The sequence below is a fragment of the Agelaius phoeniceus genome, chromosome Z (assembly GCF_051311805.1).
Source record: "Agelaius phoeniceus isolate bAgePho1 chromosome Z, bAgePho1.hap1, whole genome shotgun sequence".
Lineage (NCBI taxonomy): Eukaryota > Metazoa > Chordata > Aves > Passeriformes > Icteridae > Agelaius > Agelaius phoeniceus.
The window spans coordinates 74782817-74926995 of record NC_135303.1 but is presented as its reverse complement, the minus strand read 5'-3'; the positions used below and the strand labels follow the sequence as shown (position 1 = coordinate 74926995).

The 144179-nt window shown below is 38.1% G+C and overlaps 2 protein-coding genes across 3 annotated transcripts; both read right to left on the bottom strand.

Annotated features, from left to right (window-relative positions):
- Window positions 1-88434: 88434 nt before the first annotated feature.
- DEPDC1B (DEP domain containing 1B) lies at window positions 88435-106967 on the bottom strand. Its single transcript, XM_054652507.2, has 11 exons — window positions 106920-106967; window positions 106213-106478; window positions 102225-102360; window positions 99875-100002; window positions 97030-97160; window positions 95966-96013; window positions 95382-95522; window positions 93044-93210; window positions 91384-91560; window positions 90527-90712; window positions 88435-90211 (listed from the first exon to the last, which is right to left on the bottom strand). The coding sequence occupies exons 1-11, from the start codon at window positions 106965-106967 to the stop codon at window positions 90050-90052; spliced, it is 1590 nt and encodes a 529-aa protein (XP_054508482.2). The 3' UTR covers window positions 88435-90049.
- Window positions 106968-110027: 3060 nt separating this feature from the next.
- ELOVL7 (ELOVL fatty acid elongase 7) lies at window positions 110028-141899 on the bottom strand. Of its 2 annotated transcripts, none has more exons than XM_054651896.2 (8): window positions 141706-141899; window positions 122348-122436; window positions 120217-120407; window positions 117916-117996; window positions 117359-117415; window positions 115571-115676; window positions 112461-112597; window positions 110028-111161 (listed from the first exon to the last, which is right to left on the bottom strand). In XM_054651896.2, exons 2-8 carry the CDS (start codon window positions 122409-122411, stop codon window positions 110958-110960), a joined length of 840 nt encoding a protein of 279 aa, XP_054507871.1. In that variant the 5' UTR covers window positions 122412-122436; window positions 141706-141899; the 3' UTR covers window positions 110028-110957. The 2 variants fall into 2 exon arrangements, with proteins under 2 accessions (XP_054507871.1, XP_054507872.1); XM_054651897.2 differs by lacking the exon at window positions 141706-141899 and adding an exon at window positions 131420-131527.
- Window positions 141900-144179: the final 2280 nt, after the last annotated feature.

Sequence of the window (144179 nt, the reverse complement as noted above, 5' to 3'; positions counted from 1 at the left end):
AGGAAGGTGGAGGACAGAGAGCCTCTAATCTAATATAGATTAGAGTACTCTTCCCAGGCCATATTTTATAACAATTCTGAAAGAGAAGCTAAAATTAAAGTAACAAGCTTTTCTATCTGAAATGTCTTCATCTGTGATTACCCATACTTTGCTTTATTTGAAAAGAAAAGTACCACATGAGCTATTTAACATTTGTTTATGAATTTGGAATAGCTAAATGCCTTGCTGTTTTTCTATCAAAGCACATTTGTATGAGGCTGAAGCAGTTACCATAAAAATACCACAACTCTATTAAAAAGAAAATGAAAATTTTAAAAACTGAACCATAAATGTGAAATAATAAAGGAAAGGAAGCTCAATCTCCACTTTCTAAGTCAGTATGTGTCATTCAATTTTTTTCATCATTTTTAAGGATATCTAGGAGCAGTTTTCATAGAATCATAGATTGGTTTGTGTCAGAAGAGACCTTTAAAGGTCATCAAGCTCAATCCCCCTGCCATGGGCAGGGATATCTTCAATTAGATCAAGTTACTCAGAGCCCAGTCCAACCAAATCATGAAGGAGCCCAGGGATGGGGTATTCACCACCTCCTTTGACAACGTGTTACAGAGTTTCACCATCCCCACTGCAAAAATCTTCTTCTGTTTTGCCTAAAGAAAACATTTTTACAGTTGCTGGAGCTTGCATTTGGTGGTGAGAGGTGCAGAATTATGGTAAATACCCTCTTTATTTTTGGTGTGCTACATAAGCTGGCAAGTGCATCATGCTTAAATGTGAGTTAGTAAACTGTATGCTAGTTGGTAATAGCTGAGATTCTTCTCAGTATGGAATGCAAAAGTCACCAGACCTGTGGGAAGGCAAGTGAGGTCACTTAACCTAAACATCAATTAATATTTGGGCATATGAAGAAATGACCCCACAGTTTGAGATACAAATTTGTACAAATTAGCATCGTTTGTACTTTCTGTTCAAGAAAGCCTCAGACTGGACCAGCAGGAATACTACAGATTGTTCAGAGCCATTTCGCTCCTGTCTCCTGTATGAGAGTTTGCAGAGACCTGCTTAATCAATCCTTTCCAAGAGCACTAGCTGAAAGCATCCACTATCTTGAGTATCAATTTCAACATCAGAAAAGGTGAAAAGCAGATTTATTCAGGTTAGCTGTGCATAGACTATATAATTTAAATGTACTCTCAATATTCCAAACCAAATTTGCAATCCTCTGCTGTAGTATCTGTTGGGAGACCTAAGTGGTCCTTGAAGCAATCTTCTCATATTAGGGAGAATTGGAAAGAAGTGACTCCCTGAATCTAAATAAGTACTCATCAGCAAGTCAGCACCCTTTTTAGGCAGAAAAAAGTGTTTAAATTTAAGCAGACCACTTAAGTGCAAAGCACTGATGTGATGAAGTATACCTGAGCTGACTATTAATTTCTTCCTTTGTTCCTTACTTATATTTTAACCTTACTGCCATCTGCTCATCACAGTTGAATAACATCAGGATGTTGAATCCATGTTTAGAAATGTGTTGAGGAATCTAACCACTAGAAGGATCCCACTGACATTAGATAGGTTCAACCTACAAATGAAAAATACAATAATGTTGAATAACCATTGGGATATTTATTAAGGGACACATTTGGTTAATCTTTGTTGAAGTTTTTATTTAGGTTGGATGACTGGGTCCAGCGCAAGACTTACTGTGGACTACTAGAGCTTGTTTTATGAAGGGTGGGATTGTGAGTCCTCAGTGGCCCCTTCTAGCCTTTAAAAGAATGCTGTTTATACACAATGTTATTGCAAATATATCACGTACATGCCTTTGGCTACAAGCTTTTAATCATTGTAGGACTGCAGTGGTTTATCAATAAATGCAAATAATCAATTTCAGACCAACATTTGCAATAAAAAAGCTTATCTTCTGTAGACTCATTAGTCCAGTAAATGTGCTTTAAAAAGCAGTAAGCTTTTTAAGTTATCACTGACTGTTTTGAAATCCACTCACTAAGAGCTCCGAGCAAAACTCTAACTTTGTATTAGGAGACCAACAGGAATTAACTAAAACGTTCCCCTGGAAAGCTATACATACTGCCAAGGACATGTTCTCATGTGCAAAACAGAGGATTTAGAGGAGCCAGCTACCACCTAACAGCTGAAGAGGTTCTCTTGGTGACACAGAAGGCTAAGGCTTGCATCAGGTAAAATTCTAGGACAACAGAAGGCAGTACTGGAAGAAAACGTGCAACTTCCAAACAGACTGGAGGGACACTTCAAACAATTCCGTCTAGAATAGACAAGTCAAGCAGTTCACTAGAATATCAGCACTTTTACTTATGGTCCCAGGTTCACTTCCTTTACTAAAGTATATCTTGAACCTTCAGTCCTTTATCTAGATATTGAGTGAGGTCTGATTCAGGTCATGCAAACAAATAACATCTATGCAGGCGAGTTAGCTGAGATAGGAAGGAACACAGTGAAAGGAAGTACTCTTCTTAATTGTACCTTTCTAATGCAATTACACTGCTTTAGAAGATTAACGAGTGAGGAAGTTACAAAATGCTTATCATGTTAGTGCTGATTTTTCTTATATGCCCAACTACGGGCAGTATCCCATTAAAACAACAGAACTGAATCAGTCCTTGCCCATGAGTTTAGGATGGCTTAGCAACTGCTATACCTGTAAAATTAGAAGGAAGCTTGTTTTGTTGCACTGGGATTTTAGAAAACTGAATTATATTCCTGGTATTTCTCTGTTTTAGAGGGAGTGCAACAGTAAGTCAGATTTTTCTCTGTACTTCAGTCTATAAGTGTGTAGCACAAGCATAAAAAATTTACTATTTTGGTACATTTGTAAATTTTCTCAGTTAAATTATTTTGATGCAAGCTGCTTTAGTTTTCCTTTTCAGAATCGTTGGTCCTTCACTAAAATATAATAATACAGTATATTTTACAATAATTACTTATATATATTTCTCTGCTAAATTACATTAGTAGAACTAGGATAATCATCTGGGCTAATTCTCCAAATTACAGTAGAATTTAAGGCTTCTCATTTGTTTGGAATTACTAAACTAAAGTTTCAGAAGTTGCAATGGAAAGGGTACAACAGAACAACACAATTAAGCATACAGGAGATACATTACCGGGGTTTACACACACAAGGGATTAAATAACTAACTAACTAACTAAATAAATCTCTTTCCTGCTTCCATTCTCTACCTTCTTATATACCTTTATTTTACCTGTTCAACAGGTGGGGAAAAACTGCAACCAATGTCAAAAGTTCCTTGAACTATTTCTGAGTCAGCTGTCCATGATCAAATAATTTTGTCTTCACATGTAAACAAAAGTACAGATAATTTAAATGAAAACATTGTCAGAACACAACTAGAAGCTTTTCACTTACAAACTCATTCAGTATTCACTCTGAGTCATGAATCCTAGGAAAAGAAAATACTATTTCTCTTCTAAAATATCTTGCTTTATGTTATTTTTTTAACTGACTTACACAACACTTCTTAACCAAAAGGTATCAAATACAAACTGGTTATCAGCACAAACAAGATAATGAAAGATTTCATTATGTTTTTCCAATAAAATAAACTTCTGTAGAATTATAGATTGAATATTAAAACCTTGGTTTTCAGCTACCTATCAGAGTGCCATGAAGGAAAGAGAGGAAAAAGTTCTCTTTATGTAGCTTAAAGGTTGCTATTTTGTATCTGTGGCAGTTATGACATTAAAATGTCATAAAGAATAATGTAAATGAAATTTTAATTTTTGAAGGAAACTACTTCAACTGCCTTTCCATTTTTAATTCAGCTGACTATGAAATTAGTATGGCCTGTAGATATAGAGCTGGTACTAGTGGTAAGATTTCTAATACTGACAGTTATGGGAAATATCAATTTTACAATCTGGCTCCTATGATTCCTCTGGTGTAATTTGTTTCCTGTCAAATTACTATCAAATTTTAATTTCTGTTCTATTGGCAACATATATTTCCTTATGGCTGAGTCTTCCATATTTAAAAGAAATCATAAAAAGTGCTTTTCTCTCCATTATTGAAATGGTTGTGTAATCTCTTGGTATATTATCATCTGTAAAGAAGGTTTAAAACTCAATCAAAATGTAAATTAAGTCTAGACAACGCAGCTAAAACTGCTAGTCATGAACAAAAAGCAAAGCCAAGTCCAGCCAGGAGTGAAACCATTTGAGTTTCAATTGAATTTGTAATTATTTTCATTGCCTTCACAAATAGCTTAGTAAACCAGTAGTGAATAAAGCCAAATGCAAATACACTGTTCAGTTATCAGAACCAGTTCACAGTTCAAAAGAAAAAAGGTGGGATTGGAAAAAATAACATTATCTTCCCAATTCTTTGTATTCCTTTTTACGTTTCTAAAGTGAATAAAAGGAATTCCTTAACAAGCAATTACAGGCGAAGATAGAAATCTAGATCCGTTTGTGCTAGCGAGAGCAGAGATTTCTGCTACAGTATGTTACAATGACATCTGGAAAGAATAGGACTTATCTATTATTGAAGGTTTATCTCCAGGTCTGTGTCATTTTTTACAGAATCTCAATAATTTAAATTCATTCAAAGTTTGTAAGAAGATTGCTATTTCATGCTAGAACCTTTTTTCCTTTTTTAAAAAATTGGGAAAATTTAAATATGAAGACAGGTGATAACACTAGTTTTTCACAACAATTCATGCTATGATTACAGCAGCCTTCCATTTAATTCTTCATTTATGCTTTTCAGCAAGGACAAGAATCTGTGAGCAGAAGAGGTTTAGCATAATCATGCCTAAGATATGTCTTATTCTGAGGGTGACTTGAAAAAACATGAGCAGGGCTAGACTGAGAAAAGCATTGGAACAGCTGAAGAAAAATAAGGCTTTTGGTTGACAAAATTATTCCCTTTTATTAGCAGATCTGACCCAACTTGCTGTTGACAGTATTTGTAACCCCTCATTTTAAGTTTTCAAAATATCTGACTCTTTCAAAATCTTTCATTTTACAGTATAACACAATTACACCAAAATAGAGATAAAAAAATAAAAGAAACAACAACCTTTCAATGTTTAAACTGGAGAAAAACAAAAACACACATCATTATTATTCCCATGGAATGGAATATTTCATTTCTAAGGTGTTCTACAATATTCCTCACAAGGGCTAGGAATTAATGGACAATAAGTTATACATTACAAATTCCTCATTCCCTATTTAACATGTATAGTTAATACTTGTAATTTAAGAAGAGCACAGAAGGTGTCCACACCATCATGTTACACACATTTATCTGAGAGGTACAGCTGTGATGTAAGGTGCTGATGGAGTCACTTGGCTCTTCCAGTGAGCCATACAAAGTATGTGGGGGCAGAGGTGGCAGACACTTTGGTGTCACAGCAAAGGAGCTTTAAGATCTCCTGTCCCTGCCTCTCCAGCTCTGTGTCACTGGGGTTTGTCTCATCAAGGCAAACTTGCTGCACCAAGGCAACACATCGGTCATGACTGCACTTCAAACCAGATCACTGAAATGAAGAAAGGTGCCTTTCTCACCCCACATGTGTTTTGTAGGGGGCTGCTTTATTCCAGCCACTGCCATTGCAGTGCAGTGCAGTGGCTTGCAGCCTGATCTCCTAATGCAGCTGACAGGACAGCAAATTTCTGCCTAGGGAAAAGCTGGCTGAGGTGGGATCTTGCCCTCAACTCACTTTATTGCTACTGCCAGCATTAAGTAACTGTGGATGAGATTATAATCTTAACCTTTTCCAGCTGCATAGGATGACTGGATCCTAACCTGGGCTTCAGAATCAGACATTTAAAAGGCAGCATGATTTTTGACTACCCATTTTGTTATACTTACAGACAGAAAACCTGAGTTATAGTAAAAAAACAGGTCTAACCAGCCTCTCCCTTGCAACACTGGTCCCTTAAAACTTAGTATAGTTTGACAAGGATTTTGATGAATTTCCAATAAAATTGAATCAAAATTTTGCTCCATGCCCTGCCTATTCTCTGCCCCATAAAATGAAGATCAAATACTATTTATTCCCTTTGGTCAGTGTGAAGTAAAAATAAAGCTGAAAAGTTGTATCTTCTGACAATTTTAAAATCCAGCCACATCCCAGGTACTTGCTGGTCCAGAAGCAAGAACTATATTTTATAACCTACCTCCATTTATGTAAACAAAGACTTTTTTCACACACCATTATTCAAAATGCTACATTCAAGAGGCTATGAATCATGACACCACACTTGGAAATTACTGCAATGACCTTAGAGAACACAGACATTTTAGAAAGTATTTTTAAACAGTTGTAATAAACATTTACAAAAGATTTTCTGATGGCTTTTTAATACTAAAATCTGAATATCATTGAATGTTATTACATCTCTTAAATAAGTTCCCCTTTAAAAATGTGTTACCTTGAAATTCCAATTTATCTGTCTATTAACTAAAGACTTCATTGGACCATGAGTGTTGTTAGCACAGATCAGGATAAAAGACTGAACTTTAACATCAAAGATATTCAAAGAATTGCTAGTTGCAAAAATTACCCAGTGAGAGCTTTGAAAACTTCAAGGCATCTGTATTTCATTGGTTTCCATGGGTTTTGCAGGAATAAGTACTTTTTGAAGTTTCAGGAATTGCCCAGCTGTCTGTAGGTCTCTGTGGGACTTTTGATAAAGAAACTTGTCTCCTGGGGAAGCAGTTACTTCTTAAAAATGGGCATGGGGTATTTTCAGAGTTTTGAAGCATATGTCCAGATGCATGAGATTCAGACTTTTATAGTATAACCCAGTATATCACAGATCATTTATTGAGCTATTTATTGCTTGAGCTTTTCTATGCATCAAACACAAAAACAGGCTGGCAATGAACACTAATTTTAGTGTTCAAAATGCTGCTCCACTTATTCCATTTGACAAATGGATAAAGAAGACATCTAAGAGGAACATTTTCTTTTAAATTAAGACCTGTGCCTTAATAAAAAAAACAGAATGTACAGGACATCTTACTTGAACTACTTTGTGAAAAAAGTCCAATGTTTTCAAAGCACTTGCATAAAAATTTTGTAGACCATGCTTGGGGAAATTCACCTATATATCCTTTTTGGAGTTACTTTTCTATGTCTGGTTTACTTGAAGAAAGATTAAATTTCTTGCATGCAATAACCAGAAGCAGAAAACACTTAATAAAACATAATAAAAATTGGAGAGATATCTAGAAAACATGTTTTGGTTTTACTTTAACTTTGTTTTCTGATTTACTTGAGTTAAATAAAATTTTTTCTTTTAAATGGTAACATGATAAGCTATAGACATGATAGCACTGGTTTAATGATCTAACATTTAATCTGCTTACAGACTAAAATTGAAAGATGGTTTTCAATACTTCTTGTTTACACAGTCTAGTAAAAGCAATACAATATTTGCTCTTAATGAGTCACTTCAGTGTTTAAAACATAATGAAATGCAGAGGTACCAATGATGCCCCTTCTGCAGCTTTCATCTACAAAGAGTTAGAATGAACAGCAGCAGAGACATATACCTGTACAACAGGTACTGTAAGACTAGAAAATGAAAAACATATGTCAAAAGTAATGCTTCCTTGTGTTGTAACATGCAAAGCTGAAAATGACAGCAACTTAGTATTATTATTAAATTTGTACATGATTTTGTGCTTTGTACCTGCCTCAAAAGCAAAAGTACCTACCCTGTTTTTTACCTAACAGGTGTGAGGGGGAAAAAAGATGTAATACAACTGTAGTATAATATATTGGAGGACATGAGCCAACTTTCATGGAAAGTGCACAATTTACCAATAAAAAGCAAATAAGGAAACAAAGAAACAAAAGACAAAACAAAAAAACCAAAAACAAACAAAAAAAAGGACAGAAAACCACAAAACATAAATTTATATAGGGAAAACTGAGACAAATTTTTCCCCTTTGCTGGCAAGTTAATTCTTTTTTCAATAGTTTACCTTACAAACTTGCAGATCAAAAACCTCAAAAGTTTTGGTTAATAATTTTATCAAATAACTACTAAAAAATTCAAAGACCTTAACAATATTTCATAGTGAATCAAATCCTGAATACATGGTGTCAATTTTCAAATCCATGTAACTTAATTTAAAATTAATTTTTAAATTAATTAATTAAATAATTAATATCTCAGGACTTTTCACAGTTCTTGAAGACAACCACTGGCAAAATACAATTTTGTGTGCATAACTGTGACTGCTAAGTAAATTGAGTATACTTAAATGCAAGTGAATTTTCTCTGGATTTAGTGAATTAATTCACAAATATGGTATTAGGAAGAGAATAGAAAAAAGGAAATTGAATTGCACAACAAGTGCACTGACATTACCATGATCATCTAAATAACCTATAGTATCTGGGGCATTTATCTCTATGCAGCAAGAATCACAGGAGTGTCTTTTATTTACAAATTTTTTCTCATGGCTTATCTGGACCCTAAATTCCCATTACAGAGAGTGAAACTCCCAAGACTGATTTATGAATTGGAAATATATAAACATCAAAATTTGATAGACATAAACAAAAAGTCTTTTCATCTTTTTTAGTTTTGCATTATTCAGACTTGCAAAGAAATCGCCAGCCACAACAGTGAATGGCCCACTTGTGTCTTCAAGTCTACTGCCTCAATATTCAACATAAATAATGTTTCAAATAAATTGAATATAAATAGCTGAACATCTCAAGACTGCAGCCAGTTATGACAAACAGAACTGAATCCATCTATTTCAGTTAGAAAGATAAAGAGCTGGGGAAAATTTGACAGCACAGAAGGCAGTGTAATGAAATACACTAAGTGAAAACACCATGGCCTTCCTCTTTGGAAAGCTCCTGGAAAGCCTCTTTCAAGTGGAAATATAGGTACATCTGCCTGTGCTATGGGACAGCAGCAAAAGAAAACAAATTCTCTTCCAACCCAGTGACTACAGCATAATTCTGTGAGCTAGTGAAATCCTGGGTGGAGAAATGCCCAGTGAAGTGGAAGTTCCCTACACATTAAGTACAGCCCAACAAATGCAGACAGCAAAATTAACAATGTTCAACCTTAACACATAGGATTTTTATTTTCACCTTCCAGTCCCATGCAATTGCAGAACCTCTCAAGAAAATAGTGCAAGCACTCAGTTATGGCAAGCAAAGGTCTGCTTCCAAGACTACCAAAATATCAAGGACAATACATTGAATTTTATCCTGTCTTTGCTGCTTCACAACATAACTGTAAAAAAGTACAATGCAATATGAACTAAATGTTTTTAGCATCTACAAGATAATGAGATATGAGAAAGTCACAGTACCACAGAATATGCTGAGTTGGGAGGAGCCCAAAAGAATCATCCCTGGTTAAACTCCTGACCCTGCACTACACAGGACACCCCAAGAATCACATCTTGTGCCCGAGAGCATTGCCCAAACACTTCTTGAACCCTGTCAGGCTTGATGCTGTGGCCAGTTCTCTGGAAAGCCTGTTCCAGTGCCCAGCCACCCTCTGGGGGAAGAGCATTTTCCTCATATCAAACCTAAACTTTCCCTGGGACAACTTCAGGTCATTCCCTTGGGTCCAGTCACTGCTCACCAGAGAAGAGATCAGTGCCTGCCCCTCTGCTTCCCCTTGGGTGGTTGAAAACAACAATGAGGTCTCTCCTTGGTCTCCTTCAGGCCAAACAAACCAAATCACCTCAGCTGCTCCTCCTAACACTTCCCTTCCCTTCCAGACCCTTCACTATCTTTGTTGTCCTCCTTTGGATGCTCTCTAACACTTTCTTACACAGGTCTTTCTTACATTATCCTGTCCAAAACTGCCCCCAGAACTCGAAGTGAGGTGTATGCACACAACTTGCACAACCCCATCCCTGTCCTTTAATCTATTCTTAAAGAAGGTGGACAAGGGGATGGAAGGAAACCACTGCCTCCTCCCCGCCAACAGCCAACCACAAGATGTCACTCCCAGGTGACGGCATCCCTACTGCTCAGCTCAGCACAGGCATCCTTGTTGCATAGTTTTCAGAGGTAAGAAGGACTTTTCTTAACCGTGGTAGGTGTTATTTTCAAAGTTCAAACTGATCCTCTGGTAATACACTGATGTCAGCAACAGTCTTTAACCCTTGCATTCTAATCATACATATATTGTATATGTCCTTTGTGTAAATAGAAATTGAAGTGTAAATAAAATTAAAGTGTATAAATAGAAATACAATTGTTCTTTGTATAAATAGAAATACAAGTGTAAATAAAAATTAAAGTCCATACTTTTCCTTTATATAAGCTCCATATGATTTTCCTTTTGGGGAAGAGGCAGATAAGTATGTTAATTGAGTAAAGATGGAATTGAATTATGCTGACATAATGATCTGGTACAATTCCATAATTTCTCAGCATTGCATATTCCACTGCTCATCTTTACTCACTTCCCACTCTGTTGCCTACACCTGAAGGCACTTTCTAGTTCACATGCAACCAGCACTTAACCCTTCATTCCATGCAGCATTCCTTTTCCTTTTTTCAAACATCTCACTACAATACTCACAGCAAAGGCCTGCCATGCAGGCTGCCAGCTGAGCAGAGCTGCACAGGAACAGGCTGGGTTTGCACGCTTAGTTAGAGCCTCCTTGTCCAGTCCAAGCACTATCCATAACTCACAGACTGTTCAAACAGCCTTGGCTCTCATTCCAGCCCTCTGATGAGCAGGACATAGAAGTGAGTCAGCCGTCCTTTGGGAGGCTGAACGCCCTGTATATGCTGTTCTTTGGATGGTGATTCACATCATCTGACATTTAATCACTGAGACCAAGCTCTGACCCAGCTAGTTACTGCATCTCTTCCATTTCAGCACAAAATCCAAGAGCCTGATCTGTCTGGCCATGAAACAGAAGAAAGCAGAGCAGTGTAAGCACAAGAGGGAGCAGTTATAACTAAAATACCTTAAACACCTTCTAAACCAGTCTAAAACTGTCTCAGAAAAGAGAGCAAGTGGTGATGAAGCAGAGTATCTAAGAGCATAAATAACATCTACCACAATTTTGAAGGTGGCAGCCAAAACTCCCTGCTTTCATGCCACTGTACTAAAAGGTTTGACCTTTCATTTCACCATTATTTTCTCAGCAGGAACTTTGTGGTTTTATGCTTTCAAACACTTGGGACTGAAACAGCAACAGAATAGATAAATAAATTACACCTAGATCAGAGTGCACAAAGTATTCCAGACATACCGTAGTGCCCTGGATGGATAGGCTAAGAGGAATCTTGCATTCAGAATCCAAGAATCTATTCAAGGCTAAATCTGAAGAATCACTTATACCACAGGCAAATACTGTTGCTCCAGTGTTGTAAGAGACATAGCTAAGTAGGAGTAATCATCTTTAATCTCTATTACAAAAAAAAAAAACAACCAAACAAACAAACAAAAAAAAAACTAGCAAGAAGTAAGGGAAGAATTTGGAGCAGCACCCTCCAAGAATTACAATTTTGTAGGGTGCTGCTTGTTATGAAATTTGGTTTATTTTTCATTTTAAGGATAAAAATAAATATTTACTATGAAGTACCCAGGTCAGTACAATCTGTCACTCTCCACACAGTCTTTGTGGCTCTGCTGCACCAATCAATTACAGTTCCTACCACTGAAGCTTTGCTCTTGGAAACCTGTATTACGTAGTCCTCCTCCTAAATGTTTTGAAAAAAAGGTGTATTTTGTATTTTGTGGAGGTATTTTGTGGAGATTTGTTGTTGTTGTTGTTGTGGCTGTTGTTGGTTTTTGTTGTATTGATTTGGTTGGTTCATTGGTTGGTTAGTTTTTTATGATGTATGTGCTTGGCTGCTCTGATTTATCTGTGGTGTGACATTTGGGGAAGAGCCGCAGTTCAGCTGTTAGCAGCTTTCTGAAACACTCACCACACTGTCCCCTTTGATGATACATGCTGCTAAATTTGACTGCAGATAAGCCAAGAATGCTTAAAGAGCTTTTTTAGTGAGGGGAAGGCTCCATAGTTTTTAGCAGAGGATGGATGGAGCTGACAACAGTTCCATTTGTATTTATTTCATGTGAAGGAAGGCAGGCTTCCTTTTCTCTGGCAGGTAAACTCCAGATTTCTTTGGCAAAAAGCATATGCCATGCTTTTCCAGAGTATCCAGTCTTGTTTATTTACAAATCTTTGTGGTACTTTGAGGTGTCTCCAGAAGCTCTTTTGCCAAAAATCATAAAGCAAGATTAGTTTTCTTGTTCTCAGAATTCCAATCGTACCTAAGAGATGTTTGTCCTGTCCAAGGTCCTGCTCAGAGTCAATGCAAAACATGGCATCAAAGATTCAGGTTGACTCCAGTATTGCCCCATATACAAAATCAATGAAAAGGAAAGGTGCATTTTTGCACACAGAGGAGCAGCACTCCTTAGTTTTTCATTAAATAGCTACAAAAAACCCAAAGAAAGACATTTGCTAGACTTGCTTTCAGTACTGAGACCTGCAAAGCAGAAATGTAAAACTATCAACTCATTTCAAAGTGGCCTGAAAGTAGTTCTGTGTTGCCAATTATATTTTGCAGCTATTGGGTTGTGTCACAGTAAAGTAACTAACACATTTTTATGCAACAGTATATTGCATCATCTTTTCCTGAGCTGTTGCACTGACAAGAAATTTCTCAGAAATTTCTGTAATCCCTTTTTCTATTTCTATGCAACAGGAAAATATGTAGAAGATTAGGTACCCAGATGTGGTGAACCAAAAAGCAATATCTTTAAGGGGAGCAAAAAGGAACAGACACTTCAGTTATAAAATAGAACCAGTACATTCCTGATGCTTTGTCCTGGACTTTGAGGACTCACATATGTACTTCTATCCTCTAGTACAAGCCTTTATAAGTGGATTGCTCCACTAGAATTTTAACCACACATGTTCAATATAATGCAGATCACACCAGCTTCATTAAATCTATGGTAAGAGAATTTCTGATTATCTGATAACAATTATTCTTTCACACTTAAGAAACCACAATATGCTAATATAACCCACATTTGCTTTCTGTAGATTTAGGCTGCCTGGTGCAAGGGAAAGCCCTGGAAGAAGAGTCTGCAGTATCACAGAACACTCTACTTAGACATGGTTTTGGGGTTTTTTGGTGGGGTCCTTGAGGGGGTCTTTGTGATTGCAATCTATTTTAACAAAGCACATTGCTCATTAAAGTGTTTCCAGATTTACCCTTCATCTTTGTCCTTCAAGAAAGTATTCTATATTCTTTTTGGATTAGATGGTAGAGGATGTGTGCTCAGGGTCACTTCTGACATAATGAAGGCCACACAGCTGATTAGCGCACTTGCTGCTCTACACCCACACTCTGCCAGTATCTGTCTGCTACATAACAGCCTGGAGTGCCTTGGAGCAGCAGGGAGCTGCCAGAGAAAAATCACCAGAGAGGCCTCATGGGTGGCCAAAAGGAAAAGATAACTCGAAAATAGACAAGTGAAAAGTATAGAGTAGTTTAAGATTGGACTAAATTCCAATTTCCACCTAGCAGAAATGAAGGTTTATATGTAAAGGGACACAAATCCTGCAGAGATAATTTCTGCAGTGTTTATAGCTTCCCAGTAAATGAAAACACTGAAATCTGCAATCTTTTATTCTATTGCTACAGTTTCAATACAGTTTAAAAGTGCAAATAGAGAAGACAACAAATGACACACTTTCACTTCTGCTGCATGAAGTTAAAGTGAATACATTGGAAATAATCCACAATCTTACAAGTACACTCTCAGTTCACATGAGAGGTGTCTTTTCTGTCAAATGTGCATATTCTGAGCTGAATCATCATCATAGTAAAGGTTTTATATCCCATTCTGCCAACATACAAGGTTGAATGACTTAAGGAAGAACATTTTCTTGTCGACTGCTCCACTAGCCGTAAGTGAGAAAAAAATGAACCGAATGCTGTAGATTCTAGTGAAAAAATCTAAAATTCATTGAGGGAATGGATTGTTTGTGAATATTTTTATAGCAAAAAATTCAGTGGGTTCTGAATAAAGTAAGCAAAGAATTCTGACACAAAGAAGTTCAATAGCTCTACTATTGAGCAAGTATATAAAAATTACTTGATAAGGCAAGGTACATAGACACAACCTGAAAGTATTTTTAACAATATTCCCTTTCAATTCATCCAGATAATACAATACTATCTCTCAGACATGAAAATTATACATACTTTACATAGAAAATGTGAGAGACTGCCCTTTAAACACATCTCTACTTTTAACTTTTCTTGAATCTACCAGTCGAGGAGTAGCGAAGTGACACAACAAAACCCAAGATTAATGTATGTCATGGGTGGAAAGTAGAAACTCATATCAGCTGGTAAAAGATGCCTGAACATTTTGAAGATTTTGTTAAACTCTGAAGGAAATGTCAGCGCAAATTAGAAAACACTTTCAACAGCAGTCTAATTCCTGAATTTGAATATTTTCAGATCTGAATAACACAGTGACAGACAAAGAGGAAAAATCTAGGCAAAAGAGAACTAGAAGGAGCAAGCAAGTCCATTTATAGAAAGACTTCAAATCTTGAAGCCACAGAGATTAAGATTCATGGCCCTCACCACCATGATGAGGAAAAATCTTTCAGTAAACAGGAAGTTTCAGTGAACAGCAAGAATTTCAGTAGGATCAGTATTATCTGTGAATTCACATCAAATGCAGTCATTCAGGTTAGAGAAATAGGAGATATCCTTTGATACCATCAGAGACGTGGATTTTAGTGGAGAGAACATAGATTTTAGTGGTAAGATGAGGTCCCACAGCATTTTAATAGGCTACAACCACCTGTTAATTTTTTTTTTAAAAATTAATCACTACCACTGCTTCAGCTGCTCAGATAATGAGTTTTCAGGGACTAGACAGGAATCATTATGTGCAATGTGTCTCCTTAATGCTGAAGGCTTAGGGACATGCTAAGACAGAGGCACCCTGGTGTTAGCCATCTCACCTTGCCGTGACCACAGAGAGGATGAAGCAGGTCTAGTTGCCAGCTGCCTGTCTCCTCAGATATTAAACACTACCTACTTGCTGATAGTTCTTCATTCACATCCACCTTGAAACATACTCATTAGAACACGATTTCTGACAAAATGTAACTGCATCATTATCTACTTGCACTGATATTGCATGCAAGTAAAACAAAATTTTAGTCTGGGGCATTCAAATCAGTTCAGATAGCAACTATTTGTCTTTATTTTCCTTACCTTTTTTTTAATGGTCCAACTACCCTCTTAATTATTGTTTTTAAAACTGGTATTTAAAAATTCAAGTTTAAGTAGTTTGCAAAAAGTACTTTCAAAAGTACCACCAAATAAGATTTTGAGCCAATAAAAAGGGAAGGGTGCCACTTTAACTAGAAGTGTAATCTCTCCTTCTTGCTTCCTGAAGACATACAGAAGCAGAGCTAGCTTTCCTATCCAAACACAAAATACCGAGTTCATAACAGGAATTTTTTTGTCTTCATGACAAGATAACAGCTGCAGCACTATTATAATGCTTTGTCACTTCAGTCATCAACTTCAGACTGCAAGGCCTTTCCTTTCTACCCTGCAGAAAATCTGTGTTTACTTCCACCCCCACCCTGTACTAAAAGCACAGAGAATGACAGCTAGAGTTTCTAGATACCTTTTCTTAAAGAAGAGAAAGGTGAAGGACAAAAGTGGTTCTCCCTTCTCCTCAAAATATGATTTCATTTTTTTTCCAAGTTCTTATGGTGCCATTTAAAACAATTCAGAAGGATTTTTTTTAAATTTAAATACTTAAATACAGCCACTCCTGTACTAAGCAAATGGCTCTTAGATAGAGCACTTCCAGAGGACTACCAAGTGCATCAGACAAGTTGGCACCTGACTTGAGGCCTGGGGGGAAGGAGTTCCGGTTGCTCCTTAATTCACCTATAGACACATGGGGTTGCATAACCAAAGCTCCATCTGGTGTTAAGAGACTGACTCATGCTGGCCGTGATTGTCAGAAATGGGTCCCCTCGAGCACCATCTTTTTTTTTACTTGTCACTTCGGAAGGGAGGAAATGTGGTTGACTAGTAATTTAGGCAGCATCAAGTGCTTGCAAATGTGTCTCAAAAACCTTGTAAAAACTGTTTTTTTACAAGGTTTACTACAAGTTGTTAGTATTGTCAGACTCTCCCAGAAAGTCCGTACTAATAAGCAGACAGATCATTAGCAGACAAAGCGTATACCCCAAACAGTCTGGTGAAAGGCACCGTGCTGAGGTACATTTTAGGTAGTAAAAGCCTTTCTTAAAAGTATTTCTCCTTCTCACTCTCTTACTCCACAAGTCTCCGTCACATTTCTAAGGCAAAGATGAAACAGTCAAAGACAGCCCTATAGAAGCTGCTTGACTGAGTCTGAAATGGACTGCTGAGCTGTAACAAACAGCATTGCATCCCAGATTCCAGGGGGAATTGGCTGATGTAGCTGCGAAGCACTTTCCAAGATATTTGACAAATGACTGCAGTCAGGTGAAGTCCCCAGAGACTGGGGAAATGGAAACGTTGTATCCATCTTTAGAAAGCAGTACCCTGGGAACTACTTCCCTGTCAGCCCTCTGTGCCCGGGTAGATCACGAACAGACCCTCCCAGAGGCTGCCCCAAGGAGGACAGGGAGGTGATTTGGCACAGCCAGGATGGCTTCCCCAAGGGCAAGTCCTGACCAAGCCAGTGGCCTTCGGTGATGCAGGGTCTGCACGAGACAAGGGGAGGGCTACAGATGTCATTTATCTGGACATCTGTTAAGCCTTGGACGTGATCCTTCTCTTGGATCATGAGGAGAGGAGGTGGGAGGAGGTGGTCTCAATGAATGGACTATCCAGTGGACTAGTGGATGGAATGGACTAGTGGTTTAGAAATTGGCTGGATGGTCACATCCAGAAAGTAGTGGTCACCAGCTCAGGGTCTGGGTGGATATCAGTGACAAGTGGTGCTATCAGGGGTTTGTACCAGGGGTTGGGACGAGTGTAACTTAATTTCTTCACTGATGACATAGAGGGGTTGGAAGAAGAAAACTTCTGCAAGTTTTCAGATGACCCCAAGCTGAGTGGTGCTGTTGACACCCCTGAAGGACAGGGTGCTATCCAGAAGGATCTGGACAAGCTCAAGAAGGAGGCCCATGTGAACCTCAGGAGATTTATTGAGTCCAGATGCAAGATGCTGCACCTGAGTCAGAACAACTCCATTACCAACACAGAGGGTTGAGGGATGAACTGGTCAAGAGCAGCCTTGCCAAAACTGTCTCAGGGTACTGGTGGATGAAAAACTGGACCTGATCCATCAGTGTGCACTGGATGGGCCAATAGGAATGACAGGGACATGGGGACAGACTTTTTAATGGGGTCTGTTGGGATATGACAAGGGGTGCTGGATTTAAACTAAAAGAAGATAGATTCAGTATAAATATATGGAAGAAATTTTTTATGGTGAGAGCAGTGAAATGGTGGCACAGGTTGCTCAGAAAGATGGGGGATGCCCCACCCCTGGGTAAGGGAATTCAAAATCAAGGGTCATTTAAGGTTAGGCTGAAAGGGGCTCAAAGCAATGTTAACTGGACTAAGTCCCTGTCCATCTCAGGAAAATTGGACATGACCTTCAAAGTCTTTCTCAATCCAAACCATTCTATGATTCTATGATCAGGAGCAGTAGACCAGTCTCCTAAAATGGGCTGGTGTTTCAAAAACCTAACACAGTAGGAGTGGTATGAAATTGAGGTGTTCATGTTGTAAAGAAACATGAACATGTCTGAATTCAAAAGAAAAACTGATTGGAAGTGTCAATATTCTAGTTATAATGTTTAATAATCAGAACAGGACCAATAGAATAGCAGCAAAATAAAAGAACATATTTGTAAAAAGCAAAACAACAATCAGATGGAGAGTTGATAAGTATGAACATAAAGTGAAATTTGTGTAAAACCATGTAGTAAAAATTAAGGACTGTGTGCTATTATTGCCTGTTTTCTCAACTTGTGGTGTGTATTTATTATTTTTGTACAATTTAAAATGGACCTTGAAGCAGACACCACGAGTGGCACTTGCTAGCATAAATTGCACACAGCAGCCTTTGGATGTGAGCATGGGACAGGTTGAAATGCTATTAACCTGTATGAAGAATTGTTAAACATTTAATGATTAATCAACACCCAACTTAGCAAATATATGCCATAACTTAAGGTACTACCTTTCCCTGAGTTGGTTTTTACCATCCATCTAACCCTTTTTACCATTCTCTAAACCTTACCAAATTTCTCAATGGTTTTGTCAGTGGAAGGGATGGGTTGTGGGGCACTCACCATTCAAGCCAAGTGAGGTAGCTCAGAGCACCTTCACCAGGCGTGTTTAATCTTGCCCAAATGACTGCCTGAAGGAATATAAGAAGCAGTTTTACCATCCTCCTATTCAGAGGCAGACTTGTTGATCAGTACGGGAAACAAGATGATGAGTAACACAGCAGGAGTGTCTTCAGGTGGATCTGAAGGCCTACATTTGTATTCCAGAAACTTCTCAAACTACAGACAAAGTAACTCACTGGAAGCCCAACTTTGACAGGACATGGGGTTGCGTGGAGAGATTTAATATTCTTTGTAGATTCTGCCATACTACATCACAGAAACAATTATGGGTCTTTTCAGTATTTTCAAGTTTGGAAATAATCCAGGAAAATGGATTCTGTGTTTTTATGTTTCCTTAAACTCTCTATTTGTCCCCACCTTTTTTTTTTTCCTTTCCCTAGCTTGGCATGGAAAAAGACAGGGGAAAAAAAAAAGAAGGAGAAAAAATATGCCAGAAAAGAAAGACAAGAAAGATCAAATCTTCCTGAGCAGGGAAGAAAGAGGAAGAGAGAGAAGGGGGGAGGGAGAGAGAGGTGGAGAGAGAGGGAGAAATCACAAATATCTTTCTGTCTGGTTCAGTATAGATTATGTTCAGGACATTCTTCCAATTAAGACTCTTCCTGAAGGAATCATTTAAGAAGAGGTAACATCTGTTTCACCAAAGAGGAGAAATTCAAATGCTGGGCACGGGGATGCAAAAGATCCATGCTAATTATTTTCCTCACAAGATGCTAAATTGTCACCATTAAAAATTATCAAAGATTACAAGTATGCAGTTTTTCAACAGTTGCTTGTGGCTAGCTTGGGATAGCTTCTCAACTTCAATCTTTTAGGAAAACATTACTCATCTCCATGCCTTAATGTCTTTAAAGTTATAAAGAATAACATGCTTATAAAACCATGAGAATAATTAAGACAAAAAAGCACCGTACAAGAGAGTAGTTCTGTCTCATTTTCAACTAATTTTGCAGTATTTAATAATGTCTGTCTCAAAATACTGATTTGTTTCAATTATTCTGATCATGAGAATCCATAAAAATACTTTTCTTGCCATCTTGGTCGGGAGACAGGCAACAATTCTTTTATTTTATTTTTTTTTTTCCAATTCCAAAACGTTTCATTCTTTTACAAGATGTTTTCTAACACAGGTATTTCTTCTGCAGCCACACAGTGGAAAAATCTCACTCTGCTGCCAACAAATCAGTGTGAAAATAGCTTGGAAATAGTGTAGGACAAGGTAACAAGAAAGAGTGCACTTTAATAGTAACCTATATAACTGTAGCTGTATTTTTCTGATCAATAGCATTTCTTCTCAAAGTTGCTGTGTTTTCTGATTTCAGACAGCTTAGTGCTTCCTCCATTTTCTTTGCAAAGATTGGCTGAATGATTACTTCCTTTCACTGAGGAGAAATGAGTCTGAATTGGTGCCATTCTCTTCTTCACTGCTTTTTCAAAAATTGTGATACTTCACCTTGACTTACTTAAAATCATTTCACAAGAAGGCTAAATTGCTAGAGCTAATTTTCTGAAGTCTATATGATATACTTCTTGTCTACAAAAATAATGTTTATTCTGCTGAATAGATGACTTTTTCAAGCGTTAGCTGCCTGGAAACCAACGTGATTTCTGCCCCCTCCCCATCCCTGAGGTAGCCTGCTTCTCTCCCTCCCCTACACCAGTACCTTTGAAAATAGCCACCTTTTTAGATGTGACAGGTCATTCCCAGACTTACTATGGTCAATAAAAAGTTCATTTCATTCTTCTTATTGTCCTGCTATATAAGTTTTTTAAAGGAGGGCACACTTTGCCCTAAAAGGATTTTTAAAAAAAAGGATTTTCTAAAAAAAAGGATTTTTTTTATCCTTATTTATAAATAGTTCAAAGTATTTATAGCCAAAATGATTCTGCACTACCATAAAGTCATAAAAAGGTGTTATCTTTCTTTTAATTTCATAAACTCACAAACAAACATACATATTTTCTACATACTTCGAAAATGCACCAATTGTAGATATGCACAAATGTAGATATGCACAAATTGCACAAATGTAGATATCAACATAGAATGCTTACTTTGAATGTATTGAAATATACAAGTTAAGCAAAAGCAAAAAGCCAGTGCCTGGTATATTTATCACGGTGAGTATTCAGGAACAGTAGTGTTGATTTTCTAGAAGTCAAGAGAGCACTCGACACAGCACATTTTCAATCAATATTCATAGGAAATATTTAATACTCTTGATCTAATGGATACAGAAAGATTACAGTGCTTCAGGCCCACTGAGCAAGAAAATAAGCCCTGCAATCACCAGGCCAGCAAGTCCACATCTGAAGCATGAAAAAATTAATGAAGAGACAGGGTAAAAAAAGAATGCCAGAAAAGATAGATACATAGATTTTAAACAAGTGTTGAAAGCCATCTCAATAGTACTAAACACACATAAGCAGTGTTCCAGATAAGTCTGAAGTATGCTGAATCAATTAATTTTATGTGAGTCATTTTATAATACAACAGGAAACTCACAATTTACATAAAATCATTAATAATACATGTAAACTAAACTAGAGAGACAGAAAAAAGTTTCATATAAGCTACAAAATCTTTTAGGAATTAAAGGGACATTAACCTGCATCTGTTATTTTACATGAAAAATGCTAACTTTGCTACTTTGCAGGGATCTCAATGAAAGGAGAAACGCCAGCCCTTTCTTCCCACCTTACCAGACTGACCATAATACATTGTTGTATAAATATCATTACATTAAATACATATCAATGTTATCTAATAACAGCACTTTACTACCTCACCTACCTTGGTTTTACCTCATGTGCCTTATGGTCTATTGTGTAGAAGTACAAGAGCCACTATTTCAACATCCTGGGATGTCTAATTGCTTGCATCTATTACAGGTTGGCTGTTAAAAGAACGTGCAACAGGTTGCAGTAAGCTGACATCCCATTGAAGGCCCTACATGATGAACTTTGATGATGTTACTTTAGCAGTATCCCTCAGAGTTTTCACAGACTCACAGAATCATTTAGGTTGGAAAAGATGTTTACAGTCAAGTCTAAACTTTGACTGGTCGCCACCATGTCAATTAAACCATGGCACTAAGTGCCATATCCAGTCATTTCTTGAACACCTCCATGGATTGGAGACTCCATCACCTCCCTGGGCAGACCCTTCCAATGCAACTCTTTAACAACTCTTTCTGTGAAAAAATTCTTCTTCATGTCCAACCTGCACCTCTCCTGGTGCAGCTTGAAGCCATTTCCTCTTGTCCTGTCACTGGTTGCCCAGGAGAAGAGAACAACCCCACCTGGCTACAACCTCCTTTCAGGCAGTAGTAGGAGCCTCCAGAACCTCCTTTTCCCAGGATAAACACTCCCTCAGCTGCTCCTCACAGCACTTGTGCCCCAGCCCCTGCCCCAGCTCCATTGCCCTTCTCTGGACTCTCTCCAGCCCCTCAGTGCCTTTCCTGCAGTGAGGGCCCAGAGCTGGACCCAGCACTGGAGGTGAGGCCTCAGCAGTGCCCAGCACAGGGGGACAATCCCTGCCCTGGCCCTGCTGGCCACAGCATTGCTGATCCAGGCCAGGATGCCATTGGCCTTCTTGGCCACCTGGGCACAGCCTGGCTCCTGTTCAGCTGCTCTCACCAGCACCCCCAGGTCCTTTCCACTGGGCAGCTTTCCTGCCACTCTATCCCACCTTATGGCACTGCCTGGGGTTGTTGTGACTGAAGTGAAGGACCCAGCACTTGGCCTGTTGAACTTCACACCCTTGATTACAGTCTCAGGCTGAGTGATTCAGCAGATTAATAGACTACTGGAATTTCCTTCTTAAGCTTTGGTAAGAGCATTCATTCAAAACTGAAAGTACATTAAGAGAAACCTGAATAATCATATGTTCTCCCCCTTTTTGCTGAGAAGACTTTTTCCTTCTCTAGAGGGAGAAAAATAAGAAGAATCTTCAGGCACTACAAACCTTTAGAGGACTTCTTGCTCCTCTGCTACCAATTGCTAAGGAAAAATAAAAGTATAGTCATGACTGCATCCAGATCAGTATTATCAGCACAAAATCACATGAATGTGGACTTAAGAGTGTGTGATAAGAAGGTAACTTCATTTAAGTAGCTTCTCTACAGCAAGGCATACATACGGTTATAAAAAAAAAGTCAGTAAACAACAGTAATTATTCTCACCACTTTAGGAGAAAAGAATTTGATGCTATTTACCAAGTCATGTTTTATAGTACAGAAACACTACTACTTTACCTTAGAAAAACATGCTTAAAATTTGTCCTCTTCTATTTGAATGGCTCTCGCACAAATAAGCTTGCTAGTCATTTGGGAGGTTTCCTCCTAGTTTCAGCAGTTACTGAGCCTGCTGGCACAGAAACCCTTACACCAGCCAGGAGGAAATTGGGACAGAACCTGCATCTGCAGCAGAAAGTCATCAGCACAAACCACAGCCACATGCAAGCTTCTTATTCCTCATCCTGTCCCCCAGGAAATCTATGCTCTAGAGCTGACTTGTTTGACATATGTCAGGTTAGATAAGAGGAACATCAGTAGACTTAACCCTCCAGTACTGAGGACTGGACTGAAAATTCAGGGCTGCTTTTCCATTAGCTACCCACTGCCTGAATAAGGTTGTCATATTCATATGCAGGAGAAATTAAACAAGAATATAAGCAATTATTTTCATTTAGCTTAATCATCCTTCAGAAGTACCATAGAAAATATTTCCTTAAATAACAATTTAGTAAAAGTGTGTAAATATAATAAATGCTAAAACAGTTTAGACATAAAAAGTGATAGCAAGACAGCTAAAAACAAATCAATTTTAAATGTTACTATGTATAAATCAACTAGTTGCACCCCTACATCTTTCTTCCTCATGCTATTATGTTATCATTTTGGGAAGAAGTGGGGTTTTAGTGGTTTTACAGAACTAGGTGGATAAATGGTCACATAATAAGAAAATTTTGTTATATGTTGCTTGGCTTTAGGGTCTAATTCTGCATAGTTTTTTACATCTCTTATACTATCAAATAAAAGCTGTTTGGTGGCCTCTGGGAAATGTGTGGAATATCTTAAACCAGTTCATCATCCTCTGGTTTTATAGTTGACACAAATTAGCTAGCAGGAAAAAAGACCAGCTTGTTTTCATTCAAGCCCACTAAAGGCAAAGAACTGTGCAGGATTATAAATCTCTTTAAAATCTGTTCTTTGTCAAACACCGGGGATGGAGGGTGGGGGTGAAGGAGACAGGGTGTTTTTGTGTGTGTATATGTGTGGCGAGACTTAGAAGTGATATTAAAAAAAGGAGAATTTGGAAACTAGTCCCTGAAGTTTACATTTCCTTATGAGTTTAGCCATCTAAATTCTTTGAGCTAAAGGTGATAATCAAAATCCCCAAAGCTTAGATATTCCATGCTACTTGTCCAGACAAACCTAGAGGCTGCAAAAATTAAGAAGGTTATATGAAATATGAGGGTATACACAGGTTACTACACACATGGATTTTGAAACCAATTTTTAAGCAAGCTACTAACAAATTCGTAAGGAAAGATCCAGACCTGTAGGTATTCATTACAAAGAATTTTACTCTTAGCGAGAATTGTATTGATTTTCAAGTAAATATACCCACAAAGCTGATATTATAGGAACTATTTTAGGACACATGGAAAACAATTACACAGCTCCACCAACGATAGGCTGCAGACATACTGCTATGGCAGCATATCTCAGCAATTGCTGTTATTATACCTCTTTGAAACACAGATGTTTTCTTCAAGCCGTTAGCCCAAGTGTGTCTTAGCTGTTTTCTTGCACATTTTGGGAAAAAATATGCATGATAAGTCTCAAAACTGTACATATTTAATCATATTCTAAATACAAGTGCAGAAAAAAAGTAGCATGAGCATACATATCAGATAATAAGTGGCATGAAATTCTATATTTTAATAAGTGTAGTATAACAAATCACATTACTTTCATCCATCAGAAATAAAGACCCTATTGTCCATACTGCATTCAAAATTCTAATTACATGAAGCAACTGGGAAGTTATTCTGCAACCCATAAAGCACTAAAGCACATTTTATTATTTAAAAAATATATATATAAATATTATATATATAGCCTATATTTAAAATATATATAATTTTTAATTCATATATATATGTTCTCCTGAAGATAGTATCTTACTGAAACAGATTATGAAGTGAAAGGATATTCACAACATATTAAGAACTAGTTAATAGTGCCTGCAAAGCAACAGTCCTTTATTCAACAAAAGACTTGTTTTATATTTAGAATTGGAAAAATCTACTCATTTATGATTTATGATTTCCCTTGTTTGGGCTTTTCTGGAATCGACCCAAAACAAATCATTTATTTGGAATACAAACTCCTAGCTAATTTGCAATGCATATCTCTATGTCAGAAGCTGGGAGGCAATGTCAGAGAAAGCATTGTTCTGTACATGCCCTCTTGTACTCCTCTGTAAACATCCACTTCAGACAACTGTCAGGATACAGCAGTCAGCAGAGTTTTAGGGTGACTGAGACTTCTGTGGTTAATAGGTAGCACCACTGACACAAGAGAAAAGAGGGAAAGGACAAATGAGTAAAAAGTAATATAAGGAGGAAACACCAGGAAAATAAATTAATATTGATTATTTTTATTCCTGGAGTTCTTAATGCATTCCACAAAATCACCTTTCATGATCAGCTGAACTACTCAAAACTGAACATACATTTGCACCACTAAAACTGTAGAGCATCTAAGATTTTTCCTTCTCCAGAAGTTGACATTATCATTACCTAGGTGAATCTTCATAAAATATTACAAGTTTAAAGCTGAAGTTTTTTCACTCTGTCAGAAATAAATTCTTTAACAACTAAGAGGATAAATGGACAGTTTCAAAATATAACTTCACTATCCTTATGTAGATTAGCTTCCCTTATATTACATTCACTCAACAGCAGACTGAGTATCTTATATAGAATTAAGTTTGCTTTTTCACTCACTCCTTTGTCAGCCATGAAATTATGCTGTCAAATGTCATTGCACAAGTAACAGTTCTTCATCAAACAGAAGAATGATGAAAGAGAAGTCCAAAAAATGCATGTTCAAGTGCAGATACATCTAGAAATAGTTGGATTTACCTATATTAGCTCACAGTGCTTTTTATCCATATGTGCATATCTTGTGGCTTTCACATTTAAACTTTGATCCTTCACAACCATTCACACTAGAACAGAAGTATTTGATGTAATCTTTAAAGACTGAGAAGCACCTAATAGAACATTTTCACATGTCCTAGGCACTCATGTTCCTCTCACCATTGACCTTCAGACTATGCCAGGAAGAATGGGAACCACAGGTGCATTGAGACAAGGCAGACAAATCGAAGAAAATCAAATGCCTTGCAAGTAATTCAGGAGCCATTCAGTGTTGCACCATGCTTATGTCAAGTCTGAAGTAATGAAAACACAAGGTAGCTGCCCCAGCTGAGAAAGTCCTTGGCCTACGTGTTTTGTACTCAACCTGCTAATTGTTGGTTGACTAACAACCTTTGAGCTTATTTCTCCTCTATGTCTTTACCAGAGTTCCCTGGACCTATTATCACTCTAATGTTGGAAAGCAAAACAATGTTTCTGAAGGAAGAATAAGTAACAGGAACAAACTGTTCCATGAAAACAAGATTACATGTTTGAAAAGAGAGTAGTAAAAAAACTACCTCCACAACTTCTTCAGCTGAACTGAATGTGAAATAAATTGATAATTCAGCATCAGAAAAAAAAAAAAAAAGCTTTTCATGGTTATCAAATAATCTTAAGAATGAGAATTCAAATCAATTTCACCAAGAGTTCAGCATGAAATGTAGCAGAGTCCTGTGCTGACAGGTGCTAGTTAGTAACTTCAATGTAATGTAGAGATGACAGCTAGAAACCCAGTACTAAAAGTAAGAGTTATTCTATTAAGAAATTTTATTTATTCATTTAATTTTTTTACTTTAATGACTCTGTGTCTGATTCTGTCAAGTTGAGCAGCTGAAGATAACCTGTGTGGGCCAGACTTGCCCCAGACTATCTTCCACATTCTTCTCTCAAAATCCAATATACACCAGCACCTTCGAAGCTCAAATATTTAATGAAATCTGAGCTGAGACTTCAGGGAAATAAATAAGTTCATTCCTCTGGCAGTTCAACAGCTTTTATCTTCTCTTATAGAAAACACATATGCCTTCCCCACACAGACGATCTGGTTAAGACATCCCTTGTGCACCTACTTTTCAGTGTGAGCTGATACTGATATCCATTTCTATGAAGAGTGTGATGAAAGTAGTACATTTTAAAATCATCCACCCAACTAAAATATTTTTAATAAAATAACTAGAGATTAATAAATCCGTCTTTCCAGCAACAATTTTCAGCAGTTTTTACATTTAAAAGAAAGCCCAATCATAGAAAAGTGTCAGAATAGTTTTACCTTGTAAATAAAATAAAATACTAAATAATTTTTTTTAATTGCCAGAAATAGGCAATGGGATGTATTCAAAATAGCTGACTTACAACCTTTATGATGTCTTAAGTGATAAACGTTCTCAGTGAAAGGCAGCAACTAAAGACTGTTCATGAAGCACAGTAAAAATCCACTCATGTATATGTTGACATATTTCATGGTGCACTTCAGACCTCACAGTGACTTTACCAAGAAATACATGTTGGTTTACTGAAGGAAAACAACTACCAGATATACAGATAAAAATGCAATCCTTACCAAGCTAAATCCAACAGTAAACAGGATTCTGTATATTTTCTGAATATATATATATCAAAGCCATGGCACATCAACCAGTGCGAGTACAGCTATGCTTTTACTTTTCTATGATTTCGTCTATATTTTTAAAACAGATTAATCTGAACATTATTTGACTCTTCTGATTCAACATTCTTAATGAATGAAGTTTTCAATTTATAAATTAAATTCTTTAAGTTTCAGATCTCTAATGAAGTTGTATTCTGAAGTGTCTTTCTAGCTTCACATTACAAATTTTTACCACAACAGAACTTTACCTTGGAAAGAGATACCACAAACTTTTATCCTTCCCGTACTTGCACTGAATTGAACAGTAATTGCCATATCAAACTGCTGGTATTTAATATTCAAATAATGAGCACAGAATTTTGATACTCAGCTCAAATGGTACTTCAGTGGACAAAGGTCTTAATCCTAACTAGTACAAGTTGAATGTTAACTTCAGTTCAAGCACTTGTGTGTAGCACATAGGATTCATGAATAGTCCAGCAAAAGTTTTTATTACTCTGTATTCTCCCTGAGTTTTACAAATATTCTCTCCTCCTTGCTACAAAATCATCACAGTGCTATATCCAGACAGGAGGTAGGAAGAAAGGAGACAGACACAGGTTTTAAAATAACTTTTGTCTCTAGGATTCCTTTGGAAAAACTCTTTTTTAATATATATTATTGATTGATTTTTATCCACTTTCTCTTCCATCAACAACAATTCTTACAATAGTTCCTTCTTTCACAAAGTTTTAAAAAAACCTAACCAGCAGGTCTCTGTCTTTGCATGTTAGTAATGTGAAGACAACAGCCATAGATGATCCTGCAACCAAAAAATAATTAGCTGAAAGTTAACTAATATAGCAATGGAGGCTATGCAAGGCAGTATGTTACGTATTAAGAAGTGGCAATGCTCAATATTCACTGTTGAATGCAAATTAATGAATTTAAATGAAATTCCCTAGAAGAGATGCAAACAAGTGGAGACTGTCATATTACCATATGTGTTACAGTAAACAAGAGTCCTAAATATTCACTGCCTCTGGAGTCCTAAACTCAACTTCCAGCTTCCAAAGAGTCTCAGCTCACTGAGCCATTCAAAGTGCCAGAAAACAGCTTGTGCCTACAGCAGAAATTTTAGGTAAAGGATTTGAGAAAATAATGTTCTAACCCAAGTCATCATGTTAATCAAACAAGCAAAGAATAAAGCTATGCCCAGAATGGGTTGAAAATGGGACTATTCCCAATGTTTCTATTGTAGCAAAATAATTTTATTCAAATTGAATGCAAGCTTTTTTTTCTCTTTCCCTGAAAAATAAAAGGGGAAAATTATAAGAAAGAGCAAGGGAAGAAGGAACCATCATATAAACCCACATTATAAGGGGGTAGGGAGACATTTTATTTAATATTAATTATACTCTCACCAGGAAGTCCAACTTTTTCCTTTCCAGTAGGCAAGTCTCAACAGTAACCTTTGCTCCTGCCACTGTTGTACCAGCTTTGTAAAGGATGAGGGGAAAGATTGATTGTTGTGCTATCCACAGGCAGGTTACATAGAGATTAGATCAAAACCAAATTTAAGAAAGCTGCACAGGTATCCAAGAAAATGGGTGAGGGGCTGAAGTGATAAACAAGTATGTAGCAGTTAAAAAAAAAAAACTTAAAAATTGCAGCTCAGATATGAGAAAGGTTTTCAGACATCCATAGGAAATAGCCACAGATTTGTGTCCAGGGAATCTCACTTCAAGCATCCCTAGCCCCACATTATGGAAGATGCCATATTAACTTACTATCACCATGACCCCACACAGAGAAAAATACTTAGAAGCAGAAGTAAGGAAGCAGTAAATAGTTAAGAGAAAATTGAAGTAATCATATGTACTAAGCATGGATGTGAAATCCAAAGTATTTTACTTTTAATTTCTACAGCACCTCCAGAATGACTGTGAAATTTAGCTCACAAAAGTCTATTAATTCTGGTTGATTTAAGGAAATTATTGCAATACTGAATACCAATCACAGCATTTATACAATTTTTCTATATTTTGCTATAAGGTTAGAAAGCAAAGACTGCAAAATTTCTATAAGATGGAGACATAGGATACTCATTCCTAATGGCTCCTGGGACGGCCACAACACAGAAAAGCCAAAAACCTATAATCAATGAAACCAAGTTTTTTACCTGTCTTGTCTGTAAGGACAGAGAGGGACAGAAAGAGGAGTGCAGTAGAATTTTCCTGAAGGGACTGAAGTCTATTTACAAAAAAAAAAAAATAGAAAATGGATGCAGGAATATGGAGGGGGAAAAAGGAAATTCCAGAGACTGAGAAGGTCAAAGAAGAATGTTATGTTTCAGAACTGTTCCACACACCATGAAAGACCCGAAAATTTGAAAGGATGCTGATTCAAAGTCCAAAGGGCACACAGAAATTTGAACCAAATAGCTATAAGAAATGGCAGACATATATGCCATTTTTTCCAATCTAAAATGAATCTAAAATATTTTAAATTAACCACTCTACTTCAGTGCAAAGACTTTATTTCATTTAACAGTCTTCCTGAAAAAGACAAACCAGAACAATCTCAGTGGGATCACCTATCTTCATAGAGGCATATTTCAGGAACAACACAATGCTCACTGCCACTGGTCCCACTTCAGAAAGGGATGTAACAGACTCCACTCATAGAGGACAAGGGGAAAGTGGTCACTGTGGATTTCATAGCTGTGGGGCTGATCCAAAACCCAAGGGAGTTTAAAACTCATGCAGGCATGCAGCTTGTCAAAGTACCACAGGGAGATTTTGAGCAGAACTGCAAGACAGCACAAACTTTGTTTTAATTTTAACATGCTCTGACTGACAACAAATGCGCCAACCCACCTTGCTGAAAAAATATCATTCAGCTCAGTCTTTTCTCTGATCAGTAAGGAAGAGCTGATGCTCGGTTACCTGTGTTACCACCAGCCAATTAACCACACCCAAACCTACACATGGGTACCTGCTCAGAACCCAAACAGCCTGAACAGAGTACAGGAAGGAGAAAGTTAAAAGATTCTCCATATCACTGTGGCAGGCAATAGGTGGAAAATGGAGAGTAGAAAACAGGTGACTCCATTGCTTTCACTTGTCAATCTTGCACAAGACACTGGAAGGTGAAATTAATCCTTATAAAAAACTTTGGAAATGGGAAGGGACATTTTTCTTTTGTTTTACTTTTTAAATGACTCAGGAAACAGTGCCAGCACTCCCAAGTGTCAACACATTTTTGGGGAAAAAAATCATTAAGTGGAAAATGAGAACAGATGAAATGCAAGGAAATCATACTTATTCTGCTTTGACAAGTTAGAGATGTGATGGAAAGGGCTTGACAAAACCACCATTACTTATCAAGCTGATATCAGGCTTGCACTGGATATTGCAGTATTTCTCATACAGAAAGTAAACTTGGATGGGAACTGTTTTGATGCTTCCTGAGCTCAAAACAGAATTTTCTACTGCTGAAAGCCCCTTGTAATGCCTAGGAAATTGACTCTATTTGTAATATAGCCTAAGAACAAGCATATGGTAGTGAATAAATTGTGCTAACATTCCCTTTCTGCCCAAAATGTAATAGAAAATGACCTTGAGTCATAAAAAATAGCTATGAAGATCACACACTTAAACCTATCTGGTTGAATTACCTGGATTTCTGCTAATGCTGTTGCATCTTACCAAAGGCTCATCATGTGCAAAACAGATTTTGAATTAGATTTGGAACTTTCTGCAAAGAAACTTCCATATAGAATGAAGTAGGCAAATAGGCATCTGAAAGCTTCCAAACTTGGTGGTGTTATTATCCACCCACCAAGTTAAATTACTAACAAAAGAAAAGAAAATATATAATACTTAGCAACATACGAGACAGTTTCCATAATTTTATATATCATGGGATGAATCTGGCTTTGTGAATTACTGTTGTCATGGCAGCAGTGTCATGGTCCCAAAGGGAAATAAATCCTCCTAACAAGTTGTGACAAACCAGCATAACAAAGAACAAAATTACTTCAATCTTGCTCAAGGATTATTGATTTATTATTTGAAACTCAGAGCTGGTTACTGAAAAATCACTACTCTCTCTTTTTTGGGAGTGTTTTCAAGAGCAGGATAGCAGAGAACTAAGATTTTCTTTACTGAAGATTTTCTTTTCTATTTCCACACAGCATATAACTCAATCTTAAAAAGAAAAAAAAAAAGTGCTAAAAATAGGCATTTAGTTTATTTAGTTCTGGTTGATTTGAACAAACACAGCATATTCTGGAAGAACTGGAAAGAGGCAAAACATTTCTTTTAAAACAGTCCAGTATTAAATTTAATTTCTCATTCATTGCCAGTGGAAGGAGGTGGGTAAGACAAAGCTTGTTGCAGATGTGTTTTCACATGAAAAATTGATCTGTAAGATTCAGACTCAAACAGAAAACATGTCTGATTCAGGAAATTCTACATCTATTTCAGCATAGGGACATCTTGGAGTGTGTTGCAAGTAGAAGAACATTAGGGGAAGCATGTGCTTTTTCTAGTTCCGCATCCTTCTCAGACACTCTTCCACCAAAACACAGATGGAAAACCAAGATTCAGATTTCAGGAATATTTTCCTTTTTTCAGCAATTACTTGTTGCTGGTCCTACTTATGCACCACCATAAAAATGCAAGATATGTGCATCAAAAGAGACTTCAAGGCACTTGGAGAGTTTTTGAGGGAATCAGAACCTCAGGTTAATCTTATTTCTTGTCTTCCAGGTGCAAGGGACAGCATAGACAGAAAACAGGTGGACTCAGTCTACCAATAAATGACCTTGTGACCACGAAAATTTGGTGGCCTTTGATAATGGGACGGCACCAGACTTGCTGAGTTCGGAAAGGATTCACCTCTCTCAAAAGAGAAAAATCATCTTTGGCCAAGATTTGTTTCTGTGGCTTTAAATGAGATGTGATGGGAGAGGTGGATATCATCAGGTTTAACAGTGATAAGGCATGGGATGAAAGGCCGTCCACTCATACCAGTGAGCCAGAGACAGCAAGAGATGCTTAGAGTCCGTAGGGGTTACGCAGGTCCAGAGGAAAACACATGAAGCACAGCACCAAGGAATTCCAGACACTCCAGATAGAGTAATAATGCACTCAGCTTGGGATTCCCCAGGTGGAACTAGAGACTTGCACTTGCCTGCAGGGCTCTGATCTTATTGGCATCACAAAAACTCATGGAGTGTCAGAATGGAAAGATACAAGCTCTTTAGGAGGGACAGGCAGGGGAGATGAGAAGGTGGTGATGCCCTCTACCATAACAGAGTGCATGGAACTCCAGCTAGGGATAGATGATGAACTGAATGAGAGTTTATGGGTCAGGATTAAAGGGAGAGCAGGGGCAAGTGGTTCTATAATAAGTCTCTGAGGCTGCCTGAACAGAAAGATCAAGCTGATGAGATCTTCTACACATAGAGCTCTGGCGAGACCCCACCCAGTGTCCAACCCTGGATCCCCCACACAAGACATGGACCTGCAAGAATGAATGAAGAGGAGAGCAACTAAGGTGATCATAGGGCTGGAGCCCTATGTGAGACTGAGAAATCTGGGGTTGTTCAGACTGGGGAAGAGAAGGTCAGGGAGACCCTTATAGCACCTTCCAGTATTTAAACAGGGCTTACAAAAAGGCTAGAAAATGGCATGTAGGGATAGGACACAGGAGAAGCTGAAGGAGGGTAGGATGAATTAGATTGGATATAAGGAGGAAATTCTTAGCTATAAGTGTGTTGAGATACTGGAACAGCCTCTCCAGAAAGTCAGGGGACTCCCTATCCTTGGAGGTGCGCAAGACTGGGCTGAATGGGGCTCTAAGTGAGGGTCTCTAAGTAACCTGGTCTCATGAAAGGTTCCTAGCCCATGGCAGGGATTTTGGAGCTAGCTAGGTCCCTTCCAACCCAAAATATTTTATGGTCCTGTGATACAGGGAAAAATGGGCCTTTGACCTTTGCCACTACTGATACTTCAACAAAATTCCAGCATCTGAGTTGCCTGCTGAAGTTATACTTTATTTCTCTAGAGAATCCCATCTGGGGTGAATCAGACTTCTCTTCTAAATGGCCTTCTGTGGTACAGCATAATCCTTTCTGACACTGGCATGCTAAATTAAAGAACGGTCATCTCAAGGTAGAGGTCATGTAAAGATGCAATCTAATAAGTGGAATCACAATAACTCAAACATCCGGGAAAGCCTGGTTTAATATGGAGTTGATTTGATATTAAAGACTTAGATTATTCTGAATCTGAAACAGAATATCCTCAAATAATAAACATGTTGAATATTGAAATTATCTGTATGCTGAAAAGCCTTCCTTTTTTCCAATTGTGCTCCTAATTTATTAAGTTTGATGATCTCTCATTCTCCTCAAAAAGCCATGCTGACTACCAAAATTTTATTTCATTTGGCAATTAACAAAAGTTAATTCCATTATAGCTGAGGTTGAATATAATTATTTTTAAATTAATTACTTATTATTCCAAATTGGAAAAGTAATTAGCAGGGTAAAATAAAAACATTATGCTTGTAAAGATATCAAAACATTTTTTTTTTTCTAATTCATCGATTCACAACTGTACAGGAGCCTTTTATTCACTGCCCTTGGGTAGAGCCTAATAATATTTAAGATAATTCTTGTAGCATCATGCCACTGGTCTGGCAGGTCTTCTGGTTAAGGTTAAGGAAAGTCTATCTACATCAGACAGAGATGTCCTGTGATGATCTCTTCCTGCTCAAACCCAGCTCTGCCACAGCTCCTTCTTCCTTAGGTGACTCATTTGCCCTTGGGCTCTGAGTGCTGCTGGCTCAAAGATGAAATGGAGTGCCAGCAGCAAATCTATGAGATATACCTGTTCCAGATTAACAAAAGAGTTGTTTTGAAAGGCTAAATCAGAGATAAAACCACAGCTTCTGTTTTAGTTCAATACTGCCAAAAAGGGAGACTCCTCATAGTTTAACTAGCAGACTCAGTAAACCATGTGCTCAGCTGACACTAAGACTCAGCCATGTCCCTTTTTAAGCCTCCATTTCACTCAATTCCCTGTTCTGACAACACAGGATTGCTAACAGAGGAGGGCAGTTTTTTCTGCCTTGCCCAGCCCAAGGACCGAACTGAACAGACTCCGAGTCTCCCTAGGCTACAGCAGACAGAAAGTCCCAATGCCTTTGCTTCCTGACTTCCTCCTCGAGTCACTGGACTGCCTAAACCTTCACAAGTTTACCAGGACTTGTCACACCCTCCAGGTGACATAGGTGTAATGAAGCAAGCAGACTTTTTAAAGCAATCATTTTGAGAGACATCTCAACTCTGCTCCCATTCATCTGTTGCTGGTTCTTTTATTGATACATGAGTCAGAGAATCAAATGTGCAACAGAGAAAGCAAACAGCTGTTGAGCACATTTGGAGAAGGGAGGGAGCAGGGAGGAGAAAGGATGGCAGAGACAGGAACCATTTTAACTGCAGAATGAGCCAAAGAGCATGAAACCTATGAAATGAAGAAAATTGCCCACAGCAGAGCATCATGGGGAAAAGGGACTGATGCTTCATGAACAACTGATAGCAATAGACTGAGAGATAAGACTGAACTAAAACGAAAGGGTCTATTATGTGCAAGAAAAGTTGCAGTTGATAATTCTCAGCTAATAATTATATAAAGTTTTGCATTCCTCATTTAAGGATAAGCATGATTTTCCTTAACACACGAAGAAGGAAATTAACCCTACAGAATTTTGTATGAGCTTCATCCCTCAGCAAAACTGAAGCTTGCTTGTGCACTCCTACTCTTGTTTTCTAAGTGCTCTATGAGCTGTCATACATTTAAATGCAATATTTTATCCAGTTTCAGTTCAAAAGCAACAGATCCCCAGCCTCATAGGAAGAATCAGAGGATCCTGGCAGCAGTGATGTGGCACACATTACTAATAATTCAAGAAGTTTGGGCAGAGAAAAGTAAAAGCCCTTTAGTAAAGGACCTAAAAGATTTCCTCTCTGGAGAGCAGGAGGGGACAGACAACAACACAGATAAAATTTAGACCTTAATGAAGAACAATTGTGTAAAGGAATTCAAGTTAACAAGAAAGAAAGAGCAGGAAGGAGAATGATATTAAAATAACCAATTTGCACAAGTACTGCTGAAGTGTCAGTACTTTTCATTTGGTTTCCAATCTATTTGTGACAAAGTTTAACTTTGAGCATCTTAAAATATGATAGTGGTGCCAGCCTAGACAACACATCAGCCTGACATCTCTATGTTTGTTTTTATCTATATCATGTTTCAGTAACTCAGTCTCTGGGGTACTACTCCTGATTACCTCCAAATTGTTATAATCTGAAAAGGTTATTGAACTGTACCCTGCATGTAACAGCAGAAGCTATACTTCACTGAGTATTCTGAGGCTTAATGAGTGTTCTTAATGAGCTTTCAAAGATCAAAACAAAGTAACTACCTCATCAGCACACAGGAAAAGTGAAATTAAAGTAGGGAATCAGTACGCGTGTGGGTGATTGTTCATACGCATTAATTTCATCTGCCGTTTCCCTACATGTTGCTTACAGTTCTATAATGAAGCAATTTCAAACCAGATATTTAAGGTTACATCTGCAGCTACATTTTAAAACTACCAATTTAAATTACCATTTAAAATTCTAAAGAGCCATGTCCATCATTTCCAATTTCAATTAAATATAAAAAATATTTATAGAGACTGTTATTGCTTCTAACATTACACTATGGCAAATTGAATCATCTGCTAGATATACTTCAGTTGATCAAAAGAATTAGAGTCAATCACTTGGAAATAAGGAGTGAGAGACCAGTAGGCCTGGCAGTCCAGCTTAGCAATATTATGCTCATTTTGCATAATTTTCTTCTGGAAAGAAATATTGCTAATTTTGTCCTGGAATTTTTAAATGTGACAACTACATCAAAACAAAACATCATGTCTAAAGGTTTTTTTTTTCTTTCAGAATCTTGTATCGTAGTAGATCTACTCTTAGTTCCATATGTTCCATATGTTCCATTATTCAGTGGTGATTTTTTTGCCTGCATTTCCTGCTGCATACTTCCACCAAGAAACTTCAATATCAAGAATTACCATACTTTTCCAAACCGGATACTCTCATGCCTCAGTTTCCTTCCTTGTTTAGAGTGCACTTTATATCTTCAGCTGAAGATGGCAAATTTCCTTACAAAATTCTCTTACCAATTACAAATGAACTCCACCCTATTCTTTTGAGCATGCAGCTAAACCTTTTCCTGCATTGGAAACAGGCTTAACAGCCATTCTTGACTTTCTCCTGCTCTACATCAAAATGCTCTAAGACTGCTGCCAAACTAGTTTCTAAACTTCTGGCTGTGTTTGCTGCTGTACAGAAAATTTCTTGGTTATCTATGTGGCCTGTGGTTGTGCTTGTCTGACACAGATGCTTGGTTGCTTTGCACAGAGGACACCCCACTTGGGTCCTTGTAAGTCTTAGTCCAGACTGGGTGAAACTGTTGGCAGCATATCACACAACCATATCAAAAAATGAACCTGAAGGAAAAAATACATTTTTATTCTCATCACTGAAACAACCAGGAGTGCAGACCTGAGGAGAATATAGTTACAGATGAAAACAACTTCCATCCAGAGGCCTAAAAAGCATGAGCTATTACTGAGGCATTTCTTTAGGTACCAACTAAACTAGTCAAAAATTTTCAAGGCAGTATTTCATCAAGGAAACCTGACTATGTGGAAATTTATTCATTTCAAAGTAAGTTTGCTTCAGAAAGATATTTTCAGAGCTATATATCTTCAGCTATATCAAAATACACTTTGATAGAGCTGAAGAATTGCTTTGACCTTTTTAGAAAAGGAACATTTTTATCTGCCATTCAACAGAACTCATATTGGTATAGTTTTAGAGAACATAGAATTATCATTAAAACAGAAACAAAACATCTCATGCCACCTGAAAGGAGTTTCTAGGGTTTGTTTCACTGAGAACACTGAAACATATTGTTTTCATTAGATTTGGTGACAGACATGACCTTTTTCTAACTGTGGATTTGCAGATAAAAACCAAGATCCCACATAGTTTAAGTCTTTATTGTGCCAAAATACACTGATGAGGGAAGCTGCAAATATTATACCCAATACCAGTACTCCAAGCATTAAGGATCTCCCCTTGCTTTCCAGAGGATGAATAAAGAAATAGACATTTAATGCTGCTTTATCAAGCCACGGCATATATTAGAAGAAGGATCCTAAGTAGGTGCTATTCACTTGCATTCCTTGCCACACAGGGGTGGCCACAGGTCAGACTGCAGACAGTAAAGTAACTCTGGCTCAGAATTCATGAAACAACTATGATTCACATGAATTACTGAAGCAAGATGCCGTACCATTTGCTTACCCATATATAAGACTATTGCTTTACTTTAGTTTACATTTATCTTACAGGACCTCAAGTCTGCAATATTTAAGGTTTCTGGAAAATAATGGTTAACTTGAATTTAACTCCTTCAGTAGTAAAACATTCAAAAAGCATTGGGAATATGTGAACTGAGTCTATAAAAAAGTGTGATTTAATGTAGCAGTTCACAGTAATTTCTAGGTATTCAAGACTTTGTTTTGCCAGAAACGTTCCTGGAATTTAAGAGACAAGGATGTTAGCCTATGCATACCTCCTCCAAATAAGGAAATTTAGTGACAGAGAGAGAAAGACTTTTAGTGCATAAAGAGCCTTGGCCTGAAATGTAAGTTATATCTTGGTGAAATCCATTCTTCCCTATTTTGCTGGTAGGAAGAAGAGAGGCAGGTCAAAGGAATGGAAAATCCCAAAATGTAAAGTAAAATATCTAGCTAAAAACAAATATCTTTTAATGGTGAAAACTGTAAGAAAATCAGGAAGGTATAGATGCACGTGATTTTTGGTAAGCAGGATAATTCTCAGCAAAGCCAAAAGGAAGCTGGTATCCTAAAAGCAGGGTACCTAGTGGCTTTTGTCCTTATTGCTTTGGCAATAAGGACAAAAGCCACTAGGAAACACATTGCTGGAAAAAAGAGAACTAGCAAAAAAGCCCATGGAGCCAAATCCCCAGGACCACTTGAACATTCAGAGGTAACTGTGACCAGAAATGGCCAGGAAATGATTCCTTGTATTGGTTACATCCTGTAGCCAAACTGAGCTCGTGTACATTGTTCCAAGGCAATACCCCAAACAGCCTTAATAATAACTGCACTGATTCCAGCAGCACAAAACAGAGCCATACTGGACTTCTATACCTACACAAACTACTGCCTATTTGCTCCGTACTTTCTGAAGAAAAGGGCATTTGCTTTACAAATACACCTTGCTACTTCCTTTCATCTGTTCTCAAAAGAATAAAAAGAATACTAATGCAGTGGGAGAGATGGGAAAAATCTCTGGAAGGTTTGAGTGATGTTTAATAGTTACAGCCGTGCAGATTGCAGTATCACAGTACTTATAGCTTATGGACTCTCGTAAACACTTCTGGTTTGATTGCACAGCCTTTGTTTCTGAATGCTTTTTCAACTCCTAGGCAACTAGATGATCACTTTTCTTCCTACATCAGACTGGAAGAGTGATGGGCATCTGAACACCACAAGGCAGTAAAAGACGCTCAGTGTTAAAGTTGTCCTAAGATAGAGGCTGTGCCAGCAGCTTTGACCACAGGTAGCTGCTGCACAGGCTTACACATGTCAATGTGCTCCAGTGTTTCAGAGGCTCTCAAAGGGGCCAGCTCCCCTCCTGCTAGGGTGGAACACATGGAACACATTCCTGTAATGAAATACATTAAGCATGTGATTAAACACTGGAGAGCTACAGCTTGCTCTCCATGTCCATCATGGGTCTGCTCTCATCACAGAAAAGAAAGGAAGCTGCCCTTCTTGTCTGTTCTGAAGTAAGGCATCAGCTGACGTTTTTACCCAGAAAAGGAATAAACAGTAAAAACCAATCCTTAGAAGAGAGGTCCTCCAAGTCAGGGTGATACTGACCACTGAAGTGTGGGAATATAGTGATGGGAATGCTGCACTCCCAGGACTGCACAGTGAGGGGGAAGGAGGAAGTTGAACAGCTGCTTTGCTTTAAGACATATATTTATCTAGTTTGTCAAACTTCACAGCTCCTTACTACCCTGTAGACCCTGAGGGGGTGGATGGAAGAATGTCATGACCAGCTTCAAGAAACTCATAACCTTTCTGAGAGACAGACAATGATGTTCTGAGAAATGGTCTGCATCTCTGCTGAACTCTGACTAATGGGACAAGAGCTAATATCAGCTCATGCAAAGGGGTCAAACAATACAGATCCAGGCAAAATTTACCCAACAACTGGTGGAGCAAAAAGCTCAGAAAGTGACTGTTATAAAACGAAACTGCAACTCTGCCATTGAGGAGGACAGCAAAATGCCTTTTTTCTCATCCCTTCAGAAAACCAAATTCAATATCTGCAGCTTTGACTGCAGAACTCTGCACTAGGCCATTCCAGGTTAACAGAATTCTGGATCTAAAAGCCAGAAACCCCTCAAAACCACAACCAAATTAAAGCAGGAACTTTCATTATTGGACTCCTATACATCTAGGGAATGCCATTTCACATATATCATCCAAATTAAAACAGAATCTTGTTTTTGTCTGCCAGAATTGGGCGGGGTTATACCAATAACAAATATGTTCACAGTGATACTTTTAAGAGTTACTACTAAACATTAACTTCTGAGAAGAAACTGTTTAAATTAAAAAAAAAAGGAGTTTATTCAAGCTCTTAAATGGGCAGTGTGAGAGACCTTAATTTAAAATGATACTTCAAGATTTTTATGTACTCACGTTAATTATCAAGGCTTGTACTTTTTTGAAATGAACTAACATGTTTACTTTTGCAAATCTTGTTCCAACTAAACAACTTTCATAGGGCATTTCCTTTCACATACACTTCTAAATAAAGTAGTCCTCTGCCCTGCATCTCCCTTGATTCTTATCAGATGCCTGAAAATGCCATATACAGTCTGCACTGGACTTTCCAGGCAGGAAAGTACAAAATTCCTAATTATGACAAGTCTTAAATCATAAGGATCCAAGCTACTCTTAGGAAAAGTAGAAAAAGTCAATAAACATCAGATAAAATCAGACTGACATAACATCTAAAATCCATTTCTGTCCCATTTTACAGTGAATTAAGGACTCTACTGACACAAGAAATAATGACATGAGAGAATAAACTTCTTAGTATCTAAGATTAGAAATACAGATTTCTTCTTTTCTTCACCTTTACATTGCACCAAACGGTTGTATTTGTTCTTACTTCTCTCATTTAAACACCATGGTCCCCCTGTAAGCATCAAGTTTTTGTCAGAAATTTATCTCTACCATTGAATTTCAATGGGCAATCACCTTTACCCCACCTTAACCATGTGTCTCCCATAGAAAAGTAGGGAGCCTTTTGGGTGCAACCCCAGTTTCATGCCCTACTATACCTGTGACAAATTGAGGACCTTTACTCTTGGTACAGAGGAAAGGGGAGAAATCAGTCTGAGCTCTAATGCCATAAGGTGTTCTTGCTTATTTTCCCAAGTACTGGTCTCAAATGCCCATACAAATATAGAGGGACCCAAATACTTCCACTAGACAGTTTCAAAAGGCTTGAAATATACAATCTATTATTATGTAAATGAAAGGCTTTTTCTTAACTCAGGCAAATAATTTAACTATGATGTACCTCAATTTGGTTAATTTAGGACTAATAAAATATGGGTAGGGACAGGACACCTAATGAGGATTAATTGCTTTCAAATCACAAAACTACCTTAAATTAAGGAAACCTTATAAGTGAGCAATCTTATTTTTGTTGATTGTGTCATTTATTGTAGAGCTCTTCCATTCAGAAAGACACAATATTTCTTTAATTAAATTTTTACTCTAAATAGTGGTTTGATTTTCTACTGAAATATAAGATTATGCTTTATTGGCTGGAAGATATGTTCTACAAATTAGTGAGATTTGTCATACTTGGCCATAAACAGCTTGAGCATATTCTCTGAAAAATGCCAATTTTAAGTTCCTTTGAGGAAAAACAGAAGATTAGGTACAATTTTGCCAGCCTCCTGCTGTAAATCATTTTGTTATTGTTATTTGCACTCCATTTTGTGTGAAGGGTAGCACATGAAAGTAAATAAATATTTCCAAATTTTCTCTGCAGAATGCCAAGTTTACTTGAACTATTCTTAGTCATGTCTGATACATTAAAAAGTCAGTGAGCAATGCTAGCTAAGCCAGACACACTTGAAGATGAATTATTAATACATTTCAGGGATTTTCCTGTGAAAGATGCATAACAAAAACTTTGAACTGTCAAGAAGAGAAATATCTTCAATTTAAGGGCACTTTTCCTATTTAGCTTCTTGCATGTCTTTTCCCAATGTACATAATGACTGTCATAATAAAAAACACATTTAAAATTTATCCAGGCACTTACTTGTGTAAATACACAACTAATAAGCTTTTCAAAGGAAACAGGAGCATAAATTCCCTTTGTAATTTTAATCTTCAGATACCTTGAAGTGTATAAAAGTTGGTCTAAAATTTTCTTGTGTGGGTCCCCATGTTTAGACATTTGAAATTATCCTTCAGTACTTAGCTAAAGCCAAGTTTAGAAAACTTGCCCCATTAGGAAAATAAATCAGCATGAAACATTAGTGTACTTGAGCAGCTTTATACACCAGGCTCTCTTGTTTAACCCTAAATGGCACCATCCTGGCAGGCATGCCCACTCATAATAAAATTTCCTGGATGAAGTGTAGCTAAACTAAGAAATGCAAAGTCAAGGAACACAGACTTTGCAAATCACAAGCTCCCACCACTCAAACCTCCTTATTCTCATTTTTGGTCAACAAAATCCACAGCTATGCTTTAGTGCAAATATCACCCTTTCTTTGAAAGTGTTGAAACTGACAACTGAGTCATTTTTACTAGCTTATGAGTCATATTTGATTTCTACCTTGCAATTAATTTGAGACAATTTTTGTTTTCATTCCCTGCTTCCTTTAATTTTCTCATACTGAAAGTCAAAAAAGGAAAAAAAAGAAAAAAAAAGAAAAAAAAGGTCTTTTTTATTTTAGAGGCATATTTAAAGGCGTTATTGCTCTCAGCTTCATTACAATTATGCATGCTGCTTGACGTATGAATTGCATTTGCAGGGTCCTTTTTGCATCTTGGAAAGGCATACTCAGTTTGTTACTGATACTTTGTTTCCTGAAAGTTCTCTCTATGTAATCAGCTACTGCTCACAAGTTAAAAATCCCTGATTTTTTCCACTGTATTTTTCATCTTCTTAAATACTCTCACTCAGTTCAAATGTACTGTTCTGTATATTTTCTACTATTAATTTTACATTGCTTTTGCAAAATTTATTTCGGCCATTACCGATACATCCTCATGGATCTCTCTGCAGCACTACCTTGATTTCTCACTTTTGGCTATTACTTGGATATAGCTTTTAAGGACAGCATCAGAAGAAGCCATGCACACGTATCTGTAGCATGTTTACACTATATATTAAACATACAGTCCTGTATGTGTGTGTACTCACACTACTCACTCTCAGAAAGAGCCTATTACTCATCAAGTGACTTACTGTCACCTTCACTGCATTTTACAGAAGCCCAAAACCCTCATTCAGTTCTCAGTCAACAGAAGAATCACCTTGAAATCCACATTTCCAGCTGAAATATATTTGTTTCATTTTCCATATTGTAGCCTCAGCTCTTCATCCACCGGCACACTTTGTCTAGTTTTCACCCCTCTCTTCAGGCTGTCATAAAGGAGCTGTCTTCAAGGCCAGGTTGCAGGATGAAAATAGAAAATTTACCAAGGAAGTATGTCAGACATGATGTTTCTAAGAATATATTATCCAAGTGTAAGTCTAAATATGTAGGCAGTTCTTGTAAAGAAGGGGAAAATAAGAATAATTCTATCAAAAAACATATTTGAGTGTTTTTCCTTCTCAGTGCATTATAGTAGAAGGCAGTAGTGGAAAAAAAACAATTGATCCTGAGAGCACTTAAGTGACTTCGGAAGCTGCTTCATAAGAAGTGGGGTGATCATGCATAGATGAATAGATGTCTAGAATTCCCAGAGTAGTACAGTGCATGGCTTTAGCAGATGACTCCACTCAACCCCAGCCAATACATTTATCAGGGCCTGTGAGGCTTGGAACCCTCTATTTGCCCAGCAGCAAAACCTGTATCTGACAATTTTGAGGACAAACTCTCAAAAGGGGTATTCACCATCCCCTCTGAGCCTTAAGTTTAGCTCATTTAAATGTTATAAAATTTTCTTACAAATAGTGTTACTTTTGTTGTACTTATTAGCACCAAGGAATCTGAAAAAACAGGAACATTCTTCTCTAACAAATTTCTCCCAAGCCAACAATTCCTTCATTTTTCAGAAATATCCCACTAATAGAAAAAGGAGAATATGCTCCGCTTCTTTCTCTCTGGCATATCTGTTTTACCCAAAGCATCAGGGAGATGAAGCCTTATCTGGACCCTGGAGAGAAGGAGAAAATTCTGACTCACATTCTTTATTGAAACTGACAAAAATAAAATGGCAAAAACCTCCAGTAGAATACAGCCAGGACTAACACTGTTGCCTATAACAAAAAATATTTAAGATACATTCATATATTTAAAAAAAAATATAATACTGAGAATCAGTTCACAAAAACACTTCATATATAAACTAAAAATTAATTTCTGCCTTGATGGAATCTGTCATCCAAAGGCAAACATTTCCATAATTCTCAGTTCTGCTATATCCTGGTTTCATTTCCACAGGTGCTTTTGTTGCCAAATAAATACCAGTTAAGACAGTTTCACAATTCGAGAGGACTCACAGGAAGCTGTAAGAGTTGCACTGCAGCACAATATTACACAGCTCTTTATTGCATCCTGGAGGTTGTGACCCTTCAAAGAACTTAATAAATATAGTTTGAGGCCTACTGCTGGCTCAGGTCAAAGAAACATACTTTCCTGAATATTTAAAGGAGAGGGCTGGAAAGAGTTATGAAAGAAGAGGAAGAACTAATTATTCAAATTATAATCACAGCCTGAAACATTACTGCTTGTTAATAGTGTTACCCTAGTCACATCATTCAACAAATTTACTTCATTACTCCAGTCCTATCAAATATCTTATTAGGTCATGGGGACTAAATTTGATTTCCTTTGCTGTTATTTGACACTTTACAAAAACTTCAAACATCTTTGAAACCACAATTTGAAAACATTTGACAAAAAAATGGAAGGAAATACTCAAGAGACTCCCCTCATGAGTCAATAAGATGGACTGGTTGAGCTCCAGGGAATGGACTACCCACATAGAAGGAACAGCTGAGGGAATGGTCAGCCAATGTTACCCAGTGACAAGAGAAGGGGCAAGGGATAAGAACTGAAATATAGATGGCTGCCTCTGAATGTTAGGCAAAAGTTGCCCAGAGAATCTGTGGAGTTTCCTTCCTTGCACACACTTGGAAAGGCTCTGTTCATGGTCCTGGGAAACTGGGTCTAGGAGGCCCTGCCTGAGCAGGTGGTGCACAAGGTGACCTCCACAGAACCTTTCCAGACTCAATCATTCTCTGTGTTCTGTGGGGCTTTCCCAGTGGACATAGGTGAGTTCCTCTGCCACGACAGTCCTCAGAGAAACTGAGTCAAGGCTCTTCTTTGCACCAAGGAAGTCAGCAGGATTCCCCATATGCATGATCCCACTGCCAGGCCCTTGTGTTCACAGTCACTGGCCTCTCACCAAGGCATCTGACCTGAGGTAAACCATCCCCACCAGGCCACAAGATCCTCTGAAGCAGGTTCTTTCCAGCTTTGTAGTATCTCCTGTCCTCACCTGAACCCTGTGACATCTCTGGAAATTTTCTGCCATGTCACTGTCCTCTTTGCTCTTACTGTGGTTTTTAGTCCAGAGCCCGTGGACACACACAAAGCAATGATGTGTTCCTGTGGTCCTACACTAAGAGTGCTGCATTTGAGGAGAACATTGGCTCAGTAGGGCTGTGGTTCCTCACAGTGGCTGTCCCAAAACTGTGGGCATCAGTGTTACCTCTGGCCTGTTCCACTTTCCCTAACCCCTCATGCAGGTACCCTGTGCTATCCTGAGTCATGCTGACTCTCCAGGGGAGTGGAATGATAAAGGAGACAGCCTTTGGGGCTGGCTGATGACTTTTCAACCTTTAGGGACAACATTGGGAGGCCCTTACATCCCATCTCCCACTGCCCTCATGGACTTTCTTTGAATTTTTGCCTCTGATGCCAGGAAAGTTCAGGCGGGCACTTTGCATCTTTTGGCAGGACAAGGTGGGAGTGCTGAGGAGGCTCAGGGGCAGAGCAGCTCTGTTGCCACAGCCAGTACCAGCAAGGGGCAGCAGGCACACTATAAGGGGTGCTGTTCACCAGCAGAGATGGCCCCGAGAGATTATGAACACTATTCTGCTGAGGGGAGCATCAGTCCAAATACATCAAAGCACACAGACAATCCTACCCATTATTGTGATAGCAGTATAGCAAGCTCTATGAGACATTTTGGCAGTGAGAGAAGTGGCCTAACAAAAGAAAAAAATCCTGAAAAACTTTCTGGAAAAATTCAGCTGAAGGACAGACAGTGCCAAATATTATGGATTAACCCATAAACTTTAGAAGAGACTACCTGATGATACGAGGCATCCTTGAAGGACATTGATTTCCTCCCAACTATTGAGTTCTTTTAATGACAAAGGCATCTAAAAAGATCATGATGCTCAGTCTTTCATTTGATTTTCTATTTTACACTATACCAAATTCCAAGTGCCTGTAACTTTTAAGGTAAACACATAAAAAATACTCTATTTACATTACCTGTTACTGTACAAGAGATTTATCCCATACGTTTCTACCTCTAAATCCCCATTCCATTGCATTGACAAAGAGTTAGACAAAGGGTACATTGAGATTAACCTGAAAGTTAGAAATGCCAACATCTCTGCAATACACAAACATTCAGTAAAGGAAGAAGAACACAAGTAAAGAACAAACTAGGAGGCAGCGCTTACACTCCACCATAGGTAAATATCCAAGTATTTACTGCTCCATTCTTCTCAATTTGTCAATGTGTATTTTTACTATAGAAAAACATATGACGACCTGAAGGCCTTTTATCTTTTTGTCAACAAATAGCAACTCTGCTCCTTCCACAAGTACATGCCTTAATGAAAGTAACCCTTCATCTACAAACTGTTTGGGGACAAACTTGGATACAGGTTCTTTTTCTTTCCTGTTTTCCCCAGTTTTTGCTTCCTTAGTCAAGATTCGCTGTTATTTGTTGTAGATCACCTTGATTATTTTGTAGACATACTTCTGTGTTTGTGATAACTGGGTGAGCCTCAAGGCAATTCTTTCATTCCAAATATTCTTTTAAAAGACTTTTCAAACTTTCCTGTTTCCATAGCTTGAGAGCTTTTTGTGTTCCTGTTGTGAAAGAAGGACATATTTTTTAGAGAAAAATATTCCAAAAGTTATTTTTCCACCAAAGTCTGTTCTACACAGACTGACAGGCACTTCTGTGTGCTGAACTTAATTTGGAAAAATATCTTGATTAAAAAAAAACTAAGAAAGCAAAAGAAACTAAAGTACTCAGAAATGTTAAGGGACTGGACATGTATCTGGCCAACCCAGTCTATATAACCAAAGAGATTGGGCTAAATGATCTCCAGATAAACCATACAGCCATGACGACTCTGTGATTCTCTCTATTGCAATTAAAAGCAAACAGGAGATTGTTAGGCGCAAACTATGATAAAAAGAATGTATTATTTTAGGTTGCACATGCAACTTAAATTGTTATAAGCATTAGTCAGTTGCTCAACAATACATAAATTCTCTTAAGGAGCTAAAGGAACCCTATGCATCTATCTTTCAGTAGCTTTGGCATTTATTTCAACAGGAAGATTCATTCCTGACTTTGCTTTGGAAAGGAGAAGTTGGATCTAGGGAACTGTCTTCATAAATCTGTCTTCATTTGGCCAAACTGTCTATACAGTTTCCTTTCATCACTCACCCAATATTTAACCAGGAAAAAGAAAATATTATTTTTCTCAGTGGCTTTTAAACAAAACTAATACAAGTATCATAATAGTGGTACTTACATCATATCAATAATATAATCATTTACATATAAAAGAGTGGCTGTGAGGAATTAAACCCAAGAATTCAATTTAAAACTTTAATTTCCTCTGAAAACCTTGTGCAAAGCTTTTAAAAATTCTTCTCAAATCACAACCACATTTTTACTGAAGTTTGTCTAAAAAATCTCTTAAAAATCTGCAAATATTTAGATTCAAAATTATTATTTGCTCTTTAAAACATGAAGGTGAAAACTTCCTGCTATACAGGGTCTGCCCAGTATGTATCAGCAATATATTTACCAAGAAACAGAATTAAAACCAGATGAATATGGAGCAGAGGGGAATGCTAAGCCTGATTTGGAAAGAATCCTTTAGAAATTCAGGGTCCAGATGGTCAGCTGCATCTCAAGCCCGGCTAATGCTGGTACACAGATATGCTTTGTCAGACAACAGCAAACACATGCGTGTCCTGGTTCAGGGGTGACTGTGTGAAGCACTTCCCAGCACAGAAGGCAGCAAGGCAGCAAATACTGACACAGCCACTGCTGCAGCAGTTCCTCACTGTGAAGCTGCTGCCATCTGCCTCAACTCTACTGTGACTCTGGGCTGCACCAGGGGCTCCCCTTCCCCACTGCTCTCTGAAGAGACTGCTGCCTTGTCACCCTTATGGGTACAACCACAGAAGGCATGTGTGATAAGGACTGATAAGCACCCTCTGGCTACACTTCTTAGATAAAAATTCCTTTACTCTTCTCCTTATACAAACATATTTTCAGTTGCTGGTAAATTTTGCGAAGCTTCACTTGTTTGGAGTGAAGTTTCCCTTAACAGATGTGTACTCCAAACTAAATCTTTGGGATACAGGTTAGCCAAAAAGTTCAGTTAATATGGAAAAAGCAATAAGAAAATTTCCATAGTGAAGCACATAAGAATGTGCTTTTAACTACCTCTGCAAATATTCCTAAATAGTAAAAGGTTCTCCCAAGAGACTTCTTCAGGCTGAACAATAATACAGAAGAAAACCTGAAAATAAACCCATAGACACTCTCCCAAGGCAGCAAATGCAGATGAAACTGCTGATCATATCTGCTTTCTTTCCCTTCTTTTCCCTTCGTGAATCATCTACACAGGAGTAACTTACAGTAGGAGTCCTAAAATTTTGCTACAGTCTCATGTTTTACCTGCATTTTGCTTTCAGAGATTTAAATTAGCATGGGCTGGCTGCACAACACGTCACAATCTGACACTGGTTTGTACTTCTTCACATCCAGTTCCGTGTAAAATCTTGTCATGTAACTGGCTTCATTTAAACATTTAGAATTATCAAGTTAATTTAATGATTGGATTAATATTACAAATTATTTTAGCTTTATGCTACTTTTAAAATAGACTATTTGCAATTTGATAATTTATATGGTTTTGTATAAGCTGTTTCATTGAATTTTATTAGTAAAAGTATAATTGAATTCCAAAATTACTGTTTGACAGTGGATGACTTAGAAATCTGAATGATGAGAAAATGAGTTTAAGTAGCAACTAGGGAAAAAATAATAATAAGAAAACCTATAAATTACTATAAATTGTCATTCTGTCATAGTATGCCTTCCAAATCGCTTGTCCTTAAATTCAGTCACTAGTGAATATCTGATCATCACAGTACAGCTTACTTTGAAACATTTTCAGTGTACGTCAGCAAAAATTGGCACATAAATTGGTACCTGTAAGGTTTGGTTCTTCAATAGTATGGTTCAGATTTGGGCTCAGATTTTTCTCACCCAGTGATTTGTCTGTGTGTTGAATGTTTGTGTGTATGTATTTATATTTTTAGAGTCTGTCTATTCATGGTATAACTCTCAAACAACATAATTTCAGATCTTCTAAGGAATCACCAATCCAAATTTTTAAATTTTTATTATTGCATATGTCAAACAATCCCCTGAAGCAGAATGATAATATTTTTCCCCACATGAGAAAACAACTTTATCCAAACTAAAGTACATATGCAATATTGAATAGTTAGACATATAATGGTGTAAATCAAATTAATAACAGACTAAGAAAATACAAAGTGCAGAAAAAATTCATGGACATTAAGTTGTCATGGGTTATCCCTATGGTGAACAGACAAAAACTTGAAGGCTTTAATATAAATATACTGCAAGGTACAAAAGCAGGCAAAAGATGCATTCTTCAAACTTTTCACTGTGAGAATCTGAAATGCATTACTAACCCAAAACAGCAAGGAACTGTATTAGTACCTAATTCCAAGCAGACAATCCTACTGAAAGCCATTAGCTTAGCTTCTTGTTTAAACTTTACAATATTTTGTGCTGTTTCCTTTTTTGCTATCTCTATATGTTGTAAGCATAAACAACGTGTGAGCTCATATACAGCTTCCCACGCAAAGTCTCAATTCAGTGTTTAACTCACAGTTTTCTTAAGTCTTTTTACACAAAACTCCTAGAGCAAACTCGCAGCAACTGAAGCAGAGAGGAGGTTGTTCTGGAGCCACACCTCTGGGGACTCTCAGGTCAGCTGCAGATTGCGCCCAAAGCACTCACATACAAATTTTGTACAAAGCATGAAGCAGGTTACCCTGGCAGTGTGCATCCTGCATGCGCAGCCCCTGCTCTGGAGAGAGCATTTCCTCTTACCTGTGGGATTTTCTTCATGGACATGCCCTTCTTTGGACAACTAGAAGGCTGTTAGCTGGGGAACACCTGCCTTTCCAAGCAAGCAAAGAGCAGCTGACCAGGAAGCTGGTCAGCTGGTGTAGGAAGCAGGCTGAGAAGTTACCTAGACAAAAGGCAACACAGCAGCTTTATAAGTAAACACACCGGACAGACCTGAACTCCCAAAAGCCAAGCAAAGTTTGGCTGGGGCACAAGTTTGAATCCTGGGCGTATGATCCACTACAGGACCTACAAATATGTTTCCTGGCACGCTACTAGCCCTGCCAGCTAGCATGGTCTGGAAGGTAGGACACGGTGGGGCCTGTTCCCAGCAGGAAGAACAGACAAGTATTCACTGTGTCTGTCTCCCCCAGCTCTTACTGGCTGTTGTTTGACCTTTAAGTACCCTCATGACCAGACTCCAGAGCGTACTGGACGTGTCAGATTTCATATTACTCATATTTCACATGCAAGAAATTTTCTGAACAGAAGCATAATTTTCAAAATAATTTTAGATACTTTTCATGAGGGAGGGAAATATGGGGAGTGGAGAGAGAGTTAAATAAAGAAATTAAGTCTGAACTGGTTTAGGACCACAAGACACAGAATTGCATAACATGGGTGAGTGCATGGTTCTAAGTTCATAGGGAAATTCATACCTGAATTATTAAGGATTCTAACCTTGCAATTCTGCAAACAGATCTCAGCTTTAAAAAGAAAAAAAAAGTCACAAGAGCAAAACAGACTTCGCTTTCTATCAGCAAAGTACCGTTATAACTCTAAGTGGTCCACTTGCAGCAAACCATGACCATGAAAGAGCAAATTCCAGAGAGCATAAGTACGTTTTTTTTCCCAAAACAGGCCGTCCTAACACAAATACAACTGACATGCTATATTGCTTCATATCTCTGAAAGTGGAAACGTCAATGAGCCATGAAAACCTTCTAAGTTTGAAGAGCATCCTCAATGAAGACATGACTATTTAAAATAATGCTCAACATAGTTTAGATAGATCAAGAGTATCTAAATCCAGGGATTATATTAAAAAGCTTAGAATCCTAGCTAGGACTGGGAAGTACTTAGAATGATTTTATCACATTTAATAGCAGAGTTTGAAGGTGATATTTTGCTCTTAGCTGCAATAAGACTCACTAAGAGGCAGAATTAAGAATCAGTAGCTGAAGCTAGAGGAAATAAACAATTCTTCCTTTGTTGAAACAGCACATTCAGAAAGAAGATAATGTAAGAAAAGCCAGGTCTTTTATTCATAAACATCACCTTCAAATTTCTCAGTCTAACATATTGCAAAAGTAGACATTTCCTGGTTATTTTCTACCTTTTACCCTATTCTTTTCCTACCCTACCAAGTATGCCAATGAATGTTGCTAAACAGCCTACAGGAGACTCTTTTTTCCCTTTCTACTCTTGCTGAATTTTCCTATTGCACTGCAACGTGGACATAGGAGACTATATTCATCCCATTGCAGTAACTCTTTTTTAGTGCAACATTTTCCCTATATTTTAAAAGTCACCTTTCATTATTTCTCGTGCACAGAAAAATCACTAGACTGCTGATCATTCTGCATTGCATTTTTTGCGAACAGCAGTATTATGATTATCTCTTCCTATGGGTTATCCTAAACATTAGAATTCCCACAGCTATGCACACAAAATAGCAATCCAATCTGAATATTGAATAAAGGGCCTTAGAGTTATTTCTGTGAGAAGACTTCAGGAAATTACTGTAATGACTACAATTTGTTTTCAGATTTTTTTTTGCCACTGGAAGCAACTGTCTTCATCCAAAATAAACTTGAAGAGATTATTCAGAGCAACAGACACTTTTTCAAAGGAGAGATTTATGTTTAAATAAAAATACCCCACAATATCAATTAACAGGGCATTAGGTATATGTTCCTATAACTTTTAATTTTAATTACATTCAAAGCATATTGATAACTGGTGTTTTCACGTCTCAGCTAATTGTTTTATTTACTGTATACACAAATGCTGTGCTATATCCACTAACTGGGAATCTATTATATAAAAGGTTAGTGATTAACAACTTCCCCTCTCTTCGTAATTAAATATCTTGATAGGAAGCATCCATATGGAGATAACAGAGGCAAATAACAGTATGTTCCTGAAGATCAAGGGCTACACACTTCTAGAAATTTCATATACAAAAAGGCTGGAGCAAGGCCAGTCATTTTAATGGTCAGAAATAGGTGAATGTACAAATACATTTCTGTCAGACACCACGTTTCACCACAAGTGCCTGGGACATCACAGATCTCACCATCTGTTTGCATGGATGAGCCACAGATGTTCAAACCTCCACATGAGCTGAGTCCAGAAGCTGCATACAGTATCCAGATTCTGAAAAGTGCAAATATTAAAAACCTCAGCCCTTGTGTTAATTTTTAAGAGGTTTTTCAAGTGTAATTTTCATTGTATAGATTTTCTTTGTGTAAGTGCCGGTTTGTGCTCATAAATATCTAGTCACCACACTAATTTTATATCATTGTATGCATGTACTGAATGTGAAGAAAGTAGAAAATTCATTCTCATACCTTCTTTTCTATATCAATTTTCTCATGAAACCAGAAAGAAGAGACAGAAAAATAGGAATCAGTGCAGACTCCTTGCCTATAAATTAATGAAACTACAAACTTTGATATCAATGCCCAGTACTCAAAGAGTTTAGGGAGAATATCCCTAGATAATAAAAGGAACAGACAGACTCCCTTGAACATCTTAACTGTTACATATTCATTTTAAAGAAAATTTTAATTTTTTTTAATTCAGATTGAATGAAATTTTATATTCAAGGATTAAAAAGAGCAAGAAAAATCAGCATCAAAAAATTCAATTTTTAATTGTGCATGTAAATTGTTATACATTTACAACCACACACTAACTCTGGCTTGGGCGTTAATCTTCATGAATTATTATATGTAGTACTTTAAATAGTGTAGAAAGAAATATATTAGGACATTTAAGTTTTAAAAAGGGCCCATATGTTCAAATTTCTAAGATAAAATTAACAAAACACTTTTATTTTTAATTTCATTTGCAAAATGTGGTACCTTAAGGGAAATATCGTTATCGAAAATACTGATTGAGTCACATATTGAAATTCTTCATAGCAAGATCAGCTGTGGATTGCCTTCCCCTACTGTGTCAGACATTTATGTACTGCCGTCAAATGCAATTTTTCTTAACTAACCAGAAAAGATTTGGGAGGAACTGCTCAGGATAACTACAACCGCAGACAAACATAGATTTGATTAATCACACTTCACAGCACGCACATCCCTTATGTTCTTAAAATTCTGATTTACCAGTGAAACGGAGTATAAAATGGCTTTCAAGCTTTGTCAGCTCCATTTATACAGTAGAGTTCCTTTATTCCATCTATATCCTTTTCTGTCACAGGCCATAAAACCACCTTCTACCTTCTTCCACTTCAGTTCCTATCTTATCCTCAGACCACATCCAAACACACATCAAATACAATTTTTGTTTTCTACACTTCAATAAAAATTTTATACACAGTTAATTTTGTACCTATAATATGTCTAATTCACAAAAAGCTGCTTTTCTCTCTTTAGCTTTTCAAATCCATTACTAAACTAAAATAATTTCATTGTTTATTTTGGCAAACTACAAAATACAGACTTACAGTTTTTACTCAAGAGCCTATGACCATGAATATTCAAAAATATTTCGGTGTGCTTTGTCAGAACTGGAGATATAAATGAGATTAGAATATGATGCATCAAGAAAGCTAACAGACTGTCTACAGGCTGAAATTCAGATTCCAGGCTACAGCAAGGTTGAGCTTTGCTGGCTTTCCAAATCATCATGACAGGTAAAACTTGCTAGCAAATTATTTAATGTAAAAGACACCATCATTTCTCATACAGAGAACAGCAAGTTCCAGCGAGCCCTGAGTGAACAGCACGTTCTCTGCACACAAGCCAGAGCTATGTTACTTGGGCAGAATGTTTGTGTTACTGCCTGAAAATGTAAATACATCTGTATTCTACTTTGGGTAACAACACTTTCATTCAAGAAGAGCAAGCGGGGACACTGGAACAGAGAATTACTTTTTCAGATGCACAACTCAAATCTTGACGCAAAAAAAAACCAAAACTCAAATCTTGACACAAAAAAACCCAAAGCAATTCTGTCCTTGATCCTGAGAATGCAAATACCTGCAAATAATAAGGCTTTTCCATGTCTATACAAATGTAAATTCTCACCTACTATGAACATCCACACATTCATCTTTGAGGTATATTTTATTATCAGCAAGTTCACTGCATAACTATCATACAGAAAGTGACTACAAAGACAAAAATACAGAAGGAAGCCAAGGGCTGGTTTGTTAATGTGACTTACAGACTTTTTCTTTTCCCCTCACATTGCATCACATACTTTAATACTATAAATTGACATTTTAAAGATACTTTTAAGGTACTGGTTGGAACAGCTAATTTTCATTTCAATATTCCCTGTTATTCTCTTTAGTTTCTTCCATATGTGATAGGAACTCACTCATATTTCTGTCTAATTCTCCTTTCCTCTCTCTCTCTGCCCTCCTCACACTTGTCAATCTGCTGGATGACCTATCAGGACATACAGACATCAAAGATGTAGGTTTATACTGTTTTAAGAGGATACAAGGCATTATTGTACCGCCATGATTACTTTCTTGCTTGTTTCCATGACCATTCAAATGGTTAATGATCATCCAGGAAGAGGGCAAAACATTTTCCAGCAAAAAAGAAAAAAAAATATTTTTTAATCTTAGCCTATTTATTTATTTTTCAAGCTCTGGAATAATCTTTATAGAGTGCATAGTTAATTTAGAAATCCTAAGAGACTACTGTAAATGAGAGAAGAAAAGCTTCAGTATACATTTGGCTAAGCAAAATTCTTTATTGTTTCTTGTAAATACAAAATTTCTATGAGGTTTTGTATGACAGGTTACAACATAGAACCATGACAATACAGTCACATAAATACATTCTACTTTAAACAAAAAGTATTTTATATCTGTTAAATTGAGGTATGCAGAAATATTTGTTTCAAAGACAAGCAGTGCCACACACGAAGTCACTTAATATTTTCAAACAAAATTACATAGCAATAGCAATAGCAAAAGAAGACCCTGTCTGATCCTCTACTAACTTTGACCAGTGCTTAATTCCCAAGGCTGCCATGAATTATTGAATATGGGCTAACTGTTGCTGACATGGACACCTGCACTCACACTGAAAACACCAGATCTTCAAGGTTAAGGGAGAGTTCATTTTTATAAGTTCTTTCAAGTTATGTAAAGCATTTCTTGATATCAACCTTAAATTTAAGGAGACTAACACACATGAATTTTACTTGCTTCAGCTAAACACCAGTACAAACAAAAAAGACAGAAGGACACAAGCTAGGTACTATGTAAAAGCTATAAGTTCTGTGTCTTCCTTTTGAAGTTAAACTCCCTTGGATTTATAAAGAAGAGCCTCTGGCATGTTTTAAACAAGGCTGCAAATCTGAGACTCTCTTCTAAACACTTGAGAAAACTTTTCCAAAGAGTTCTAAAATTCTAGATATCTAGCCTTCCTAAAAGAGATGCAAAATATTGCAAGAATCATTTCACTTAAGAGAAGACAAAAAATTTCTTTTAAGTACCATCAGAGGCCCTGAGCTATAAATTATGGGAGCCTCTAGACAAGAAGCAGTAAAGTGTTCAGTGCAAGCTAATTCTGGTCTAATTAGCTTTGGCACAATGCACCTATACTGTTTCTTGGATCAAACATGTGTCCTAATGTGGACCTTCACTGCCTCAGGCCTTTGCTACAGATATGAATAATACAACACGATATTGCAAATATATTCCAGAATTTCATTCCTTCTTTAGCTGCTGACTTGCTCTGACTTGCTCAAGGTTATGTTTAAGTTGTGCACATACCCATCCTGTGCCTACCACCCTGTTTAGTTTATAATCTCATAAGGGCAAGGACTTCCTTTCACTACTTGTTTGAACAGCATCCAGCACAATAGGACTTTGATCCAGCCTGAAGACACTGCTTGTGATATGTTAGATTCCAAATAGCACATATAGAATTCTGTCTCAATGCAGTTTCAGCTGGAAACGTGGTAACAGAATTGTTAGCAGTCCACGTGCTCGGCTACAGCACATTGCTCATCTTAGAATCACAGCAAACACAGCATCATAGGAAACTGACCTACACTTGCAAGTTTTTTTCCACAGTCCCTCTTTTTTGTTGAGCACAGACATAAAGTAGCAATGTTCAGAGCTAAATAGCCTGACTATATGAAAAAAATTATCCTGGCAGAAATAACTTCCATTCAGATGAGACATGACAAGTCACATGGCAGTTCAGACTACAATACCACATTCTCCAAGTTTAATGTCTCACCAACTTAATTCCTTGTGCTTCACATACGTCAGAGGAACTCTGCTGAGACCAGGTTACATGTCTAAGAAAACTTTGGATTCTTATTTCATAAATATCATAAGAATTATTAATTTATAATGTAGTTCATGATCTTATTTAATGCATATTATTTCAGTCAAACTGATTTCACTGTGCTTTAGGTTTAATATTACCAAATGGAGTAGCATATCTACTTGCTTTTTATGACCATTATCTGTGCAAGCAAACTCCTTGTTAAACTTTATAAAGCCATTTAGAGGAGCTAAACTATTCACTTTGCTGATCCACATCTAACAAAAATATTTGAGGCAGAATCAACATAGTGTTCACTTTCAGTTTGTGATGGCCACTTTAATCTTGCAAGCATCTGAGCATTACAATGCAAGACATGCAAGCAGCAATGTTGCTAAAATTACATTTCTGTTTTTCTATTTCAGGGTAGAAAAATAATTTCTTTGCTAGCAAAAAAAGATATCTAGAGAAGTTTTACAAGGGTATTTTATATAACCAGGAGCAATAATATATATTAGAAAGAGCAAGGCAGCTGTCTGAAGAATATTTACTGTATAAAATTATTTAGTCACACAATTCTCTCTGAAAAGCTAAGTCAAAAATGAAAACTAATAAGAGCATAGGCTTATATATTGCTAGCAGAAGGTCTGTGCTTCTTTGTATAACCCAAGCTATTTACCAGCAAACACTAGCTTTATTACACCACACAGCAAAGTTACATTTCCAGTGGAAAAAAAAGCAACCTAGAAAGTTCTTTGTGTAGACGTGTTTATAACAATGAATGATCTTATAGCATTTATGAGAGTAGAGTGTTACCTTAGTAGCTTTCTAATTTTTGACTTCAATCTGTTGCTCTATTGTTTTAAACCTGAGTTGTGCAGAGGTAACACTTCATAATCTCAGGAAACCAACAAGGGATTCACTGTGATAACTCCAGCTGATTAAACCACAGGTCCTGTACAGCATTTCCCACAGGTTTCTAGTTCACTGTGGGTAGAATTTGCTTTTAACAGTCTGAACTCCAACATGCTGTCATTTTGCTTGCCACAAAATAAAAATCTCTACAAATTAAGGAAAACATCACAGCACTTAAAAGAAGGAGGCGGGGGGGGGAGGGGGGGGAGGGGGACAGGGGAGGGTGTTAAACCTTGCAGTTGTTTAACAAACTAGTTGTTAACACTATCCTGCCTTTTACTGATGTCTGTTCTTATTTAGGGGAAAAGGGGGGAGTATGAAAGACTGGGGATTCTCTATTATATTACAAGCTCAGAATCGTGTGCATTTCTTCATTAGTTCTACCACAATTGTTAGTATACAGTATACTTGAAAATGTGAGACATGCCACATGCATTAATTAGGCACAAATGAGGTGTAATGCAACACCTCTACATTTTATTGTAGAAGAATAAAAGCTATGGGACCAAACAGTCTATTTCAGATGTGCGTGAACATCAAAGGCACTGACCACATGTAACATCATGTTTTAAACCTAACAAGACAAGAGCTACAAAGTTTGCTTACCTGATCTTAAACAGCACAGAATCTCAAATGCTAGCTGCCAGTGAACTACTTCCTAAACACAAGCATTCTTGTTTACGGTATGTAATTAACAGAGTAGAAAAAGTCAAAATTACTCACAGAGTCCTGGCGATGCAATAGCAAACTATCTAAGACAGGAAATTCCAGTGCAATATTATAGAACAAGTAGAAATAAACATGCATAAAGTCAGGAGCTGACAGGCCTCTGGATTACTGCAACCGTAGGAATCATGCTCATGCATGCTGGGCTTTAATTTATGAAACAGAGCCCAGGAAACAACCAATCGCTCAGCTTCTCCTAACAAGTCCAACTGGCTAGGAAAAGCTGGAAGTGCTGCACAGAACAATGAAGAGGAGCTATCCCACATATTAATCTGCTTATCTAGGATTGCTTTTTGTGTAGAGAGAGGGAAGCATGTAAAAAGGAGGGGGGAAAAAAAGGAAAAATCAGAGTTTTGTTTGTTAAAAGAACAGAATAAATTCCAGTCAACATGAAAATCTTCCATTGCAGTTAGATGGCCAGTGCTGTAGTCAAACATTTGTGGCATCTGCTAAAACATTTCAGAGGACCATCATCTTCCTTAGAAGTGATTATTTTTCACAATACTGACCAAAAGCTATAAAACTGGATTTATATTCCTTATGCAATTGTTTCACTGTTCTGCTGCTGTTAATTTAATGCTACATCTATATGTGAAACATCCTTCCATAAAATCTGATTAGAGTAAGATTATTCTTTTTACAGATGGCAGGTGGCTTCAATGTATTAACAAACCATCCTTCCTGCAAAGCCATCTGCATGATCCTAGGATTTAAGATTTAAAAGACCATCATTTACAAGAAAGAGGCACAATAGAATGTGTCTTCAATTAGTAAGCAAGAAAAAAACATTTTAAACAATGTGAACAGACCAGAAATTGCCTATTACAGCATGGAGCCAAAGTTGTTCTTCCTGGGACATTCCATGGTTTCAAAATCTGGGTTTGACCAGTTTGAAACTACCATTACTTTGGTTTTTTTCTGGTAAATAACTTTAATGAAGTGCTTTAGATTAAGAGAAAGTAATTTATTTTTTAAATTAATATTAGATATTTAATATTAAATAAACATTGAAATATTTATTATTATAGTTTATTTCATAAAGTAGTGTAAAATAAAATGTATACTTTCATCTCATGAAAAACACAGATAAATCTGTCAAGATAAAAATTTGAAACTTACTTAATTATTTTTCTATAAATATGTCCACTGAATTCTCTGTATTGATAAATTTCTACTACTAAAGAGATAAAATTTCTACTACTAAAAATTTCTACTACTAAAGAGATAAGAAATTATCCTTAATACATAAAAAGCTACAGTTTTTGAAATGAGCTGTTGGCTTGTTAATACAGAAATCCTAGTGATACTGAATGAAAACATGGATAACCTGGGGTGACTTCGCATGAATTTGACAAGAATGGAAATCATATAGGTTTGGTTTGTCCCTTCTTAAATCCTTTTTAGATAGAGTCATTCTTCATATTCCTTTCCTTTTCTTCTTCCTCTTCCAATCCATACAATAATAATTTCTGAAATCTCCTGGGCAAAATGCATTCCATAAAACAGACTGTTGTATTTGCTGTCGTGATAACATATTCAACAGATTCTACAGATATTTTGTGGCTTTAGATTCTTTCCCAGAAGACAGCTAGTAGCTACAGATGACTACTTGAACTACTTTGTCCTGCTAGGCACCATAACTTGAATTAGGGAGACAAAAGCCTTTAATCTCATGAATCATGTCTTTTTGCAAACGTAGGCAAAGGCAGGCTCCTCCACAGGTTTACAGTCTACTGTAGTAATCATGGCTTTTTCAGCATTGCATCCTTTTAAATATGTCTTGATGAACACTTATAATGCAAAAAGAAAAAAAACCAGCATGCTGAATGTGAATGATTTGTAACAGACACTGAAAGTGCTATTCAGTTGTGCTGTTTCTATTAATTAGGAAAAATTCTCAATGTTCCACAGATTCTTGAGCAATATGTGAAAGGAATAACTTCATTCCAAGATTCTACAATTCCACCAGGACTAAAGAGCAGCCACCTCCAAAGAACAGCATTTGTAAACCAAAGAGCAAAGGTGAATTAATTGCATAAAAATAATTTTTTAAGGGATAATATTATAAAATTTAACCTATCAATTTGAAAATATTCTAGTCACACCTATGGGATGCATACAAAATCTTCAGTTATCTATATTCATATTCAACATTCTATATTCACCTTGCCACCAGCCCATATGCTATTTGACAGACAAAATGGTTTCACAGATTTGGAACTTGAGTTAATTACCTTTGCAAGCCATGTCTCTGATCTGAAAACAAAAACCCTATAATTTTCAATTTCAGCTCCCTGCTTTCCAAATGTAAGGAAAATAAAGCAACTACCAACTGGTTTTTTTCCATGATGACTGAGAAATAACCTCCTCCAAAGAAAAGCATCTGCTAATGAAAGAAGAATATATATACACACATGCTCAAGTGCTTTTTCTCAGATTAATTCAAGTAGCCGTCTGTCTTTCCCCCAAACGGGCTTCAGAATTGTCCCTTCTATCCCACCAGACACTGACTTCATGAAAGGCTTTGGTTAGGAGGGGGAATGCCTCCCCCACATCCATGTCAAAAACAACCTTTTTTCTACCTTTTGCTTCTTTTAATAACTTTCCCAAATAAAATGCAAATGTGTTAGCTCTAAGTCTTTTAACAAAGAAACCTACCACAACTCTCAGATATATCCTCAAAGAGTTGCAGTCTCTCATTTTGCTTCTCAAGATCACAAAGAGTTTTAACTCCTACCATTTCCACAGACATAGGATTTTACGTGTAACCTGACACCCACATTCAGTGTTTTGAAAACAAAATCCACTGAGGACCACAAGAAATTGGTACCATTCCCTTATTTGCTATATAACTGTGGACTGTATCACATTGCCAGTTTACTGTAGTTCAATTTAAAATCAAATAACTTAACTGAAATAATATCTGCACTTGAGAAAAGTCTTCACTGAATAACAGGATTGTCTGAGGTAAAGTAACACAGTTAATCCTTCAGTACTTAAGATAACATATCCTCTTTTTCTATCTTGTTAAATTATTCATCTCCATAATAGGAGTTTTCTGCATGTAATTCATTCTTTCTGTACTTGGCTGCCTTTCAGAACTCCCTGATTTATTGTGTTTCTCAGTCTGCCGCACTGATATCAACTTCACATCAACTAATAAAGTCAGCACCCTTAAAAGTCATGCATTTGTCTGCCAGCTACAGTTTCTTTAAATGGTTCATCCACAAATGATTTTTCTTTGCCAATATTTGAAATTATTTTGTTAGATGAAAACTTTTTTAAATGCTGTACCATACCGCTTAAAGGGAAAACACCAAGCAGGAACTTCAGCACTTATTTGCCTGGAGGTTAATCTTTCTGGCAAACTGAAGGGGAATCCCATTTTCATACATTAAAGTGTCTGGGCATAGTAGACTGATCTGGCTAGAAAAGGCAGGTACAGGTTAGGTATGAGTGAGACAGCTTGATAGCTACAGCAGTCTTTATGGAAAAATGCTAACAGGAGGCACCTCATTCCTCATCTCTCCTAGCTAACTCGGGACCCGCGAAAAAAGGGCTACTTTCATCAGTTTGATTAGGTTCTCCAAAAGAAGAATGCACAATTAAATTAACATGTTGGTTTTGACTGGGTTTAATTTTCTCCATAATAGCCTAGCGTGTGTTTATATGTGTAATTTTTGCTGGAAATAGTCTTGATAACCCAGAGGTGTATCAACTATTGCTGAGCAGGGTCCACGCAGCATCAAAAATGTTTCTGCGACTCACCACCTCACCAGCCAAGAGGCTGGGGGGCACAAGGAGTTACAGGACAGACACAGCTGGGAAGGCTGACCTCCACTGACCCACAGGATATCCCATTCCATATAGCATCATGCTCAGCATATGAAGCTGGGGACAGTAGGAGGAAGGGGAAGGATGATTGGGCTGATGGTGTTTGTTTTCCCAAATGACTGTTAAACATGATGGGGCCCCACTCTTCTGGAGATGGCTGAATGCCTGTCTGCCCTTGGAAAGTGGCTTTCCCTGTTACACTGCCTTTGTGTCAACCCACAAGTTTTCTCACCTTTGCTCTTTTGATTTTCTCCCCCATCTTAGTGGGGGATGAGTGACCAAGCTTAGTTGCCAGCTGCTGGTAAACCATAAAAATTACATTTCCATATATATAAACTTTCACAACCCACTTTCAACCCCACTGTGAATTTTGCTGCTCATCCCTTAGGTTTCACATGCCTTTATTCCTGCAGTTCCAAAAGTGTCTTATTGATGACAAGGTATTTGCAAGCTTAAACATCTGCAGATGCACTTCCTCTCGCAAAGTGCATTTGGTCTTGGCTCTCCTAGGGTTACCTGCAATCCATAAAGTTCATAAAGAAGTAATTGTTACCAGCTTATCTCTGTGGGCTAACTATATAAGTTACAAAATCACCCCTTGCAATGCATACATAAAATACATGGACAGATAGGCATATTGCTATCACACCCTGCTCTAAAAACAGCAGCAGAACTCTACATGCTAGGGCATATTAGTAATTGCAGATATGAACAATGGAAGTAGAGATCTACAAACAGGCTACAAGAGAAATTGTAACTGTTTATTCATCTGATTAATCAGCAGATATAATCTGCTAGGGAATATTACATGAAGGATAAGGTTGCTCTGATACTATTTGGGAACAAACATTGTGTTCTGAATGATGTATAAGCAAGCATACAGTAGTTTAATAAACAAGTTGTTCATGTCTCCAGATGCTGATTTTATTTGATACAGCAGCAATGCCAACAAACACCAGATCATAAAATAATTTTGTACTCTTTATGGCAGTTTTGTGAAGGAAATCATTTTAACTGCACACAAAGAAACATGGAAAATATGCAAGGAATGGAACATATGATCCATGAATACACATCCTACGTCAGAAGCAGAAGGACTTCATCCAGCATGTAACCCTATAAAGATTTAGTAAGACAGTATACAAAAGAATGTGAAACTCCTGCTTACAATAAACAAGAACAACCTTTAGTTCAGGTTACATTATGTGTCTACAAAAAACAAGCTGAAGAAACACTGCACACATAGTAAAGTTTTTGGGAAATAAATAAATAAATTAATAAATAGTTAATTAAACTATACATAAATTCATTTAAGAAACCAGCTATTCATCTGTCCTACTGGTTCACATGAAAAAGCTCAGCTACTGCCAAAACTACTACTAGATGCCCAGTTAACTGGCAAATTCAATATGAAAACAATATAAGGAATTCTGAGTTCTCCATAGAGGGAGAACAGAGTTGTACAGTTTTGGCTGTATTACTAGCACTCCTTAAGCCTGCATAAAATACATTGTATTATACACACGTGCTTGTATTTTGCTCAGAATGGAGATACTTTAAGACTCCAAAGAAATTCTAAACCAACTTGGTATTTAGTAAATATTCTTATCTCAGTAGCTCAACCAACAAGTTATTACTGATTTTGTTAATAAAACAGTTGCACTGAGTCAGACTGACTAATTCAGCCCAGTGGCCCAGATTTTAAAGTGAGCTATATGGGATACTTAGTGGAAGACATGTCTACCATCTCCAAGAAATAGAAAAGAACAGATAGAAAAGAATGAAAAAGAAAGCAAATAGGTTTTATTATAAACATCCTTTTTCTTTTAATAAATCCTAGATATAAAATTCATTTCACATACAGAGAATGGAAACACACTCAGAGAATGGAAACACACTCTATACTACATCTATTAAAAATTATCGGAGAGTAGAATTCCTCTCAGTTTAACATATGTTGAGGGAGACACAATATGAAGCAACTTTTCCCATGATCACTGACTCTGGAATTGAATTCCATCTTCTGACTCTTATTCCAGAGTTTAAGCCACAGGACACCCATCTCCATCCCTACATACTGCAGCAAGTTATAGCTTAAAAACTACCTAGGAGGCCATGAGGTTGTATAAACTGCTTCCGTAGGACTGAACATCCTGCATGTGTAGGTCCAGCTTTATGCTTTCCAAGTTGTATTAACTATATCCCAGAGTAGCAATGATGAAAGACTGTTAAATCTCATTTGTCTGCTGGAAAGCAGTCACATTTAGACTAATGAAAGGCTGGAGGCAAGGGAAATAAGCTCACCTACAAAGGCTGGTACATGAAGGGAGTAAAGTAATAAAACTATTCCAGAAAGAGAAGAAGGTATGGGGACAACATTAGAAGTCTCATTAGCTACAGAAAAACAGACTCTTACAGATCCACAGGAAGCTTGATTCAAGGGACAGGCTCATGGAAGACAGATATGTATTAAAAAAAAATGTTTTCACTTAGACATATTCTTTCTCTCGCAAAGGTAAGAAATAAAGAGATGGAAGAGAAACTCCATAATCCGGAGGACTAATTTTTTCCATAGTAACTTGTAACATCTGGTCAAGAATGAAGAAACTAGGTCTCCAAGATACTAAGAGAGCATGTTTTTAAAAGAATTATAAACCTTATGCTCAGACGTATGCCAGATAAACTATGAAAGCAGCTAACTGAAGTTCAGAACATAGCAGACCCAATCTGTTTGCCCCCTGCTGACAAACCTTGTAAATATCCAGCTGGGGAAGCCCTACAAAGCCTCTACTTTTTTACTTCCAGAGAAATCTGATTGTACTAGAAATTCTTTGCATTGACAACCAATCTAGGCACTAGAAAGTTTTAAAATGACAGCTGTACAGTTACACACAAAATTGATGCATTCAAATCCCAGAAGGAAGGAAATTTGGAGTCCTTTGGAAAGGGATTGCAGCAGTGTTAGAAATTAGCTATAAAACTGTAAAACCTGTCCTTTCCAACTCTGAGACTGGATTTCAGAAACAGTAGTATTTTGTACAGGATTTTCAGAGGAGGCTTTTCTTGACAGGAGGAAAGTGATTTGTATATAACTTCCCAAGTTTGTGCTCAGAAAAAAAACACTGTGTACTACATCTGCCACTCTAAAACTTCCATCATGGTTAGGGAGCTCTGACAGTTGCTGGTCTACACAGCAGAGTAAGCACAGAAGCACAGTCACCATTTCAAGATATTACTGACAAGACAAGGAACTTGGTAGCCTGTTGGCATGGATGAATTACTGAGGCTAAGCACTGGCACTCAAGGAGTGAGACTGAATACTGCAGAATGAACCCTGCCATTATCTGTCCCCCCTGTCTTAAGCTGGGAATATCGGGCTTTTTTTTCCTTGCTTCCAGCTGGGTAAAATAGAAATATTGGACTACTTGTTGTATGTTGATCTCCTATAAATAGAACCAGGTACAAAAGAGTAGGGAAGATTAAACCAGCATGTTTTCTGCTTAGTGCAATTCCCAGAGGTGGTATGAGTCAGGAGATGCATGCAGAGTCATATTAGCAGCAGAGAAAAAAAGAAATACTTTCTGAAACCCCCACTAAGTCACTGTGAGAGAGAAGGGAGAAGTTCAAAGCTGTCAGTAAGAAAATAAAGTTACAAGTCAAAGGAGGAGTGGAATAAAAAACAGTCTTCACTTTACCTTTTTTGGGAGCCCCACAAGTTCAATGGTAGTGACAAATTTGTAAGGGGCTGGACTATTGTCCCAGTCTTTCTTTTCACCCCCTCTGGCAGTCTCAGATATTCTCAGTGAAGCAGCAGCTGTCACTCTGGCAGCAGCAGTGTGAACCCAGCTCACTGAGTTCACATGTGCAGTTATTTTAGCACATTGCCTTTTTCTTTCTTCTCAAAAAAACCCCTGGCAATTAAATACTTTAGATAGCTCAGCTGGTTCTGGATAAGATTTGAGTGAGTAGAGAAAAAAAGCCCTAAACAAAACAGTTTTCTCAGTCCTGGTATTCTTTTTCTCAAACAATTGTTGTGAACAAGGATGTAAGAGATTTAAGAGTTTTCTCTCTGGTGGGAAAATATTAGGCAATCAAGTTGTAAGCGGAGCAGGTCACACCATTGGTTGCAAAACACTAACTGAAAATAGTTGTCTGAAGAGCATGAAATAGTTTTTAAGAACTACCAGTGTCATCTTTAAACCACAATCAAATTTTATAAGTCTGTGACAGATAAAACAATGCTGGCTCTTCCTTTCAACCTTTCTTCTCTCCTGCTCTGCTCATAAAAAGCCTGCAAGCTGAGTTATGGTTTAGAGCACATTCTGCCCAATTCATCCTTCTTTAAAGTCATCACAGTATATTCCCTGTCTAGACATAGATCATACACAGCCTTTTCTGGAAGTTTTCAACTCATATAGAGTTGAAAACTTCAGAGAGAACACTTGAACATTCTGTGTCCTAACCTTATCCCAAAAAGAGGCAATGTGTTTCTGTCTTCATAAGTTTCAATAAGTTTGTAAATATCATCACCTTGAGTGCTGTGTGTGGTTCTGGGCCCCACAACTTAAGGACATTAAAGTACTCAAATGCATCCAGAGGAAAGCAAGAAGACTGGTGAGAGGGCTGGAAAGAATGTCTTACAAGGAGAAGCTGAGGACTTCTGGCTTGTCTAGTTTAGGATCAAGGAGATTGAGGGATGACCTCATTGCTGTCTACTCTTCCTGAGAAGAGGAACCTGAGACACAGGCACGGATCTCTTCTCCCTGATGTCCAGAAAGGCTGTGGAGTCTCCCTCTTTGGAGGTATTCAAAAACATCTGAATACACTCCTGGGTAACGTGCCCTAGGGGATCCTGATTGAGAAGAGAGGGTGTACTAGTTGATCTCCAGTGTTCCCTTTGAATCTTACCAATTCTGTGATTCTGTGAGAATGCCTCAAAGTTGAGCCAGGACAGGTTTAGACTGTACATTGGCAAGCATTTCATCAGCAGGAGATTGTTCAAATCCTGGAATAGGCTTCTTGGAGGGTTACTTGATGCCCTCAGCCTGTCAGTGTTTTAGAGGCATTTAGATAAAGCCCTTAAAAATATGCTGCAGCTTTTTATCAACCCTGAAGTGGTCAGACAGTGGGACTGGATGATTGTTCACAAAGTGACAGAATTATTTCTATTGAAAAAGACCTTTGGAATCATCAAGTCCCACTGAACACCACCACATTGTCAACTAGGCCGTGGCACTGAGTGCCACATCCAGTCTTTCCTTTAACCCCTCAAGGGACAGTGACTCCACCACTCCAGTGTTTAATGACCCTTTCTGTGAAGAAATTCTTCCTGAATTTCCAACCTGAATATCCCCTGGCGGAGCTTAAGGCTATGTCCTCTCTTTCTGTCACTGGTGGCCTGGAAGAAGAGACCGACCCCACCTGGCCCGACCCCTTCATTCAGGCAGCTGTAGAGAGTGATAAGGTCGCCCCTGAGCCTCCTTCTCTCCAGGATAAACACCCCCAGCTCCCTCAGTCAGTCCTCACAGGACTCTCTCCAGACCCTTCCACAGCTCTGTTGCCTTCTCTGGACTCACTCCAGTATCTCATTGCTCTTCCTGAACTGAGGGGCCCAAAAAAGGGCTCAAAGTGTGGCTTGACCAGTGTCAAGTACAGCAGGAAAATTTCTTCCCTAGTCCCGCTTGCCACACTATTGCTGATCCAAGCCAGGATGCCACTGGCCTTCTTGGCCCCTTGGGCACACCCCGGGCCATGTTCAGCCACTGTCAGCAAGGACTTCCAAGTCATTTTCTGCTGGGCAGCTTTCCTGCCACTCTTCCCCCTGGTTGTAGCGCTGCCTGGCATTGTTGTGGCCAAAGTATTGGACTTATCACTTGGTCTTGTGGAACCTCACACTTGCCCTATCTATCCCTACATCTTGCCCTATGTATCTTGCTTCCCGAACCCCCACTTGCAGATCGACAGCTCTACTCTTCAGCAGATTGACATTCCTGCCATACTTGGTGCTGTCTTTGAGGTTACTAATTTACTCAATCCTTTCACCATCCAGATCATCAGTAAAGGCATTGAACTGGGACTGTGCCCAAGGACTGGGCACAACCCTAAGTCCTAGTGGACACCACACTAGTGTTGTAGGTTCCTTCCAGCTGGAACAGTCAGGTCTGTTATATTCTGCAGAAGGTAAAAGCTTTGAAATTGCATTAGACTGAAATTTCATTGCTTTCCACAGCAGTGGACAGCTATGTGGTAAGAATGGCCACACATGTCAAACTTAAGTGTCAAAGAATTTGGGATCCTCTCTCACCTGGGCAAGTAGAAAATGCCAATAAGATAGTGAACAGGTGAAAAACATTTCTCTAGAATGCATTTGAACACTTCAGAAAGTGGTGGATCAACATTGCACTGAGAAAAATCAGCACGGATTATAATAACTCCCAGTTAATTATTTTCTTACATTATTTTATTGTCACACTTTAAATCCACATAAGTGTTAAGCACTTACCAGAACTATAAAGAAGGCCACAGTTTAACTAGAGCCTATTAGTCAGTTGATGATTCTCAGTTTTTCTATTTGAAGATGTAACAAATAATTGTTCCTTATTCTTACTCTCTCACATTTTATTGTAGACATCAATTCTACTCCTCCACCATCTATTCTCCTGATGATTGCTGATCTCTTTAGTAATTTCTCATGTGGAAACTATCCCAATATTCTCTATATGGCTACACTACCAACTTCTATATTGGCATAACAATATTATTTTCACAGTAAATTGCTATATATCTTATACTGAAGGAAAAAATATCCTATCCATCAAACAATTTACATCTACTTGTACACTTTTTAGAACTGAAAAAGGTTCTCATCCATCCTCATTCTCTTCCTGCTTATATCAGAGTGGGACATCCAAAACCAGGACATACCTTCTTCTATAACAGTAAAATAACAGAAAAGCCTATTGCCACACTGTATCTGTCAGAATTTTTGATTTACACTAAAGGACCAGCAATTTGAATCACAGATAGAAGGACCTTTATTTCTAACTGAAGGTCACTTCCAGAAATTCCATGTATTTCTCTTTTTAAGGTTGGAATAAGTAATTTACCAGCTACATCACTGTTAATGTAATAAACAGTAATACTACTGGTAATGTTGCTGAGTCTGATCCTTTTGGTAGATCTTTTTGGTAGATCTTTTTCAGCACTTTTATTATTTTTCCCCGTTAGTGTAAGTTGCTTTGGCAGGCAAGGCAGCAATCTTAATAGTTGTCTTCCTTGTGCTATCAGTTTCTCAACCATGCTTGTGATAAACTTCTTTTTTAGACGTTATTAAATTCGTCAAAGGTTATTAAGTTCCTGGATTCAGTGTTGTTCATTTTTAGAGAGAGTGTACTAGCTAAAGCCTTGCGAAACTGTTGAATTCTCTGAGATTCTTCAGTTGCTGTTGGAACTGAAATGTGTTCATCTCACTTGGGAGACAGACTAATGACTAGTTTTGTTTTATTGTCACATACAATGAAAACTTGACCTTTGCATTTGAACACAGGTTGAGTGGGAGAAATTAGTCTTCAGGGCATCTGTGTAATCAGCCCCTAAATGAAATTTGAAGCTTTAGCAGTAAGGGAGACCATTGTTTAAGTCTGGTACTAAACCTTTAACCTTGTTTCACATAGCGGTAAGCTATTTGACAGTAGACACTGAAAGTGCAGGCACCAGTCTGATCTTTATAGAGTTGGATGAGTTCAAAAATTACTAGTTCAAACTGTTACTTGAAGTTGAAGAACAAACAAGTTGAGAGATGTGATGAAAACCCTTTCAAACTTCACATAACTAACACAAGGCATTCAATTCGATTAAAGAAAATAAATTCATACACATTAATTAAAAAATTCTGCTGTTTTTTAAGAATCAGCTGCCACTTAAAATAGTTCTTTGGCTTTTAAGACTATATATCTGACTGACCTGTTTAAGATGGTATCTCTCCATTGCAAGTTCTCTCTCCTTGGTAAATATATGTAAATAATTTCTCTTGCTTAAAAAAATTATGACATATTTGGAATAGCAATCATTTCCTTTTGTACATCTTTTAGATTCATGCGATAAAAGTACTTAAGAAAAATTCCCATGACATTCTTGCTCATTATGTTCTGCCAGATGTCTGAAGCAAAGATCAAACATCCTAGAACACAAAGTGTATATTCCAATTTCATGCTCCCTACAGTGGTTACTTGGAGATGGAGAATAGAAAGACATTTCAATTTTCATAAATTATCACAATACCAATAATATTCTGAACCTGTTTTAGATTTTCCATTCTGAGACAATTCCTCTCAACACACAACTTACCAAAAGATTTGAGAATAATGTAACTGATAAATTTTTGTTAGTAAACTAAAATCAGTTGTCTTCCAGGCTAAAATAATTTCAGGGCCAAATCAAGTGCCCAGTATTTAAAAGCAGTTCATCAGTGTCCTGCAGTGTCATTCACATACAGATATTTAGTCAGTGAACAGGGAAGAACAACAGATTACAAATTAAACCATGTTTAAAGGTGCAAACAAGCCAAAGATTTAACGTGTGTTTAGGAGACCTAAAGTTTCTGGATGTACTGCTCTTCAGGGACAGGTTGTAGTAGTGAAGGCCTACAGGGGTGGTTTCCATAAGATGCCAGAAACTTCCCCTGTGTCCCAGAAATCCACTGCCCACTAGCTCCAAGACAGAACTGCTGCTGGGCAAGGCTCAGTTCATGAGCAATGGTAGTAGCACCTCTGGGATAACATAATTAAGAAGGGAAAAAAAAACCTGCACAACAGCAGCTAGGAGAGAAGAGAAAGATATGAAGGAGAAAGAGCCCTGCAGACATAAAGGTCAGTGGAGAAGGAGGGAAAAGAGGTGCTCCAGGTGCAAGAGCGAAGATTCCTCCACAACCCATGGAGATTCATGGTGGAGCTGAGATCCAACCTGCAGCCCATGGAGGGCTTCAAAGAGGTGGATGCTCAAAGGAGGTGGTGACTCCATGGAAAGCCATGGAAAGCCCCTTCTGGAACAGGCTCCCAGCAGCACCTGTGACCCTGTGGAGAGAGGAGCCCATGCTGCAGCAGGTTTGCTGTCAGGACTTGTGACTCTGCAGGGAAACCACTCTGGAGCAAGCTGTTAACGATGGACTGCACCTAGCTGGAGGAACACATGCTGGAACTGTTCATGAAGAGCTGCACTCCCACACGAGGGATGCACATGGGAAATGGGGGGAGAGTGTGAGGATGAAGGAGCTGCAGAGCTCCTGACCATAATTCCTATTGCCCCTTCCTGGTGCATCACCGTGAGGAAGAAGGTAGAGAATTCTGGAGTGAAGAAAATCCAGGAAGAAGGGAGGGTTGGGGGTGAAGGTATTTTAAAGTTTGTTTTTGTTTCTCATTACACTACTTTGGTAATAAACTAAATTGATTTCCTTGAGTCCAGTCGTTTTTGTCTGTGAGCATAATTGCTGAGTTATCTCTCCCTGATATTATCTCAATCCATTAAACTTTAGTTATATTTCCTCTCCCTCGTACAGTTGAGGAGGGGTGTGACAGAGAGGCTTTGAGGGGAACCTGGCATCCAACCAGGGTCAACCCACTACACTGGAGAACTGTATAAAGCAACAGAAAACAACTTATTCTGAAGATTATGCACCTAAGATGAGCAGAAGCCATATAGTCTTGAGTGGATCTTTGTCTTTCCTCCTAACAGAGGGAACATGTTACTACATACACAGAGATACAGAAATAATATAAGATACTGTAATTTCTAGTCAATATGAGGAGAAATTTTCATACTAATCCATGATTGTCAATTATCTTGTACTACAAAGGACCAATTTCTGTAATCACTGAAAATTTCAACCATCTTTCCGTGGCCTGTTTTTTTATAGTAGCAAGGGAAAACAGAAGACTGTTGCTATAGACTCCTTAAGAATAAATTTATACAGTATACAGAATGTTGCTCAATAATCCTTAGGCTGTGCCTTAAGCACCTCAGCTACAATACCCAGGGTCAGGAGGAAGGGCTGAGAGTCTAAAACTAACAAAAAAACAAAAAAATTAACCGCACAAAAAATCAGATAAGAAGAAAGAAAGATGTAGAAATGTAGAAAAGAAAGCTATAGATATCACACAGAAAAACTGTATGACCTTGATTTTTAAACAGGTTCACACAGATTGTCTGACAAGGCAAGAAATGACAAGTGGGTAGTCTTAGGCAGCTATTGTCCATCCTCTGAGCCAACGTAAAAAGAAAAAAATAATAATATGGCAACTTTTGAAATACACAGATATTAAAAAGAGAAATTTAATTCACTGTCCTGTGTTTCTAAGAAAGCTATATTTACAGAGGAACTCTGGTAAATACTGTTGAACCAGATTAGGTTTTATGATAATTTGAGAAAAGTATACAAATTAATAACAATGATAAATTTGTTATTAGAGTTAAAAGTGGTTGATGGTTCACTGGAGATCAGATTGCCCATAAAATATATTGCAAGCCACAAACAAAGGCTTGCAAAGCATCCACAAGAACCTCTTTGCATATTTAGCCAGCAATGAAAGTAAGCAAATCACCTTATTCAAATGGAGCAGTATGTTGCCCCAACTGCATTCCATAGGGTCAGCCAGTCATAAGTCAAAACTGGTTTGTGGTCACATCTGTGTAACCTAAAAATCTAGCAATGTGACAACATAATGAAACAATTGGCACAAAATGTGCAAGCTGCCAAATGTCAGAAATAACGTTAAATTGCTTTTGGGAAAGAACAGAGTAAGAACAGTGCCACTTTATTTTCTCATCTCTTCAGTTCTGACCACTCAGTAATCAAGAAGATACATCATAAATGGGAAGTAGGAGAGGGCTACCACAGAGTTTAGAGGTGCTGAGAACTCTATATATAAAAAAATGATTTAGGAAAACCATAATATAAGCTCCCTTTGGATAACAGAAAATATTTCCCCCCAAAAAGACACCCCAGAACCAGAGGACACATACTAAAAAGGCAACAAACTCAAAAAGTTGGTCTGTGGTTTGTTATTACATGTTCAAAGTTAAGTGCTTAGAATCGCAGAAGCTTATTGGGATTTCGAAGGGACACAGAGAATCATCAAGTCCAAATCCTGACACTGCACAGGACTTCCCAAGAGTCACATCATAGGCCTGGGAACATTGTTCAAACACTCCATGAACTCTGTTAGGCTTGTTGCTGTGGCCACTTTCCTGGGGAGCCTGTTCCAGTGCCCAAACACCCTCTGGGGGAAGAAACTTATCCAGCCTAAAACTCCCCTGACACAATTTCAGGCCATCCACAACTTCACAACTGCTTACCAGAGAAGAGATCAGTGCCTGTCCTTCTTTGGGTGCTCCCTAATGATTTAATGACTTTCTTATACTGTGATACCCAGAGCTGCCCCCAGCACTGGAGGTGAGACTGCCCCAGTGCAGAGCAGAGCAGGACAATCCCCTCCCTTGCCTGGCTGGTGATGCTGTCCCTGATGCCCCACAGGACACGCTTGGCCCTCCTGGCTGCCAGGGCACTGCTGGCTCATGTTCAGCCCCCAGATCCCATTCCACAGCTCATCTTTCCAGCTTCTTGTTCCCCAATCCAAACATATTTAAGGATGTATAAATATAAATAAAGTTATTTTATGTCCAATGTAAAAGTTTTAATAACTCTCCATTTTTCATATTCAAGAAAATGGCTCTTCAAGAAATACACCAGGGAGGAGGAGATTTTTTTACAGATAAACCACAATGTAATTAATAGGATTCCAAGTTCCTTTAGAAACATCTTTCATTTCTGGTACAGAGTACAAGTTTTTTTCACTGGTATTACTTGTTCTTAAAAAAAATGAGACAAAATCATCAGTGTTGAAATGTGTCTAGATATTTATATGTAATTTATACTATAACCTTTTTAGGTGTCACAATGGAAGAGCACAGTATCTTTTCCTCTTTAAAAAATATTGTTCAAGTTCCTTGGAAACAAAAATGTTAGACAGTGTATTCTAGCCATCTGACCTTTAGAGCATATTTACTTGACTATCAGGCACTTTTCAATATGTATAGATTTGACATTAGACACATTCTTGCATAATTCCTGTTTCTATAATACCTATGATGAAGTTCAGGAGCTACTGAAGACAAAAAAAAATCCCAACAAACAAGCGAAAACAAACCAACCAACCCACCCCCCCCCCCCAAAAAAAAACCAAAAGAAACCAACAGAACAAAAAACCCCCACAAATTAAAATAAATTTAAAAAAACCCGAGGTCAAGCAAACAAAAAAACCAACCCACAGTGTGAAATCACAGCCATTAAAAAGTAGACTTCATCAATGGCTGAACCACAGCTTTCCATCTACTGAGTTTCATTCATCTCACCTTAATGTCAGCAAACATCAGCACAAAGGAGTTCTCATTCTCCCAGGCTAAAAATGGACTGGAGAAAGTACCACTTTTTTGTGTCTACTCCTTTTTACCTCAATAGAACTTAACAGCTGGAACTTGTCTTGCCAGTGAAAACATGCATTTGAGGTAGGGGTTTTAGATCAATAACATCCACATGATTAATATTGTAGGGGGTCTAAATAAAGAGATACTTATTCATACTTAATTTTATTTATAAATAAAGAAATTGTTCTATGAAAATTATCTAACAAATTTTAGAGACAAACTCTTAAATGATTCTAGTGAATGTATTTGTCAATATCTTAATATCTATTAATATCTATTAATAGATCTGAGGGATTTATCCAATGTGAGAGACATTTGAAACTGAATCTTACTAATGAGCCATGCAATAGGAAAGCAGAAAGGCTGTTTCATTAATGTAAGGGACCTAGGTAGTCCAGTATAGAAGGCAACACCTAATGTAGGTAAAACAATTATTGTTTTAATTAGGAATAATGGCTGGCTGACTCAGAACAGGAAAAATTGAGCTTTTGGAAAAAAGACAAAAACTTTATAAACTTTTCAAGTACTACTTCATATTGATTTAAAGATCCTTTGTTTAAGGTGTTGTTTAAGATTCAACACCTTTGTAAGTATTTTCAGTAGTTAACTTTCTCCACTACTCTAAAAAATAATTGGCTCCTAAACTCTAATCCAGATTTGTCTGAGTTGGATTTCTAATTGATTTAGTTTGCTGTGCTTCATCTCTTACACAATGAGATCCTGTTACCACAATTTCTCCCTTCATAATGATGCAGTTGTCTCTTGAAATACTCTGAATGTTATGCAAATCTTTTGTTAGGAGCATCATTACAAACTGTACAATAAATTAAAAGGACAAATCTAGAAGGAAATAGTGCCATTTAGGCATACTAGATGAAAATTCTCAACTTTTAGATAGTAAAGGCAAGAAGCTTTTTTTTTTTGAAACTTCAGCTCAGAGAACACACACTACAATCTTTAGGACAAGCTACCCAGATTGAAGTCAAAGAATTTGTAACTGTGTAAACATGACAGCCCTTACCCAGGACAGTTTGTTAGGATTCCTAACTTTGCTTGCCAAGAAAGGAGTAAGAACCAAGGCAGCAATTAGGAAACCGTTATAAAGAAATACAGTCAATAAAAACAGAAGTATTCACAAGAAAGAGGAAGACTGAAATAATTCAAGAGGCTGTAGTCAGAAAAGCAAAGTCAGTTTGGGTTTTTAAGATGGGGAGGCAAAGAATCCATGGGGTGGAAGGGGAGGAGCAAAAGACTTGCTGCAAGGAGAAAGATGTAGCACACTGAGGTTAATGCTGAACAGCTGTAGCCGATGTAAGTTTTGATGCTTGGACATTAGCCTGAAGAATCTCACTGGTGTGCAGCTCTGGATAAAAGCTTACCTATTAACTGAAAGAAATGCAGTTGGAAACAGAACTTTGAAATATGTTCTTGCACTTTTCAAAGGCGTGGCACATACTGGAGGGCTGGCAGCCCTGCAAAGGCAGTTGCATGGTGCCAATCAGTGAGACTCACAGGCAACTGCTCCAAGCAAAGGAACCCCATGTTTCAGTAAAAATCCAAAGGGAGATTAATGTGAGACATTTCAAGCACTACTAGTAGTGTGTGTGTGTAAGATTAAAAAAAAACAAAAAAAACAAAAACAAACCCAACATTTTGCTTCTTTACCATCTAGGGCAATGCCTCAGAAATTCCTGTAAAATCAGGACAGCCTGCAGCAAAATGATTGTTTTCCCAGGATTATAATGCCACTACCAGTCCCTCGAAGATTCAGTGACCCTCCAAAAGAGGCACAGTATCTTCAAAGGTCCCCTGAAAAAAGAAGATGAAACAGAATAGAATTCCAAACATAAGATTGAATTCAGCAGCATTGAGAAGACTAGAATTGCACAAAATGTCAGGATCTTTCTAAGACGCTCCCAAAATGCTGGCAATGACATAGGCTCATTGAAAGACGCATCTTTGAGGTACGAGAGAGAAAGAGAAGGTGGAATAGGGTGCATAAAAAGGAAAATAAAATCCACAATACTAAAAGATTGCATGAGCTACAGTAATAATAGAGCATATTCTGAAGAAATAAAGCATATGAACAAATCCTATGCAGTTTGTTATTCATATACAGATCATCCTAGAGATACTTCTTTGATAAAAAATGAAACAAAAATTCCTGTTATTTTCATATAGTTTGAACTTCTACCTGTAATAAAACATCATTCTCACACATTCCCTGCAAGAGAATAGCAGTTAGAACCTGGACTGATTTTTGGTTTTTTACAATTTCCATCCATCAGTTACAATTATGAATGCCAAAATCCTTAGACCTCATGAGCAAAGATATTGCCCTGGTCAAGGCTCCAGGAATACAAAACCTACTATGTATTACTTAGATGATAGCATACCTATGCTCCATACATTTTTGAGGCAGCTGCAGAGTAACAGCAAAATATTCCCCACAGATGCTGATAGGTGACTATGAAAAATAAGTGGTAAAAAAGCTCCTAATTTAACCCACCAGTCTGTATCTCTCAAAAAAGCTTTCACAAAAACAACATACCAATTAGCGCCTGTTAAGCTTTTAAGGCAATCTGAGGAAATAGCAGTCCTGCTACAAAGATTTCTAAAATGGGATCCAAAATAGAAAGGAATCTCTGCTCATAGAGGTATTGCAGGTGCAGACTACCCATCAATCTCTTTCTTGAAACCCACAGCAGTCAAACAATTCATATTGCAGCATAGTACTGCAAAGCAAGCATCCTTACAGACAATATTTTCTGCAATATATAGAAAGGCAAACACAAGACTAAAAGCACTCTTGGTGGCATATTTTTGCAACTTCCCTGTTCTTTAGATATGGAAATGCATGTGTTACTAGAAAGGTTGAAACAGTGGAGATATGCCTTTAATCCCAACAGGTAACACAGAACCATTTATAGCTTCAGCTTTGTTCCTGAAAATGCTTAGTAGTTTTTTTACTTCTCTCAAGTAAATTTGCAAGGGTTTTTCTGGTAACAGAACATCACATGGTTTTATTATTGTGTATCACAAATTAACAGTCCTTCAAAAAGTTGCATGAAAGATGCCTCCAGAGCACATGTTAGCTTTCAGCAGGTCTTCACAAAGAACTCTTGGACACCTTTTCCCTCCCACAGTTTTATATTTCATTTTAGCGAAGACAGAAACATATTCCCAGGTGAAAGCCACTCAGCCAACTTCTGGCCTTCAAAGAGACCTATGAAAAGAAGTAAAAGATAATGGGCTTTCCTCTTCCCTGATAAATCCCTAGCTACCCACAGGTAAACATCTCTGCTTTGCAGGTTTTCTCTTAATTTAATATTCATTAAGAGAATATCAAACTCAGCTAGTCTCATTACTGAGTCTTTTTGATAACCCTCTTGTTTATTATTTTAATTTCTGGTTTTCATATGTTCATGTATAATGCTGAATGTAACCATACTAACAGTGCCAGAGAATTCCCACATAACTGTAACAGACATCTTGATAGCGAGAAAAGGCTCAGCTCCTTCCAATATTACTCCACTTATTTGGTCCAAACAATATCTACTTTTATGCCTCACCTTTCTACATGCACCTGTTTTCCACCCATCCCCTCTTTGCATTAACCTCAACTATTTCACCTATTCTTCCAAACTAGCATAACCACAGAATAATTAAGGATGGAAAAGATCTCCAAAATATTGAGCACAACCTTTGGCTAAACACTACATTGTCAGCTAGAACACAACACTAAGCACCATGTTCAGTCATTTCTTGAACATGTTCAGGGATGGTGACTCCATCACCTCCCTGGGCAGCTTATTCCAACACTTGACCACCCTTCCAAGTAAGAAATTCTTCCTTCTGTCCAATCTAAACACCTCCTAGCACAGCTTGAGTCTGTGCCCCCCCCATTCTGGCAGTTGTTGCCTGGGAAAAGAGCCTGACCTTCACCTGACCACAACCCCCTTTCAGGCAGCTACAGAGAGCCATAAGGCTCCCCTGAGCCTCCTTTTCTCCAGGATAAACACCCCAGCTCCCTCAGCTCCTTCTCACAGGACTCACTTTCTAGACCTTTCTCCAGCTGTTGACCTATGGTTTTGTGCAATGTTTCAAGCTAGCACTCCACATACATAGACTAATAGTCTTGCTACTCTCATAGGCAATCAAATGCAATCACAGAATCCTACTTAGAGAACTTGATTCATGAGAAACAAGTCAGGAGATGGAATTATAGAGGTCATACACAGAGTCTGGTGCTTATTCTGATAACAGAGCATGTTCGATATATTAGCATCAGGAAAAAAATGTGAATACTATGCAATTAAACTCTGCAATGCTATGATTAGGCAATTTCCAATTTCTTAAAGCCTGCAGTGACAGAAGTTTGTGGTTACAAACAAAAATAATTTGTTCCCCAAGCAAAGATAGTTACATATGTTGAAAAACCCTCCCCACCAAAACTATACACCTTGGAGAATATATGCTCAAGAAAATAATCAAAAGCTCATCTTGAAGTTCATAAAAATGGATGATTCACATTTGTGTCTTTGTCTTCTATATGTGAAAATAAATAAAGCTTTATAGAAATAAAACTTTTTCTGATGTTATAAACCAAGTCTATTTTGGTCTTTCCTTACACATTTGACATTGAAATTCATTAAAAGTCTTCTTTTCCTTTGGTTCAATTTCCTGACATGAAAGCAGATAAAACCTGACAAAAATTTTTATTTATGCTCTTAAATAACTGTAAAATAAGCATACAGGTAATCAAAATAAATCATTCATTATTTTAGATCAGTTAATATTTTGCAAATATTATGAGTATAATCAAACACAAGCAAATATGCAGAATAGTTTGAGAAATCAGGCAGTAAAAAAAGGATGCCTGTCTCAAACCTTGACTCCCTCCTTTTTCTTTCCTAAGAAAGTGAGAGCACTGTAAGAAAGTGAGTAGTACCACAGTAAGCAGCTGCACATCATCACAAATTAGCTGGCTACAGAAAAAACACCACTCAATATGAACCTGCAGCTCCTGCAGGACCCCACTCCAGAGCAGGTGGATGCCTGCAGGAGGGTATGAATGAGAAAACCCATATGGGAGTAGGCTCTTGGCAGGACCTGTGGCCCCACAGGGAGAGGAGCCCACTCTGCAGCAGGTCTGCTGGCAGAACTTGTGGAGGAGCCACGCTGAAGCAGGCAGTTCCTGCAGAACTAGACTCTGTGGGAGAGACACACACTAGAGCAGTTTGTGGAGTAATGTATCACCATAGGAGAAACCCACAATGGAGAAGTTCACGGAGTACTATTTCCCATGGGTGGAACCCCATGATGGAGCAGGGGAAGAGTGAGAAGAGGAAGGAGTGCCAGAGATAACTGAGTGCAGCTTCCATTGCCCATTCCCTTGCACCACTGGGAAAGGGTGGGCAGAAAATTTAGGAGTAAAGCTGAGTCTGAAAAAAAGGGAGGGATGGGGGCAAGGTGTTTCAAGATTTGGGTTTTATTTTTCTCATTATCCTACTTTGATTTGATAGGTAATAAATCAAATAAATTTTCTGGAGTCAAGGCTCCTTTGCCCATGGCAGTAATTTGTGAGTTATCTGTCCCCAGATTTATCTTGATCCATGAGCCTTTTGTTATATGTTCTCTGCCCTGCCCAGTAGAGTAGACAGAGAGAGAGAGCAGGTGTGGTGGGCATGTGCCAACCAGGCAGGGTCAACCAACCACACCCTCTTCTTGCCCCAAAGAAGGAAAAAAGAAACTGGATTTTGCCAGAAAAATAGCCATTTTGTTTATCTGCCTCACAATCTACCATCCTCTGTTGCTAAGAACAGAAATGGATTTATGTTTGCTCTGTTAATTCTATGTGTGGAAATTCAGAAACACATACTGGGTAAAAGCATTTAGATCTTTTGAAAATTTAGGAAGATCTTGGTTGACAGCATCCCAGAAGAACCTAAAGATAGCTGTGTATTTCCATTCACACAAATTTCTGGTTTGAAGTAAGTGTATGGATGAGATAAGTTTTCACAGCCTTTCTCAATGCAGATTTGAAAGGTTACTAGCTGAGGCTTACACACTGGTGTGGCACCTTGAGAAGCAGGCCTCTCACTCCAAAACATACCAGGCATTTCTGCATTGTGTTCTGCAAAGTTGTGGAGGGCAGCACGGTACAAATATCTCAGTGCTTTTCTGCTTAGACAGTCTAAGTTCAATTGTGTTAATTTTAGTTTGCCTGGACCCAAGCTAAGTCAGTTCAGAGCACCTGTTCCTGTACCTACTTCTGCTTCTTTTTGCTAGAGGAAGGCATATTAAATTAAAGAGTTTCTCACAAACCTGAGGGTTATATAACAACAGAAGTACTGGACAACAGTCATTGTGCTGTGGACAAAACACGACATATTAAGCTACTAGAGCCAAGAGCTAGGAAGCACATAAAATGATAGTTATTAATACAAAATTATTTCACAATATCCTTTCTTTTGCACACCCATTAAGGCTAGGGCTTAACTACAAAAGCACAGACAGTTAAGTGCACCGGCTGCTCAAAGCATTCAACACTATTTTCATTTCAATAGAGTGGACAGGCACAAGAACAACATCACTGTTGCTGATTAACCTTAAATAGGATTCTTTGTGTTAATAGTGTGGTTTTCTAATCTCCAGCAAAAAAAAACATTCAAAAAGAACATATTCCAGTATTCTGGTCACAGCAAATTAATAAAGTCTTTTGTTTTAAAATTATTATTTTCTCTCTCTAATTGGAGAAGATTTTTGTAAGATAATTCTCTGACCGTTTTTCAGTGATTTGTAACAAGCTTTTGCAGAAGATAAACATAGTAGCTACTTTGCTCCAAGCTGACCTTGACTCCCTGATGGCAAAAAAAAAAAAAAAGAAAAAAAAAACCAAAAAAACTCACACAAAAAAAACCCCCCAGAGCAGAGTGGAAGAGGTTCTTAAAGAAAAGCAAGCATTAAAAAGCAGAGTGTTTATTCCCGAGACTGATTTTCACATGCCAACTAGCTGCTGCAACAGACACAGGATATGTTATCAGCCACTGCAAAGCCTTGAAATATTGTTCTTATCACAGGGTTTTTAACATCTGGAAACCAGCTTCAGAGTGCACAAAAAATTTACTAACAATAAAGGAGTAAAACATCTTTGAGCAGTTCAGAAAGTGAACTGGCTAAACAAAAGGCAACAACATGTTTTCCCAGTTCCCAGTGTCATTCTCAAGTCATTTTATCATCTTCTATTGCAGAAAACTCAGCTGCAGCCTTGACAATGGTGTTATTGCATGTTCAGTTCTACTGTTTACCTGGATAAAACTACTTTGGTGTTAGTTCAAGGTACAGAGATTACGCTCAAGCAGACCAAAGAGCAATTAAATCAGGCACTTCTGAGACTGCCTATTGAAGCAGAACTTACAAACCAGTAATCCAATTTAAGACAGGACAGCCACTGTTCTTGAGGAGGATTATGATCCAAGTCATCAAGTTTATAAAAAATTAGACCCTTATTAGTATTAAAGAAGCCATTACTGAGATACAAAATGGGAATAGCATTTTACTATGTAAACAAATCATTAGTGCTTTTGAGCTGAAGTAGGGTTTGAACACTGTTTTCCCTCAACTCCTTAAATTTCAATTTTTTAAGCATCACAAAAGAAAAAATATTGTCTTTGTAGGTATTTCAGAATACCAAAAAGGCAAACATTTTAAACTATTTGTAACAATTTTATAAAGCTATTAATATCCCTATTACATAAATAGAAGTTTCTCTGAGATTTTTAAGTCATACATCTAGCTACAACACAGGAATATCACATCAACTCTAATTTGCAGGAATTTATTTTATGAAATAAAATTCCAAAGACTTATTACAATAAGAACTTTGGCTCTACTTAATTTCTTTGAGCATTTGTTTTGAAAAATGCCACAAGGCTGACCTCTGCTGGGTCATAAATTATCAAGCATCTGAAGTGGCACACAAGTATTAAAAATTCATTGAGCATGAGAAAAAGCAGGAATTTTTAGTGTCCCAAAATAATTTTCATAGATCTCAACATAAAAAGGACGTGATTCTTCACAATCTCTTACAGGAAATTAATATGCTGCAAGACATTACAATAAACAAGAAACTAAGGATCCCACTACTTATTTGCTCACCAGTATTTGAATATAAAAACAGCTAAAGAACGACTGCTTTTTATGAAATTAAGTTTAAAAATTAGCACGGTAAATATCCTTGAAATCACACAAGTCTTAGTCATTCACAAGGCCAGATCCTCACATGAAAGCACTCAGGTAAAAAAAAAAAGGGGGTAAAGCATAAAAGCTATAAATACATTACATCGTGGCTTTTATTCACCTTTGGAGTCTGCCTAGAAGTATCAAGGTCAGTTCTTCCTCTATTCAGCAGGAAAGCCCATGAATGATTCCCAGAAGCTTCTCTCTCAGTCACCACTGAAGTTTCAGAAAACCTTGAAGTGATTTCAAATCACAGTTATAAAGAGTAAAATCTCTCAAAAAGAAGCAGCAGTACACAGCCTTAGACAGCCTTAAATTAGCATCTATGTTACTATAATTCATACCAGCCACCAGATCATGCTTCTGTGTATCTTACTCTCTGCCTCAACCCCAGGCAACACAACTGCAGCATACCAGAGACATACCTTGCCCTCCTTGACCAGACTACTAGGCAGAGCAGAGATGACTTCCATTATCCTCAGAATTAGTCGTGCCATGGCAACTCAAAATGTGACCCCTTATTTGCCATAAACACTGGGATCTGACTGAAGAAGAAAAAGTAGTTGTTTTCTTTATGTGTCTCAAAAATCAAGAGAGAAATGAAAAAATAAACTGTTTCACATCACCCACTAAATATCAAGACACTGACTGAAGCTAATGAACTTAAATAGATGTGTGACTCACATATGAAAATCCATAGCATGCAGACTGAAGAGCCATGAGATTTTGTCCAGTCTTCTACAGATGATGAGTCATTATACTTACCCTTTTCTCACTATGCCTTGAGCTCAGTGACTTGGGTTTCAGTAAATATCTATCAAAAATCTCTTCTGAAGACACAAGGAAGAGTTATACTCATCATATTCATCATTCAGTAGCCTGAACATAAAAAAATCCCAAAACACATCCAGCTCCATCTTCTACCCAAAGAGTATTATACTCCCTTCTCAACTCAAATCTGCTGCTTAGCACGTACTGCTTTATTGTAATGTACCCCACAAGATAATCAACTGAATTCCTGAACAAAGTTCAGAGTTCAAGAAATGATCTGTGATTCTGGGGTTTTTTTTCTGATAAATGGGAAAGACTGATGTAATGCGAATTCTCAGTTGAACGAAATAGTTCCAAATACCTTGCATAATCTAGTTTTATAAAAGCTGCAAAAAATGCAATTCTCTAATGTCAGACAGTACTGAGAGTAGAGGTCCCATGAGATGAGTCATCTGATTTTATATAACAATCTCCAATTTAGACTGTCAAAAACCACATTAGCCCCTTTGCCTCAGCATTATGTCAGGAAGCCTTGTTGACTGTAAAAGAAACTTTTTACAGATCTGTGATTTTCCAGAACATAGTCTTTCCTTCCTTTTCTTTTCTTTCTTATATGGCCTACTTATCTTTTTGTCAGACATTTAAGTAAGAAGTGACCATGTTAGAATTTATTTTCAACCTGCACTGTTCCATATTAATGCCTCTCTTGTTACTGAACAGTCTGAAAACACTGGTAAGATTAGATAACGATGCTAACAGATTTTTATTTTCACATCCTCAAAGAAAACCAACTGATAGGAAAATATATTGATTTGATGCAAAAACCCATAGGGCATCTCTCCAATATTATCCCTTAGCTGTACAATTAGGCAGTTCTTAATCATTAAACACTTACTGACATTATCCAGGAATAATTTTATCAAATGCTATGAAATGCTATAATGAGCTTATTGTATCCACAATATTTGGCCATAGCCTTGGCTCTATCAGTTCTTCCAAGGAATTTGTAAAAAAACACACAAGAGCTATGTCTATTGTTAATTTACCTAAATCTTCTATATAAATAACCCACCTTCATTAAATTTTCAGCAAAACCCAACAAACATCATAAAAAAATGTGTAAGCTCTATTGCTAAGGAAAGCAAGTCTGTCATGCAAGAGTATGTTCTCTAGAAACAATTAAAACAACATATTTAATAGACTTTAGTTCTACTATTGCGCTTTATGTTTTCCCACAAAAATTCTGAATAATTTTTTCTCCATTTTGCCATCAGACTCATTTACTATTGGCTATTAGGCTCATTCTCAATTACTGTCTTGAAAATGGTGCATTTGACACTGTTGTGCTATTTTTCTAACTTTGTCAGGACAATCAAGAGATTTTTTTCATCTTTAGATACGAAAAGTTTGAAAAAAGCCTTTTCAACCAAAGAAATCAAAAATTACTGTCTGGAATCAACAGTGTTTAAATATCCTGCCTCTTTTGATTACTTTTAGAAAGGACTTCACAAACATGTACCAGCTTCCTTCTTTTTAAACACATACTAAATCTTCTCTTTGTTGTTTAATTAGCTTGGTAATATTAAACATGAGTTAAATACACAAACAAAAACTCATGAGAAGGAAGTTATGTCACATAATTTTATACAATTATATTTAGTAAATCAGTCAATTCCTTTTAGTCAGTAGAATGCAACACTCACCTTCTAAAACAGATTTGCAAATTTTTGGAAATAGATTTGCAGTAAAACCCATTTAAAAAACTTTCTTTTTCTGAAAAGCTTCTCTCCTCCCACTTCTGCTTCAAGACTAATGAATTCATGAAAATAGTAGTGTTACTGCATGGCAGCTATTATAAAGTACATCAAAAGTTCCAAAGTAGTGAAATTCCTACAGCGTTGTATCTGTGAGGTTATGAGGTTATGGATTTTAAATCTAAGACATGAGGTTTTCTAGAGCTAGAATCCTAGGCTCTCAGGCAAGAGGCAACCCCAAAAATTGTGATCAAGAAATAAAGCCAGTTATTTGAGTTAGCACAGTCTCTGCGAAAGAGAAAAATTCTCTTACAATGTATAACATCTTCACATAAAAGCGGATAGAAAAGGCTATGATATATCACCACAATAAATTATAAAGTGTGGTATATTAACATACTATCTACTACACTTTAGTTCCTTTTTCCATTTAGTAGAATACGAAGGCAAGATCACATAGGTTTTGCCTAAGCTTCCTCTTATATGAAATGAAGTAACATCTGAAAATAATTTCAGAAAATAACATTAGTCATCAATCATTCTCTGTAGTCATGAATGTAAAGAGCTGATACCACAATCCTGGCACATCAATGAGGAGTTAAAGAGACCTCTCATAAAATATGGGCAATTAAATGATCCTTACATATTAGCAAATAAGAATTGCAGCTATTACTCAATCAAAAGTACAGGACTAGACTAAAGGGTTTTGCAGACGGCTGATTGTTAATTTAGGAGCTGCAACAAGCTGTGTTTGTGTAAGGAGAAAGAGCAATGTTAAGCAAAGACTCGGCCCCCCTCTCAAGAAAGAAAGATAAATACCATTATTTCCTCTTTGAGGAAGTGGTGCAGCAAAACTGTCACAGATATGTCATTAATACCCAGTAGGTCAGGAGATATGTTATGCTCAAGGTGGAGTAGAGGGTGAGGGGAAAAAAAATTGCTCTGCAGGAGGCAAAGAACATAGCAAAAAAACCAAAACAAAACCAAACCAACCAATCAAAAAAAACCCACAAAAACCAAACAACAAAACAAAACAAACAAACAAAAAAACCCAAAACAAAGCAAGACACAAAAAACCCCTCCCATGCGATGTTTCTGCTGAAGGATCTTGCTCAAAAAGTCTAATACAACCTTGACAACTAGTGGCATTACACTAGTACTACAAGTACTACAAAGTACTTGTAGTACTACAAAGTTAATTATTATCCAAATTTAAGAAGAATTAGCTCCTACTTACGTACAAGACTACACCAGATGCTCCACTTAGATGACAAACATAGGTTTAAACAGACCAAAAAAGCAGCAACATCTGCCTTTATTGAGTCTTCCTCCTGATCTGCTTTAAAAAAATGTCAGCACCATTTAGTAAGGGGCTTCAGAACAGTCACTAGGAGAAGCAAAACAAAGTTTGGCTTGTGGGCCTCATGGTTCAAGGGAAATAAACCCAGGGGAGGCCATGATGTTCAGTCTTGGCAATATCAAGACATCGCAGGGCTTTAACACAGAAGTAAATACTAAATTCCTGAGAAAGTTAATATCAAAAGTTTCTATTGCCTACAGTTTAGAGTTAGAGAATCTCTGTTTTTTTCTGAGATATTTTACCAAGCTTAGAGTCTTCCCTGAATTAGGTTTCAAGCTTACTTTTTCTAACCTGCACCCTGAAAAGAATAGGCAAATTTACCTAGCTAACCTTACTTTTGTGTTCCTACCCTATTCATCTTGCATATTTGCACTAGGTTCAGCTGTAATAAGGAGCCATTCTCACATAACTTCTGTTCTTGAAAGCTTTTCTGTCTCCCAAGACAGGAGCACAGTTAAAATTCAGTCTGTGAGATTATGATCTCAAATAAAATTCTCTCCCTACAGTTCCTTCAAGTTTTTCAAAGATATTTTGTATTTTTCACAGCCTTGGAAATTGTGAGGAAATGGACTTTTTGGGTTTTTTTTACCACAGTCATAGATCTCTGAAACAAAAGAATGATAATTCATAAAAACATAAGTCTTATCTTCAGCTTCTCATCATGAAAACTAATTAGTAAACTTTAATTGCTATTTAAAATAGTCTCAGGAAGGCTACATATTTTTTAAAAGGGATAATAGGGAAAATTTCAACAGGACAGCAGAAGGCTTATTGGCAGGCAGTAAGATTATTTCAAAGGGCAGATAGATTGGCTTCACCTTCTCCTCTGCAATTTAGGAAGTGATGGCAGAGATTCCTTAGGATGGGCTTCCACTTTTATGCAAGACTTGCTTCCAAGCAGCCTTGCTCATTATTATACTCCATGGATTACTGAAGTAACAAAATATATGTAAGTAGTTTGATTGCAGTCAAAGTTTGACAGCACATAAACATACACTGAATACTATGACATATCTAAGATTTTCTCACTCTTGAAGACCTAGCACAAAAGGTTAGAAATGGCCTCAGACCATTTTTAAAAGTAATTTTTATATTTTCTTAATAAAAAAGTGTATCTTTCTGTATCAAATTTGCTTAAGATTATTGATATGAAGTCCAAGTATCTCTGTGAGAACACATCATGAAAACATGTACTGTTCAATATCACACTGCCCAAGAAATAACCCAAGAAGAAACCACCTTGTAATGTACATAATGAAACTGATTGACTGGTCAGGAAGTTAGCAAGGTACAAATGCTGTCAATATTGCATTACATTTTCTACTAAAATTTCAGAAATTTGTTGACATGTCAGGTGTCTTCTCTCCAGCATAGACTACCCTGACATTCAATACGCTATGAAATGCTGTTTTTCAAATCTCTAATGAATAGCATGAAATCATGACTCTAGGTATATACAGGAAAAGAGCAATGCTTTAATAGATAAAAAAGTGGTCTCAGAATCAACTATGTAATATGCACAATCTAGATTTTAATGCAATATAGGCACACTAGATTTCATAATGCAAAATTAATCAAATCAATAAATGCATGTACGCTACAATGCCACTTCAATATTTGAATTCCATTTTTAGGGTAACCTCAAGGCTTTAAAATTTTCTGATAAAGTATATTCTATTGTCAAGCACCCAGCTTTGTACAATTTGCAGTAAGAAAATAGGAGGAAAAGGCTGCATTGCCTATCAGAATAGGTCAGCATTCCATAAAGTTAATGGAATTTCAAAGGAAGTACACTCAACCTGTAATGCACCATATGAATCAGGAAATTGAGAACTATTTTTCAAAAATAGATCTGCCATGTTACGGTCAGCAACATTACAACCTGCCCCTGAGGCAGGTTAACTGAGGTTGTTGTTAATAGATCCCTCAGGGCAGACTAGAGTGATGCAACACTGAATGAATGCTGGGGGTTTTATAAATAAAAAGAGTAGATAGATAGATAGATAGATAGATAGACAGACAGATAGACAGATAACAGGTTTATTTTGGAATAATTTGGTTAAAATGGAAAGGAAGTATGTAACAGATTTGGTTATTATCTATAGAAATAGAGCAATATAAAAGTAAAATGATTACACCTGAGAAAATATACAAGGAAAATAAAAAGAAAGGATAAGAACAGATAGCGAAGAGGAAAGTATCACCACCCTATGAAACCTTATTGTTGCAATTTAGATGTCCAGTGGTTAAAGTAACAGTTACAGTTTCAATCCATCAAGGCCAGGGGAAATCCCTGAAACCCAAAGTCCAATGGGTTCCATAGGTTCAGGTGGGAATGCCCAGGTACTTCTCCTCAGGGAGGAGTTTTACAATGTCTCTTGCAACACTGTGGATCGTTTGCAGTCCTCTGGTGGAAGGCCCAAGAAGTAAGTCTGGAGGCAGACACGACCCACGTCTGTCATGCCAGCTTAGTTGAGCCAGTTCTGCCTTAACAGAAGGGAAAAATACCCTCAGGCCTAAGTGTGAATGTTCCTGTATCTCTCAGGATGGGAGAGAATCTTCTGCCTGAGCCAGTTGTGTAAGGGAGGAAATTGGCATGATAAAAATCAGGATCCCAGCAACATTGCAAGTTATGCCTCTTGGAGGTGTTTTCCCTTATCTGTCTCAAACCCCAGCTTGCTACTACACAAAGGTGGGTCTGTCAGGGTCATCCTCTGGTAATGGGTGCTCATCCCCTCTGCACCTGGGCAGACCAAAAAGTTTCATAACCACATACCCAAAGACACTCACCCCTGTGGCTGAGGGGTGCAAACAGCCAATTGATTGCATCATTAACTCTTAATATTAATCTCTCACAAAAAGCAAAGCAAAATCCAGTGCTTCATACTTACTCAAGCATGTACAGTAAGTTAATTCCTCACACTATATGTGCACTAATACAGCCTAGTTTATGCAAGACACTCTTTTCAGGGAGGGAAAATAGCTGTTGACTAGTTACAAGAATACATTACATTCAAATACATTTAGGCCTTAAAATGATAGTCAAAACAAACCACAGCAAGTGTACATTATCACCCATATATAGAATAATCCCCTTGAGTGTGCGGTGGGTTTGTTTGTTTAGGTTTTTTTCTGTTTTTTTTCCTTGTTTTAAAGTAACAGACATTTAAAAAAATAATGCTTTACAAAAATACTGATAGTGGTTCACATTACTACAACCTCAATGCTCTCCTCTTCTTTCAACATTTTCTATGATCTTAGCAGTATCCCCAGTAGTTTTTTTGAGTAACCACATGCTGCTCAGACTCCTTTTGCATGAGATCCATTGACAATACACTGTGTCTCTGTTCCTTTGCTGATATATTTCAAACCATTTACATCCGAAAGCTTCTGGTTCTGTGAAACGGTTGAAAAGGCTTTTTTAAGGCCCACATCAGTATTGGTGGTTTCTGTTTAGTTTTTTCAGGAAATAGCATCGCTTCGGTTTCAGGGCTAGGAAATCGTACTCTGTACACTTCAGGGTAAGATTTCTGAAACTAGAAAAGTACATTAATTCAAATTAAGAATTTGTTCAAACACGTACAATAAACTTTTAAAGTGAAGCCTGCATTTCTGGAACAGGGAAATTATATCTCTAAGGGACTTTCTACACTGCTATATAGAAAATTAGGCAGTATTTCTGATTTGGGTTGATTGATCACAGCATACTTGTTCTAAAGTATTATAAATCTGGAAATCCCCATGTGTAGCCACTGTTTTCAATTTCAGTATTTCTCTAGAAGAATGCATGTCTAAGACTTGATAAATATTTTCAAATTGAAATTAGAAACTGTGGAGAAAATTTTATTTACTTGCTTGAGCTTCTTCTTTTTATCCTTCACAGATATTTCTTTACTCATTACAATTTCTTCCAACAAAGCTGCCAGTGGTTCTTGAGAGCCAGCTGCCCTTTGGTATTCAAATTCACCTGTAGTGATTTGGTGACAAAATGATGGAGGAGGAAGTGTTGCATCACTATCAGCCCCAGCATATTTTATCTGAAGATACAGTAAAAAAAAAAACAAAAAGAATAGCTGGGTTTTCTGCAAAACACTTGCATAAATTGGCTTAATCAATTGACCACTCCAAGACATTAAGTAGAGGAAATACTGAATAGAGACCTTGAACTGTAATTTTTATCTCGAGCCCTAATTGAGTGAGTTCCAGTAAGTCAAAATACATGACACATAGGAAGCCTGTTCAGCTCTTGATTTAAGTTTAAAGTTACTTTTCCAGTAGAAAATAGACAAAAGAACTAAAAATCATCTTTGAACAAAAAGAAATTATGGTATCAGGAAACAAATGAAAAAACTGAGCAAGTAAGGATGGTTCTAAAGGGAAAAAAAAAAAAAGAACAAGAATGAAAACGCTTTATAATAATTCTGTTTTCTTCACTACCACAAACATAGTTTGCTCATTCCATGGGAAGATAGTGCTGACAAAGAAGAAAACATATTTGAGAGTTCTTGTCTCTAAACAAATTCAATATTTGTTTCGTTTCATTTAAACGCATAGTTATGGTTTAATATCAGTAGTCAAAATTAATTAGATCTCAAACGCTAACAGAAACAGAACAAAACCATGTAAGAACTGTCGATCTTCAGAAAACAAAGGATAAGTTCAATCTAGAAATAGAGAGACAAAAGAGGTTTTTTCACTAGATACTTACTTGGACTCTCTGGAGATGTAAAACATGATCCTCTATGGAAGACTTTAAAGCAGAAGGAACACTTAAGATCTCTTGATAATTATCCATGAGAAAAGATACTAGTTTAGCAGCAAGAAGTTCATCCAAGTCAATTTCATCCTTTGAGCAGAGAATACAACGGGAAAACGCCTGAACCATCTGAGGGAAAAAAACATACACATAATTATAATGTATTTTTCTGTTTGGGAGTGAGGAGTAGAGAATCAGGCTACGTTTAAAAAGTGAACTTTTAGAACAAATATTTTAACATCACAATACTTACTGTACTTCAAACATATCAATATTTTTTTTTAAATGTATTATGTACAGTGACAATATGTGAGTGCACTGAAGATTGCTCCTGCCTCATACAGATAATCCACTCCTGACTTTAGATATGGAATGAATGAATTTCATTTTATTCTCAAGACTTTGTCAAATAGCCACTTCACATGGCTATTTAAAGAGGGTATATGTATTTAGAGATTTTTTTTTTAAATAACACAGAAATTTAATAGAAATTAGGCACCAGAGGGAAAACTTGAAACCACTATTCGGAAATCATCAAATAAAATTTCAGGTCCAGTTAACTTCAGGTAGTATTGTGCTCAAGCACTCAGTTACAAGAGTTTCTGTTTGTGCACCAGTCACTTGTAACATTAAAATCACAGAAGGTAATAAAGATTTTTGTCATGTACCATACATTACATTGCTGAATTAACACTTCATACAAAACACTCAGACTATAAGGATTCACTTCTAAAATCAACATTTCAATTACAACAATAATTTTAATGAAAGACCACTTACAGTTAATTAAATTATAACCTTGGCAGTAAAAAAATTAATTATTTTAATCAAATACTATTCAGAGTTCACTAAAAACTTAATTGCTGTGGAGCACATTTAGATTTGTACATGCTGTTATAGGATTTTTACAGAATAGCTCTGCAGCTTAGTTTTCCATTGCACTTAATTTTCAAAGACTTTTAAATTAAACAAAATAAATATATGTTGTTAGCTTGTCAGAATAGTTAAGTTATGCCTAATGACTTTATAATAAGGTGTTGTTGCACACATCAGCATAGTGATATCACTACATAAGCTGCTACAGAAGAATTAGCAAAAACTGGAGCTTACTTTAAGACACGTCTGTGTGTGGTGAAAAAAAAACAACTACTGAAATAAACAGTTGGGATTTTAATTTTTTTGAATGGCTGAAAACAGGTCAATCAGAACATTCAGCTCCATATTTCTAGCTATGATTGAAAGAGGCAGTCTTTTTCATTCACACTGTCTGAAGTTATAAAGAACACCAGAGGCACCTCATCTGCTTTTCTTTATTGGTTGATTTTGGGAGTTTCTTGTTTGTTTGTGCTTTTTTCCTACTCAATAGTGAAATCAGTGGTGATTTAACTTGGAAAGGTAAGGAAACCTCTAAATTCTGAGCAATTTCTTTGTGTGCTCACAAATTGCCATGAAATCCCACTTTATTCAAATCCAGATTAGCTTTCCAATAGCTGGGACAGACAAATTAGTTCCTCAAACAAGCAAATTGTATTTTGTTCATACTCTCCAGTAAGAATCCTTAACCTGTAGTCCAAAAGTCTGTCCAGACCTTTTACCTTACACTTATACATACCAAAGTTCTGGTCCTCACTGATTCAGAAAGACGTGGCAAATCCTGGTTTAGACTAATTCTTGCCATCATTCTCACCAAAAGCTGTAGTCTTTTCCTATTTTCTGGTGGCAGTAGGAGGCAAGATATCTGAAGAGCTTCTACAGCCTTGCTGGGTTTTTGCAGCAGTCCTGGTTTATATGAGATCAGAAGGTTGGGAAACATTTCTCAGTTACATATATATATTTCCATAACATTTCTAAATCTAACTCCCAAAATTCCCTTCTTACTCACTCAAGATTGCCTTAGAACTCCACTCCCCAATGAGACTAGAAAGATATCACTAGATTTGGACTACTAGGACTTAAGTTTTAGAAGATTTTCTTCTGATGCACTGGAAGACGTTGATAGCCATAACCAATAATTCTAAATATTAGAATACACCAAAAATTACAGCATTTTTTTCATCCTTTGCTCTTTTATTACCTCAGCACTAAAAGCAACTGAATGGTATAAACAGATATAGCAACGATGTTACATAAAATGTTAAGTCTGTGACAACAATCACAGGGAAAGAAAATGTGCTTATACATGTGCCTCGGACCTATAGATATTAAATCTGTGCCTAACTCTGCTTATTCCTCCTCAGGAAAGGAATTGACATTTCTCCTTTTCTAAACTTTATAAAATTCCTGTTTACCCATTTCTGCAGCCAGTCGAGGTTACCCTGCATGGTACTACAACACTGCTGCATAAGCTACTCTTCCCCATTTTAGTTATTTGCATGCTTGTTTAGGGCATTGTGCCCAAGTTTAGGACAGAATGTGCCACCTCCCTGGTCATTACCAAAGTGATAATCATTACTGGCCACACTACCAGCCCTTCTCACTGACTGACATCCAGCCAGACTTTGTGCCACGGATCACAACCCTCTGAGCCCAGCAACTGAACCGATTTCTGAGTTCACCTCACTACCCACCTATCTAGGCTGTACTTCCTCAGGATGCCTAGAAGGATGAAATGGAACACAAGCGTTGAAAGCCTTACTGCTCTCAACATAAACAGTATCCACTGCTATCTCCTCATCCACCATTCTGGTAAACTCCATGATGTAAAACAGGGAAACTGTTTCTTATTGGAAAAGAAGTGTGGACTAGGTAAGACATTCCAAGGAGAGGGGTAAAACACTAAAGCTAATTTTCATAGTAAAGCTTTTTCTAACTTCAAAGGAAGATTTGGCATGCATATTGATGCATATGCTTAGAAGAGTAAGGAATGATTCCATATCAGCACTTCACATTTTTTAAAGAGATCACAAAATTAATGTTTGACTTCTTGAAACATGGCACAATTTTCATTGCTTCCACATACATACTGGCATGAAATCTTTCTTCTAATTTTACATTTACAAAATGGTGTGAAATGATAGTGGTAAAACCTGAAAGATGTGAAAAACATGGAAAAGCAAAACAGAAACAGAGTATGAAAGCAGAAGAATAAGTTTTAAAGATATAAACAAGAGCTGACTAAAAAAAAGAAGTCAGAAAATTGATTTATATTCCATATGAAGCAAGATTGACAACTCACAAAGTATATATACTAAATTCCAGAACCAGAAGTGTCATTCTAGATTCCTTTCTCATCTCAATAGTTTAATAAAAACAGTGTTGTTTACACAGAAAGAAGCTCAAAAAACTAACATGCTACAAAGCGGGTTTACTTTTCAATTCAGTTGTTCTTTCTGAAATTTGATTACATAAAATATAATCAAATACTGACTGTCTTACTATTTACTGTCTTTCAGTAAGCCACCTGTAGGATCAGAGTTGTCAATTTTAATATAGTGTGAACTCTGGAAAGTTCTAGTTAATAACTAAAACATTGCTTCTTTTAAGCACTACATTAGTTAATGCCATTTCTAAATTAAAGCAACATAGTATTTCAATTCCCTTTAAATATCATATTTCCAGGGTTAAAAACTGTGCTTAAAGCCCTAATCCTTTCTAATCTAGACTTCAGTCAAGCAATTTCTAAAAGCTTCTGAGAGTTTTTAAGACATTTAAGCACTTGTAAAAAAAGAAAAATTTAATAAAATCCATCTGTTGCATGCTGAGCAATGAACAAGCAATGAGCAAGGCCTTTAATGTTATAAAGACAAGCAATGAAAGACTTTTGAACCAATGTGATTAAAAAGACACAAAAATAAAACTACTGTGTGATATGAAATAAATTTAAACTGTTCTCTATGTAGAATGGAAAGGAAAGGCCCTAAATAATTCATCTGTGATATTATTTTAGGTAAAATAACTCCAGAAAATTAACTCTAAAGAAGATTTTTTTCATTAGATTCCAAACTACTTACCTAACACACTAACAAAAATATCAAAAAAATTAAATGTGAGAAGAGGTTCTTTCATCTGGCTAAAGTAGTCCACTATTGTTTTGAAGACATCTCTTTCAAAGCCTGAGTACGTAGGCTGCTTCAGATCTGAACAGCTGGGCCCTACAAAGAACAACAAAAAAAAAAAGCCAAAAAGGAGCAAAAGAGAGAGAGAATATTGATTTTCAGCCACTGAGCAAATCAGTGTTTTCTAATCCAGCCCATTAAAATGGATCATTAGAGGGGGAAAAAAAAAATTTAAAAAAATATCAATTCTTCAAAATAAGTGAAATTTTATTTATCTACTACTTAATGATCTATTCCCAATAGGTCTAGTGAAGATACCAAGTACAGGAAAAACATTAATAGACTAGTTAAACCTTTATATAATTAATTTAAATAAGCTACACTGGAAGGAGAATACACACTGACAAGTCTTCTCCAACTTCCTTTTAGAAAATGATTGTATACAGGATTTAATAAAGTGGTGTAGACACAGTCAGTTCAATTTATTTTTTGGGGTTGGGTTGTTTGTGGGATCTTTTTCCCCTTCTGAATTTACTTACAATTTACTAGACATTTCATTGCAGATAATATCCAATGAGGTAGTTCCTCTGCAAAGGGAGGAAACAGAAATTAAAATGACAAAAGAGAAAAAACAAGAAAAATATTCAACTGTTAGACAAAAGCAAAGCTGAAAACAATTTAACATTCCTCCTGTGTAGTAAATCAAGTGACTCCAAAGGCAGGCTATACCTTAATGTAGGATCTAGCTTGAATTACATCTATACTTCAGTACCTGCACTACGATCATACAGTTATGCATTCTGCCCTTGCAGCTCAATCAGCAAAACAGGTCATATCACAAATATTTAAACTACTCTAAAAAAAAAAAAATCCGACTAAACCAGTTCTAGATACAGCCTTCCCCAGTGCTATACAATGAAGTGTTTACTTTGTACCCAAGATGATGAAAAGCGCTCATATTCAGTTTTGCCGTTTCTAAGAGAAAGTTAATATTTTGAGATGGTCCAACTGCCCTTGAAATGAGCACAGATGTGCTCTGAAGGCAGTTTTATTCAAAACCAAACCAGGTTTTAATGTCATATTTAAATTTCTCTACAAATCTTATGAAAATCTTGGTGGCAATAATACTGTGATAGATCAGAGCAGTAAAGATGCTTTATTTTTTCTCTGATGTGCAAAACAATTTTAAACATGGCGCTATCTTCAAAACTCAAAACTCTCTCAATGCACGTCTTGGCTCTCTCACAATCTTTAATATTGAAAACTCTCTCAATGTACATTTTGGATCTCTCAATGTATTTTTAATACATTTTTTCTTCATGTAAACACTCCAGTTCAGGTAATTAAAAGGGTAGGGCCAAGAAAGTTACCTTGAAGTGATTAATATCCCTATATTCATAAATGGTAAAAAGTTGCTGCTGTCTTACATTCATTTTTCAACCCTACTAGATTAAATATAGAATAAACCCTGACTCTTACTATTGGGATACCAGAGGAGAACAACAGCATTTCAAAAACAATAGCATTATAAAAACTCGAGTTTTTACAAAGTAGATAGCAATATTTAAAAAAAAAAAAAAAAGAAAATTTCTAAAATACTCACTTGATTTGTCCTCTAAAGTGACAATGCCTTGCTTATTGACATTATATACATTTTGAACTATATGTTTTGAATTCACAAGTTTTGTGTCTAACACTTCATCCAGAGAATCCAAACCCAACACCTTTTGTAATCTGCAAAAATACATAAACATAGGTCATACACCATCTAATCTGGAAAAGGCAAACATGAAGTATTAGGATACAATTCAGAAAAAAAAGAGACTTTAATTTCATAGAGAGTATCTCCAGTTGGATGACAGCCATAAGGACCATTCAGCACAACTCCTGCTTCTCACAAAACTACCTAGATTTATAGAATATCCTAAACTGGAATGGATCCACAAAGATCAGCTCCTGGCTCTTCACAGCACAACCACAAAAATTATACTACATGCCTGAGAGCACTGTCCAAACACCTCTTGAACTCTGTCAGGCTGTGACCACTTCCCTGGGGAGCTTGTTCCAGTGCCCAACCACCCCCTGGATGAGGACACTTTTCCTAGTATCTAATCTAAACCTCCCCTGACAACTTCAGGCCATTCCCTCAGTCCTGTCACCAGCCACCACAGAGAAGAGACCAGTGTATTCTCCTCCACTTCCCATCACAGATTGCACTGCAGTGTCCTCTCAGCCTCCTCTTCTCCAAGTTAAGAAGCCAGAATATCTCAACCACTACTCATGTCTTCCCTTCTAGACCCTTGACAATCTTCATAGCCCTAAAAAAGTTTTGTTTCAGTGCCTAGAAAAGGTCTAGTAATTTTAATACCTAAAACTATACCATGTAACTGAAAGCACAGCCAACACGCTCCTTGAACTCTGTAGGGCTTGGTGCTGTGCCCACTTCCTCAGGGAGGCAGTTCCAGTGCCCAGTCACTCTCTGAGTGAAGAACCTTTTCCTAATGTGGAGTCCGAACCTCCCCAGCCGCTTGATTCCATCTCCTTGTGTATTATCACTGGTCACCAGAGATCTTCCACATCTCCCCCCACTCTCCTCTCCAGAAACCGTAGGCAGCACTGAGGGCACCTCTCAGCTTTCTCAAAGCTTTTGGTGACTGTACAGCTCTTTACTCTCTCCAGATCTCACTGCAGGCCCTGTCCACCCTTGAAGGAGTTCAAAGTTCCTTCTAACCTAGTATCATGGACAAACTTAATGTACATTCAATTCCCCCATCCATATCATTTACAAAAACATGAAAGAGCACTGGCCCTAGAATGGAGCCCTGCAGAGCCCCACTGATAACTGCCCTCCAGAGATAACCACATTTACCACAATCCTTTGTGCTTGACCCAAGAGCCAGCTGCTCACCCAACAATATTATGGGGCTCATCAAGCTGCATGCTGCACAGTTTATCTAGAAGGATACTGTTACTGAGAGACAATATCAAAAGCTTTGCTTAAATGCAAATAAACCACATCAGCTGGCTTCCCTTGGTCAACTAGATGGGTGACCTTGTCATAAAAGAAAATTTAATTGGTTACACAGTATTTTTCCCTTCTGAAACTATGCTGACTATGACAAATGACTGTGTGTCTCTCAAATATTTTATTATTAACTCCCAGATAATTTTCCATAATTTTACAGGCACTGAAGTGATACTGACAGGCCTGTAATCAACAGGGTCTTTGTTCTTTGCTTTCTTAAAGTTGAGAAAATAGTTGCCAGCTTCCAGATAACAGGTGCCTGTCCAGAATCCCAAGATAAATGAAAAAATAAGGAGAAAGATAGTGCAATAACATCATCCAGCTCTTTCAGCACCCTGGAATGAATCCCATTGGGCTTCATATCTTTAAGCATATCCAGCTCAAGCAGAAAGTTGCAAACAAATTCAGGGTCAGTTGTGAGTCTCCCTATTCCCACAGTCATACTCTTCCAGCCCAGAGCTGTGGGAGTTCCAGTGTCAATCAAACTTAATGAGTCCAGGACTTTCTGTCATGTGAATGCTACTGCTCCCTGATCAAGCTGTCAGGGTTTCAGCATCCTTCCACACAATCTGCTGTGCCAACCCTGTTTGCCCACCATTGTCTTTTGGTTGCTAGAGCTCTATAGGGACCTTTATGTGAAGGAGGGCTTGGCCACCACTGCCCCTAGTCTCACTTGTCCAGGTCCTATCAGCTGCTGCCATGTGAGCTCTAGGCTACCAGGGTGTCTCTCCATTCCCCTGAAGTTTCCTTGGTTCAGGAAACCCAGAATACACATGCCCTCTGCTGCCCATCATGCTGTCACCAAAACTGCTCACCTCAGCACCGAACGCACTACGTGCAAATAAATGTGCTAGGTTTACACTAAAGTCATCCTTAGTAAGACCTCAACCATGCTGTAATATCAGCTAGTGTATACTATTTCTTCCTCTGCAGAAATAGTCCAAAGCAATAGCTTTAACTTTGCATAGGAGATTCCATTTGAATGTAGTAAATGAATCTCTAAGCTGAATCTCAAAGCTTCAGCACTCAATTAGCTATGCCATTTATCTCATACAAAGTATTGTACTTGCCATTGAAAGGTTCCATAGCACTTCTACATAAGTGCTTTTATTTCCTAGCAACAAGAAAAAGAGACAGAGAAAAAAAGTGATTAAACAAGACAAAGTCCACACAACAAAGAATCGTATAACACAACGTGCAGAAGTCAAAAGGTACTAAGGACAGTAAAGTTTTTTTTCAGACTTTATTTGCTGAATTTGTTAGCCAAATAACAAGTGGTAGAGTTAGTCTAGACACTATGGCTTTGAAGGCAATGATGAAAAGTGAGTGGGTGAAATTACAAGTGTTACCAGAGAAGATAGACAAGACTATTACCTACTACACAGTTTTACTATAAGAGCAAATGACTCATAAGTATACTCACCGTGATAAAGTCATGGATTTCCATATCTCTTCTATATTTTTTTGTGTTAGTTCTCTGCGGAACACAAGTTTGCATGCTGGTACTTCCCCAATAGCTATGCTGTGTCGCTTGTACCACATCTCAGAGTTCTGAAATCAGAAAAAACCCTCCTCATTAACTGATAGCTTTTCAAGTGTTAAACAGTATAAAACATTTATAGTACAGAATTGCAAGTGTTCTTAAATTCCAGTGAAGTCTTCAGGATGCAAGGTAAGTATTTGTGTCTAAGAGAAATGAAACATTTTCTCAATCTTACACATCTCTTCTCAATTCCACAACTTGAGAAGAGTTATGGAATTGAGAAGAGCTGAAAAATTATATGTGTCAGAATAACCATTGGAGTTCAGGAGTCAATGGCCTTTAATTCTATGTTCAAGTCCTATTCATGATTAAAATCAGTTCATCTGCCATTTTAAGATTAAACATCTGTTTATGGAAAAGTTACTGGAGAATTATGATACCAACGAATTAGAAAAAAAATCCTTGTTCAGCATACACTAAAATAACAGTAAGTGTAATAACAGGTTCTATACATAAAGAAAGTAAAAGCAAATCACTACATCTGAAGGCACCCATCCAATCTAGTCCACCATTATAGAAGTGTAAAGTAAAACTGAGAACGCAGAAGACCACTATCCTTTATGCAACCTTCATATCCAAGCTTATTCTTGAACATTGTCATCAAGGTATCAATGGGTGGACATACACTGCAGCTTGTATCAGCAGCATCCTTTTCAAGGGAAAACTCCTAATCATTCCAGCTCTTTGATTTACACTACAGACCAGCACTAAAGCACATTAAAAGTATTCCTTATAACCAAACCACGAAATGCATTCCAGGAATGCACTTAAATACTCCAAGCACTAATTGTCTGTCATTCCATGGCAGACTAGACTAGACCTAGTTGGAAGCAAATAGCACCCTCTGAAATTAAGGGTCTGGTCTTTCACATCAGTATTTCATGACACACAACCATGCTCATCAATCTACACACAGCCTCTAAGTGCTCAGATTGATGCTGAAGCAACTCATGGTACCACCATTTTCAGCTGTCTACTTCAATATTCCAGTGGAAGCTAGACCTAATTATAAAAGAGGCAGCAGAAAGAAGCTTATAGCTTTGCCTCACTTACAGTCCACTGTATTAATCCAAACTGCCAACAGAAGAGATTTTGAGCTATGCCCAACTCTATGCTGTTGCATCCAATCAGATGCAGACTTTTGCTAATTCTTATCAGGCCAGGATGCTTGGATGGAAATTCAGGGCACAGTTGGAGACTGTAATATATTACATCTTCAACAGATACTTGCTCAGTAACTAAAATACTCCATCTTCTCATTCTCATTTCCTATCTTTGGCATCATCTTTTCTTCTATCTACTATTGAAGCACTAAGGACCATGCCTTTCCTCTTCAGAAGCTTGCTGTACGTGAAGAGTACACTTGATTTGCACACAGTTGGATTGTAAGTATGGAATAACCATTCATTCAGAACATTTAGATGTTCAGCAAAATGGTAGGAGCTACTTTTCCAAATAGACTATGGTTTATCAAAAAATCTAAGGCCAGACTCCTGCTCTGAAGGGCAGTAATAAAAAGGCAAAAATCATCAAAGAAATCACAAATAATTCGTGAGTTCACAAATTATGAGAATGCACACATATAAGATACACTGAAGGAAGACCTCAGAATATTCACAACTCCAGAAGCCTAGTCTTTTACTATGTCAAGGTGAACAGAGTTGATACAATTTTGGTTTACTAATAAAACCAAGTTTTTTCAATAACTTTATAAAGGCTGGATCAATCCACATAAGTATGAGGCCAGATGACTTCCCGAGCTTACAAAGGATAACTGAAAAATCAGGACCACTTCTCCTTAGCAAAAACATATTCCTTATAAAAAAGGAAATTGAGTCAATACCAGTACTTCCAGCAGCTAGGAAGGTTGTAATAACTGCATATATTCTGGTATCTGAAGTGTCCAAATAAGAGTTACAGTGTGACTATTTTGTCTGGTAATATAATAAATGCCCTATCGGAATTTCAGCAAACTGGAATGAAATATGGGAAAATACACCCATGTGGAACTCAGGTTCCTCAGGACATTGCAATGTGTAGCACAAAGAACACTAAAATATTACCTCTCCAGCAAATTTTAAGAAAAATTTGCCTTCACAAAAGTTTAGAATAAAAGTATTTAGCATTTAATTTTATAAGCAAGTATTTTGTGACACAGCATAGAGGTCATCAGCTCCGTTTTGTTTTCCAAATATGCTTTTGTTTGGGGAAATAAAACTGGGTGCCTTACCATTGTGACGGATTTCACTGGGATGGGTTCTTGAGAAGGGCCAGCCCTTGGTTCATTCCAGTCTGGAAATTTAATTACTTCCTTTCCACATGAAGGTTTCTTTGGATATGACTTCAGTGGCGAGGAAGGAGGAAATCTACAATTAGAGAACATTTTTAAAGTCTCTAAATGCCAATCTAATTCCTATTTACCAATGCAAAACTGTAGTCAGCATTCACATGCAAAAATACAACAAATGCTTTGGACATTCACAGCCCAACTTAGTTTGCTGTAGACTGGTGTTGCATGATATGTAAAATATCGTGGAGTGTCTTGTTTGCCCTCCAGCTGCTGCTCCAGAACAGTTCAGGTCCTTTGTACCTCCCACGACATAGCTGAGCCTTGGGTGAATGTCTGCTACCCAGTGCGTCTCTTACAGCACTAGCTGTCTTTGCATGGACAATGACATAGATCTTCACTAGGAGATGTTGATTCTGCTGAAAAAGCCGTGGGGATGTTTTCCCCCATGTCAAGTGCCTTGTTAGCATGCATTTCCTAAAGCAAAGCTACATAGCTAAGTCACATGACTAACACTCAGATTTAGTTAGAGTACATGCAAGTGTCCACACAAAGTTTTGCCCACATTACCAGGTTCTTCTGCGTTTACATGCTTTCTGTGCGAAGATCTTATCCTGCAGTTCTTTTCTGGATCATATCCTGCAGTTCTTTTTTCCAGATGGTTTTGCAGGTAACTATTTGACTTCTTAAGGCATTTCAAGAAGTGCCTTGAAGACATTAGCAGAAATAAGCCCCTAAACCAACCCTTGTAGAAAAGAAGGAAAACAAACTATCCAGCTTGATCAGCACCAAATTATTGCTAAGTTCAGGTTAGAGCATGTACAAAGGAACTAATGACAGCATATCAGAAAGACAAATCAGTTCAATGGAAACACCTCTTCAGGCTGGCCCAGATCCAATCCTGTCGACTTGCACGGCCAGGTTTTAGATGCTGAGATTCCTCATGCTTTAAGCAACTGCTAAAGCCTCATTAACTTTTTTAAAACAGAACGTAAAAGACAGATACATCTGTGACTTTGCAACAAAAGCTTGCACACTGCTGGAGAGCATACATATATATCCTCCCAGAAAAAATTCTTGAGAAACTCTCAAGTTTCTCCAAAATGTCACCCCATCCTCTAAAGGTGCTTCAAACATTTAATAAGTTTTTCATTTAGATTTGTTCTGCAGTTTGGTTAGTCCAGTACTGTTACACTGCATGGTTAAACACATTGATTGTTTTGACCATACACACTGAGCATATTCCACAGTGCCCTTCAACAGCACATCTGCAACACAGAGATATCACCTTCATCAGACAAACCCCCAGAATCAGCAGCACGCACCTGACTCTCATCCTGCAAGATTTACTGGTTTTTAATGGTAAGCCAGACTACATGGCAGATGTTCAGCTGTTGAGTGTTCTCAACCATTTTTCAGATATTCATTATTTCTTAGGAAATATATCACAATCTGCAAACCTTCTTCCTTTGCCTTACACTATCCTCAGTAGTTTCCTGTTTCTTCTCCAGTTCTTCACAATTTTTAGCTTTGTGTCATTTGCTGCCCTGATTTGCAACCAATCAGTAAAAGAAGTTCTTACAGTCAGAAAAAGAAGATGCATTCCCCTTTCTCAGGTAGCATTACAGCAAGATCTAGATGGAGAAGGATTAATGTCACTCAAAGCAAAGGGCTGAGAAACACTCCAAGGCTGACACATCAAGATCAGAACTGGTTATAGCCAGCAACACTAGTTTGGGGAGTTTAAAAAGAGGAACTAGAGATACCTGTTTGTGTCCAGAACAAAGGATACAGAACGAGGTCAACTAACAGTGATGTCCAAGATATAACAATATGACTGCTGAATTCCCAAAAGATTGCTATCATTGCAAGAGTGCTAACCCCTTTGCTTTTGATAGAATGGCTTAGATTCAAAAAAAAAAAGTATAAAGCCCAACAGCTTCCAAAACTGTAACTTCTCATTCATTATTGTAGACTCAGCTGAGCCAGTAAGTCAGGACACACTGATAAGACTTTGCTATTTTTAGAAGTCACATTAGATCTCATCTTCATGTTTAATACTTGCCAAATATTCTCACGCAATCCAACTTTTGGCAATATTTCTTTTGCATACTCTGTGGATGAACAAGAGCAGACAGCTACACTTACATGTGAAGTAAATGAGTGACACAACTGTGTACCACAGAGTGCCATTACAGAATGTTAACATAAATTTATACAGAAGGTATGAAGCATGTAACTTTTCCAACGTTAGCACTGTCAGTAGAATTGACTCGTACCACTACCTCCATCTCCTCCTCTGTGAGGAGAAAACACCCCGTATTTTACATGTAGCATTAGGAGAGCCCACCAGAGGGAGCTGCCAGGACATTGAATACAGGACTAAAATAGGCTGGAAAACCTGAGCTTAGCTACTTAAATAGGGGAGAAGCATGTCTTGATACTTAAAGCGGCGAGTAATGTATGTAGCTTATTATTGCACCAAGCACCAAGCCTAGTGAGGAAAAAAGCTGGCTCCAGTTCAGGATGCATGAAAGGTATGCATTTTTAACTGAAAAAAGTTCAATTACTTAGTTATTTTTTCAGTGGGAGGGGGAGAAAGAACATCACAACAAAATATATAACAAGATTTCTGTTGTCCAATAGCAGATCAGTAGGCAGAGCACGCAGAAAATTAGAAGAACAGAAATATTTCACCTAGCCAACTTCCCCAGCCTGCAGCTCAGTAAAGTCATGACTGAAAATACAAATAAATAAAAGAACAAAATAATTTGAATATATACTCATGCTAATACAAAATAAACAAAAACCCCACAGCCACACAAATACAGCAAAACCAAACCAAAGAAATATAGAATAACACCAGCAGTTATCAAACCCCATATTAAATCTTTTGACAAGAATTAATGCCAGAAATAAAAAGATCAATAGAGCAAAATGAAAAATTTACTCAATATACATCAAGTGGGAATTCAGTTCTATATATTTCCCCCAAAAAAATATTAAGAAATCATTACTTAAAAATGAATATGTAAAATTTGAGTATGTAATAATAGCTATAATAAGTAGAAGCATAAACTTATTGCTAGCCTATTTTCCCTAATGTTTTGCATGATGAGAACTCCCACTTCCTCAAAAGAAGGGTCACCATGATAAAAGTTACAAATCTAGACTTGAAGTAATGGTCATCTTTATAATACTTCTGCACCAAACAGGACACTAGAAGATGGTACAAATTCAAACCCTGCAACTTCTGTCCACTCAAACCTTAACTGAGGTCACAAGAGGCCAAAGAATCCAGTCCAGTAATGCTAAGCTTTTATGACACTGAAATTTCTTCTCCTATGTTAACAAGCCACCAGCTGAGATGCTCAACAGGGATAAGTAAGGAGCCAACCTTGAGGATAAGCAATTTAATCTTTGTCCTTTGTCCATCTACAAACCAAGGACCATAAAAAAATGTTATAAACATCTTAGATTCAGAAGGCCTTTCTCTTCTCTCAGAAGAAGTGGAGACAGCAACCAAAATAGTCAGGGGGTTGGGGTGAAGGACAATTGGAGCTGGGTGACCAATGGCATTCTCACTTCCACCTGTGTGTCCTAATATGTACTCTTCCAGCACCAACAAACCTGATGTCTGCCATCAGCAATGAGAACTCAATACCACGTGAAAGCTGCAAAAGCTTTTGTTGATATTCAAAGAATGCAACTGAATAGAAGTGACCTTCAAAAACATTTCAGAACAGACAAGAAATGAAGCCAAACATTAAGTCACGGCAGCTACCTATTACTAAGAAAATTAAAGTCTTTAAAAGGAAATGTCAACACTTTTCAGAGGCATTCTACAAAAATACTTGTAAGACACGAGCAAGAGTTATTATACCCTGTCTCCAAAAAAACAGGGTTTTTGTATCACCCTATACAGGCTTACCTATATAAACGGCCATCGTCTTCAAAGTCCTCTTTGCCCCACCTTCCTTTAATATCTTCGATTACATGATTTTTCAGGAATTTTTTAAGCAGCTTCACCGTTTGATCGCGAGTCACTTCTGGGCCAAAGTTTTGGTTAGAGCCAAGCAGCTCATGCAAACATTCCACTGCCTCCGAGGCTTTGAAGCATCGCTCGTAGCTCTTGAAACGACAGCGATGCTTCCGTAAGGGCATCCCAGCACGGAAGAGCTCGATTATCTCGTTCCACTGGGAAAGAACAAAGCCAGTCGTTACGGGAGCTCTCCTCCCAGGTTTACCTGCGGCCACAACGCAGCCGGCTCTGCAAGCAGAGCTACACCCTTTTGTCACCGTCTGCGTTCACAACACCACCGAAACCTAAGCCCAGGATTTAAACTGTGGCGACCCGAGAACAAACACCAGGTTTAGGAAGCTGAAATATTTAGAGCCCCATACTACCAGCGGACCTAGGGATACAGCTCTAGCCTCCCTTAGGTTTTACCGGGACAAAAGGCTCAACCTGCCGCTCCGCCCGGCCGGCCTCTGCCCCGCGCCAGCCCCGGGTGCCCCCGCCCCGCAGAGACGCGGCCTGGGAGCACCGGCCGGCACCAGGAGGCCGGAGGGCGAGTGGCCGCGGGGACAGCGGCGCGGGAAGGCGGCGGTGTCGGGGATGGTGGCGGGGGCACTCACCAGGCGGGTGGCGCGGTACGGCCCGGGCCCCACCAGCCGCGGCTCCATGGGGGCGGCCGCGCCGGCTCCGCGCCGCGTTTGAATCCGGCCGGGCGCCGCCGCCTTCGCCCATTGGGCGGTGGGCGCAGCACGTGACGAGCCCGCGCCGTGCTTGATTGGCGGGGCGGGGGCGGGGTGGGAGCCGAGCGCGAGGGGGCGCTGTGGGCCCCGTCCCGGGCCGCGGGGGGCGGCCCCGTCCGAGCGCCTCAGCGGGCGAAGGTGCCGCGGGGCCGCGCGGTACCGGGCTCTGTGCGGGGGTGCCCGGCAGCAGGACAAGAGACAACGGGCAGAAAATTGATGCACTGGAAGTTCCCCATGAACATGAGGAGGAGCTTCTTTGCTGTGCGGGTACTGTGCACTGCAACAGATGTCCCGGAGACGTTCTGGATCCTCCCTCGTGGAGAGATTCCAGGAACATCTGGACTCAGTCCTGTGCCAGTCCTGTACTCTAGGGTGGCCCTGTTCGCGTAGATAGGCTGGACCAGGTAGCCTGCTGTAGTCCCCTCCAACCTGGCCCATTTGGCGATTTTGTGTGTGGTAACAAGTTAAACCATGTCAGGAAAACATTGGCCAGTGAATTGCTGCCCTGGATAAAGAGAACACAGCCTTGGCATTAATTAAACAAACAAAACAAAAAAAAAAAATCAACCTAAAAAAACCCCCTCCAAACACTCAATTTTCAATATTTTAAAATTGTTTCCAATCCATTTTTTTTTTTGAAGAATTTTGTTTTGAATTCAGGCAGTATGTGGGATGATAATTACTTGCAATTACATTTGATATTTGATAGTAGATGACAGGGGTTGATGCTGGTGCCACAGAACTCATTGAGTTGTTGTATATTAGCTCTTTATGAGTATTTTTTAAAAAGGTTACTTGGAAAGTAAATAGGAAACCTCCATTTTAAGGTCGGAGATTTTGATACCAAGTCACCTGTCCTGCATGGGCAGGGATGTAACTGAAACTCCTGTGGTACCTATCACAGATGAGCTATCTCTGTCAATTTTTAGGACTCGCACAGGGGAGAAGTGACTGGTAACATCAGTGTTGCTTTCCCACCAGGTCTAAGGAAAACAAAATTATCGCCTTATTCCCCTCACTGTCAGTAAACATTCACCATAACATGGATGACTTAGCTGACTGTTGGACTCCTCTTTCCAGCCTCACTCGAAAGTATACACTTAAATATATGAGATGCACAGTTTTTAGGTTCAGATAAAGATTGTGTGATTCTCACATCGTGTGTAGGAGGACAGGATTTGTTTTGAGCTGATGTCATTGGCATCCTCTTAGGCTGCATCCATACAACTCACTGTGAAACACTGCATTCTCTCTCTCCAAATGCTTTATAATTCCCAGAAGACTAAACCACTGTGCAAGATATTATGCAGTGGCAATCTGACACGGCACTTGCTGACAGCCCACAGAATGATTAGCATCTCCAGTTTCTGCCCCTGCTTATTAGTTCTTAATCTCAAACAACTGACTCTGGAAGCCTTTGGCTAGTGTACAACTGCTGGAATTGGAAGTTTTCCTGGCTCCTTTCTGCTCAGCACCTGTCCACATGCAGCACTCCTTAGTTTTCACTGTGCATAGTCTCAGCTCCTATTTAAGCCCAAGTGAGTTTGAAAAATCAGTTGCAGATCTAGCTCCCAGACCAACAAACAAGTACCTGTCCCTGCACAGCCAGCTGCAGGATGCATTTCTCCATCCATATTTATGGGCAGGGAAGGAGGTATGATTGCAAAATCAGAGACCATAAGTAGGACTTTCCCTACCAGCACAGAAATCATCTGCAAGACTACAGAGTAACGCCTGCTTCCTTGCACAAGAAGCAGAGGGTACTATTATCCAGTTTTCACCACAGACTAGCTATTACAGCCTTTCCCTCATAAGGCCTGCATTTCCCAAACACATTTGAATGCACAGGCTCTAGAAGGCCTAAAAGAACCAAATTGTCCCACTTCCTCCAACAGTAATGCCCCACTTCCTTCATCATTACTTATGTAATAAATATTTTTTATATATATGCATTAAAAAAAAAACCAAACAAGAAAAAAAAAAAACATTCCAGCTATTTGAAAAAAAACAGCAATAGGCCTCTGTCCTTAAGGAAAGCCCCCCTAACACTGGAGGCCAGGGACATACATACAGCCCAGAGCTGTCTGACTTGAGACTTGAAATCAGGGGTGGACTGCATTTCTCACTAAAGAGAGGTGCAGTGCCTGATCAGCATCGCAGCTGTTTGGGACCATGTGATAGAGCACCTCTCCACATGAACTGCTGGGAACTGAACGCTGATGATTTGAACATCAAGCATCTAAAATTCAGGGGTTGCAATTTAAACCTCAAGTCATCCCAATACTTTGAGATCTACTTTCAAGCTGCCATGAGAGCTGACAGCTACAGGGATTAAATAGTGAATAGATAAATATAAATTATTTTTTATTTGCTTAAAAAAACTTGATGTAATCTCAAAAGAAAATATTTGCAACTCATGTCCAACCTAAAGTTTATATTCCTTTAGCGTTTACAATGCACTGTAAATGTCAGTAAAATGAAAGTGTTCAGGTAACAAAGCTTATGTTCTTGGAATTGTGCAACAGGGAGGCTATTAAAATCTGCCTCAAAGTCTTGAGTATTTGAAAATCCCACAGATCAGATCAAGTAAAAAGCAAATATTGCAAGTTACTTTTTTTCTAGTGTTGTAGAAAACAGTACCTTTAATGGTAACATTAATCTAAACACATTTAATTCCTCATTTCCAGGTCTGTTGCATGCACCAATTCCTTAATAAACTCATGCAGTACAAACGCAACTTGCAAATAGCAAGTTCTTATGATTTCTACACAAATGTGACCCTAACAATCTTTCTAACCTTGGAAAACAACATACTGGGTAATTCTACACAGAATGGAGCCATACCCAGTCACCGCCTGCCCCACTTTCAGAAGCTCAGAGAATGTCACATATTTTTTTTTCCCTGGTTCCAGACAAGACAACTGGAGTAAATGACCTTTAGCTGATAAAAACAAGACATAATAATAAAAAAAACGAGATGACACAAACTCTTTCTAGACATGTATTTCAATAGATAATGGAAAGGGAAGAAAGTAGAGCACAGTACAATCATGGTAGGCAACATTTCAGCTTAAATCATTAAATCAACTTTTTTTTACATTTCATTTGACTACTAAGATTTTGGCTATTGAATTAAAAGATTCCATAATCCACTTAGCCCCACTTCACAAGCAGCACAGGCTAGCAATTTAAGGTATATCCATAGACACACTGAATAATAAGAATATTTGGCTACTACAGTGAACAAATCAGTAAGATGTTTTGATCACTATGCTACAAGACAATTCAGATAATCCCCATATTAGTAGCTTTCCAACATTTATGATAATGTTCAACTGAGTAGAACATGAAATGAATTCAGTTCTCCTAGTAAAAGACAGTATATCCGAAAATCTGTGATCTTCAAATGAAACGCTATTTTTTAACAGATTAACATACAATCCTTCCTTTAAAGTAATACAGTTTATAAACAGATGTAACAATGTTTATGTATTAACTATATTAATATGCCTTAGATTCTATAAACAGTACTTACTGAAGAATCATTCTTATAATAAAATGCAGCTGACAGTCTTAGCAACTTACAACATTAAAAGTGAAGTATTTTTTATCCCCCTCAAAGTGTGTTCAAAGTACTCAGTACTTGTCATACACATTTTAGTTTTTCCAATTATCTTTATTTTTGTGCATTTTCTAGATAGAGATCTCTTTCTTTTTTAATCAGAGATCCGCAGTTCTTCCCCACTCCCATGTTCTGAATCCCAAATAACTTACGGTAAAAATACAAATTCTGTTTTGGAAGAAAACATACAAAATATACACCATGTAGTGTGCGCACCTAAATGTCTTGATTGTCAAGTAGTGCAAGTTTCCCCATTGACATATAGACTTCTTTGGTTTTAGAGACAAGAATTTGTTTCACTGATCTTTGCTGATGCCATTTCTTGCCATTTTTGGCAGTCTTTGTCCCTTCGTGTAAGCATGGTACCAGAAGTGGAGAAACAAGACCAAAAACATGGAGCCATAAAGCCAGATAATAAACATGAAAATTGGATACTGGTACGGACAATCATCCATGATGTAGATTTGTCCTATATGGACTGTAATCATAATAAACTGGACCTGGAGGAAAAAGGTGAAGAAAATAAGTTCTTTTAAAATAAATTAAAATCTTACTACAGAAGTTTAAAAAATTTCAGCATAGCTTGTTTGTTGAAAAACAGATAGTAGGGGTGAAGTGGGTGGAAAACAAGGAGCAACAGGGACAACAATACAAGTTCCTAATATGACACAGATGCACCTTTGTAGACCATCTCCCCACAATATTATTCCACTGAAAAACAGGTTTACAGAAAAAAGGAAGAGAGAGTCTGGGACAAACTAAGAAACTCATTGAAATAGATTAGGATTCTACCCTGGCCAGTTCAGATAAAAAAGGAGGAGACAGACGGTGTTTGTCCAGTGACAAATGGGAGGCTCCTTTAGAAAAATTAGCCAGGAAAAAAAAAAAAAAAAAGAAAGTAACCATTACAGGGTTAAGGAACAATTATTCCCACCTTCCCTGCACACTAGTATGTGACAAAAATACACTCCGCATGAACTCCAAGTTAAAAGTTCACTGGTGGTGCCTCTAGGTCAAAAAGACCAAGTTATAAATATTCAGGCTACATTGTTTGGAGTTGCACATGGTTACATGAACTATTCTACCAGGTTACATGAACTATTCTACCAAAACCAGCCCTGGTGCAAGCAGACAGGGTGCTCCTTTACCTCCTTCATCAGCATCTTTGCTCATTCTAAGCCAATTGTTTAGCCAGAAACTGAACATTGAAAATTCACCTATTAAATGAGGTGGGCATGAAAAAGCACTCAGAAGAGCAACCTTTTGAAAGTGACCTAAAGCGGATAAAACACTTAATATACCCACACTGCAAGAGTGGGTATATTTTAATGCTCTGGAGAGACCATTAAAGAGAAGTAAATTTTCTAAACACAAACATTTTCTATGGAAGAACATCAAGTTGCAAATATGTACTTTTTCCCTTTCTTTGTTACATGTAGTTACTACTTACATGTGGTATTCTGTACATTAATTGTATTTTCTTGGTGTAAATTTATATTTTAATAATTTTTATACAAGCAATGAGTCTTGTAAATATATTTACCAAGTACTGCATAACTGAAAAGCTTATTTGTCTAAATCTGTGATTACAGTGAATGTTGAAGTTGGCAGATATTAGTATATTACTGTGGAGAGCTCAAACCTTTTGTTTGTTATCCTCAATTAAAACATTAGTAAATCTTATACCAACTGTAAGCTCCACACACGGGCATAACTGAAAGGACAAATTTATTGCTTTTAATCTGTGTTAGCTGCAATTAGGTTTCTGAGAGGTGCTTATGTCAAAGACAGTTACTCACAAGTTGTATAGTTGTCATGTACTTTTTCCACCACAAGTATTTATGATAGGCTGGTCCCAAAGAACAGATTCCATAATAAGTGTACATGACAACATGCACAATACAGTTCAGCAAAGCATGAAATGTTCCTAAACCACCTGTAGAAAAACAAGACATAGTAGTAGGTATTACAGTAGGTAATACAGGAGGTATTTAAAAAGCCATTGAAGTCCTAGCAGATTGTCTTGAGCCAGGGTATGAAAAACATGTACTACCAAACCTAGACTTTGACTAACACGCAAGATATTTTACCTGAATTGCATTGACACCAGCTCTGATGGATCACAGTAGTTTTTTGTCTCAGAAAAAGTTTATCTAAGCATTCCCAAAACAGCAGTAAAACCCAGCTGATCTAATTACATGTAAAAACAGTTTAGTGGAATTTTTTGTTCTTTGGTTTCATTTTTTTATTAAAACCTATATTTGATAGAGACACATTCAAAACAGCATTCCTCCTGTTTTTTGCCTACTTTCTAGACATCATGATGAACTTCAAAAAGTTGTAAAGGATAAGTAATAAGTCTCTTCTCAATACAGATTTGTAGATTCACAGGGAATGATATACAGTTTCAGACAGTAAGTTTTAATAATCATGGACAAGTGTCTCACAGATCCATTGTCAATCTCAAAACATACTTACAGTAAAAGGGAAACTTAAGTAGGGCCCATTCCAGGATAAATTTATGACAAACCATTAACGCATGAGCATTTCAAAGAACAAGTAGGGAAATACTTCCTTTTTCATTGGATTAACCATGGAGCTACATGATCCTGCTCAAAGTAGCTTTATTTTAATGAATGCAAGAAATTAGAAGTAAAAATGATCCAAGAAGCAGCAGACAGCAAAGTATTTTTAAAAGAAACATGGACATGAAAACAATGATCATCAAAAAGAAAAAAAAGGAGAAAAGGAGAAAAGGAGAAAAGGAGAAAAGGAGAAAAGGAGAAAAGGAGAAAAGGAGAAAAGGAGAAAAGGAGAAAAGGAGAAAAGGAGAAAAGGAGAAAAGGAGAAAAGGAGAAAAGGAGAAAAGGAGAAAAGGAGAAAAGGAGAAAAGGAGAAAAGGAGAAAAGGAGAAAAGGAGTGCCATTTTCCCATTTAGAATCATTCTAATTAAAAATAAAACATATTTTGTGTTTTTAGTAGCTCACACTAATCTTCCAGCTTGAGAAGGCATAACTCCTCCAGCTGTGATTGCAAACTTTCTTTGAAACATAGCTATTTGTATTTTTAAAAATAATTTGAATGTTCTTACAGTTCAAATATACATACTTTTTTTGGCTTGTGCAGCGAATATGCAGAAGAAAAAATAAATAGCTAAAGGAGAGAAAAAAGGAACCTACACAACAGTACAAAATTATGCTCCAAAAAATAACACTAAGCATCATTTTATAATTCCCTATTTATATCAGATCAGAGAAAAAATAGCAACTCCATCCATAACTGTTGGTATTTTACAAACAGGTTGAAAACCTTACAGATGCTGCTGTTTAGAAGGACAAGCACTGATGAAACTGAATACAAAGGAAACATCAGCAGGACTGAAATTCTTGGGGAAAAAAAATCAACTTATCAAACAACAGTATTTGGAAAGATAAATGTAAAGATAAGCAATTGAGTTTTTGGAATACACACAGCTCTGCATAAATATGAGGGACTATTACTAGCGGGGGACAAAACAATTTTTACACACTTTGCTGAAAGTATTTGTCAAATTATCACATGGGAAATTTGAATCTGATGCAAAATCAGAAGCCTGTAGCTGGTATACTGATCCAACGTCCAGATAAAAAGGAGAAAGTTAATCACCTATAAGTGGAAAATTTTCAAGGTTGAAGAGGAGGAACTGTTATTTGCTGCAGGTTTCCCTCTGCAGACCTATAAACACACTGGGGTGTATGCTGAGACAACCATTCACAGTTTTATTATTAACTTAGTACCAGTCACTCAGTAAGATTTGAGAAATACGTAATCAATTCAGCACTTTCCTAATAACAGAAACTCAACAAATACAACAGAGGTATATCCATTTATACACAAGGAAAAGCTGCACACTGGAAAAGTTCAAAAGATGTACAAATTTTCTAGAGTGCTTTCTGGACCACTCCAGAAAAAAAAAAAAACCGACATAAAATAGACACTAACAGATCAGACTGAAAAACAATTGAATAACTGCTAATCAATTCATGACAAATTTTCTGGGACAAAAAAAGAAAAAAACACAAAACATATTTCTAGGTAAACATGTATGAAACCCCACTATTTCTCAGTAGAAACTCCTAAAAAAGCCTAAGCTGTCCCAGAAATGGATTCATAAATGCCTGTACATTTTTCCACTCTGTGCTTTTCAGAGTATTCTCATGGCAAGTTGTATTTATTAGTGGTGCACACTGGTAATGTGGCACAGAAAAATGCATGCAAAGACACACTGAGCAGGAAAGGAAAAAATGAAGGTAAGCTGATAGTGGTCAAAGAATTTAAATTCAAAACAATTCAAATATGTTTCTTTAATAAAGAAGGTCCAGAAAATATTTCTGTAGTTTTATGAAAGCTGAAGTATCAGGTGTATATAAATCCCACACATGCACCTAAAGCCAGTAAAAGAAAGTGCAACAAAGACCAAGTAATTTCTCAAACAGGAAAAAAAATGAACATAGTCCTCCCCTCCAACTCCATTCTAACATTGTAGGGGTTGAAGGGGTTCTGACATTGAAGCAGTTTCAACAGAGTTATTTACTTCACGTATCTCCCCTAGCACTTATGATTTTTCAATGACTTCTCTTTTTCATCTAATGTTTTTTGCTTGTACCCAGCTCTCTTCTCTGCACCTCTTCTCCCCATGAGAAATCAACACTGAACAAAATGCCATCAAATAGGAAAAATGAGTAATCCCCACCCATTTAAATAATTATGGTGATCTCACTTGTTCCAAAAAATACTGCAGAAGTCTAAATTTAAAAACACTGGTGTTTCCAAGGTGTGCAATTCTCTTTTTTTTTTTTTTTTTGTCTACCATAGGTAACTTTCACTACCAGAAGATACGTTCAACCTAAACTCCACTCTCTCTCCATACCTGCAGCAAATTTGACTCCAAACCACCAGGTCCATGGCATGATGGAATGATGAAAGACATGCAGGAATGTAACTTGGTTGTTTTTCTTACGGAGCACAAAAAATATCTGAAACAGATTTTTAATGAACAGAATGTTACAGAAGATAATCAAGTCCAACATATTTAAAGAAAGATATACACATCAGTGCTGGTTGCTCACTACTGTAAATTTAAAAGTTCTTCACAGTTATAGTGTTGGGAGAAGAAGGAAAACTGAGCAACTGTCTGGCTATGCAAACTAGTTTCCAAAAAAACTTAAAACCGATAAGTAAAATCCACCTGTGAAATGTCAAAAGCCAAGGCAAGCTTTGAAACCAAATGTCAAAGGTAGAGCCATCACCTACATGTGCAAGAAACCATGTAAGATGGACTTGCCTGGACTGAGAAGTCTCTGCAAGCGTCAGATTTTAAGCCCCTGAACCATTAATGAAAGGCCATTTGAGAAAATTACCTGAAGGACTAACAGTAGAAAAACCTCTGTTAGAGAAATAGCACTTTATTATGAACTCTGACTTAGCTACCATTGGAAAACATTAAAATTGTACAAAATATATGTAGGTATTCTTAAATGATATTGACAGGCTCCATTTTAAAGGGCAGGCATCAAGGGAAATGTTAAGGGAAGACAGCAAAAAAAATGTAAGAAATCAGGTCATGGAAAGGGTAGTATCAGATGGCAAGCAAACAAACACAGAAGAAAAGAAGTCTCGTGTGCCAGAGAAAACATTTGGAATCAGCTGATTTAAATACAGCTAAGAATTTACCTTTGCAATAAAACAAAAAACTGATGAGAAACAAGTGCCTAGTTGTGTGTATTCAAACAAAACAATTTTTTTTTTTAATTAGGCTTGTGACTAATTAAAAAGGAGCAATATAACCTGTGGGGAATAAAGGCAAATAGAGGAATATACATGTCAGGATTTTCCAGTTTTAGCATTCCTGACACTTCCATTACCATTCCAGTTGGTTTAGTCAGTAAGATCTCCCAGTGTTGAATCATGAACATTTGCAGATGAAAAGTCAGACGGCCAGCTTTGCTCAGAGGATGTAGAACATCCTCACTGCTCATGGGTCAGCTCCTGAACCATCACTATTGCATCTCAAACAACAGAGCAAAAACTGCAGCTACTTCCAACACTCAGAAGCTGTTTTGAAAATACCTCAGTCAGTCCTATCTGGTGCCAGTCTTGGGAAAATGGCTGTTAGTGCTGAGCAAGGTCTGCATTCTGCTTCAATGCATTGCTGCTCAAACTTTGCTTGAAACAGGTTAGAGTGCCAGCCTGACATCAAACATCTCTATAATCCCAACACTCAAGACATCTCAGGAATTTAGAGCAAGTAGGTATGGCAATTTTGTCCTGCATTCAGAGCTGCTGATGATATGAATGGGGAAGATAAAATCTGAAGATGATGTGAAAAAAATATTCAGCATGATCAACTGTTTTTTATCTGTAGTGTTGAGACAAGCATAACAGATTAGTGTATTCAACTGTTAGACAAGTTATCCAGACTTCCTAAATACTGTTGTTCCCTCATTAACATTTTTCCTGATAATGAAGGAAGAACAGTGTTAAAAAGACAGTGAGATGCAAAGAGACAAGAGGGGTAAACATTGTGATGGTATTCTAATAATTGAAGATTGGAGGATTAAATAAAAAGCAACTTATATCCTAAGCTCTGAACAGTACCAGTTCTTCTCCTGTGAAAAGAAAACAGAACCACTTCTTTTATTAGGCTACAAATACTTACAGTGTCTAATAATTCAATGAACTTGGAAAAGAAGTAAAGCCAACAAGTTCGCACCATCTGCAAGAATAAAAATCAAATTTTCAAGCCATAAAAGTCATAGCAGGACAGATGAGTATCTATATAAAGGAAAGTATTGGCCAAGTGATGTTCCAAGTTTGACAGAAATATTTAAATGTATAGGTTGACTATTTTTTCTTTAAACTTAAAGGAATTTTGAAACCAACAAAAACAAACCAATGAATTCCTTGCCTCTTTCTTTATCCAACCAATCAACCAACAATCCCTCCAGTTAACTCACGTGCTCTACATTATGCAAGAGGGTATTTCCATTTAGTGCATTCCACTCTGCAAGAGTGCATTCAAAAAGCAGGCTGCTCAAAAAGCATTTCTAAAACTAAAGTAAATGTATAACACACTACTTTGAACAACTTGGTCTAGTGGAAGTTGTCCTTGCTCATATCAGGGGCATTGGAACTAGATGATCTCCAAGGTCGCTTCCACCCCAAACAATTCTATTGTTCTATGATAACAGTTCACCTTTGTCTTTGGTAACTTACTCTTAGAGCTGTTGGTGACCTCGAGTAGTCAACAATATCACAGCGGAATGAGTATCCTGTGGCCCAGCCTGACATAAGAAACTGGAGGAAAAAAGGGGCAAAGATTAACTTTACATCTTTTGAAAAATTCATTAATTTTGGATTACTTTTGCAATCACTAAGCAGGAGGGGAAAAACAATATTAAAAACACCTTAAATCAGCAACTTTGTCAATCATCTACCTGTGTGTGGGATAGCTACCACAAAAATCCTCTGCTGTTGCAGATTAATGAATTTCTAATTCCAGGACCACACCCATAGACAAGAATTTTCTTCCTACACCCATTATTTCAGCTTTAGTAACTGAAGAGAAGAAAGAGATGCATCTCAAAACCAGTGTTAAAAAACAACTTACTGTGTAAGCAAGACCACAAAACCAAATATAATTATTTTTAAAATTGCTATCACAGCTATCTTAATACAAAAAGGAATACAACACAGCATCTTAGTACTCTAACAAAACCAGCACAACAGAGAGCCATTGCTAATTATCATTAAAGACAAGGAACAAATCAATATGCATGATGTATATTTAATACCATAGTCTCTAAAATTCTGCTTAGTTAAACTTCATGGTCCAATTAGTTTTCCACTCATATGAGTGACCAGAAGCTACAACTGAGAGCACACAACCAAAGGACTATATGTACCAAATATAATAAAATCTTTTCCCTTGGAATATATTAAAGTTTGGACAAGAGCAACGATATTATTATTATAGTTGGCTTATTCTACTGCCAGCCACTATGACATCTGTACTGTATTTTATACTTTCATGATGTTTCCCATTGTCATCATCCACTCATGCATGGTAAGAGCTTCACCACTCCTAACTGAAGCAGGCTTTAGCCCGTTTAACTTCCTGATTGAGGAAGAGCTGATTGCTTAAAAAAACCAGGTTTCTTTAGAACACTAGCACTAGAACACCCACCAAATGACTTGGTTCCAAAAAGGGAAATAATTAGCTTCTTGCTGACCACCAGACAATAGCAGACATTTAATTGGTTACACCCTGTCCATGCAATCTTTCATGAAATTGTAACATGGAAGTCCTGACAGCAGACTTATTGAATACTGTGCCAGTGTCAGACACTAAAAGAAGTTTAATGTTTTTCTTTTATTGTTTCTTTTCAGGTTTTTTGGTAGTTTTTTTTTTGTTTTTGAGGTTTGTAACCAAAACCAAACTTGGAACCAAATTCCAAAAGAAAATTCAGCAATTTTTTCAAAAAATTGTCTAAATAGCAAAAATGTTCATCTTGCCCATCACTTTCCATGAAGTCATGACACAAAACAGCTGCTGCTGCAGTGCCTTTAGAGAGCTTGGAAGAAATGTCAGGTAGTTCACTGTAACTCATGATAAGATTCATGCAAATTAAGCTAACAGGAATATATCCTGCCAATTTGGCAAAATAATCTGACAGGTTTTATTACTAGTTTGCCAAGCCTGAAATAGCCATATGGCCTGGGGGTCACACACAGGGTCAGTACCAGCACAATGGTGCTTCACCAAGCAAACGTGTAAGGTTGTCATTCACACAATACCATCAACAAATAGCTACACTTCAAAAAACCCCACCAAAGCCCAACAAACAAATAAAGCCCAACAGCAGCAAAATCTCAGCATTGCTTTTGAAAAAAAAAAAAGAGAATTTGCTATTTTGGGGTTGTGGGGAAGAGCAGCGTTAAAGACACTAATAATTTGGGCTTGGGAGGGGAAAGCAGGGGGCAGAGGTTAGAGGTTTTTTGTTCAGAGGGGTTTTGTTTGTTCATTTAAAGGACAAAAATGCCTTGAATTAGATTTTGTTAACCTCTGTCATTGATTTCTGTCATTTAAAAGGCAGATCTAACTGAAGATTATTTCACAGTAGACATACTCTATACAGTGTTTGAAATATCAGTTGTTGTTCCTTCCCTTTAGGGCAGGTTGTCACATTATCACCTAGGAGGACAGAAACAATTACAAAATACTAAGAAAAGCATATTGTCTGCTTTTCCTGATGCAGTACAAAGAATTTAAATGATGAAAACTTTGAACTTTTAAAATTATATATAATAACACAAAATGTTTCATGTTCTCCCTTTCTGGGTATGACTTATTCTCTTTTTCCAAGAATTACAAGTTTAGCATACAGCTTGGAGGATGATAATTACTGCCATGACAATAACATTTTTTTGAGAATTGCAGTGTAGGAATTATATTAACAAATTTATTAGAAGTTAAAGACATGAAATATATAAATACATTACAAACATAGTACTTACTTCATAAGTCATATATAAAGAGAGGGCTACCACACTAAAATTATAAAATGTCATGATCTGCCTAAGTTCAAAAGGTTTTTTATTTTCCATGAGTTTGGGTCCCAAGGAAGTGACAAAATAAACGTAGGTTCCAATGATAAAAGTTGTTGGAAAAGGTGAAGACATGAGTGGCCAGCCTTCCAGTCTTGGATCTAGAGGGGGAAGAGGGAGAAAAAAAAAATCAGGCGTCTACAGTTCCTACTAAAACAGCTACAGAAAAGTACTTAATTCCTGATGGTCTAGGTTTTTCTGTCACTGATCACATTTCAGAGTCCATTCACCTCAAATCCATACTGACTGGATAACATGATTTAACCCATGTAGGACTCAGCGCTTCTTCCTTCACATATAATGAAAAGGAGACACAGACTCACGAGTGACATGACTTTCTGTCTTTACAGCACAACAAAGCCCACACTTTCATATGACAAGAGAGTTATAATACAACAAGCAAATGTTGCAAGTTATTCCACAGTTATGCCAGAGAGCTGTATTGCAGAGGCACCTCCTCCTAAGCACACCCCACTCCCTCTCCCTGCAGATGAGGCTGGCAGGTATTTCATCTGAGCATCACCATGATTTCACTGCACCCTTCTGTGGTTCATCACAGAGTCCCAGATCACCAAAGACTGCCACATTTCTCCATAAGCAGGTGAACTTACACAAACCTCATGTAATTTTCTTTGATTTTCTTTACACTGACTTTTAGAAGATTTGGCTCAGAATGATCTCAAACTTAACTACTGATTGCTTTCTGTTGCTTTCATGGTTTGCTGCAGTATTTTAAGGGTAAAATTATACTAGTGTTATTTTTGTCAAGTGTTTAATTCATAGCCAAATGTTTCAAGTCAGCGGATTTTTAACCCACAGCATTCAAGCAACCTTTCACCCATGAGACCTTCTGATGTGGTTAACAGCCACTGGAAGTAAAAACAGATTGAGGAGGAGAGCACATTACAATGCTGCTCACAGCTTGTGATGTGCCAGTGCTGCTGCCCACAGACCAAGGAGGACTGTGACCCACAGCATGAGGAATCTGCTTGTGTGTGCTGCAGGAGAACCACCATCTCTTCACAGCTGACTGTTTTTGCTGTATCCACCCTTGCCCTGCTCCTACCAAACCTTTCCCGCTGTTCTTCCCAGCTTGATCCTGAGAAAACCATGTTCCACCACTAACACTATGATACAAAATGCCAAATACAAGCACTGTTGGGCATGGAGACAACTCAGGTTCTGGAGTCATGGACACTGCAGCAGAAATGCTCGCTCCCTCCCAATCCACTTCATCCCATGAGTCATACTAATTAAACTCCCTGCTCACTTGCAGGCTGTGCTTTTACAAAACAAGAAAAGTGGTGCTCAGCTATGCTAGAAAAGATAAATCAGTAATCATATATATCTAACCTTAACCACTTCTCAATTTTTTTTCCAGGAATTAGCTAATCCCTGTCACTATCTATCTACCACAGTGAGAAACACAGAGTGATGGGTCTTAACCCCAAAATTGAGGTCTTCTCTATCAGCTTTTGGTAAGCAAACAGAATAAGAGAGTGGCAACATAAAATCAAAGTGTGATTAATATCCCTTACTAACTGCAACAAGACAAACATCCCTTTTCAAATTACCACTGTGACAGAGTTAATTACTCTGAGGATTAATTTCAAAATACTGAAACTTATCAGGGCTTGAGTTTTTTTTTTCATTTTGCAAAAGTAAAATGCAAGACGCAATGTGCACTAATTAACTGATAAAATGCAATTGTTTGGTAATGAGAGAGAGTTGAAACTATACATTCAGCACCATAGGAAAAACTCAAACTATATATTCAGGCAACCAGAGACACTGACAGGAGAATCACTATCTGCACTTTATTTACTCTGACTTTAATTCCATAAACTACCTGAGTTTTGTTTACTTCCTATTTTAAAATGCAGAAACTAGACTGCCGTTTTAATAGGTAACCTGGCAAGTCTTACAGATATTCAAAGGATGACGAAGCTACTTCTAAGTTGATAAACAGCACACCAGCATAGCTACACATTGCTATTCAAAATTACTGGGAGTTAGTAAGTTTTAGATTTAAATGACTCACCGGCATCTTTAATCCATTCATCATACAGTAGTATAGCCTTTGATGTCAGATTGCTAAAGGCCATTTTCACTTGATTTTTATGATGCTGCCTGCAGAAAACAAGCCAAAACAGAAATACGGATTTTTATCAATAAAGAAAGATTCATAAAGTTTTTTGGGAAAGATTTTCAGGAAGCAGAGTGGTAAAAAAAAGAGAAAAGACTAACAGAGCACCATATGTGAAATACAGATCAGGAAGCATTAGCTGGCCACATCCCACTATCCTTGGGTCTAATTTATAGCTGTTATGCACAACAATATGATTTTGCAATCTCTACATACAAACCAGGTGCTTCCGTGCCATAAAGTGTTATCTCAAGAAACTGTGCTGTGGTTAACCATTACAGTTAAGAGGTAAATATGAATAAACAATAGATGCTTAAATTATTTTTTATCACCATCTCCACTTAAAGTCCAAGCCACTGATATATGAGGAAGTTCAGCTTTGCAATATTTATTATTGGAAAAAAAATTCTAAATAATAAGTATTTCTAAGGTATGTGGGAAGGAGAAAAGGTACCAATAAGTCAGCATACTCCTTTTAAATACAATAATTAGCCAAGTTATAATTAGTATGCAAATCCCACTCTGACGAATCAACTGTTTCCACACCAGAATCATGGAATGTCATAGTACCAATGGCAGCACCATTAACCCAAAAATTATCCAGCACATCCATTTTGCATGCAGTACCTCCTACTTATGTAAAACTTTTCAGAGAAGTATTCCTATATGAATACTGATTTTTGCTCCACAATCAAGCACTCATCAGCCCTTCCCTTGCCTCATTTCCCTTAGAAAATAATTTTTAAAAATCCCAGCACATTTAATGATGTTTTTCTCGTACCCCACTTAGTGTTTCACTTTACCATATGAATTCTCTCAATATCTCTGCATAATCTTCACACTGTATTCACCTTTATTAGTAGTATTTATTTATTATTTCAGGCTGCAGCACACCTTGATAACCAGCTCACTTCCTCTAGCAGCCCTTCTGCATCTCCTCCAGCTAAGCCAGCTGCAGGTTGAGAGAGCCAGTTCTTCCCTCATGATGGTAATGCATTGCTCTCCTCAGATCTCTCCACTATCATCTTCTCATTTATCTTCACCTTAACAGTCCAGAAAAACAATTTCACCCTTATTTCCACTTCTACAAGTACATCCTGTTCACTGCCATTTCACAGGAATTTTTAGCCACTACAATCACCCTTCATTGCAAGATGCAACACAGACAAGCCTGCCTCCATTAGAGTTCAACTGATCTATTTCATCTCCATTCTCATTTTGCTGTCCACTTGTTTTCCTGGTTGCACTTCTGTCCTGTGTCTCTGAATATCTGAAACCATCACCAATTTCAGGTTTGGAAAATATTCCCTCTGCAAGTCTCTTTTAAGTTCGCATTTTCCAGAAATATCATCCTCCAGCATCAGCATTTCGCAATTCAATGTCACTGCCTTCACGCTGAGCATTTTCATGCATCCTGTATTCATATTACAGTATTTGCTTCAGCACTCTATGCTTATTAAGGTGCTGACAAAACAAGAAGTAGGGGGCATCCTCTTTCTTTACTAACGTAAGCATAAGGAGCACTCTTGCATGTGACACTAGCAATCACATGAGAGAAAGCATTTTATGGTTAGAGGCAAATTATAAATATTGTTGTCACCTTGCTCCATAAGCCAACTATGGACGATATCAAACACACATAAATCCAGCTCTGTCCTGAACACCAGGTACTTCAGAGTGCTCAACTGTGACAGCCAAGCAATTCAGCCATAACTGGTGCTGGGGAGGAACCATTAAAAATGTTTACTTTATAAATAACTATTGTATTAAATTGCTAGACTGATTACAATAAATTCTCCTTTTAATCCAGTATTCTTTCAGTTCAGACACATGAGAACAGTATGTCAAGAGAAAAGGCATGGCAAACTGAACTGTACTTCATGCAGAGGTTATAATAGAATTCTGCCAAAGCCCACAGAAATCTTGCGCAGAGCATGGCTCAATTTTTCAACAAATATATTCACTGAGTACAAATAATCATATTATGTTTAACTGGTTCTTTGGTAAGAAAAGTAGCGTCCTGATTTCACTGCCACCCAGTTTTCTCACCCTTGCATTACTAGAACTCAGACTGTCTAGCTCAATATGCTGACCAAGACTAAAGTTAAACAAGAAACCTGCTTCAAGACATGCTCTTAAAAATCCAGAAAATTCAGTGTAGATTCTGGCACTAAAACAATTGCCATATAGTATCAGTGTATTTGGTTTGCATAGCCAGGCTTTGGTGGGGGGGGGGGCTACAGGTGGCTTCTGTGAGAGCCTGAGAAGCTTCCTCAGTGTCCAACAGAGCCAGTCTCTGGTGGTTTCAAAGATGTATGTGCCACTGGCTAAGGCTGGGCCAATTAGAAATTAGAAATTGTGGCAATGCCTCTGTGGTAACAGATGTAAGAAGAAAAAAAAAAAAACACCCGATGTTTGTGCAGTTGTAATTGCCACCAGAGAAGAGCAGAGTGAGAAGATGTGAGAGGAACAGCCCCACAGACACCCAAGTCAGTGCAGAAGGAAGGGCAGGAGATGCTCCAGGGGCCAGAGCTGAGGTTCCCCTGCAGCCCCTGGTGCAGACATGGGGAGCAGCTGTGCCCCTGCAGCCCCTGGAGGGCCCTGGAATGCAGAGATCCACCTGCAGCCTCTGGAGGAGACCCATGCTGGAGCAGGTGGATGCCTGAGAGGAGGCTGTGAACCCATGGAGAGAGAAGGCCACACTGGAGTAGGCTGTGGCAGAAGGACTGCACCCATGGAAGAGTGACTGACATTGCAGCAGTTCATGGAGAACTGTTGCCCATGGGATGCACTCACATTGGAGAAGTTCTCCCACTGGGGAGACTCCATGCTGGAGCAGGGGAAGGACTCCTCTCCCTGAGCAGCATCAGGGATATGTGATGAACTGACCACAACCCCCATGTGCCACCTCCCTGCACCACTCATGGGGGGACGAGGCAGAGGTGGGAAGGAGCAGGGGTGGGGGGAAGGTGTTTTCAGGTCTCATTTTACTTGTCATTGTTATGCTCTGGTTTAGTTAGTGATAAATTCAATTATTACCTTTAATTCAAGTCTGTTCTGCCTGTGATGTTATTTAGTGAGTGATCTTTCCCAATCCTTATCTTAACCCATGAACCCTCTGTTGTATTTTTTCTCCCCTGTCCAGCTGTGAAGGGGAGTTAGAGAGAGGCTTTGGTGGGCATGTGGCACCATGGCCTTGGGGTGTTGATCATGACATTCTCTTACAGTTGTCATTCAACAACTGCAAACTCACAAATAGACAATTCTTTACATTTACCCACTTGACTCCTCCACTTTAGTTTTTATATCAGAAGTCAGACAAACGTGCTGTCAGCATTTAAATGCAGCTCTTATGCCTGCTAGGCATTGAGGCCAAATGCAAGACTTTTATCTGGAATCTGACTATTTCCAATAGATTTCTTCTAGCTCCAGTAGAAAGGCAGATGATGAAAATAGTGAAACTGGCCCTTGCCATACTGATGATGAGGGATTTGTCCCAACTCTCCTGACCCCAGCACTCACAGCTCCTCTTCCCTTAAAAGTCCTCAAAAGTTTAGACAGCAGAGGCTCTCAGCCTTCAAGATTTCTTTTCTGTTCATAGTCAAGCAAGAAACAACTCCATTACAGTTAGCAAACTTTTTCTGAAAGTTTCTGGAGTTCAGTAACGCTGGAGTTCAGTAACTCAGAAAAGGGTAAGTTCAGTAAACAGAGAAGGATTTACACAGAAAGCAGCCCCAGCCTAACCACTCAATAGTGACTGATCTGAATCTGAAGGTAAGCAAAATATAGTAAGTTAACTCCAATTACTTTAAGAAATAATGTCTGCAAGAAAGACAGTGCTGTTCAGAACTTTCCTACAGTTAAAAGGTTTATTTAAAACCAACTTTTATATATGACATTACTATTTCACTTTCAATTTGCTTTACAATTCTACCTATTTTCTTACCTAGCTACACAGTTTTCCTTCATAAATCCAATTCTGCGAACAGAATGTTAGGTTCTCAGGATAATTTTTTCTTTACCACCTACAAAAGGAGAGTTAATGGCAGCATGAAAAATATTTTGTCTTACCTTGTTACACTTACTTCACACATATTCATAAAAACTGGAAAATGATATGACCAAGGCCTGCTTTTTTTAATGGAAGAGTGGAAAAAAAAGGAAATCACATACCTACACACAAGATAAACAACTAGCTTGTAATTCACCAAAGAAACCAAACCCTTTCTGAAAGACTGGTTTTTAAAAGTACAACTGTGTTGTTAAGCAGTAAACTGATAATGCTTTGACCGTAATGCAATCTTCCAAAATGTTTGGCAGTAGGCTACAGAAATTATCTTCTAAGAGACTGGAAAGAGTTCACCTAAAGGGTCAAAGAGTTGGGGCCAGAGAAGGCCATTTGTTAAATGCAGAGCTTAGTTCTTCATACTATAAACTCATCTGCCCGTTATGCATTTGTATAGCCCTAGTTGAGTCAGGAAAACATACATGTGGTTTATCTACCTGCTAATGTACTTACAGCATCAGTGCATCAGCATTTTTATTTCCAATCCTCCCTTTTCTGCTCATATCAAAATTTTAAAATGCACAATCGATTTCCTACCCATTGGTAGCAAACTCTCTCAAAATTAGGTAACACAAGCAGACTCATTTTCAAAATTGGGTCATTTTAAACAACATATTGCAAACAATTTACATAAACTCAAAAATACAGTCATATAAGGAGTCTGGCCAGCTTGAAAATTTCTAAATAACAGAGACAGTCCTCTCAAACACATGCAAAGCACATGAAAGTTGCAAAACAACTTTCAAAACCACCTAAAAAAACGTATGCAAGATATTCAGCTCTTCAAAAGAAATAAGCATTACTTTTGTTTTTGTCAATGGAAATAATACTGTGTACCTAAGTTCAAGTCAGTGTAGCAGCATAATTTCTGAAGATATCTTAAAACAAATGTGCCTCCACCATTGTAAGAAAAGGAGATATAAGTGAGGCAAAGGAGAAAAAGTTTTGTATTAAAGAGCAAAGTAATCTGCTGTGCTCTGCTTGCCCGCAGCTCAGCAGACAGCTGGAAGAGCCCACTAACTGCAGCTCAGCTAAGGCATACAGCTTGGCAGAACCAGTTCCAGGTTGGACCATTACCTTTACTGGAGAGACAAGGGCAGATAAGATTGTTTACACCAACAGAAATGCCACAAATGCTACAGCAAACCATATGAGAATGTCTGATGAGAAATGGTAAGGAAACAAGCTGTTGGAAGCGCTCAAGTTCACTTAGCTCACAAAACTATTAGTGATTTTTGTAATGGGAATTACTGGTATGCCTGAAATATTCTTAATTTTTAAATGAGAACAAGAAGTTTCTCACATTCGTTTGGTTAACCCACATGAAAGATATTTACCATTCTTTATGCTCATTTATTCCCCCTACATAGCTTTTAAATAATAAAACAGATATCAAGATTTACTTTTAAATAGTAATTTTACAAAAATTGTTTTATGTTAATGGGTACTAAATAAAATATGCACATAAAAGAACTTCACAAAAAAATGCACAAAAAAAAACCAAACAAAAAACCCCTCAGAATGAAACAATCTAATATAAGCTCTGTCACTCCAAAAAACAATTTTCAATTCACATCAACTTAAAACACTTAACATTAAAAATAAACATTAGAGAAAAAAACTTATATCTAAAAAGACAGACAAGATACTATTACAATGATCCTTTAGAAAATGTCTGGAGATTATGACAACCCAGGGCAGAATTCAGTGGTCTAATTTACACCCAGGATGGGTCTCAAAAACAAAGCTTCTGGAGTATCACACCTCGCCCAGTGATGACTGGAGGATCATCCACCCTGCAGCAGACCCCAGTGGAAGAGGGGAGAGCCTACAGCAACATTGACACATGCAGGTCTGATTTCAAAATTATAGCTTAAGAAATGGCAGTAATACTGGCTTACATATTCAGGCACAATTATGAAACTTTCATGTTTCAGAATCACTTTGTATACTGTTGTTAATTCTGCTCTTGAAGTTCAGAAGGTAATTAAATTAGGACGTTTCGCAGATGGTATCTTAAGATTTACCTGGGAAATACCAGCTCTGCCCTTCCTATTTCCCAAGGCTGTGTGTTACATAATTGCAGTTATTTTAACTACACTACTCCCTTATGTCACATGGCAAGCAACTACAAACTGCCTATTATATTACACCGATTACTCATCCATGTTCTGCAACAAAGTTTTAAACTTCAGCTGGGTGTCACCTGTTGTTATGGATTTTGCTGAGAAAAGTTTCTGTCACCTTCTCCATTTTTATGCCTTCTCTCAACCATCCAGCCCAGTTTGTGAGAGATTCATCTCACATGCATCTTGCTTAAAATTATATGGCTTTTTCCTCTTTGATAATATTGCTTATAAACACTGCCCCTGCTAGATGACAGTGGACATCCTAAAAACAGATTACTGAGGCTTAAGAAGCTTTATTAGAACATTTTCTAAAATTCCTCATTGGAACTATTCAATAAGATATCTAATGTTTATCTTGTATAGTCACTCTTACTGATCTTTTTACATAGCACCTCATTATTTAATCCTTTACTTTTTAAACTAGCATCAAATCTGTTATTCACCTATGTGACTAAAGTACTTTAAGTAGCACAACTAGTGAAAACAGCTTTCATTTCAACTACACTTCTCACTGGTTTTTTGTCTGTCCAATGCATTTCCCACTCTGCTGCTGTGTAAAATAATGACCAGTTTGGACTTGCTTCCACACCTCTCGATAAACAGTTAAAGGAACAGATACTGAAAACTTCATGGCAAAGCTGAACAGGAACAACAGGCACAGAAAATCCCCTTCTTATGGGAACAATTTCAGGAGTATAGCCCTGCTTTGTACCTCAGCTCCCAGCCAGAATTACACGGGCACTCTCCTGGATCACGCACCCTGAACCAATCACCAGTGTCTGAATGAGGAAGGCCCCTGTGCAGTCCAGTCCCACAGCACCACTGCCAGTGGGGCTGCTCCAGGCAGCTGCAAGATAAGCCACAGCAGTTCACCAATCTAAATTAAAGCTTAGGCTTTGAGAATGAAAAAAACGTTATTATTTCTCAGTCAACTCAGACTTGAAAGGCTGAACTGGCTTGTGCAAAGGAAATATTAAAATTCACAAACTGCAATGACATAGAAAGGGAGAAAAGTGGGAATAACAGCCCTGTCATGGATCCCTTTAAGCTGATAATGAAGTCATGTAGGGAGGCCACATCATCATCCAGTCCCACCTACTCATAGACAATCCTGGGCTTGATTGCTAGTCAAGCACTTCACATGCTCCACCTCAGAAAGTCATCCCACTGTCCACCAGGACACTCTACAAGATGAGATGTGAAACCACAAAAATTACATTGTGCTACAGTAAGGCAGGAAAAGATCTGTCATCACCAGTATCTTAAATATCTTAAACATATCACCTGAGGTTGCAGGGATACATGTGAAATGATCCTAGGGACTAATCTTCTACATCAATAGAAAGACTTATCAAGTCTAAATAGTTCTTGCAACCATAGCCTGAAAGGAAGTTTCTTTGCAAGTCTGAATCTACTTATCAGGTTAAATCAAGTATAACACTCTGGGCACATCCCTGAAAATGTCCTTAGTTTCACTTAGGACTTGAGCACCATTGACATCACTGTATCTTCACCAACTTTTTCTCCCCATACTTTCAATGTTTCAGAGAAAACAAACAACATTAGCAGGCGTAAAGTTCCTAAGATTTCAACTTGTTTTCAGTGCTCCCCTTCCTTTAACAAAAGCTCTTTATTGAGCATTTAAATGTCAGCCATCCTTCAGCCAACCAGTCTCACCTCCCTACTCTACTGCAGTGAGTGGCTCCTCATAGAGCTTAGAGCAGCAGCTCTTCTCCTTGGTGCCCCAGTGCATTACCCTCGGCTCCTTTGAGTTTGGTTCTAGCTCAGTGACACCAGCTCACAGTGTCACCTAGACCTGCATACACAGTGACTCCTGAGGCACACGCAGCATGACAACTTTCACTTAGAAGTCAAAATAAGGCTGCTAATGCAACCTCACTTCCATTAGATAGTGGTATATCATTACACTTATCAAAGGCCTTTGGTAATGCATTGATTTAGTAACTGGGCCATATCCAACCCAGGTTAATATCCTCCTTTCCCAAAGGATTTAGACTCGCCTGCTTCCTCCTTACCTTATTGTACAACTAGGAAAGCACCATTTCAGATTTACTTGAAAGACCAGATCAACTAAGCTTTAGGTCATTTTAAGCAGACTTTCACAAAACATGAACTAAAGGCTAGAAAGCAGTAACACAATCTAGTATTTTCAGCTGTGCTGTGCCATCATGCTAACTCATACCCCCTGTGCTCCCTGCTCGTTCATCTACAAGCCAACATCTCCCTAACATACAGAGCTCTTACCCATTCTGTTTGTTTTTCCTCTACAAACAGCTATAGCAGAGACAGTTCTGATAAGGATATGTAAGAATTATTTACAGCTGTGGTGTTTCTAAAGTGCACACACATCATTAGTAACCAAGCAAAACAGAATATAGAGCTCTGTACTGAACTAGAGGGGTAAGGACTGCTATTTACATGCACTGCAAAAGATAACACAGACTGGGTTTTTTAAGCTGCCTTGGAAGCACATTTTTAGTGCTCAGTTTATAGGTAAGCTCTAAAAAGAGAGAGGGAGTGCAAGTGCCAACTAAATACTTTGAATGAAAGGGATCAAAGATGTCAAATGTCTGAGACTGTCCCCTTCTCTTAGCAGCAAGCTGAGTCACTGAGTCACTCCACCATATCGTCTACCCTAATTTACAGTTAAGAGCTAATGCATAAGAATTAACCGAATATAACGCTCTCATACATTGAATTAATCACAATAGAAGCAGTTTGCTACCAAGGACTTGGTTTGTGTTTACCCACCTCTTAGTAGAACAACAGCATAAATTGTCATTAAATAGTCACAGTGGGGGTCACTCCATGGAAGCTAAACAGAAACAGAAAAGCAGAGCTAGACTTCAGCTTCCAGAGAAGACTCCTTAAAAATAAAGGGAACAGGACTCATTTCATAGGTAGTAACTTGCTAACCTAGCCAATGCCAATGGAAAAAAAGTAGACAAGCTTTTTTATTTCCAAAGACATGTCATAACCAAGTAATCAATGGTAATATACCAGCTGGTATTCAGCACTAGGGGAAAAAAAAATTAGACCATAATTTTCACTTGCAGTAGACAAAGACAGGTAGATTGAGCTGTCTTTGTAACACGAAAATACATCAGAAAAGAGTTTCATAGAAAGAGAATATGGAAAAAGAAAAGTAAATAATTACCTTAAGAACACAATATTCACCTTAAGAAAGAAGAGGTAAGCAACTAAAGTGAAAAATATTCGTAATTATTAAAGGAAGAGGTGTTTTTCCACAGTTACATCTTGTGTATAGCATACACTCAGCTCTTGTCACTGTAGTTGCCATGGCAAAACAACATTGCAAAATCAATGCCATTTTATGGAATTTTTATTGCACCAGCTCTACCCTTGCTGGGTTCAGAATATTAGTAAGTAGTAACACTGATAACACCCGTGCAGAGTTGCAACATACTATTTTGTACACCCTCTAACGCAGCAATTTACAGTAGTTGAACTGCTCCCACACTACTCTCCCATGCTGACGTGAGCTAATTTGCTTTACCATTGTTTCCCACTGGCTTGCACTTGCTCAACCTACCCACCCTCTGGGTCCTGGGCCGATATCCTAGGCAGCAAAATAATGCATTCCTTCTGCTCCTATTTTGCTTGCATTGCAGTAGGCAGGCATAAATTTTAAAGGCAGCTGACCTAGAACTGACACCCTCCCTTCCCTCCCCCCTCTTTTTAAGCTTCCATGCACCATAGTGGACATGCTGCTGAGCATTGTAAACATCAGCAACTGCACCCTGCCTGGGAAGCTCTTCCAAGAGAGCGGGAACCAGCTGTGCTGGCACCTTTGGCAGTGACCCGTACAGCGCAACGTCAGCTCGAGGAGGTGTGACACGGGCACAGTGACAGGTGGTGGCAGAACTTTGGGGTGACAAAAGCCATTTTAAAGGAAATGTCCTAAGTGCTTTTTAAACTAAAGTCTCAGAACACTCCTCCTACCCAAGAAAGCATGCTGACCGTATCATTAAAAAGCTGCCGCTCCCATGTCCAGTCTTGGCACATGTATTTTTTGGAGCACTCCAGGAAGCAACTACACTGCCACATCCTAAATCCTCCCAGTCCAGAGCTGGTAATTTATACAGCTGCAGCTGGAAGTTTCAAATCACTGAGGGTTATGCAGGGAGGTATACAGGACTTGGGTTGTTGTTGTTTAAATTAACATTCTTCAGCATGATGAAAGGTTTGGTTAATCAGTATGAAGCACACTCAAGAGTATTAGTATCAGGCAACCCATGAAGGCACATTATACCACTGTTTGGAGACACAGGCCTCTCAGTCAGAACAACTAAATAGAGCAATAAAGTCAATTTCTGATGGCACTCAATTTTTTATTTCTACATCCCAAAGAAGACCTCCACTTTAAAAAAAAAAAAAAGGTAATTAGCTTACACTTACACATGACCAAAGTTACTATGGAAGGGAAAAAGTGAAATACAATTTTCTGAAATGGAAAAGCCAGATGTTTCTATTATACCTCTTACTCAATGGAGGAATCACAATGGGGTGGAGAATGGAAATAGACAGCAAATAGGCATCTGAAGTTTAAGGATAACTGGAGGAAATTACCCCACAGGCTCATCCTGAAGTCAAAGCCTCTTGCATTGTGATTATATGTTGAATCCAGAGATGAATGCATGGAAATTAGTACATTATAAACTCCCACTTGATTCTATTCAAAATTTGAGTAAGTTTTTGGGTACCACTCTAGTCATACTGCATGTTGCTTACACTACTTGCCTGATAACTTTCCCCAGTAACTTTTGCTTTTGAGATGACTCACCTGTTGGAGGCAGATCCAGTTTGGCAGCTTGGGCACATGGGGTGAACACAAGAATGGGAGCACCTTTGCTTTCAGACAGTGCTAGCAGCAGTTCCAAAATACTCTTTTCCACTTGCTATGCAGATAACCTTCTAAGGACTATGGAAGTGCTGGACTTTCAAAGGGTTCTTGTGACCGACTTGGAGGTCAGAACTCAAGAAGCAGTATGGAATAGGAATATTCATGTTTGCCTGTAAGCATTGGAGTGAGGAAACATCCAGACACAGTGACCTAGGGCAGGCAAAGGCCTGTAGGAACTAAAGAAAAAGGCTGCGTGGGCAACACAATGTTGCAGGGACAGTATTCAGAAGACAGCCTAACCTCAACAGCTCACATGAAAGCAAAATCATCCATTACCTAAAAACATTAACTGGTTTGATCTGCAAAGATTTTTTAAAACCAGATCTTGTTATGAAAATTCAGCTTTAAAATATATAGATTTTTCATTCAAATTCCAAGAAATCAAAATGCAAGAGTTTACAGAACAAAATGCAAAATAGAGGTTGATATTGTGGGCAAAGATACATTAATGACAATACACAGCGATGAAGGCATACTTCTGCTCCAGATCTAGTTATCTAGACCTTAGTTCCCTGCTAATAGTGATTTCTAAAAGTCTTCATTATTTTGCACTTCCTGGAAGCTCAAGAACAGCAGAAAAAGCAGCACTGTGCAGACCATGAGTTTGTAACTCAGAGCTGGAACATCAAACAGTAACTTCACAGAGAAGCAGAATCAAACAATACATCCATGCACAAATTTGATCACAGGTATGTAAGGATTTTTCCATCTTCTATCAATATTTTCCACTACCACAATAGAATGTACTTTTAACCATCTTTCCAATCACTTGGAGACCACCCAGGATCACAAGACATCTCGGCAGTTTAAAATACAACAGTTCATCCAGACAGCATGGAGGGATGAACCAGCTATCTCTGGGCAAGGCAACTGCACTTTTTTTGTCCTCTTTTTGATCCTGAAAGATTGCCAAATATAAATAGCTTAAAAAAAAAAAAAAAAACAGAGATCCTATCAACAAAGTGCATTAGGCAATGGAAATGCAACATCAGAATAACACAGGAGACAATAATACTTCCAATAAAGAAGCTTGGCAAGCAGCAGAGTACTCAGCCTAATACTAATGTTCCTTTAAAACACCAGTGTACTAGAAACAGACAAGTGTCTAACAGTCTACTCAGCATGCTACAGCAGTATAACAGAATAAAACTGGACTGTCTCCAATACAAAAAATTAGACTTATGTCTAGCTATGCATTTAAGTTATCAAAAATAGTATTTTTGACATACAGGTTTCAATGCCTTGCAGGAGAGGTCCATCAGTGGGTTTGGTTCACTCGGTATGAAGTTCTCAGCCCCCAGAGAAAAAGGGGCATGTCTTCTACCAATTAACACAGCAAAGCTGTAAACAAAGCCAAAGTGTTGTGTGCTGGTTCAATACTCCAGTTAATATGCAAAACTAGTGGGCCACACCCCCCTTTCTGAACCTAAAGCAACACCATAGCTCTCATCATGAAAGCAAACCTGGTTTGCTTCTACTCTTCTTCTGCCTCACTTCACAATGACTCTATTGCTCACACTTAAGCCAAACAATTTGCTTTTGCACATATTCTTTGTCTTATATATACATTATTCAGGTGCAGGTTCATCCAGCTGACCATATCCAAAAAGTGTGATGCCATCCCACTGACTGGAAAGGAAGACTGGATCTCTTCCCACTGAAGTCATCTCAAAGAATGAGCCAAGGTCATACAATTTCATGCTCTGTAAAAGTGACTCCCTCACTTATCACAGAAGTCTTTCTAGATTCAATCAAGTGTGATGCTTCAGCACCTTGGATGAAAGCAACTGATGAAATATCACATTTTACAACAATATGCGTAAACTCTCTACAGGATAAAAGCAAGAACACCAGATTGCACAATTTCTACACCTCCAGAGGCAATTTTCCATTCCATACTTTTAAATGTAGTTCAAATGGGGTACATGAGATGTTCAGTTTCAAAATAAAATAGCAACCTCATTTCAAAACTGAGAAAAATTCCAGAGCAAACCAGAACTCAACATGGTCCATGTTCAGGAACAATTTCTCCACAACTTTCTGATAAGTTTCACTAACTGATTAAGTGGATCATTTCAGTTTACAGAAAGCTGTTTCAGGATGATCTGAAATTCAGATGGAGAATACTTACCCCTTAAGATTTCAAGCAGTTATTAAAGGACTAGTTGAAGAGAGGCACAGAATATTCCAATGGCACCTGTATTTTACATTCCCTCTTCTCTTTCTAAAATCTGCCATGCTCCTAGTTAGAAGTTAAACTGAGTGAACTTCTTGAACATCTAAAGCTATGGCATGAGGTTATTTACAGTCTTGTCTTAAATTTTTTTTCCTTTTTCATGTAAAAACAAACTTAAGCAAATTCCCTAACAACCTGACTTGTTACAGAACAACAGGTGCTACAGAAACAATATTGTCAGCACAGCAGAAATAATGACAGTGATTGTAACAAGGCTTTTGAGAAGTGCACCTTACAAGTAATTTTATGAAATGTTTCATTTCAAAGTCGACAGTGAACATTTGAGTTTACTTCATTATCCTCTAGGCTTTGATCAACTGTATATTCTACAATTCTCATTCACAAGAGACAAAGGGGGACAGGGGCACTTCCAAAGTAATAATAATAGTGGTGATAATAATTTAATTAAGCTTGTCACACCCCTTCTGTAGAGTTAAAGACTAAAAAGTGATTTTTTTTCTTCAACACTGAACTAACAAGCTAGAACTCTGACTACAAAATGATAAAGAATGTATTTAATCTAGATTTTTCCAACTGTACATTTAAACAAATACAAAAGGGATTATTGTGGATGTTAAGAATGCAAATACTGTAAAACACACTGTTCTCTTGCAATATACTTGAATCCAAGTAATTTTCACCTGTATAAAAGGAAACCTTGCCAGCTACTACTTCTCTGAACTGACTACAGACATTTCCAAATGCCCATCTCCATCTATTCATAATGCCACAACTTTCCTGAAAGAAAGAACACAGTACCAATGTGAACCATTCCCATACTCTAAAAGCATACAGAGAACCACTGAATCAGGTTTTTGTGACTTGGCTTTAAGTCATTTCAGTACTGATGATACAATGCAAATTATTTCCAAATCAACAAACTGATCTTTGTGAGTCAGAGTCCAGCAAGAGTCCTCCCCTTCTTTTGTTAGAAAACAAAGAATAAAAGGAATAGAGTAAGCTATATTTTTATCTCAGGCATAGCCATAAACCCTGAATGCCATCACTGGGATAGGAGCATTCTCTTGAATTCCAGCCCATGAGATGCCTGTTGAAACTTAGCAGCTTTTTGCACAGTACATCCTATTTCTTTGCACAGGGTTTTGCAGTGCACTAGAGAAACTTATGCTCACATTCACATGCATTCAGTGAGGCATTGCTTTAAAAAAAAAAAAAAAAGTCTTTGAATAGAGGTTCCAGGCACAGAGCCCAATGTGCAAGGCCCATATCAATATAAAACATAATCCAAACTACAAAGAATTTCACAATACAATTAAACACCGGCAGGCAGCATGTAGGAATTCATAAAGCTGCTACAAGCAGCTTCTCTTGAGCACAGCCTGCTCAAGCAGAGCAAGTCTGGTTGTTTACAGGGTAAGTTTGCAATTAAAAGAGCACTTTTAATAGTAGCAATGTAATTTTAATCAACCTCTCTCCCCATTACTCATAGCTGCTCCTAGGTCACCCTTGACTTCTGCTGGAACAACCATTTTTCTGGCTGCATAATAAAACAGATTGGGAAACAGACCCAGCGCAGGAGAGCAGGCCTCACAGAAAAAGAAAGGGTTTTTTTTAACCCAGACTGTTTCCTCAGTGCTTCTTAGTACCAGCTTTCACCAAGAAATACTCCAGCCCAAAAGAAAAGTGACACAAGAAGCACATGCAAAGAAAAGCACGTGGAATAAGAGAAATGTTGGTGAAACTGCAGCATCAGCCTAAGTAGGTATCATGAGCAGAGTGGAGACAAGGGTTCATGTGTTTGCTGCTTTTACCCTGGCACAGTGTAAAGGGGCAATCTGAATACCATTGCTCCTAGGAAATAAGGTGATTCATAGAGTTTACTGACACCCGTATTTGTCTTCCTTGTGACATCTGTGCCTCTCTGCAGGTGGAAGCCAGAGTCTGCTTTGGGCTGGATAAGCTTCACAAGTAGTTTTTAAGAGATTTGTGTGCTACCTCAGGATTTTGAAATTAAATGCTACTGAAATTCAATTCCTCAGACTCTCATCAAGAACCAAGATAACACTTAAAGACACTTAAATCTGTGGTTCTCTAAACTGTTTATTCATCTCACATTACTCCATTCATGAACCACTTATAGGTGTTTTCTAATCAACATCTTCAGTGATAAATTGCTTTGTGTAGCCAACATAAGCAGACAGAATGAAAAAACAAAAAACATGCAGAAGAAAAAAAGACATCTTGACAGACACATTGAAAGCATTTTACTTTGTGAATTCATTAAAAATAGAAAAAAATTACCAAAAAACAAAATGAAAACCAACTAACTATTCAATATTTGCATGTCAATGGTCAGTATTAAACAGTGAAACCAAAGACAAGTAACGATAAGAAACACCTGAGTTATTCTAGTGTCTCTCATCAGTGTAAACTCATATACTTAACTTTTTATGTTTTGAATTTCAACTAAATGTCATATACATAGAAAAAAATCTTAATTGCTACATCACTGGCAACTTTGCCAAACTTTTGGAAAATTGGAAATGTGACAACAGGCACTTAAATTTCTGCATTTCCCTCTAGCTTTAGAGGTACCCTTTAAACTGAGCTGTTTAAAAAAAAGTACAATCGGTTTACAAAATTAACTACTACATTTGCTAATTCTTTTGTTCTAATAATCTCATCTTTTTGAGGAGTAAAAGGTTTTGTTTCCACCCTTTAGGCTGCATTTGCCCTTTACATGCAGCAGTGAGCCTCAGTAGTGGGTGAGGTCCCAGGGCAAGCACATGGGACTTGCTCCCTAGCACTGTGGAACAATGCAGAGTAACCACTCAGCTTTCAGAGCAGCTTTCAAGCAAAGACCAACTTTCCTTTAAGTACTCAGGCCTACCAAAACTGCTATTTGAAATTAACAATCCATATACTGCAGTAGACAAAAACACACCTAAGTCTGACATTTCTTGAATTTAATACATACTTGGGAAACAAGAAACTGATAAAAACACTGCCTGTGTGTCGCATGCTGTGACTTCATGAAAGAAAACAAGAATAGTGAAGAGCTGCAGTAAGGGAGAGAGGAATAGTGAGGGGAACAAGTATTTCTTCCTTTCCAGCTGCCCAGGCTTTGGGAAGCAGCTTAAAGTTTCAGACATCCATTAGCCTGAAGAGAATATCAGTGTTGGGCTATGACATTATTTGTATAAAATATGCCGTGCCACTGAAGATGTCAACACCCTATCTATTCATATTTGCCTATATACTATAGCTCTACTATCCCTATTTTACAAGTTGTCCTTGAGCCACTCCAGGCAGAACAACACAGTTGGTCTAAACCCATAACTGATATCTACACCATCTTATTTCAGCACACCAGCCTTCACCAGGAAAATTATGGGGCAGCAGCCTCTGACAGCCATGCTGAGGCAGTCGTCAGGCAGGGAGAGATGCCACATGAAGTCTGCCAAGCTAGATCCACAGTACAACAAACACAATTTCACAAGCAGCTAATGAAGATCCATAAAGGGATCTTGGCTCCCTTCCATCTCCTGTCCTTGAACATGGCACAGAGGTGACATTCTCCCACTTCCCTCACCCCACACATGCCCATCCCATGCACTGCTTGTGCCTCTGCCTCACTCTGCAGCTGCCCACACCTCCAGAAATTTGTGTGTTAGGCAACCAGATACGGGCAGAGCAGAGGAAGCAGACACACTGTGCAGAAGCAGTTTCAAGAGGAAGAGCAGAAGTCCACAGTGGAAGGGCGGGGAGGGGGGGGGGGAAGTTTGCCAATTTATTGCAGCAGAGAGAAACAAAGTCAGGAAAGGCAAAGAGAGGACGGGGTGCACACTTGGCAAATGCCATCAAGTCATGTCAAGATACAAAAATGCCCCTGACTAGTTCTTTTACTGATATGCCACTAGTTGATAGGCATTTCATGGTATTTCCTGGGTTTCATAATGAGTTAAATCCTATTTGGCTCGTATTACTTGACTAATGCTGTGGCATCTTTCCCAACACATTCCATGAATATTGCTTCCTGTACCAGAACCTGTCTTGCTCTACCAATAAGTTCTAAGTAGAAAGATCACATTATATTGAAATACCATAAAGTTGCATTATTCTGTATTATCAACAGAGGTGTTGCCTAGCAAGAATTTCAAAGAATCATAGAATGGCCTGGGTTGAAAAGATCACCTAGTTCCAAATTCCTGCCATGGCCAGGGACACCTTTCACTAGACCATGTTGTTCAGAGCTTCATCCAGCCTGGGCCTTTCAGGGATGGGGCATCCACAGCTTCTCTTCCAGTGCCTCACTGGGCAAACTCTTCCAGCACCTTACTTTAAGCCTATTTTCTCTAGGTTTTCAAATTCTAGGTCTTTGTACATTTTCTTCAGGTAAACCTGTGAGTACAAGTGCTCCCACTCTTCAGGGAAGTGTTTTCAGGGTACATCCACACTGCCTAATGCCATGTCAATACACCATGATTCCACCTCTACCTGAGGCAGCTCCAAGGCAGCCTGAGTGCATTCCAGGCAGCACCCCAAGTGTTGAGCAGCAGAATAAATCAGGCAGCATGTTCCCAGGCTGCTCCCAGCAACCAGAAATACTTGTTGAAACTTCTCCCACATGGTAGTAGTGCTCACTACAGACCTACACATGGGTCTGGGAAGAACTGAATTACAATGAAGTAAGAGAGTATCCATACATGCCTGTAAGTTTTCTTGTTTGTCTGAACAACTTTAATTGACATACCTTGATTTCCTATGCAAGCAAAAAAAAAAAAAAAAAAAAATCAGTAAGAGCTGGTTTGCTGCCTCACTATGACTTTTCAAGCATCACACTATTCTGTCTTGGTGAAGCGACACCCAAGACCCAACCAAAGTTTCAATTCAAAACGTATTTACAAATTAAGTATCCACAAACTTACAATTCTATAACAATATACATAACAGCTACAGTTGCAAAGGACAAGTAAGTCTAAGAGGCAGCTCCAATGTAGCCTCATCAACTCCCCCTAGCTGGCACTGACCTGCCTCCTTGGCTCCTGGCCCCACTGCCTATGCGGCCAGTCCTTAAGGACAGACCTGCCCCACATGGCAGCAAAGATGACCTGTCTCCAAAGACGAGGAAGGCAGCAAGCCAGTCAGCCACCCTTCCAGCCTGCCAGACAACCCCTGGCTAGACATCACCCCTCCAGCCCTACATTTTAATATCACCATCTTAAGCACATGGGCCACACCTCTCCCCTGACTGTCTCCAGCCTTCACCCTTGAAGAGAAAAACCTCCGTTTCTTGCTGCCTGAGATCACCCTATGGGATCAAAAGGTGTGGGAAGAAAAAAGCATTTTTCAACAATAAGGTCCCTGATGCAGTGGGGCCATGCACATGCCACGATGTAACTTGTTCTTCATGACAGGAAGAAGAGCTCTGTTTATGGGAGGCATAGCCACAGGTCCTTGAGAGACAGGCACCGGGAGGTGTGGGGCATAGCCAGAGGGTTTAGAGGAACAAGTCCTGCTTAGTGCCAGACCGGGTGAAAGGGTTTAGAAGCACAGACGCGGTGCGGTATAGGGCACAGTGAGAAAGCTTGGAGGCAAGGCACCGCAGGGTGAAGTACACTCAGTGGGGTTGGAGGAGGAAGCACCACAGGGCACTGCCTGAGAGTCTGGCAGTATGGCACAGGAGGGTGCGGACAGGGAGAGGGACCAGGGATGCAGGTGCACCCAGAGGACGAAGTTGCGGAGCAAAAAATGCTCAGCGCGGAACAGCCAGGGGTTGCGGAAGAGAGAAGAGGTACGCGGGAGCAACCAGGGAGTTTGTAAGGAAGGTAGGCAGGAGGCAGCCCCACACCCGTCCCGTCCCGTCCCGTCCCGTCCCGTCCCGCCCAGCCCTGCACGCCCCAGCGCGGGACAGACCCTGCGGAAGAACGCCGAAGGCTCCTGCTCCCAAGATCGCCGCGCTGCCCCGCGCTCCGGTTTCCCGCTCCCGCCGGACGCACTCACGCGGCAGCAGCGCGCCCCACCTGTCCCCGCTCCGCCGGGCGGCAACTGCGCGGCGGCACCGCGCGGCCCGCGGGAGGGCGCGGAGGGGGCGGGCCCCACCGCCCGCCCCGCCCCGGCACCGCCCCCGGGCCGCCCCCGGGCCGCCCCTGCACTGCCCCGCCCCGCTCCGCCCCTCACCGACCGGCGCTCAGGGCTGAGGGTTGGGAACCTGCGTGAGCGAGACCAGAGAAGGCCGCAAGTGCGATCCGAGAGTTGGAGCGCTTCCCCTGTGAGCAAAAGCAGAGGGAATTGGGACTGTTCAGCCTGAAGAGAAGTCTTCAGGGAGATCTTATAGTCCCTTTTACAGCCTCAGCAGGGCTATAGGAAAGATGGGGAGGGACTTTTAACAAGGGCATGTAGTGATATGACAAGGGGGAATGGCTTTAAACTGAAAGAGGGTAACTTTAGATTGGATATTAGGAATAAGTTCGCCATTGTGAGGGTGTTTAGGCACTGGGACACCTTGCCTAGAGAAGCTGTGGATGTCCCATTTCTGGCAGTGTTCAACGCCAGCCTGGAGAGGGCTTCTGAACAACCTTGTCTAGGGAATGCTGTCCTGCCCCACAGCAAGGTGGCTGGAAATAGGTGCTCTTCAAGGACCCTTCCAAGCTAAACTGTTTGGTGGTCGGTGACAACTGGTTTTTTAACTGTTGTGGTACCCACTGGTGTGGTGTTAAGGGGTTCTCCAAATGCCCTTAGATCTCAATCTCACTAGCATGGAGGAGTGAAAACTGCAATGTGGCTTCTTGGTGTTGGCTTTGGGATCCATGGCAGCTAAGTGTCACCCAAGGCAACACCAGGAAAGTGTAAAAATTCCTTTTTAAAAACAAAACACAAGCAGCCAGCTTTGGCTCGCTGCTTTTGGGAACACTCCCACCCCAAAAAATGCAGTACTCCTCTCTTAGAGAGTGTTCAGCGTGACAGTAACTGTCCCCAGTGACTCCCATCTAGACAAGTATGGGGCACAAACAAAGGTAACCGGGAATTTCTAGTGTGTAAACAGGTGCTCCATTTTAGTTGGTCTATCATTTTAGTCCACAAAAGGCTAGAAATTATAGCTTTTTGAGATGGTTGGCATGGAGATGATTGCTTGAGTCAAAGAACTGCAAAAACAATGAGTAGGGAGAGGATATGAAGGCAACTTGAAGAAAAGAGGCAAACTCATTTGAGATGTACAGAAATGCAGAAGATGAAGGGTCTGTGAGCTAATGCTGTGAAATGAATGCATGGTCAATGTCAATGCAAAGATGCATAAAGAGTTTCTGAGTTGGAGATCAACAAGAAGCTCAAAGCTCAAACCTGAAGTTTGTGTTAACAAGAGGCAGAACCAGCACAGAAAGCTTGTTAAAAGTGTGGAAACATTATGAGAAGCTGACAAATAGATGGCAGGATGTGGAAAACAGTTTGTTACAGAGATCCTGCAGAAGTTCCATAACACTGAGTGATTGATTAGGGTGGGGAGTAGGAAGACAATCTTGTCCTTTCGGATTTGCTTCATGCTTCTATTGGAATTGTTAGGATTATGACAGATTATGAAATCCCTGGGCTTTTGAAAGAGCGTCTTAATAAGATCATTGGGTTTGGCCAAAAGGGATATGTCAAAATATGATAAACCATTGAGCAATACTGTATGTCTCACCTAGGAGGGGAACAATCACATAACAAAATTAAATCATCCCCTTTTCCCTTCAGCATTCAGCAGTTAGAACCATTTTTTATTTCTTGGTTCAAACCCATTTTTTTTGTCTAAAATATTGGGCAAGAAAAACAAAAAACAAACTTTAGGAACCACCACATCCCTCCTCAGACAGAGTTCTTGGAAGCCTCAAGGGTAAGTCTTGACTTTGTCCAGAGGGATGTGGCTTAGCCAGCAACTAATACTCCTCCTGTGTTGCAAAATCTGTTTTGCCATGCCTGATAGGGCTGCCTTGGCTAAGAAAAAATGTGACACTGGGGTGCATAGTGATAAAAAGTAGGTTACCCGTAGGCTTCAAAAATACACAGCTGTTGTCATTCATGCAAAAAAGAAAAGCAAGCCAAAAAGTAACAACCAGATGCAAACTAACAGCTCTAACATATTTGATGCCAACACTGTTAGCATCAACAACTTTTCTTTCTTTGGGGCCCATAAAGACAGTAAGAATCCTTGCTTTCCATGCACTTCAGGAGCAAAGGTAATTTGAACCATCAAGCAAGTTTGTGAGTGTTGGGAGAGGACAGAAATAATGGTTGACCTGTTCAGGGCAGGTAAATCATTAACATGCATCAGGAAAAAGGCAGCATGAAGGAGACAGCTGTGCCCTACACACACAAAGAAAGCTGAGAGATAGAGACATTTACATTGTAAA

What these genes read in the sequence shown, in the direction of transcription:
- DEPDC1B (XM_054652507.2), bottom strand. Translation starts at nt 106,967, where the DNA reads ATGGAGCCGCGGCTGGTGGGGCCCGGGCCGTACCGCGCCACCCGCCTG. An exon ending in AAATCCATGACTTTATCACG is followed by an intron (nt 97,161 to 99,874) that starts GTGAGTATACTT and finishes GTATTTTTGCAG; the next exon opens with ATTACAAAAGGTGTTGGGTT. An exon ending in CACTTTAGAGGACAAATCAA is followed by an intron (nt 96,014 to 97,029) that starts GTGAGTATTTTA and finishes CTCCCTTTGCAG; the next exon opens with AGGAACTACCTCATTGGATA.
- ELOVL7 (XM_054651896.2), bottom strand. Translation starts at nt 122,411, where the DNA reads ATGGCCTTTAGCAATCTGACATCAAAGGCTATACTACTGTATGATGAA. An exon ending in CTTTATATATGACTTATGAA is followed by an intron (nt 117,997 to 120,216) that starts GTAAGTACTATG and finishes TTTTTCCTCCAG; the next exon opens with TTTCTTATGTCAGGCTGGGC. An exon ending in TGGAGTCAAATTTGCTGCAG is followed by an intron (nt 112,598 to 115,570) that starts GTATGGAGAGAG and finishes GTTTTTCTACAG; the next exon opens with GTGGTTTAGGAACATTTCAT.